We start from the raw sequence: 144,179 nt of genomic DNA on the forward strand, positions 1-144,179 counted from the left end.
ATCTATACCATGACTTTGGATACTTGGTCCCTCAGTCATACCTATGATTTGATGGTTTGTTCTAATAGTGGCGTCTGCCATATCCTGTGTGTTACTTTCAGGTGTGTTACTTTCCTGTGTGCTTTTTCTCCCATGCCTTGATTATTTTTCCTAAACCCTCTTTGCTTTGTCTTTAAGTCTTGATATTGTATAATCTGCTTGACTCATTATACTTGTAAGGCTTTCTTTTGAGTTTTCTAATTTTGCTTTTGGGTTTTTCAATTCCATCTTCATTTCAGCTCAAGTCCTCTTTAACATTTCTATCTCCTGACTGAATTCCATTCTCAAGTCAGGTTGCCTTTATCATTTCCATCAGCCATCTGTTTATGGTTTTGTTTTGTTTTTTTGGATATTGGGTATTTCTTTTCCTTAAGCTATTCCTCCTTAATTTCAGTGAGCTGTTTCTTGGTTTCTTCTTTAAACTCTTTGAGGTCCTTGATAAGGCTCATGGTTGTTCTTCCTCTGTGTCCTGGAATTCATCTAGATAATTTTCATTGTCAAACATTTTTATAGAACTCTTTCATATTGTTGGTATTCTTTGACTTAGATTTAGGCATGTAGATTTCTTTTGTTAATTCTGAGTGTGTTATGCACCCAGCAGCTTGGAAAAATAACAGAAAAAGTATGAGGATGGGATATCTCTGGCAGCATTTAAATGCTGGATATGGTGTGGGAGAGTTGTGTGGGTTGGGGAGTAAGTAAACAGGATCCTGGCCAGCCAAAACTGGAAACTCCCTAGCAATGCAGACAGCGGAGTCCAGTCCAGGCGGGTGCACTGGTTGTGATGCTCAGGCTCAATGTGGTGGGTTTTGAGAAACACATGAATAGGAAAGCCAAAGGTCCTCACTAGACTAGAGACTGAAGCAGGAAGTGGAAAGTTAGAGAAACAAGTGGGCTAGATGAAGCAGTTTACATTAATTTTAGGGATACATTTTTTAATGCTTCATCTAAGTCCCCACAGATTGTAGTGACATTAGACAAGATTCCACATTCCCAGTTCCAGGTTTGTTTGTTTGTTTGTTTTTGAAGTTTATTAAGTGTATTTAAAAAGTCAAAAATCTTTTTTTTCCTACAAGATGTGCATGGGTAAAGATAGAGCAGAATAAGCAGAGATTGAGGGAATGCCCAATCAATACTTGGCCCAACCAAAGACCCACCATATTAGAGAGTACCAACCTCTGACACAATGAATGATACTCTGCTAATCTTCCAGACAGAAACCTGTTAGAGTTGTCCTCTGAGAGACTCTACCCAGCAATGCCTGAAAATAGATGTTGAGACTCACAGCCAAACATTGGGTGATACATATGGAGTCTTGTGGAAAAGTGGGAGGAAAGAGAAAAGGACTTAGAGGTGACAGGAGCTCTACAAGAAGACCAACAGAGCAACTAATCAGGGCCAGAGGGGCTTTTGGAGCCTGAAGCTTCAACCAAGGATCATACCCGAACTGGACATAGACCCCCTACAAAGATGTAGCAGATGTGCAACTTAGGCTTCATGTGGGTCCTCTAGTAAGGGAAGTGGTGACTGCGTAGGGCACAAACTCACCTCTCAGGTTTTGGTTTTTGTTTTGCCTATAGATACAAAGGCTGCTAGAGAGCCGCAAAGCTTATTGGCTGGTGGCAAACTCAGGTTTCACACCCTCTGTTGTACAATGGTGCCAGGTTGGGAAACCATACTTCTTTATGTGGTTGCTTCTTTCTGTAGTAGTTTCCCAAATAAGAAGGCAGGCTCCAAGAACAATCCTTAAACACAGGTGCTTCCTTCAAAATCAAACAGACAGGCACAGGAAGAGAGGGGTGCTTCCATACTGTGCATTGAAAAAAAAAGACAGGGCTGGCTTGGGCCAAGGGCATGTTCCCTTTGGAACGGTGAGGCAGTGACTCCAGGAAACACAGCTAAGATGTGTCTAGGTTGAGGCATGAAAACACAAGGGCAGGGAAGGAGCGATGGCATTCTGCTGAAATCCCCTATGTCGTGTTACAATCAATTAAGTGCTAAGTCAAACCAGAATAACTCTGAGAGGCAGCTTTTTGATCATTTCCCCCTGGGTCTTGCCTTATCAAGCCACAGGAGAAGACAATATGCTTATTCCTGTTCAACTTGATGAGCTGGGATGGTTGGGAAAGGGAGCTCCCCCTTTCTGAGGAGTAGGAGACTGGGAGGATGGGACTGGGAGGGGAGGAAGGATGCCTCTACAACTAGGATGTAAAGTGAATAATTTTTTTTAATTTTTAAAAATGTCTAATTTTTAAATTTCCATTTTTCCATTTGGTCTATCTGAAATTGCATGTTTGTAGGAGAATTAGAGGGAACAGTCTCTACTGTCATTTTCTTCTCTGTAATAATCAACAAAGAAACAGGAGCAAAGCTTTCGAAGCTTCTAAAAGAAATGAATCAGGAAGGGATTCTATTTACCTATCACAGGTAGTATGTTAAAAAAGAAGATCAATATTACAGGCCCAGAGTGACTCCTTCTATCATATATTTTCTAAAGCAGAAATTTTTATTTCCATGAGACTTAAGCCTCCTTTAACAGTTTCCTTAAAATGGGGAGTCTGAATTCTGATCATATTGTATCATTTATTAGTTGTTATCAAAAGCCTGATCAAATTCAAGGGAATTCCTGTGTCTTGCTGAATATTAAAACTCAGACATGATTTGTGTGTGTCCAATTTCTGACATCTAGATACATATCTGAGGTAGGTGGAATTAATGTTATCATTAATATTTACCATGCCTTGGTTCCATAAGGGAATCAACACAAAACCTAAATATTTTCATTTCTCAATTTTTTTTCAGCTGATTCTCCTTGAGTTCTCTATATTTTCTATCAAGTTTGAAGTCATCCCATTTGACACAAAGTATTTTCTTTGGAATCTCAACCTTCTGCTTCTCTTTTCCCAATCCAATTTTTATATTAAGAATTAAACATTCATAGTATTGCTTTTGTCTTCTCTCTGTCAAGAGCACTAGTGTCTTTCAGGTAGTCATGAAATAAATTTCAGAGTCCTTGTCTATCAAAATTGGCATTAGTCGCCAAATTACATTTCCAGTCTTTTTATCTGTTTTGGGTGACTATGTCCCTGCAAATTCTATTTATTTATTTATTCATTCATTCATTTATTCCTTTATTTATTCTTTTATTTATTCATTTATTTATTTATTTAAGTTCTAGCCTCTAGTACCTCAGAAAGTAACCATATCTGTAAAGAAGATCATAGAAATGATTCAGTTAAAATGAGGATGATCAGGGGTCATCAACACAACTGAAGTACTTCATGAGAAGGAAGTGGTGTTGTTGAGCAAATAAACAGACAGTAACACAGCACCTTGATATTTTGCTTTCAGCAGATAGAAATGTGAATTAGTAAGTTTCTGTCATGTAAGTCACTCCATCTATGTTCTCTAGGTATGACATTCCTGTCAAATTTGTACACGACCCAAACTTAATTCCTTGCCAGTTCCTCCATATTCTGAACGTTTCTTCTTGTCTTTGGAATTCCCTCCAGGATGAAAGCTTTCTTACATGAAATATTCATTCTTCTAAACTCATCTTTAAGAGAACATTTCCCCAGCCAGCAATTCTAGTACCTCAAATACTTCTCACTCAAAGCTGCAAATAATCTCATCCGGCTTATAACTATGAATTTCCTTTTTAGGGTAATCAATGGATTTATTTGTTAATAAAATTGTTCTTTGTGGTTGATCTCCTTACTTTCTGACATCTCTTTGTGTATGAAGAATATGAATCATATATCTTAGAAGTTCTCTAAACTTCTACCATGCCCCATGTGTAGCCTGTATAATGAACACTATTAAAATAATAAAAGACCAAATGACACCAATAGTAACTGGTAATTATAGTAATGAATAGTCAACAGCCACTGTATGTAGACAAAGAAGAGTTTAGTTGAATCAACACTGATGCTATTTGGAGTGGGTGTTGTTATTATTCACATCTTAAAAAAATCAGAAAGGTCCTAAAGAGATGGCTCAGAAGTTAAGAGTACTTGCTCCTCTTGGAAAAGGACATAGTTTAATTTCCAGTACACACATAATGTCTCACAACCATCTGTACCTCCTGTTCCACAGGATCTGAAGACCTCTTCTGGCTTCTGTTGGCACCTACACACACAGTGTACTTGCCTACATTTAGGAAAAACACTTATACAAACAAACAAACAAATAAATAAATATGAAATGACAAAAATTTAATTTTAGGTAGTTTCAGTACGTGACTCTAAATATAAACATTAAACATATTCAACCTTTTGTATCTGTGGATTCTGTCTCTGCAGAGTCAACCAACTGTAAGTAAGAATACTTGAAAAAAATGTATTCATCCTGTTCATGTACAATCACTGATTTCTTGCTATTATTTTCTAAACTATTAGATACAACAAATATGAATATATTAATTACATAGTATTAGGTATTACATGTATTCTACAGATGGTTCAAAGCGTTTGGGAGTACTGTCATCTATAACTTATAAGTATGTACTATATATTTCTTATAAGTAACTTGAGTGTCCTCAAGTTTGGGTCTCCCGTGGTAGGGTGAGAAAGCCCTGGAATGATCATCCATGCAAACAAATGCTAACTATTCATTGCTATGATGCATGCATATAGATAGATAGATAGATAGATAGATAGATAGATAGATAGATAGATAGACAGATAGATATACAGATATATATATATATGCATTATGTGTGTGTGTGTGTGTGTTTTACTGCCTTGCTGTAGTAGAGTTTAAAACTCACCCAACAGAAAATCTCAGAATGACAGGGCAACAATAGCAAAAGTCTCCTAAAGAATTGCTTTTAAACCATACATTGCTTTTTCTCTTTAGGAAAGAGATATTATCACTGGTTTCTTGAGATAATACAGCCACCCAAGATGAGAATAGCATTCCCACAGTGCATAACTATTTCTGAATCTGTATGAATGTTCAACATAAAGTCTTTTGTCTCTCCTCGGAAGCTACCATATATCATATATGACTATATCATATAGTCAAATATGACTCTACCATATTTGAAAACTGCGTCATGAAAGCCATCCTTCTGCTACTTAGCTTTACCTAAAATTATTTTTCATTTATTTGCTCAACCATGTTTGTAGCAGCTTTATTTTTAATAGCCAGAAGCTGGAAACAACCCAGATGCCCCTCAACTGAAGAATGGATGCAGAAATTGTGGTACATCTACACAATGGAATATTACTCAGCAATGAAAAATAAGGAAATCATGAAATTTGCAGGTAAATGGTAGGACCTGGAAAGGATCATCCTGAGTGAATTGTCCCAGAAGGAAAAAGACACACACGGTATATACTCACTCATATAGACATACAACATAGGACAAATCCACTAAAATCTGCATCTAAAGAAACTAAGCAAGAGAGAGGACCCTAACTAAAACGCTCAATCCCTATCCTGAAAGGCAAAGAGGATGGACATCAGAAGAAGAAGAAAACAGGAAACAAACTAGGAACCTACCACAGAGGGCCTCTGAAAGCCTCTGCCCTGCAGACTATCAAAGCAGATGCTGAGCCTGATGGGCAACTGTTGGGCAGAGTGAATGGAATTTTAGGTAAGAAGTGGGAAATAGCAAGAGCTGGAGAGGACAGGGTCTCCACAAGGAGAGCAACAAAACAAGAAAATTTGAACACAGGGAACTTCCCAGAGACTCATACTCCAACCAAGGACTATTCATGGAGATAACCTAGAACCCCTGCACAGATGTAGCCCATGGCAGTTCAGTGTCCAAGTGGGTTACATAGTAATGGGAAGAGGGACTGCCTCTGACATAATCTGATTGGCCTGCTCTTTGATCACCTCCCCCTGAGGGGGGAGCAACCTTACCAAGCCACAGTAGAGGACAGTGCAGCCACTTTTGATGAGAACTGATAGACTAAGATCAGAAAGAAGGAGAGGAGAACCTCCCCTATCAGTGGACTTGGGGAGGGGCATGCATGCAGAAAGGGGAGGGAGGGTGGGATCGGGAGGTGAGGAGGGAGGGGCTTATGGGGGGATACAAAATGAATAAAGTGTAAATAATAAAAAATTTAAAAAATTTTGTTTTAATTTATTCGCTTTACATCCCAATTGTAGTCCCCTCACTCATCTCCTCCCAGTCCTGCCCTCCCTCCCTCTTGCCCACTATACTCCTCCCCTATACTCCTCAGAAAGGGGTGCCCTCCTCCCTTACCAACTGACCCCAGATTACCAAGTCTCATCAGAACTACCTGCATCCTGTTTCTCTATGGTATGGCAAGGCCACCATGCCAGGGGGAAGTGATCAAAGAGCAGCCAAGAGGGTCCATGTCAGAGACAGCTCTTGCTCCCCTTACTAGGCAACCTACATGGAGACTGAGGTGCCTATAAGTTACTTCTAGTTCCTCTCCATGTATGGTCCTTGGTTGGTAAATCAGTCTCTGCAGCAACTCCCCCAACTCCCGGGCCCCTATTTTGACTCTGTCTCCTTGAGGAGCTCCTGTCCCCTTAGAGGCTTTCTATCCTCCTGCTCTTCCACAAGAATTTCTGTAAGCTGCCCCAAATTTGGCTGTGCGTCTAGTATCTACTTTGAGTCCACACAGGATCAGATGAATGGGGAGGAGGTCCCCCCTATCAGTGGACTTGGAAAGGGGCACGGTGGAGATGAGGGAGGGAGGGAGGGACTGGAGGGAATGAGGGATCGGGACACGGCTGGGATACAGAGTTAATAAAATGTAACTGATAAAAAAAAATAAATAAAAAATACTGTTAAAAAATATTTTATTATAAAATAATTATGCAAAACAATAAAATACGGGGAATAGATGTTTGAAACACGTTTTCTTGTGGTTATTTTTTTTATTCTATTAGCAAATATTTCCCCTTTTGTCTAATTAACAGATTCCAAGGTTTCATTGTATTTGTTTTCGCCACTGTCAACGACTTTGGAAACAATATGAACAATTTAAAAATTAAAACGAAAGTAGAATCCTCATGTTTGTTTTTACTTTCCCTGAGTTAACACGTCAAAATTTATGTACCAGAAGAAAATAAAATCCATCTTTTTCTCATTAAATTTAGCCTGTGTTAAAATAACAAGACAAATATGTGTTAATCTATACCTGGTCTGGACTCGGGGCATCTCAGACCTGAAAGTCCTTTTGATGGGTGTGGAAGACACTGGCTTTGTGGTCCTGATGTCCCTGTTGAGTCTTCATGCATTAGGAACATCCATATGATTGCTTGCTATATGTTCAGAGATGAAGTGAAGTCACATTGAGTTTATTTCAGTTTGTTTATTTTACATCCCAAGGGTGCCCCTCCTTTCTCTCCTCCCAGTTTCTTGCTTCCCCTGCTTCCTCCTTTCCCTCTCCTTTTCTCCCCAGAAAAGGGGAGGCCCTCTCCCCTGTAACAACACTCCCCAGCACATCAAATCACATGAGGACTGAGCATATCCTCACCCCCTGAGGCCAGGCAAGGTAACCCTGCCAAGGGGCAGTGATCCAAAAGCAGACAATAGAGTCCACATTAGAAACAGCCCCCACACCCCTACTGGCCAGGCGACCCACATAAAGACCAAGCTGCCAATCAGCCACATATGTGCAAGGGACCTACATGCAACAACCCACTGACAAAACCTTTGATCCAAAAACCATGGTGCCAACAAGAAATGCAGAGATAAAGAGGGAACAAAGAATGAGGGAATGTCCAACCAATGGTTGAACCAACCTGAGACCCACCCCGCAGTTGTGACCTAACCCCTGACACTGTTAACAATTATCTGCTATGCTTGCACACAGGAACCTAATTTGACTGTCATCTGGGAGACTCCAGCCAGGAAAGGATCTAGATCCTCAGACTTGCAGTAAGCGTGGAACAGAGCTCCAGCGATCCTGTGGAAGTGTTGGGGGAAATATGGAAGAACCTGGAGGGGACAGAAATCTCACAAGAAGACCAACAGGTACAACTAACCCAGACGCATGCGGTCTTACAGAGACTGAGACATCATCTAAGGAGCATGGATGGTCTGGACCTAGGGCTCCTGCACATATTTTTTAAATGTTCATTTCTTAAAGATCATCTACATAGCTTTTAAATTTTTTAGCCTCTTTTTCCATTTTTTAATTAAAGTTTATTTAGGCTTTGCATCCCAAGGGAAGTTTCCCCTCTCCTCTCCTTCCAGTCTCTCCTTTCTGCCCTTCCCCTCTCCCTTTCTCCCCAGAAAAGGTGTGCTGCCTGTCCCATATCAACCCTCCACAGCATATCAAGTCACATCAGGACTTAGAATATCCTCGTTCACCGAGGACAGGTAAGGCAGCCATGCCAGGGGAAAGTGATCCAGCAGGCAACAAAGACCATGTAAGAAACAGCTCCCCCCTCCACTCACAAGGTGACCCCCATGAAGACCAAGTCCCTCAGCAGCCACCCATGTCCAGGGGACCGAGGTCCAGACCATCCATGCTTCTAAGTTGATGTCTCGGTCTCTGTAGGCCCCCATTGGTCTGGGTTAGTTGTCTCTGTTGGTCTTCTTGTGGAGTTCTTGTGGAACTTACGACAACAGGCATAGTTTCCAGCAAAGATTTAAAAAGAAATCAGAACATGTTCTCAGTGGTCAGAAAGAGAAGTCAAATACATGTTGTGTGCATATTGTTGGTTGTGAAAGAAAATTTTCTCCTGCTAATTTGATAAAATAGTTCCACTATCTATTGCTTCTTTAAATCTTCAAAAGGTAGCTGTGTAAAAAAGAAGATTTAGAGATACTTGCCTATACAATCCACATCTCTGTGATTAGAATAATTTTAAATTCATGATAGGTTTAATCTCCATATTACAACCCTCATGAAAAGCTAAATAAAGGATGAATAGACTTGATTGTGTGCAGTGTTGTTTGCATCTAAGGAAGGTTCAAGATGAAACCAGTATTTAAACAGACATGCAGTAATTACAACCCCATATAAGGATAGAAGTGGAGGGAATGAGCACATTCCTTCCTTTAAAGATGTGTGTTCAAATGAATAGGTCAGATACAATATGCAGCATGGGCTGTCTCAAAGGGCTGAAAACCTAAAAACTCTTGGAGCTTCTCACCTACCTACCTACTGTTTTTGTGAAGATAAATTGGTTTATAACAATTACTTGTGTCAGGGGTGCTAGGAATCAAATCCAGGAAGTTGACATGCTCAGTGAGTTCTATATCCTCAGGCCATCACCAAACAACTTTGAAGAGAGCACTTAATGTGCTAGAAAAGTAGGTGGCAATAAAAAAAAAAAAGAACCTATGTTGAAGAGATATGGAGAGAGTGGGCAGCCTTGTCTTGTCCCTGATTTCAGTGGGATTGCTTTAAGTTTCTCTCCGTTCAGTTTGATGTTGGCTATAAGTTTGCTGTATATTGCCTTTACTATGTTTAGATATGTGCTTGTATCCCTGATCTCTCCAATACTTTAAACATGAATGGATGTTGGATTTTGTCAAATGATTTTTCAGCATCTAGGGAGATTATCATGTGGTTTTTTTTTTCTTTCAGTTTGTTAATATGGTGGATCGCATTGATGGATTTCCGTATGTTGAACCACCCCTGCATACCTGGGATGAAGCCTACTTGGTCATGGTGGATGATATCTTTGATGTGTTCTTGTATTCGGTCTGCAAGTATTTTGTTGAGTATTTTTGCATCAATGTTCATAAGGGAGATTGGACTGAAGTTCTCTTTTTTTGTTGGGTCTTTGTGAGGTTTAGGTATCAAGGTGACTGTGGCTTCATAGAATGAGTTTGGTAATGTTGCTTCTGTTTCGATTTTGTGGAATAGTTTGAAGAGAACTGGAGTTAGCTCTTTTTTGAATGTTTGGTAGAATTCTGCGCTGAAACCATCAGGTCCTGGGCTTTTTTTGGATGGGAGACTTTCGATGACTGCTTCTATTTCCTTGGGGGATATTCTGGAAGTCCTTGCTAGAGCAATAAGACAGTTGAAGGAGATCAAGGGATACAAATTGGAAAGGAAGAAGTCAAATTATCACTATTTGCAGATGATATGATAGTATATGTGAGTGACCCCAAAAACTCTACCAGGGAACTCCTACAGCTGATAAACACCTTCAGCAAAGTGGCCGGATACAAAATTAACTCAAAAAAATCAGTGGCCCTCCTGTATACAAAAGACAAAAGGGCTGAGAAAGAAATTAGGGAAACAACACCCTTCACAATAGCCACAAATGACATAAGGTACCTAGGAGTAACCCTAACCAAGGAAGTCAAAGACTTGTATGAAAAAAATTTCAAGTCTCTGAAGAAAGAATTAGAAGAAGATATGAGAAGATGGAAAGATCTCCCATGTTCATGGCTTGGCAGGATTAACATAGTAAAAATGGCCATTTTACCAAAAGCAATCTACAGATTCAATGCAATGCCCATCAAATTACCAACACAATTCTTTACAGACCTGGAAAGAAAAATTCTCAACTTCATATGGAATAACAAGAAACCCAGAATTCCTAAAACAATCCTCTACAATAAAAGATCTTCTGGAGGTATCTCCATCCCTGATCTTAAGTTGTACTATAGAGCAACAGTTTTAAAAACTGCATGGTACTGGCATAATAACAGAATAGTGGATCAATGGAACCGAACAGAGGACCCAGAAATGAACCCACACACTTATGGACACCTGATCTTTGACAAAGGCGCCAAAACGATACAATGGAAAAAAGATAGCATCTTCAACAAATGGTGCTTGTCCAACTGGATGTCTACATGTAGAAAAATGAAAATAGTTCCATACTTATCACCCTGCACAAAACTGAAATCCAAGTGTATCAAAGACCTCAACATAAAACCTGACACATTAAATCGGCTAGAAAAAAAAGTGGGGAATACCCTAGAACTCATTGGTACAGGAGAAAACTTCCTGAACAGAACACCAACCGCACAGTCTCTAAGAGCAACAATCAATAAATGGGACCTCATGAAACTGAAAAGCTTCTGCAAAGCAAAGGAGACCATCACGAAAACAAAGCGACTGCCTACAGATTGGGAAAGAATCTTCACCAACCCTTTATCTGACAGAGGACTCATATCCAGTATATATAAAGAACTAAAAAAGCTGAAAAGCAGCAAACCAAGTAATCCACTTAAAAAATGGGGAACAGAGCTAAACAGAGAATTCTCTGTAGAGGAATACCGGATGGCAGAGAAGCACTTAAAGAAATGCTCAACCTCACTAGCCATTAGGGAAATGCAAATCAAAACAACACTGAGATTTCACCTTACACCCATGAGAATGGCCAAGATCAAAAACTCAAGTGACAACACATGTTAGAGAGGTTATGGAGAAAGGGGAACCCTTCTCCACTGCTGGTGGGAATGTAACCTTGTACAACCACTCTGGAAATCAATCTGGCGCTTTCTCAGACAACTAGGAATACTGCTTCCCCAAGATCCATCCATACCACTCCTAGGCATATATCCAAAAGAGGCTCAAGCACACAAAAAGGACATTTGCTCAACCATGTTTGTAGCAGCTTTATTTGTAATAGCCAGAAGCTGGAAACAACCCAGATGCCCCTCAACTGAAGAATGGATGCAGAAATTGTGGTACATCTACACAATGGAATATTACTCAGCAATGAAAAATAAGGAAATCATGAAATTTGCAGGTAAATGGTGGGATCTGGAAAGGATCATCCTGAGTGAGTTGTCCCAGAAGCAAAAAGACACACACGGTATATCCTCACTCATATAGACACACAACATAGGACAAACCCACTAAAACCTGTGCATCTAAAGAAACTAAGCAAGAGAGAGGACCCTAACTAAAATGTCCAATCCCCATCCGGAAAGACAAACAGGATGGACATCAGAAGAAGAAGAAAACAGGAAACAACCTAGGAACCTACCACAGAGGGCCTCTGAAACCCTCTACCTTACAGACTATCAAAGCAGATGCTAAGCCTGATGGGCAACTGTTGGGCAGAGTAAATGGAATTTTATGTAATAACTGGGAAATAGTAAGAGCTGGAGAGGACAGGGTCTCCACAAGGAGAGCAACAGAACAAGAAAATTTGAACACAGGGAACTTCCCAGAGCCTCATACTATAACCAAGGACTATTCTTGGAGATAACTCAGAACCCCTGAACAGATGTAGCCCAGGGCAGTTCAGACTCCAGTTGGATTACATAGTAATGTGAAGAGGGACTCCCTCTGACATAATCTGATTGACCTGCTCTTTGATCACCTCCCCCTGTGGGGGAGCAGCCTTACCAGGCCATAGTAGAGGACAATGAAGCCACTTTTGATGTGAACTGATGGACTAAAATCAGAAAGCAGAGGAGAACCTCCCCTATCAGTGGACTTGAGGAGTGGCACTCATGCAGAGGGAGGAGGGAGGGTGGGATTGTGAGGGAAGGAGGGAGGGGCTTATGGGGGGGATGCAGAATGAATAAAGTGTAATTGATGAAAAATTAAAAAAGGGGGGGGGAAATAATTTAAGAACCTTAAATGACTTTCAAAAGTGGAGGAAAACATGGAGTTAGTCAATTTACATGGAGCACGTCTCGCCCCTGGGGGCAATGGTCTCCTTAACCTACTCAGACCTCGGACACCACCACTGCTAGTTCTAGAACTGATGCAGGATGTTCCAACCAGGGGGTTAAGGCTTCTCATAATATTTCCTATAAGCCCACACCTGTTTGTTTATATCCCCCATTTTTTTCATTATTAGCCAGATAGAGCCAAGTAATTATGGTGATGATACTTGCTTTTTTGCCCAATGCTGGAATGCTAGTGAATTTAGGTATGCCCTGGTTACTTGCATGCCTCGCTGGGTGCCTGTGCCCGTTGATGCCTCTCACGCTATGACTCTCTTCAGACAGAAAAAGGATCTTGGAATTTCAGCCGCCATTGATACTGCCATCTCATTGGCAGCTGTTGGAGCTACCACCACGGCATTAGCCATGAGTCATACTGTGCAGACTGCTCAGACCCTGAATAATCTTTTAGCCAATGTAGCTCATGCCTTAGATGTACAAAAAGGAATTAATGCTCAACTAAAAGGAGGCTCGATGGTGTTCAATCAGAGGATTGACCTCGTATAGGAGCAAATTGATATCCTATGGCAAATGGCTCAACCGGGCTGTCAATGAAAGTATGCTGGACTTTGTGTCACTAGCATACAACATGAGAATTTTTCCTGTGCTGCAAATCTGTCTAAACAATTGTCTAGCTATATTTTAGGTAATTGGACTGGAGAATTCAATACTACGATGGAGCAGCTGAGAGTGGCCATTGTCACAGTAAATTCTACCGGAGTGGATGCAGGACTAGCCACAGGATTATCATCATGGATTGCTGCAGACATGAATCATCTGAAGGAATGGGTGGGCATGGGAGCGATAGCAGGCCTTCTGGTGTTGGTCTCCTTGGTTTGCCTGTGGTGTATATGCAAGATTAGAGTCTCACAACAGCGTAATGCAGGCATGATCATTCAGGCCTTTACAGCCATTGAAGCAGGACAGTCTCCCCAAGCATGGTTGGCTACCATAAAAAGCTAAAATGTTATGCTCAGGATGCGAGGCTAAGCACTGCACTCAGGGTCAGCCGCTTTCGACCTAGAGAAGAGCATGTCTGATTGCATGCAGGTTGATGCCCCAGGTCCCGCCTCTGAGAAACAGGTATCGGACAGGTCTGATGCTCTTTGGTTGGATGACACCTAAATGAACATCGGTACAAAGTCCCAATTTATTTCTAATATCAGAGATCAGACCTCTACTCTTGCCTGATGCGTCTAAAACAAAAAGGGGGAACTGTAGAGAGCTGCGTAATGCCGAGCCTTAAAGATGGAGCTGGTTTCCGCCTTCCACCTTCCTGATGGTGAGTGCTCTCTGTCACAAACAACTCCACATTTGGCTAAGGCTGAGGATCTGGCTTGCTTCCATGTATGTGGACCTATCTGCATTGCCCACGTGGCACGCTGGGGTTGGCTACCCAGAGGCTATTTAAGCTGTGGGCTGGCTTTCCCCAGGGTCAGATGATTGTTCAAGGTTCCTGAATAAACTGCATTGAGAAAAAAAAAAACTTTCAAAATTAAAAGTAGAGACTAACAAATATGGTACAGGAGCTCAAATTGGATAATATCTTTCAACCTATAATTTCTCCCTGCCACTTAGAATTCTTTAATGTAGTCTTAAATCAGTCCTAACTTTTGCTATAAGCATCCATTTCACCTTCTTGAATCCTGGGGTGAAGAATGTTGGAACCATCCTTTCCTAGTTTTCAAGATTAAAATACTTACTGAGAAGAAACCTGTGTATGTGAGCTGGGATAAAACTGATAAAGCAAATAGCCAATTCATAAAATCTGTTGATTAAAATAAATCAACCAGTGATAAGTATACTAAGGTTTTCCTTTTGAATCTATTTCTTTTTCTAATAATTTATTTAATTGTTGTTTATGTGCATTGATGTAAGAGTGTCAGATCCCAATCAGTTCATGTCAGAGACAGTCTCTGTTCCTATTACAATGGAACCCACTTGGATACTGAACTGCGGTGGGCTACATCTGTGCAGGGGTCGTAGGTTATCTCCATGCTTAGTCCTTGGTTGGAGAAACAGTCTCAGGAAAGACTCCTGTGCTCAGATTTTTTGGTTCTGTTGCTCTCCTTGTGGAGTTCCTGTCCTCTCCAGATCTTATTGTTTCCCACTTCTTTCATAAGATTCCATGCACTCTCCCCAAAGGTTGCCCATAAGTCTCAGCATATACATTGAGAGTCTGCAGGGCAGAGCCTTTCAGAGGTCCTCTGTGTCAGGCTCCTGAATTGTTCCCTCTTTTTCTCCTTCTTCTGATGTCCATCCTCTTTGCCTTTCTGGATAGGAATTGAGCACTTTAGCAAGAGTCCTCCCTCTTGATTAGTTTCTTTAGGTGTACAGATTTTAGTAGGTTTATCCTGTATTACATGTCTATATGACTGAGTATATACCGTGTGTGTCTTTCTGCTTCTGGGATAGCTCGCTCATGATGATCTTTTCCAGATCCCACCATTTACCTGCAAATTTCATGATTTCCTTTTTTTTAATTGCTGAGTAATATTCCATTGTGTAGATGTCTGCCTATCTTTCTATCCTTCATACCAACGTGCAATATGAATTTAAATATAGATTTGTTTGCAAGAGAACATGATATTTGTTTTTCTGAGCCTGGCTTTCTTTGCTTAATATATTTTTTTCAGTTTCCACTAACATCCTCGCAAATATCATTTTCTCATTTTTCTCTTAAAGCTGAATAAAATTTCATCATGCATATGTGCTAGATTTTATCTAATCATCTGTTGATGGGTATTTAAGTTGGTTACATATCTTGACTGTTATGAATAATGAAGCAATAATAATGACTGTGCTAGTATCTCTGTGATATACTAAATTACAACCCTTCAGGTAAACACACAGTTAGGTCTATCTGGATCATATGGTAATTCTGATTTTAGTATTTTTGAGGGTTCTGTACTGATTTACAGGGGCTGCACCTGTTTATATTCCAGCCAACTGTGTCCAAGTGTGCTTCTGTCTCTATGTTCTCCTGGCATCTCTTGTTTTTTGTCGGCGATGGCCATTCTGAGGGAAGAAACGGCTTATCAAAGCAATGTAAATTTGTGAATCCTTGATGGCTAAAGATGTTATGGGTTAGATGATTCAGTTTTTATTTTGGTGTTTAGTTTTTAGACGTCCTCACAGGTTTTATAAACTAATACCTTGTTGGATGTATCAATAGTGTGTTTTCTTCCTTTTGTAAGCTGTATCTTTACTAACTATCTCCTTTGCTATATAGAAACCTTTTAATTTCATGAAAGCCCATTTGTCAAATGTTTGGAATATTAGAGTCAGTTTTGAAAGGTTAAAAAAAGAGAAAGTGTCAGATCCCTTGGAATTGGAGTTATAGACAGTTGTGAGCTACCATGCAGGTGCTGGGAATTGAACCTGGATCCTTTGAAAAAGCAGACAGTGCTCTTAACCACTGAGCCATCTCTCCTGCCTTTGAATTGATTTCTTGAACAAACACAACTTTTTGCTGTAGCCCTTAGTATTTAATATGAGCAATTAAGTCCCATTTTCTAGCTGGAGTGAATTAAAGAATGAGATATTTCTAATAGTATCCTAAAACTCAAATATAATGCAAAGGAGTTTTGCCAAATATACATCTGATAAGAGGTTAATATATACACCCCAAAAAACCCTAACTATCAAGAAAGTAAACATCCAATCAAAAAATAAATTATGACTATGTTATAGTTAGGGTTATTTTTGCTCTGGTGAGACACTGTGAGCAAAAGCAATTTGAGGAGGAAAGGGTTTCTTTGACTTACATACCTCAAGTTACAGTCCATTCAGGGCAATCAAGGCAGAAACTCAGAGCAGTAGCAACCTGGAGGCAGGATCTGATGAAGAAGCCTTGGATAGGTGCTGTTTACTATCTTCTTCTTCATGGTTTATCTTCTTCTTCATGCTATGCTCAGCCTGCTTTCTTAATGAAACTAGGACGACTGGCCAAGTAGTGTTGACACACACAGTAAGCTGAGCTCTCTGTTATCAACCAGTCATTAAGAAAATGTCTCCACAGGCTTGCTTACAGCTCAGTCCTTCAGAAGTATTTTCTCAATTGGGCTTTATCCTTTCGGATGACTTTAGCTTGCTTCATGTTGAAGTAAAACTCTCCAGCACAGACTCTGAATAGAAAGTCCTTAAATATAAATTAAAAATTACTAATACACATTTTTAAAGTTTTTGGTGTCATTAACCATCAAAGAAATGCAAATTAAAACTACTTGGAGGTTTGTTTTTTTGTTTTTGTTTTTTGTTTCTTTTCTCATCAAAGTCCGAATGGCTCTCAAGAAAACAAGTGACAACATTCACAAGAACAGAAGAAAAACTTACCGAATGTTGGAGGGAGTATGAATGAGTACACCCTCTGTGGAGATCAATGTAGAGGATGCTCCAAAAGCTAAAAATAGAATTATCATGTGACTCAACTATGCCATTCCTGGGCATTCACCCAAAAGACTCTATATCCTCGTATTGGGATACATGGACAACCACATTCATTGCTGCTCTATTTATAATAGCTAGAAAGTGGAATCAACCTAGGTATGAATGGACGAAATTATGACTGGATAATGAAAATACGGAATATATCTACACAATGGAATTCTGTTCAGCACAAAAAACATCAGTAAATTACAAAAGCTGCAGAAATATAGATACAACCAGAAAATCATATGGAAGTAATCCAAGCCAAGAGAAACAAGTACTATACATTCCTTCTCAAATATATACCTTGGGTTTGAACTTTTATAGTTCTGTGTTTGAGTTGAAGTATCTCTAGAAGCCAGAAATCAAGAAAAGAGCCATGGGATGAATGGATGGAGGAAGACAATAAAAACAAGAAATATGAAGTAACAGCTCTGCTCTGCCACAAGCTCCTGTCTTCATGTTCTCCCTCACTACATTCCTAAAAGTTCTGGAGCCATACAGTCATAGACTGGCTCCTGGAAGCCAGTCTAACGAATCTCGTGTGTGTGTATGTGTGTGTGTGTGTGTGTGTGTGTGTGTATGTGTGTGTGTATCTGTGTGTGCACATGTGTGTGTATACCTCTATGTGTGTGCCTGTGTTTGTGGTGGCAGGAGGGTTCTATTGATTCTGTTCCTCTAGAGAATCTTGTCTACTAAAAGCAATCTGATCTGGTTGAAAAAGACTAGACTTAAGAGCATGCATCAGTGTGCCTCAAACTCCATGATCCTCACTTCACAGAGAAAAAAAAATCAGGTCTTTAGTCACTCATTTTCTCCAACATTTCCCCTTTGCTAAGCCACATAAATGAATCAGTCAATGAAAATGGAAACTTGAACCTTCCAGCTTTCTAGCACAATATATGGAATCAGCAAGATCTTTTAGGAAATAGACAGCAGCAAAGATTAAGGCAACAGTGTCAACAGGTTCCAAAAAGGACTGTTATGTTTGTGAGGGAGGCTAAATGTAATTACATACTTTATCTGTGAAACAGAGGTAGAGAATACATTTTAAAATATACATCTAGTGGCATCTCCCAGCTGGCAGGACACAAGACGTGTCACTTAAGTCCTTGTTTTAAACTAATTAAACTCTCGGTGGTCTTCACTTAGTCTACACAGGGCATGAGCTTGTGCTTGTTTCTGGTCAGTTCTTCTTGATAAGAATGTGAAGTCATCTATCTTTCCCAGAATCCTCTCAGCTATATCCAAACTACTTTCCTATAAATGCCTCAGGTTTTTTTATTATTATTATTCAAAACTACATTTAGAAAGATATATATAACAGCCAGTTTGACAGCAATTGGGACACACACCATGACAAACTCTATAAAGTGCTGGGAGTCTTGCCATGAAAAGGGGAAGTGGCATCTAGCTGTTTCTAACCCTCAGAAATTGAGTTTTAACATCATTTGACATTTGAGCACTGAAATTCAACCCAGCCTTGTAAAAGTTGCCCTTACTTAATTCTTGGTGTTGCTTAAGCATAGAAAATGGTTGGAATAAATTCAGTTCATCCCTGGTAAGTCCACAACTTTATCATTACCTTAGTTTCCCACTGGATTGTTAAGGCTTTCCCTAGAAAATAATTTTCATGTATTATTTTCTTTTTCTTTCACTATCCCAAAGAAGAAATGTGTATCTAATATCAAAGGGCCTTGCCCTCTTTTTGAAAATCCCCAGAGTTAGAATTTGGGTCTTGTATGTCTCCCAAAGAAGAACCTTGTACTAAATTCTTACTCCCCAACATGGGTCATGTATGGAAAGTGATAAAACTTGTCAGAGATGAGGCCTACTGTATAAAAGTTAAGTTAACTAGACTCTATCCTTGGGGATTATATTGGGATCTCAGCCCACTTTTTGTCTTCTCTTTCCCATTCAATACCATGAAATGCGATTTTCCCTGAGCCATGATGACAAGCCATGCAAACACGGCCGGCCCATGTAACCATGACTGAAGCTTCTGAAACAAGCAGGCAAAAGTACTCTTTCCCCCTTGTAAGCTATTTACCTTGTGCTTTAGAATCTGGAAAGGTAGACCATTGTTAACAACACCAACTGCTCTTACAGAGGACTTTGAGTTCAGTTTCCAGTACCCATGTTGAGTGCCCCATTGTCAACAGGCTTGCAACTGCCCATAACTCCAGTTCTAAGCTATGTGATACTATCTTGTGGCATCCACTGGTACCTGTATTCACATGCACATACATACAGAGACACACAAAATACCAGCATGGAGGTAGGAATGTGGCCATGAAGAGTAAAGAGTAGCTAAGGTATTATTGCTGTGCACAGAATATATAGGGAAGGGACATACTACAGGGACCAAAAAATAACAAACTATAGGAATATTTCTTAGAGAGGATTTTGCTGGCACCTGCGCTGGGAAGAGACTAAAAACAGTAACAGTTTTTATTAAATGGGTCAAGCATTTAGTATAGAATGTTGGGGAGTTTCAGTCTTTTTCCATTGCTCTTGTATACTGTCTGCACACACACAAATAATCTAAGATGGTATATATACATTTAGATTGCCCCTAGCCTTATAAACCTTTTCCCTCAGCCCATAGAGCATCAGACATAAAACTTGCATTCAAAATAGGTAATAAATTCTTACTAATGAATTCCAAAACACAAACAACCCAAGTGAAAATAGACAAAAATCTTTAATATTTCACAAAATGTGTCTGTACATTTTTATGAGGAAAGAAAAATATTTTAAAAAACCATAGTGATATACTACTCCTTACCCACATGATAACTAAAATAAAGAGGTAAATGTATAAGTATACATAATAGGCAAGGATACCTAGCAACAGAACTGTCAGCTATTACTAGTGACAGCCCTAAATTTGGAGAAATATCTGGCAATAACTAGGATAATAAATGTACACACGTCTTACACGCGTCTTATGATCCAGTACTTCCACTACCTAGCAGAACTTAGCAACAATGTGTAAATATGTTCAACAAAATACATGTTCTACAATGTTCATAGGAACACTGTGCAAAAACAGGGAAAACTAAATGTTCACTAACACAAGTATTGCTAAATAAACTGTAGTATGTGTGCACAGTTAAGAAAAACATAAGCAAACACATCCAAAAATTAAGGACAAGATAACATCTATATGGATACGGACTTGTAACACTAGTGTACACTGGTAGAGATTAGGAAGTCCAGAAAATATTATTCATGGTAAGAGAGAAATGAGTAGTATGTATATAAATTCTAGGTGGATTTGGGAAGGAACCGTGCAAATAGGATATTACTGATACTTTTTATCTAAGGATGAATAGTAATTGCTTAATTTGTGAATTAAGCAACATACATACATATACCATATGAGTTATTATATGTATACTATACTTAAAGTTTGTGTGCTAAAAGGAAAGGTTGTAAGTTTAGGTTCACAAGAAGGTGGAGAGGATCTGGAAGCACTTGGGGGAGGGGAAACTGCATTCAGAATATGTTGTATGAAAAAAATATATTTTCAATAAAAAGAAAAAATAAAATAAAGTATTATAAAATGTTAATCACTGTATAAGTTGTTTAAAATTTTAATTATTTTGTATTTTTATTACATTTTTTGCAATTTATTCAATTGTATCCCAGCTGTGGCCACCTCCCTCATCTCCTCTCAACCCCACCCTCACTCCCACTTCTCCAATTTTGATCCTCCCCTAGTCCACTGATAGGGAAGGTCCTCCTCCCCTTCTATTTGACCTTAACCTATCAGGTTTCATCAGGACTGTCTGCATTGTCTTCCTCTGTGTCCTGTCAAGGCTGCACCCCCCACAGGGGGAGGTGATCAGAGAGCCTGTCACTGATATTATGCCAGAGAAAGCCCCTGCTCCCCTTACTAGGGATCCCACTTGTAAACAGAGTCTATGGGCTACATCTGAGCAGGGGTTTTAGGTCCTCTCCATGCATGGTCCTTGGTTGGGTGTCATTCTTTTCATCGACCCCAGGGCTCAGTTTTTCTGACTCTGTTGGTTTCCTTTTGGAGCTCCTATCCTTTCCAATCTTTCTATCTCTCACTTCTTTCATAAAATTCCATGTCCTCCACCCAAAGTTTGGCTATGATTCCTAGCCTCTGCTTGATACTTCTATCAGTAGAGTCTTTCAGAGGCTTCCAATGTCTATCACATTTATCCTTCTGAATGAAGATTGACCATCTTCCCTAGGGTCTTCCTTGTTGTTTAGCTTCTTTAGGAGTATAGATTTTAGTATGTTTATCTTATATTGTATGCTTAACATCCACTTATAGTGAATACATATTATGTGTGTCTTTCTGCTTCTAGGTTACCTCACTCAAGATGATCTTTTCTAATTCCCACCATGTGCCTGCAGATTTCCTTGTTTTCAATAGCTGAGTAGTATCCCATTGTGTAAATGTACCACAATTTCTGTATCTATTCCTCCTTTGAGGGACATCTAGGTTGTTTCCAGGTTCTGGCAATTACAAACAAAGCTGCTATGAACATGGTTGAGCAAATGTCTTTATTGTGTACTTGAGCATATTTTGGGTATATGCCTAGAAGTGGTATAGCCGGATCTTGAGGAAGTACTATTCCTAATTTTCTGAGAAAGTGCCAGATTGATTTCCAAAGTGGTTGTACAACGTTACATTCCCACCAGCAGTGGAGGAAGGTTCCCCAACACATCCTCTCCAGCATGTGTTGTCACTTGAGCTTTTGATCTCAGCCATTCTGATGGGTGTAAGGTGAAATCTCAGGAGAGTTGCGTCTCCCTGGTGACTAAGGAAGTTGAATATTTCTCTTTTTCTATATTTTTGGGTTAATTAATTTATTTTTATTGATTACAATTTTTTCATCTTGTATCCCAGCTGTTGCCCCCTCCCTCAGCCTTTCCCAATCCCACCCTCCCTCCCTCTTCTCCTCCTTTTTCCCTCTTCCCAGTCCACTGATAGGGGCAGTCTTCTCCCCTTCCATCTGACCCTAGCCTATCAGGTCTCATCAAGACTGGCTGCATTGTCTTCCTCTGGGACCTGGTAAGGCTGTTTCCCCCTCAGGGTGACCAAAGAGCCAGCCACTGAGTTCATGTCAGAAGACAGTCCCTGTTCCCCTTACTAGGAAACCCATTTGGACAGTGAGCTGTCATGGACTACATCTGTGCAGATGTTCTAGGTTATCTCCATGTGTGGTCCTTGGTTTGTTTCTCTGCCATTTGACACTCCTCTATTGAGAATTCTCTGTTTAGCTCTGTACCCCATTTTTTCATTGGATTACTTGGTTTGTTGGTGTTTAACTTCTTCAGTTCTTTAATATAGTGGATATCAGCCCTCTGTCAGATATAGGGTTGGTGAAGATTCTTTCCCAATCTGTAGGTAGTCCTTTTGTTCTGACAACAGTGTTGTTTGCTTTACAGAAGCTTTTCAGTTTCATGAGGTCTCATTGATTGATTGTTGATTTTAGAGCCTGTGCTACTGGTGTTCTGTTCAGGAAGTTCCTCCTGTGCCAATGAGTTCAAAGCTCTTTCCCACTTTTTCTTCTAACCGGTTAGTGTGTCTGGTTTTATGTAGAAATCATTAATCCGCGTGGACTTTAGTTTTATACAGGGTGATAAATATGGACCTATTTGAATTTTTCTACATGTAGACATCCAGTTAGACCAGCACTATTTTTTTTCCATTGTATTATTTTGGCTTCTTTGTAAAAAATCAAGTATCCATAGGTGTATGGGTTTATTTCTGAGTATTCTAGTCAATAAAGCTTTAAATTTTTAACTCATATATTTGATATCTATTTTGTCTTTGTATCCTCCTTTCTGGAAGAAAAATTTCTAATGTTATCTCTTTTAGTTCTTTTTCACTATTTCTACTATTTTTAAAATCATAAGGTAATTAGTTCATTCTTCCTTTCCATTTACTTCATCCAAACCATCCTATAAACCCTTCATTGCTCTCCCAAATGATGGCCCATTTTTCTTCAATCTTTGGTACATGCATCTATGTGCATATGAATTCATGTATACACACACACACACACAAGCCTAATATCCATAAATGTAACCTAAGCCAATTGATGTGCTCTTCCCTGGGGAAAGACTATTTCTCCTTCTCTGATCATGCTTAGTGGCCTGTACTCCTTTGTATAGGGTGGAGACATCATAGGCTTTCCCATTTACATCGGCATGTCTATAGCAGTCATCTTTATTCAGCTCATGTCTAAGCAGCCATGCTGGTGAGACTTCATGACATTACTAGTCAACACAGCAGCTAAGCAAATTCCCTATTGGCTTCTTTTAAAAACTTTTTTCAGCAATTTCTACTGTTTAGAATTCCATGACTCCTAATAATCGGTTATATGCTTTAAAACTACACCTATAGGATCATGTTTTAAGGTTAATATCGCAAGCAGTCACTATTAACCACATCAAGAAGCTGTGGAAAAAAAGAATATGATCACCTTCAGCCAGCACCAATATTTTAAATAATGCATAGCAAAGATGTTACACGAAATCCATTATTCATAGCTTTTCTCCTACATATATTTGAAAACAGGATGGTACTGGCTGCCCTGGGAATTTTTGTCATGGTATATTATGTTGTTCATAACTTTTACTCTGCCATATTTCTTCCCCTGAAAAGAACTCTCTAATTGGATTGTCAGTCATTATTCATTGCCTTCTGCCATGCTGGCAAAGGATATATTCCTTTTTACCATTTTTCTTTCTTGCTCAGGTATTTAACTACCTTTGCTTCTCTTTTGCACATACACATACCTGACTACTTACAGATTGACTGTAAATATGACACCGTATGCTGCCACTCCTGGTTTGTTGTGGTTTTTAGACACATATTCACTCAGCCACATGGGCTACTCAAGTTGTGCACCCACTGTATCTACTAATGGCTGATATTCAGTTACTCATGGACAGAACAGGAACATGTGGTCACAAGTCTTTGTTCATCAGAGTGACTTTCCTGGACCTAGACAACATGCTATTCCAGGAGGTTGTTTCATACATATAGCTGGACCAGGTGCCTGCTGCCTGATTCCTGTGGCGTATCCGTGTGAAAGTCTTGGTTCTGAGACTCATCTCTACTTAGGGTATTTGAGGAAAATTAGCATATGCACACAGATGTGCATCTTGATTGAAAGAGGTTAATTTCCAGCTGAAATTTTCTGAAAAACAATAAACAAACAGGCAAATACATGGTGATCTGGGCCCTCAGAGTATGTGAGCATGCATGAGAAATGCTAAGACACCTGGGTTTGATTACATGTCATGGAAAGTGAAATCCTACTCCCACCGTGATGTCCACAAAAAGTAATGCCCACTGGCTATAAAGCAACAGATCTGTGGGCCATTTCCACTCAAAGGCTGTTTGACTCCTTCTTTTGGACTTCTAAAAGTACAAAGATATTAGAAAAGCTTACACAGGAAAAATTCTCATGTTGTATGCTAGTGACACAAAATCCAGCATACTTTCATTGACAGCCAAGTTGAGCGATTTGCCATAGGGTATCAATTTGCTCCTGCACGAGGTCAATCCTCTGATTGAACACCATCAAGCCTCCTTTTAGTTGAGCATTAATTCAAATCTGTCTAAACAATTGTCTAGCTCTATTTTAGGTAATTGGACTGGAGAATTCGATACTACGATGGAGCAGCTGAGAATGGCCATTGTTACGGAAAATTCTACCAGAGTGGACGCAGAACTAGCCACAGGATTATCATCATGGATTGCTGCAGCCATGAATCACCTGAAGGAATGGGCGGGCATGGGAGCGTTAGCAGGCCTTCTGGTGTTGGTCTCCTTGGTTTGCCTGTGGTGTATATGCGAGATTAGAGTCTCACAACAGCGTAATGCAGCCATGATCATTCAGGCCTTTACAGCCATTGAAGCAGGACAGTCTCCCCAAGCATGGTTGGCTACCATCAAAAGCTAAAATGTTATGCTCAGGATGCGAGGCTAAGCACTGCACTCAGGGTCAGCCGCTTTGGACCCAGAGAAGAGCATGTCTGATTGCATGCGGGTTGATGCCCCAGGTCCCACCTCTGAGAAAAAGGTATCAGATGGGTCTGATGCTCTTTGGTTGGATGACACCTAAATGAACATCGGTACAAAGTCCCAATTTATTTCTAATATCAGAGATCAGACCTCTACTCTTGCCTGATGCGTCTAAAACAAAAAGGGGGAACTGTAGAGAGTTGCGTAATGCCGAGCCTTAAAGATGGAGCTGGTTTCCGCCTTCCACCTTCCTGATAGTGAGTGCTCTCTGTCACAAACAACTCTACATTTGGCTAAGGCTGAGGATCTGGCTTGCTTCCATGTATGTGGACCTATCTGCATTGCCCACGTGGCACGCTGGGGTTGGCTACCCAGAGGCTATTTAAGCTGTGGGCTGGCTTTCCCCAGGGTCAGATGATTGTTCAAGGTTCCTGAATAAACTGCATTGAAAAAAAAAGAAAGAAAAAGAAAAGCTTACACAGTAGCTATAGGTAGATCAGAGGTCAGAATCCTGTTCCACTTGGAATTACTTCTCTAAAACATACTGGTATTTATTTTCCTAAGGTCATTGTGTCAATATAGTGGTTTTCCTTCTGTCATTGTGAAATCTCATAATCTGATCTCAAAAATGCAGGAATGCAGCATGATGACCTCATTAAAGGGTGTGTTCCTGCTGAGCGATGTCATGATGCCACATCTCCAGGACTTCAAGGGAAAGTGCTCTTGCTCCTGATTTATTGTTTTAAAGTGCTGTTACAATTTAACATGTCTGAGGGATCTTTTTGATATTTTGGGCTGGCGATTAATCTTGAGTCCTTGGAGGAAGGAGATAAATGAGAAAGCAATGTCAATGTTTAAGCAAAACCAAGCAGAATTATTCTTCAAAAAAGTAGCATCAGAAATCATTTCCAGGCTCTTGAAACAGGATTATCTTTAATGACCATAAATGTTGCATGGAACCCCAGTCATCAAATGGAAAAAAAAATTGCTCAAATATGTCTCTTTCCCAAATGCAGAAGTCAAAACTCAGTCTTGATAATGACCTTACAGGTATCACTTTGATCACTGGAAATACTGCATTAGTTTTGCCCATTCTCCAAAATACATGTAAGTTTTCAAGACTACCATTTTCATCTTCCCAGTTACATATTAGAGCTCTAGCAGAGGAATTAGTCTTTACTGATGACTAACGATTCTTTATGTGGGAGAGTCTTTGGTTTTGTTTTGGGTATTGTTTTTGTAATTCTGGGGACCGCTGTACAGTAGGTTGAGCCCTTACTTTTTCAAACTCTTCATGTTGATACAGGGAAGATATCACTAATTTTTCCAGATGGGCTTTGAACCCTAGATATAGTCCAGCCAGACCTTGAAATTGTGATCCTCCTGCTTCAGCCTCGTGATTCACTGGGGTTACACCAGTAAGCCCCACTAGGAAGGTTTATCTTTGACCTGGTTCTTGGTTTGGGAAGAAAGATGCTGAAAGGTTTTGATGGGGAGCATCATTCAACAAATGTTGAACATGTTGTACATAACTCCTGAAGACCAGGGAGATGTTCAGTATTTCACAGAAATGGCTTATCGAAAGATTAATAAATCCCAATGAGATACAAAAATTTTATATCTTTGGATAATTCACTCATTACATGAATGCTGATAAAGTTGCAAGGACAGAATAACGTTAGTTTTGTTTTTCATGATATTAATCCATTTTACTTATAAAAATAAGTGCTGAAAAAAATACAAATGTGGCCCTGAAAAAGATTAGAGGAATTGTATCACAGCATAAAAGATTATGGTTTCAAAAATACTACACAAAATAATTATACAAAAAGAGACAAAACCTGAACTTCCTGACCCTTGGCTTCTCGGCTTGTCAACATATTTATCAACTGTACTAAAAGCTGAAGAAGTTCAAAAAATATTTATTTTTATTATATACCACCCGACTTACTCAAAATGATACCATAAAAAACACAGAATTTCAAAGAAACATTTCTTAATAATCAGACATGCAACTGTCAGCCTAACTATGCAACAAAATCTGTTTGTGTACATGTGTGCATGTGCGTGTGTGTGCATACATGTATGTGCATATTCTTGTGTGTCCTTGTATGTATTTGTCTGTACTTTGCTTGCTATTCTGTAAAGCAAAGCTTAGGACCTAGTTTTTAGCACACCTTGAAGTATGACAGATGGAAAACATTTACGATTTTTTTTTCTAAAAACAAATAATTTGAGAAATTGTTAAGTTTACCAGAGTGGACTGTTGATATGCTAAGGAGAAATCATGAATGTATACAAGAGCACCAGTATGAATCAGTTTCTTCAAACAAAATACATTTCTCAACTTCCTACTTTCTCCCCAATGCACCCACACTAAGAAATGACTTTCTGGAGTTACAAGTGTTCATCCAGAAATCCATTCATGTATGACCTGCATATATGAGAAATGATCTCTATCTTCAAAATTTTTATTGAATAATGTATAATGAATGATGTATCTAAAATAGAATAAAAATGTTTCAAATTCTCTCTTCTCTCTCTCTCTCTCTCTTATTCTCTCTCTCTCTCTCCCTGAGTTTTATCATAGGTATAATTCACATACCTTGAAACATCCAAGAGTCAGAATTTTCTTGTTTAACTTTCTGCCCTGACCAGGAATCAATAATCCTGATGAATGCTTTGGACATTGTTTGTGATTTGAGCTATATAATCTGTCAACATAACTCAAATGTTCCTCATTCTTTACTTCCATTTATGTTTTTTTTTTTTTTTCAATGCAGTTTATTCAGGAACATTGAACAATCCTCGGACCCCGGGGAAAGCCAGCCCACAGCTTAAATAGCCTCTGGGTAGCCAACCCAGGCGTGCCACGGGGGCAATGCAGATAGGTCCACATACATGGAAGCAAGCCAGATCCTCGGCCTTAGCCAAATGTGGAGTTGTTCGTGACAGAGAGCACTCACCATCGGGAAGGTGGAAGGCGGAAACCAGCTCCATCTTTAAGGCATAGCATTCCGCAGCTCTCTACAGTTCCCCCTTTATGTTTTATAAACCAAACTTTTCAAAAGGAAATAAGTATAGAGGTTTTGGTGGCTAATTCTTCTGTATTTGCCTCTTACAAATGGCTACTGATTTAAACATTTCTATTTAGAAGCAGAGAAAAAATTTGTATCTGCACAAGTAGATCCTCAGGATTTATTATTAGTGATATTTTTAAATCTCTTTTATTTCTTTTTCAGAAAAAACAGAAATAATTTTTAAAATCAGTTCAACTCAGATTTTATCTTTTACCTGTATCTTTCATCCTGACCAAATTATAACTCATACTAAGGCAGAGATTTGCAGCTAGGCCAAACAAATGCTAGCTGTATGAGAGATAAAAAGAAGAAGGAAGAAGAAGAAGAAGAAGAAGAAGAAGAAGAAGAAGAAGAAGAAGAAGAAGAAGAAGAAGAAGAAGAAGAAGAAGAAGAAGAAGAAGAAGAAGAAGAAGAAGAAGAAGAAGAAGAAGAAGAAGAAGAAGAAGAAGAAGAAGAAGAAGAAGAAGAAGAAGAAGAAGAAGGCGGGGGAGATTTGGCAACTAAAGAGTTAAATATTTGTCATCTGTCTCTTCTAAGATCTCCTTTATAATAAAGATTTAAGGGTTTTCTAAGTTACAGTAATGGTCTGTGATTCATTCTTCATCTCCTTCACTGTTTCCCTTTTGAACCTTTGATGCAAGTAAAATAAAAGGGAATAGCAGGCTTTCATGCTATTGTCTTACAGTTTTCACACACAAGTCCCACATTTCAAACATTTTAAATGGTCTCACGGATTTCAGTCCATGGAATTTCAAAACGAAGGCTCTGCCTTTCAGAAGGGAAGGACGCTCTTTCTTCTTCTCCACCCTACTCCCCCACCGTCATCTCCCCGTGTCATTTTTAACTGTATTACTACCCAGCCAGAAGGATTCTGACAATATCTTTACTCTAGCTCCTTCCAGAGGTAAATGCCAAAACTTCTGCATCCAGAATGGAGCTGGGATTAATTAGAGGCAGCAGAAGCACAATGATGAGTGAAGATTATGCCTGATTCCTCATGGTCCTAGTTTCTAATAAAAGCTCGTGAGCTTCAGTGGAGCCAAAGTCTGAGTTCAAGTTCACTCAGAAATCATACAGGAAGCACTTAGTTCACTTGGGCAAAGCACTTCTCAAGCTGTCGAAGGTAGAATATAACTGAGATATGTGGGCAAAATTCCCCAAACCCTGGCAACACTCCAGAGTGCAATTCCATAAAACATATGATATGCACATTTCCACAAACCGAAGCTTCCTCTGGGCTCTGGAGAAAATAACACTGTTTAATAACGGCAGCAGGTGTTTTTACTAATGATCTTTTAACGACATTTTTGATGGCTTTAATTAAACCCCAAATATTTTTGTTGGAAAAATAAAGGACAAATGGTTTCTAAGGCAAAACAAATAGTGCTTTTAAGGGTGCATTATAAAGAAAAGTGTGCAAAGTACATGTTCTTTTACCAAAGAAAGTAAACAGTGCTTTTGCATAAAGTCCAACTGGAAGAATTGAGAAGAAAAAATATTATAAAAGTTGATAAAAAATGTTTTTAGAAAAAAATTAATTCTATCAAAGAGGACAGATTAAAAGTGTTACAGTGAGGAGGCAAAGGCAAGCAGATCCATGTGAGAGTGCAGCCAACTTTGTCTAAATATGAGCTCCATCACAGCCAGAGGTAAATAGTAAGACCCTATCTTGAAAGAAACATAACAACAAAAAAAGCTTGAATGTTCAAGGCCACCTAGATAAAACAGCAAAACTTTGCCTCAAAACAAACACTTTGATGTGAGCAAAAACAAAAAAAAGGGAAGTAGAAAGATGTGGAGGTAGAAGAAGGTTAAGGGAAAAAAGAAGAGCAGAAAGGACAAAAAGGAAGGAAGGAAGCAAGAAAAGAAGGAAGAAGGAAGGAAGGAAATAGTCTGTCCCTCCAAAAAGGGACACTTAAGTGGTTATGCTTCTCTAGAGGAACAGAGCATGTAGAATTAATATTTATTAAAAGGGATCTATTAGATTGTATTACACAAAATGGTTGATTTTTTTTTATGGGGAGACTGACAACCTAGTAGCTGTTCAGGAAACAATAAGGCTGGATCCCTCAGTACTCATGCTCTGGCACTGAAGTCCTGGCAGATTCCTGGAAATCAACTTCAGTTGAAATCCTGAATAAGTTAGATACTAAAATCAGTGAAAGAATGCAGCAGCAGGTGCAGGAAAATGGTAGGTGAACTAACCTCTGAGACTTGAAAACAAGTAGGTAAAGAGGCAGAAGCCTTTTGCCATTTGGTTTGCCACTGGAAGGAGGCACATATATTAAAGTAATAAATTAAAGGAATAAGGAAAATTTCTCATAAGGAATTTCAGAGATTTCAAGATCTCAGAGGTTGCATTAACCTAGATCATTCCTCACAGGTATGTCCTGGAGACTCATCTCTTAGTTTCAGATCCAGCCAAAGTGAGAACCAAGACCCATCATCCCAACCACGGTGTATAAAATCAGCAAAGTAAGGTAGTTCTAAGCATGTGCAAGTACTTCTGATATCCTGATATGAGCTATTCATTATGAACAGGATCAAAACCTCAGGCAAACCTGTTTGCATCCAAGGCAGATTTGAATGGGCCAGGAGTTTCATCCTGGCATTATTTTCTTGGCATATAAGACTAACTTCTATCTCAAACTGCAGAGTGTCTTAGAATCAGAGGTACAGTAGGAAACTTTCTTTTTTATATTCCATGTCTTGTATTTAAAAATTATACCTCTTTAGGACCATTTGCATTCAGTCAGATATGCCAGATCTTTCTATTTCAATGTTAACAACAGTGGGCATCCTAGGACAAAATAAAAAAGACTCCAGCTTGATGTCTTCAGTCTTCCCCAGAAGTCTGTGTCCTTGGCCCCCTACCATGAGTCGTTTGAGGCTCACTAAAGAAGGCATGGCAGCTGAAGCTATGTCCACACTTTCTTTATGAAAGACAGTCTAGAAAAAAAAAATATGAGCTTGGAAGAGGATATTTTCTTGTGATCATAAGAAGTTGGACAATTCTAACTTGTAGCATCTGCCTTTCTTTATGATGCTTCAAGACCAGCCCTGAGAGAACTGCAGTAGAGGACTCTAAGGGCCACCAAACACAGGCTGTTTCTAAACTGTAATCAAAACTATAAACTAGAACATGTTAGAACACTGAAGTTAGAACTAACTTCCCACCGTGTTGTTTCCACCCCTAAATAATCTGTAGATTCATCTGCCTTTTCCCAAGACAGTCCTCCCACCTTACATCACTATCTGTCCAAGATCCAGCAGCATTCTTCTACTGTTAGTTTCAGGGGACCCCTCCAGAGATGCCTGCTTAGCCACAGTTGATAGCCAGTTGAAAATCTCTATTATAGCGGGCTGAAATTACAACTCAGGTGGTCAGGACCTAAGCGTAGCTCCAGATGTCCAGAGCATGGGGTTTTTGAAGGCAAAGCCACGTCCTGGCACCTTGATCTGCAGCTGTAGGAGGTTTACGCACAAGCAGGTAGTTTAGCAGAAGCTAAGATAAATTAGCCGAGGTGTCTTGGCCTGGGCTTCCTAGAACAGAGCTGGGTACTTTTTTGCATGATTCTCAATCGAGGAGATAAAATTGTAGTTAAACTCGAAATGGTCTCAGCAAGGGTAGAAGGCGGAGAAACCTCTGCACTGTCTTGCCCTGTCACAGCGCGAGTGATCTGCAATGCTCTTTCAGCGTGTTCTGTCTGGCTCCGATTTCTGTTGTTGTTCTTTCCTTCTCTTCTTCTTTTCATTAAAAACACTTTTCTTCTCACATGGTATATCCCGATTTCAGTTTCCCTTCCCACTACTCCTGGCACTTCCTCCTCTCCTCCCCTCCCATCCTTATACATCTCTTTTCTGTCACTTATTAGAAAGCAAACAGACTTGTATGAGATAATAATAAAATAAAGTATTATAAAATAAAACAAAAACTAATGCCTTTGGATTGGAGAAAACAAACAAAAGAGTGAAAAGCGTTCAAGAAAAGGTGTAAGAAACAGGTACAGATGCAGAAATCCACTTGTTCTCACACTCAGGAATTCCGTAAAAACACTGAACTGGAAACCATAATAAATACCAAAAGGGCCTGTAGGGTAAAAAGAGAGAAGAAAAATATATATTAAAAAATAATCAAATAAAAGTAAAAAAAAAATAGTAGGGTGTGGTGGCACACACCTGTAATCCCAGCACTCTGGGAAGCAGAGGCAGGCAGATCTCAATGAGTTCTAGGCCAGTTTGGTCTACAAAGCGAGTTCCAGGCCAGGCAGTCAACGCTACACAGAGAAACTCTATCTCAAAAAAAAAAAAAAATAAGTAAACAACCAACCAACCAAATCAACAAATAAAAGTATGATAAATTTAAACCACACACACACACACACACACACACACACACACACACACACACACAACACACACATGCTTTCTGTGACCATGTACTGGGTCATATTTGAGCCTATAGTGTTTTGTAGTGACATAAACTCATCATCACAGAGTATATAATGATATTTCTTTCTATCTATATTTCTTTGGAATTGTAATAATTTCTCATATTTTATTCCAACAAATATTGAGAGATATTTACCTTTATCAGAAGCCCAAAGTTCTGGAAGAATACTGAGCCACATGACAGTCATTTCCTAACAAGTTGCATAAAATTACTATATGGCTCAGCATATTACATTCTAAGTATATGTCCAAAAATAAAATAAAATTTAGGTGTTCAGACAGAAGTTTACACACACATATTCATGGCAGCATCACGTACAATATTCAAAAGAGAAACAATCCAAACATCCGTCAAAAGTTGAAACATTCCCTCACGAAGGGGGAGGAGGTTTCATTGGTTTCTCATGAAACTCACAAGAAATGGAACATCTCAAGTCACATGAGGCCGTTACTCATCTCTCATGGACTTCTGTCCCCCATGTGTGACAGGGCCATTTTCCCCTTGAACTTTCATCAGCAGTAATTGCCCAAAAGAAACCTATGTAAGACTGGACCCAGTAACTTTCCATTCCTGTGGGAAGGATCTCATGAGATGAGACCGCACCCATCTCCAGTGATTTACAATGAACAGTTTCTGGGAGAGAGAAGTTTTCAGTGGCATAGTGCTCATAAGTTGCCCGCACTCGTGTAAGGTAACCCTGATGAAATGTCCAGCTACTGAATATATGACGCTGCCTTCTCTGATGTGAGCATGCTGCTGTTCAGGACTGTGAGAAAACAGAGTATCACCTCATCATCTTAATTCAAGTGCATGAATATAGCACCTAAATGATGCACAACAGAACAGTCCAATACCCACCCATCCACAGATTTGTGCTCTAATGATCACCTTTGTTGCCATTTCACATTTGCTTTTCCAGTCACCAGATTGCAATGGTTAATGTGGCTGATTGTATCAAGATGAGAGTAAAAAGGCAGTCTTAGAGGGTTGGACTGGCATATTAAGCAAACTGGATTTAAACTTAACCGAAAATGTCATATAATTTTATAACTTAGAGATCCTTAAGGGATCATGTTTAATTTGATATTTTCAGTCATAAATGAAAGCAAGCTACATGCATTTTCATCATTTGTAAGGAAGCATATGGGTTCAGGCATAGACCCATTCTCAGTGTGATTAATAACAGTTTCTCTTAGCGTTCAACCATGCAGGGCAGTGGGACACAAGAGGTATTCCCATACTGCTGTGCGTCATTGCCAAGAAGGGCCCGTCTGCAGGCAAGGCAGGATGCAGCAGCCTGGAGGTCATGCAGGTCCTGCTCCAGGATGTGCTGTCCAACCACACAATCAGCCCTGACTCTGAGCGAAACGAGATATCTGAGATGAAGAATGGCTCAGTTTTCTGAGGGAAGTCTCCTCAAAAGACTTCCATAGTCTGTGCTGCTGCCAAAGACCATGTTGTTGCCCGTGGTTGTTGTTGCCACAGGAAACCGTGCTGCTGTAGAAAACCATGTTGAGGTCCATGATCTGTGCTGCTGCCAGAAACCATGTTACTGCAGGAAACCATGTTGATGTCCATGAACTATGCTGCCGCCAGGAACCATGCCCAGTGGAAATTCGTGGTCCACACTGCCACTGGCTGCTATAGACAGGGATGTTTCTTTAGCAGTGTATCAATGGCTGCAGACTCATAACTGAGAAAAGAGATCTCCGCTTCTGTGCCAATATCTCCCCACACCAAAATAAATGGATAGATAGATAGATAGATAGATAGATAGATAGATAGATAAATGATAGATAGACAGATAGATAGATAAACAATCCATACAGGAGGCTATTGAAGAGAGTCATTTAAAAGTTTAATGATGGTGTTGAAGTACAGCTCTTCACAGTTGATGGCTTCTAGAAGGGGTGGGGAAGACTGTTTTCATTAAGGGCTAAACACTGGGAGTTTGACCATGCTCTAATGGCTATATGGGCAACACAAATTGTACTTGGCAATTTTCTTTTTCTTTCTTTCTGTTTTCTTTGGGGGGGGGATCTATCAAGGGTATGTAGGTGGACCTGGGATGAGTGGAAAATGAGTGTGATTAGGGCACAATGTATGAAATTCCCAAACGGTTAATAAAAATATTATGTTGTAAAAAATAGCTTCTCTCAATTTCAAAGATCTCCAGTTTAAAGGATGAGTTAAACATCGACCCAGCATATCTCTTTGATATGCTATATGACATACCTAGTATCCTAAAGAACACATAGTCATAAAAATCATATAACATCTGAACGTCTACCTGAAACCCTATATTGATAACCTCTGGTATATATTTTAGTCAGTAAAACTTGGAGCTAGAGAAATGGCTCCACAGGTAAGAGCATACGGTGCTCATGAAGAGGACCCAAGTTCAATTCCTAGCACCGTGCTGGTAACTTACCTTCAGGTGAGTATCCAACAGCCCCTTCTGACCTCCACAGGTACCTGCTTTTATGTGACCATATACACTTACACACAGACATATAATGTTTTTTAAGAAGAAAATAAACTTCTTTTGTAAGTATAGAGAATAGAACTACACTGATTGATCCTGTGCCCTGTTCACATAGCTTAGAAAACAATGCTGTCCGTTAGACCTTCACACTCCAGAAAGGCAGATCATTATACCCACAGAACAGGAAACAGGCAAAGAAGTACCTTGTTCATGATCTGGTAGAGTTGGGACATAGACTCCGGTTTTGTAATACACTTATTTACTGCTGATGCAGGATTCCAGAGCCTAACTCTTAGTTTGTGTCCTGAGTGACATACAAGGTCCTCAAATCCCTTTGCCCTATATCACTAGTGTGTATAATAGTAATCTGCCTCGTTCTGATTTAACAGGTGTAGATAAAATAATATGCCAGCAGTGCATTAGAAGACTACTCGATATATATTATTACAAAGTAATACTGTTCTCTATCTTCAGTTATAGATGCATGGATAAGATGATTGCACAATTCAAAACCCAGGAAGTGCAAATTTAACAAAATAGGAAACCTCCTTAACAGTCCCATGTAGCCTCAAAATATTTTAACCTTCAAAATGGTGATATAGTGTCAAATTGATGGCATAGCGGGCAGCATAGCAGCTCTCCAAAAATAGTGATATACATCAGAGGGAGTAAGAAGTAAATCAAAGAATGTAAAATGATTAAATTTCATAGTAGAACTGTAGAGAAACAAAACGTTGCAACACATACACGATTCTCATGATAGCTTTTCTACCAAAAGCATTACTAATTTCATGTACCTGTTTATGTTCATAGTTTGGAATCCCAGTCTCCTTCTCCCTATACTTTCTCTTCATTGTACAGAGTATGTTGTTGTCATGTCCTGCTCTATGCAATGCATTAGCTTTACAGGACAAGCTTGGAGGTAAATGCTGGTAGAAGTTTATTAGTTTATAAGTTTACAATTTAATCATTCTGTGACCAAAGTCTCCATTCTAATGTAGGGCCAGCTTTCTTATCATAACTGGCACTAAGGAAGCATACCAGAAGGGAGAAAAATAGTGTTGTAGTTAAATTATGTTCTCACATATTCATAAAGATTCTGTGTTTTCTTCAAACACCAGGACACGGCTTTGACATTTTATTCTTAGTTGAGAATTTCACTTGCAATAACAGAGGCAAAACTTTAAATTGCCCTGAGCTAAGAGGCATCACTCGTGGACCACAATGGCTTTGAAAAAAACTGGGACATCTCTTTGCATGTGATTTGTGCCTTTGTCATGAGTTTGTTTCAATGGTCTTTGGAAATTTTAATCTTCATACAAGAATAACAATATCTGAAACATCTCCCTAATTTCCATTTCAAATTAAGGAGTCTTTCTTAAAAATAAATTTCTAGCAAATAAACTTTCTATTGATACTTTGGTTCCCACTGTAAACATGCACATGGAGATTAGACAGACACAATTTCAAATCACCAACATGACAGAAAGTTTTGAATTTAGTTTGGGTACAGATTTGCTGAATGTCCGCAAAATCTTCATGCATATAACTAAGAATGAGTTAGGCCCACTGGTCTTTCAAACTTTTCTGCCTGATTAAAAAACATATATACTTCTTTCATTAAACACTATGTTTTATTTATAGGAAAACCATAGTCTTACTCATAAAAAAGTATATATGTGTTTCTAGATAATTGTCTAAAATGAGAAATCCACATGATTAAAGACATAGGAAAGTTTCCATTTCAGTGATCTGTCCAACAGACACATCTTTGTGAAAATGCACTGGAACTCTTCTAGCCTGGTAGGAGAGTCATTGCTGTCTTGAAACTGAAGAACCTGATATGACTTTCACAATATGGTGCCCATTAATGTTCCCTTACAGAAAGGTAGGCTCACAGGATGACTCAGGAAGTTCCTTGTAAGTTGGCACCCAAGGGAACACAGACAGAGACAAGGAGTGCAAGTCCTGAACCCCAGGATACATATGCTGGGAGGGAGTCTATAATCTATTAACAATTGTTGAGAGGGAGATTTATAAGCTCTCAACCATTTCTGGAGGCGGTGCTTTTCTCCAGCATTGTAACTGTCTGGAAGTTGCTTATGCTACCATAAACAGTTGTAGTTATAATCACTTGTTCACCAAGCTAGACTTAGAGAGACTATTTTTTCTTAATTTTTTTTTTTTAGTCTGTCATGGATGTCACATCTGGCATGAATAGACATTGGTCTCCCCAGGAAAAGTCATACAACAAGAAGGTCAAATTTCTGGTGGTAAAAATCTGAAATACAGGTCTTAAGGTAAAAAGCTGTGAGGTCCTTAGAATTTTACAAACTTACTCACTTTCTTTGTTTTTCAAAGTCTGATAGAAATAGCCAGATTGGAAATGAAATTTGAAACTACAGGTGCATCATTGATTATGGTAGTGTTATAAATATAAGGTTTCCATAGTAAACAAATCATTTCATAATACCAATTAAGCTATAAACAGACTTTTGAACAACTCTTTTTTTTTCTTTTTTTTCTTCCTGAAAGGACAGTAGTCTCTCTAATGTTTGACACACTCATTTAAAAGTGTAACTATCAGTTTTCTTAGCTCATGGGCCACAGAAGAGCCTACAGCGGTCTGAATGCACTAAACCTACAGTTAAAACAAGAGCTTCAGTTCCCTCATGGGGAGTCAGCAAAGTAAGATAACTACTCCAACACCTCCTACAAGGAGTTTACTGCAGAACAGAGACAGGAACAAAGTGTCACAGAAAGATGTGAGCCAGTGATCATTTCCGTCTTTGGATGTTGCACTTGTTTATACAGAAAAGGTCACCATGGGCAAGCAAGTAGCTTCAAACAGAAAGTTCCCAGAAAAACAAGACAGCGAGATTCAGTTGTGTAGGACTGAATACCAAGAAGGGCTGACCTGCTTGAGGAATGTCCATCCGTGCAGCAACGGCAGAGTTCATAAGCAGGATACTCACAGCTGATGAGTCTAGAAAGGAAATCTTTCTTCGCTCATCTTTCAGCAGTTGTTTAACAATATGCGTATATTACGTCCCTGACCAGGCACTGGTTCAAATCTTAGTAAAGAAGACGGGGTTCACACTCGGGCTGAAAAGGAAGAAGCACAAATAAATATGCGTTGACCAAAGGTATTGCAAGAGAGGAAATCACCAAACCCCCAGAAGTGCCAGGGAAGAGTCAATAAGCCCTGTCTCAGGTCAGATTACACTTTGCTGTGGACTTCCCAGTAGAATCCAGCTTTCACTAGAACAGTGGAACCAGGGAAGGAATAAAGGAAGAATCCCCTAAATGTCCTCAGATATCGAGATGTTAATAATTCCCGATAGTAGAACAACCCAACACTCTGTTCAAGGTTGCAAAGCAAAATAGGTAAAGGCAACAGAAGTAAAGCCTGATATAAACAAAATTAGAGCAGGAATACATGATAAAATGTATTTAATATAAATATTCATCTCAAAAAATGACAGTAGAAAAGACCAATAGTGTTAAGAATTCCTTTGTAACTTGTGTAGTAGTTCACATCCAGCTGATGTAAGGGACCTTCCTGTGCCATCTGCTGAATTGTCAGGAGCATGTAAAATGCTGTTTCTGTCCCCATGCAATTTACTCACCAGAACATCAATATTGTCCTGGATTATTTCATGACAACTTGACAAAAACTAGTCATAGAAAAGGAGGGAACTTCAATGGAGAAAATACTTCCATAAGATCCAGCTAGAGAACAATTTCTTTCTAATACAATTTTTATTTTTTTATATTAATCACAGGTTATTTACTTTGTATCCCAGTCATAGCCCCCTCCCTCATTTCCTCCCAATCCTACCCTCCCTCCCTCATCTCCTCCCTGACCCTTTCCAAGTCCACTGAGAGGGGTGGTCTTCCTCCCCTTCCATCTCACTCTACCTTATCAGGTATCTTCAGGACTGGCTGCAATGTCCTCCTCTGTGGCCTAGCAAAGCTGCTCCTCCGTCAAGTAGGGAGGAGGTAAAAAAGCCAGCCATTGAGTTCATGTCAGAAACAGTCCTTGTTCCCCTTACTAGGGTACCCACTTGGATGCTGAGCTACCATGGGCTACATCTGAGCAGGGGTTCTAGGTTATAACCGTACATGGTCCTTGGTTGGAGAAACAGTCTCATAGAAGACCCCTGTGCCCTGATATATTTGGTCCTTGTGGATCTCTTGTTCTCTCCAGGTCATACTAACTCTCCCTTCTTTCATATGATTCCCTGCACTCTGCCAAAGGTTTGGTTATGAGTCTCAGCATCTGCTTTGATACACTGCTAGGTAGAGTCTTTCAGATGGCCTCTGCAGTAGGCTCCTGTCCTGTTACTTGTTTTCTCCTACATCCAATGTCCATCCCATTCATCTTTCTAAATGAGGATTGATCATCTTACCCCGGGTCCTTTTTCTTGTTTATCTTCTTTAGGTATGCACATTTTAGTATGTTTATCCTATCTTATAGGTCTAGTACCCACTTATAAGTGAGTATATAGTATGTGTGTCTTTCTGCTCCTGGGATACTTCACTCAGGATGATCTTTTCTAGATCCCACCATTTATTTGCAAATTTCATGATCCTTGTTTTTAATAGCTCAGTAGTATTCCATTGTGTAAATGTACCACAATTTCTGTATCCATTCCTTTGTTGATGGACTTCTGGGCTGTTTCCAGGTTCTGACTATTACGAATAAAGATGCTACAAACATGGTTGAGCAAATGTCCTTGTTATGTACTTGAGCATCTTTTTAGGTATATGCCTAGGAGTGGTATACCTGGAACTTAAGGAAACAGTATTCCTAATTGTCTGAGATTGATTTCCAAAGTGGTTGTACAAGTTTATATTCCCACCAGCAATGGAGGGGGTTCCTGTTTCTTCACATCCTCTCCAGCATGTGTTGTCACTTGAGGACATTGCTAGGCTGATGGTCTTCGAATCAACAAGAAAGCTGGCTGAGTAAGCTATGAGGAGCAAGCCCTAGTAGCACCCCTCCATGGCCTCTACACCAGCTCCTGCCTCCAGATTCCTGTTCTGTTTGAGTTTCTGCCCTACTTCCTTCGATGTTGTACAGTGATTGGAAGCATAAGACAAATAAATTGTTTTCTCCTCAAGTTGCTTTTGGTCATGGTGTTTCATAGCAGAAATAGAAAACCTAACTAGGTCAAACACACATAACAGAGGCTAGAAAATGATCTTTCTATATGAACTGTAGGTAACATTGCTTCTGGTTTTTGTGAAGTCTTTTAGGATGAAACAGGGAATTGATTACCAGTCAAGAAGACTCAAGTTCAAGTAGTAACCCAAGGCTTGATTCATTGTTCCTCAGATAAATAAATAAATAAATAAATAAATAAATAAATAAATAAATGAGTGGGATAAAATAGCATGCCCCACCTCTTTCCTCAATTATGAGAAGGTAGTTAATTTCCATTTGTCTTGACAGGAAACTAATAGGGCTGAAGGAAACAACCTTGAAATGCTTTCAGGTAAAGCTCAAGAAGTTAAGACTCACAGAGGTTATCGATGGCTGTCTATTCCAATTCCATCTCCATGTCTATAAGACACCTGCTATGTTCTATTCAGAACTTTAAGGGTTGCGTACTACCTATACACAGCACTTGTGTTAGGTTTCTGGATTTCATCAAGCAGCTACTAATTTTGAATCCTTGGAACCAAAGGGACCAGCTTAAAAAGATGATACAACACATATTGCTAAATATGACCATAGGGTCAACATTTTTTTGCACATGATCTGAAAATTTTAAAGATTTTAAAAGTACTAGCAAGCCTCCAGCTTCGTCTGAATTGCAGACTGCTCTGTTTTACAATATGAAAATACAATTCACATGAGTTTTTACCTGAAGAGCAGGCTAGTGAGGAGGTTTCTTTGAGAATGTGGTGTGTCCTTAAAATCTGAAATGAAGAAACAAATAATCACTGTGTAGTAAAGGCTGGAGTGTATCCCAGTATATATTTTCCTCTTGCTGTTTTAACCCTGGCATCTAACCCTTTGGAACCCTCTTTCTGTTATCTGCAAGGACTTTTGATATTGATTGACCTGGGAAGATCTTGTCTGCTGGACCTCGGATCCGAAGACCAAAAAGAGCAAGGAGGACTGTAGTCTAATGCTGCCGACAGCCTTACCTCAGTTTCCGTATACTCCTCTGCACTAATGTAATAAAAGAAGCAATGATCTGAGCAAGGTTGTTTGAGTTCAGAAAAACATATAAATAAAATGCCAGCAAGCAATACCAAACATTGATAGAACATCTCTTTCGCAGAACATTTTGCAGGACGGAACAATTTAAACACAATTGCCTAGCATGTACTATAGGTTATATCTGGGAAGGCATGAACGCGAGGCAGAAGGCCGTATTCAGATTCACTGACCAGATTGGGTTCTATAGCTATGCACACACATCCAACAAGGATAAAATGTCTTATAAATTGAATGTTTAATACAAGAGGCAGGAAAACATACCCAAGAATAATCCAGGGAACAAAATGTACTTGAGGTAAAAGGCCCTCTGCCTTTTTTCCCCAGAGCCTCTCTCACGCTTTCCCAAGGCATTGGTCACCATGGGTCATTCTTTTGAATATGTTCCAACAAAAGACCACAGAGCAAATTAGCAACGGTTGTGTCAGGCAAAGTCCTGACTGAAAAGCTCACCCAGAGGGTGTTTAAAATACTTTTAATAATGGCATTCACTTTCTCTAGCAATGACTAATGAAAAGCATCAAGCTAAGAGTTGTTTTATTTTTTAAGTTTCTTATTTTAATAATGCCTACAACCTAGTAAGTTCTTGATAAATGCTTACTACTACTATCACTGGTAGTTTTCATAGGAGAAAATTAAAGGCAGATATTTTACAGCTTCAATAAGATATCCATAAATGTCATTCAAACTTAGACAGAAACACTTCATAATAACAGACTATTATAACAGGATTTCCAACAGGACTCAAAATAAACACTCAGTGTTATAAGTACATGCATTAAATTAAGGGTTGGCAACATTCTGCTGTGAAGGACCAGAAAGTAAACATTTCAGACTGAGGGCCAATGTCTATGCTGATATGATTAACTATTCTTTCTGAAAGGTTAATCATATTTTAATATTTTATATTTTTATTTTATAAATGTTGTATGCATGTCTGTGTACCAGATGCTAGCAATGGGTGTTGAGTCCTCTGGAACTAGAATTGTAGAAAGTAAACCCAGGTTGTCTGCAAGAGCAGCAAATGCTCATAAGCATGGATTCACTTCTCCAGCCCCATATTTTACATTTTAAAAGTATAAACACAAGTCTTAATGTATAGGTGATATAAAAGCAGACAATTGTTGGGCTCATCAGAGGAGAACATTGTTTGACAACCCTTGTGCCAGGCAATCCTTGCTTTGTCTTTATTTTTTAATCTTAGGCAAGACATGCCATTTATATACACTGACAAATGGTTTGTGTTTAAGCCTTGCTTACAAATAATTCTAATTTTCATAAGCAAAACATGACTTATAGATTTGGTTTCATAAACATCTTTAGCACTATTGTATATATGACAGAACTGGAATCTTTTAGAAAATTTATCCTTGCCACAGACAGTTCAAATGAAGTAAAAACATACAATATTTTTCATTTAATCTTTAAATTGTTTCATTTAATCTTTCAATAAGTTTTTTAAAAGCTATATGTGGGGAGGGGCAAGATGGCAGCGCCGGGAGGACTCTCATTCTGAGCAGCAGCAGCAGGATCAGCACAGTGACCAGTAATCAGAACTCGCGGCCATAAAACACAGTCATTGTGTTTCCCAGGTGAGAGGATACCCCACGGTGGGGGATTCAATCAGCTTTTAACTCACCCAGCTAAACCATGGAAGAGATCCCGGTTCCACCAGACACTTGGCTGCCGGCCACCAGCCCCAGCCCCAGCCCAGAGCCACAAGCCAGTGTCTCTGGTCATGGTCCCAGACTAAACCTTGCGTACCACACTATCAGAGACTGGAATTTTCAGTTGAGAGATAACCCCAGGGTACAGGAAACGATTGGGACTGGCCTTAGGTCACCCAAACATCCCCTGGAAAAGACTCTGGGTCCACAGGGACCCCAGGAGCCAGCCCGGAGCCAGAGCCAGGGACCCAGGCTCCGGCACCACAGAGCTCTGCCTGCCTGCGCGCCTGATTCGCCACCTGAGATAGAACTGTGGGCACCAGGGCACCAGCGAATGAGTTTCACTGTCTGGTGCAAACAAAAAGGGAGGGAAACGGCTGGTCTGATCTCAGAGCACTCAGCCGACACTCCCAGCCTGAAAAGGTCCCCGGAAAATTGCCCAGCTTAGGGAGGCACCCAGGCTCCCAAAGGCCGCAAAGGCAGACACAGGCAGTTTCTGAGCACCAGACAGCTGGCAGAGACTGAGCCGCCATCACTCAGTTGTGCTCCAGGCACAGGCAGCTTCTGTGGCCAGCCAGCTGGCAGACACTGAGCAGTGTGCACCAGGGCAAAAAAAGACACTGGGAGTCCATGTCTCCAGAGAATCCACAGGGAAGGAAGGAAACTGTACTGACTTAAATCACCCAATCCTTCCCTAGAAAAAGTCTAGCAGACCAGTAGGGCCGAGGTGCCAGCACTCAGCTGTGCTCCAGACACAGGCACAAACAGTTGCTGCGCGCCTGATGTCCAACTGGGTCACAGCAGCTGATCATTAAATTTAAAACAAGAAACCCAGAAACAGGGCAGCTGCCCTCAGGACTTCCCTGGGTGAGAGGAGAACCCTCTCGACTAACAAAGACCACAGTTACCACTCAGGTCTATATCCCTGAGGTGAGCAACTCCTGAAAAAACACCAGCCATCCAAGGACTATACACAAAAAGCTGAGAAGACATTCTTCAGGAAAAACCAGCTTTCTGCAAAGGGGATTCTCTCCACCACAGGATCCCCAGGAACTACCAGAAAATAACCCCAAACACCTAAGATAGCACAATGGTAGAGGCCAGCGTAAAAGCTCAAGCAACAAAAGACAGAGCAATATGGCATCTCCAGGACCCAGTTACCCAGGGGTAAGTAGCCCTGGACACCCCAGCATAACTGAAATCCAAGATGACCTAACAACTATGCTCATGAAGATGAAAACAGAGGAAACAAATAAGATACGTAAAGACATAGAGGAAGATAAACTCAAACAGAATATTGCCATCCGTAAAGAAATAGAGGAAGCTGCAGCCAAACAGTTTATGGCCTTTAGAAAGGAAATGATTAAAGCACTGAATGAAATAAAAGAAACAGAGTTGAAGGAACTAAAAGAAAAACAGGAAAGTATAATCAGACAGGTGAAGGAAATAAATAAAACAACTCAAGACCTGAAGATAGAATTGGAAAAATTAAAGAAAACACAAATGGAAGAAATAATGGAAAGGAAGAATCTAGGGAAGAAAACAGGAACTACAGAGGTAAGCATAACCAACAGACTACAAGAGATGGAAGAAAGAATAAGATACAATGGAAGAAATTGATGTATCTGTCAAAGAAAATGTTAAATCCGAAAAATTCCTAACACAGACCATCCAAGAAATCTAAGACAATATGAAAAGACAAAACCTAAGAATAATAGGTATAGAGGAAAAAGAAGACTGCCTTCTAGAAGGCCCAGAAAATATTTTCAACAAAATCATTGAAGAAAATTTCCCAAAGCTAAAGGAGAGGCCAATTAGAAGACATGAGGCCTACAGAACACCCAACAAATTTGACCAGAAAAGAAAATCCTCCCGCCACATAATAATCAAAACAGTAAGTATACAGAACAAAGAAAAAATACTAAAAGCTGCAAGGGAAAAAGGCCAAGTAACATATAATGGCAAACCCATTAGAATCACACCTGACTTTTCAACAGAGACTATGAAAGCCAGAAGGGCCTGGACGGATATCATGCAGACCCTAAGAGAACACAGATGTCAGCCCAGGCTACTATACCCAGCAAAACTCTCAGTCCTCATAGATGGAGAAAACAAGATATTCAATGACAAAAACAAATTTCAACAATAACTACAAACAAATCCAGCATTACAGAAGACACTGGAAGGGAAAATACAACCCAGGAAAACTAGCTACATTCAAGAAAACACAGGAAATAAATAACCTCACTTCAATAAAACAAAAAGCAACCAAGCACACAACCTGAAGACCACAGCCAATATCAAAATCAAGGGATCAAACAGCCATTGGTCATTAATTTCTCTCAACATCAATGGACTCAACTCTACAATAAAAAGACACAGATTAACAGAATGGATACGTAAACTAAACCCAGCAATCTGTTGCATACAAGAAACACACCTAAGACACAAAGATAGACATTACCTGAGGGTAAAGGGTTGGAAGACAACTTTCCAAGCAAACGGACCCAAGAAGCAAGCAGGAGTAGCCATTCTAATATCTGATAAAATAGACTTTCAAACAAATTTAATAAAAAGAGATGGGGAAGGACACTTCATAACTCATCAAGGGAAAATTCCACCAGGAAGACATTACAATCCTGAACATCTATGCCCCAAATACAAGGGCACCCACATTTGTGAAAGAAACATTGATAAAATTTAAAGCACATATAGATCCCCACACATTAATAGTGGGAGACTTCAACACCCCACTCTCAACAAAGGACAGGTCAACCAAACAGAAATTAAACAAAGAAACAATGTCTCTGACAGAGATCATGAATCAAATGGACCTAACAGACATCTACAGAACTTTACACCCAAACACAAAAGAATTTACCTTCTTCTCAGAACTTCATGGAACCTTGTCCAAAATAGACCACATAGTTGGACACAAAGCAAGCCTCAACAGATACAAGAAGATTGAAATAATCCCTTGTATCCTGTCTGATCACCATGGAATAAAGCTGGACCTCAGTAACAACAGAAATAGCAAAAAGCCTACACATACATGGAAACTGAACAACTTACTACTAAAAGACAGCTGGGTCAATGAAGAAATAAAGAAAGAAATTAAAGTCTTTCTAGAAATCAATGAAAATGAAGACACAACATACCCAAACTTGTGGGACACAATGAAAGCAGTGCTAAGAGGAAAGTTCATAGCACTAAGTGCCTTCAAGAAGAAATTCGAGACAGCTCATTCAAGCACCCTAATGGCTCACTTAAAAACCCTAGAAAAACAAGAAGCAGACACACCAAGAAGGAGTAGACGGCTGAAAATAATCAAACTCAGGGCTGAAATCAATCATTTGGAAACAAATAAAACAATTCAAAGAATCAATGAAACCAAGAGCTGGTTCTTTGAGAAAATCAACAAGATCAACAAACCCTTAGCCAAGCTAACTAAAAGGCAGAGAGACACCAACCAAATCAACAAAATCAGAAATGAAAAGGGGGATATAACTACAGACACTGAGGAAATTCAAACAATCATTAGGACTTACTTCAAAAGTCTATATGCCACAAAATTTGAAAATCTAAATGAAATGGACAATTTTCTTGATCGATTTGACTTACCAAAGCTGAATCAGGACCAGGTAAATCAACTAAATAGACCTATATCCCCCAAAGAAATAGAAGCAGTCATCAAAAGTCTCCCATCCAAAAAAAGCCCAGGACCAGATGGCTTCAGCGCAGAATTCTACCAGACCTTCAGAGAAGAGCTAACACCAATTCTCTTCAAACTATTCCACAAAATAGAAACAGAAGGAACATTACCAAACTCATTCTATGAAGCCACAGTCACCTTGATACCTAAACATCACAAAGACTCAACAAAAAAAGAGAATTTCCGGCCAATCTCCCTTATGAACATTGATGCAAAAATACTTAATAAAATACTTGCAAACCGAATCCAAGAACACATCAAAGATATTATCCACTATGACCAAGTAGGCTTCATCCCAGGTATGCAGGGGTGGTTCAATATATGGAAATCCATCAATGTGATCCACCATATTAACAAACCGAAAGAAAAGAACCACATCATAATCTCCCTAGATGCTGAAAAAGCATTTGACAAAATCCAACATCCATTCATGTTCAAAGTATTGGAGAGATCAGGGATATAAGGCACATATCTAAACATAGTAAAGGCGATATACAGCAAGCCTATAGCCAACATCAAACTGAACGGAGAGAAACTTAAAGCAATCCCACTAAAATCAGGGACAAGACAAGGCTGCCCACTCTCTCCATATCTCTTCAACATAGTGCCAGAAGTCCTTGCTAGAGCAATAAGACAGTTGAAGGAGATCAAGAGGATACAAATTGGAAAGGAAGAAGTCAAATTATCACTATTTGCAGATGATATGATAGTATACATGAGTAACCCCAAAAACTCTACCAGGGAATTCCTACAGCTGATAAACACCTTCAGCAAAGTGGCCGGATACAAAATTAACTCAAAAAAAAAAATCAGTAGCCCTCCTGTATACAAAAGACAAAAGGGCTGAGAAAGAAATTAGGGAAACAACACCCTTCACAATAGCCACAAATGACATAAGGTACCTCGGAGTAATCCTAACCAAGGAAGTCAAAGACTTGTATGAAAAAAATTTCAAATCTCTGAAGAAAGAATTAGAAGATATGAAAAGATGGAAAGATCTCCCATGCTCATGGCTTGGCAAGATTAACATAGTAAAAATGGCCATCTTACCAAAATTCAATGCAATGCCCATCAAATTACCAACACAATTCTTTACAGACCTGGAAAGAAAAATTCTCAACTTCATATGGAATAACAAGACACCCAGAATTGCTAAAACAATCCTCTACAATAAAAGATCTTCTGGAGGTATCTCCATCCCTGATCTTAAGTTGTACTATAGAGCAACAGTTTTAAAAACTGTATGGTACTGGCATAGAAACAGAATGGTGGACCAATGGAACCGAACAGAGGACCCAGAAATAAACCCACACACGTACAGACACCTAATCTTTTACAAAGACGCCAAAACCATTTAATGGAAAAAGATAGCATCTTCAACAAATGGTGCTGGTCCAACTGGATGTCTACATGTAGGAAAATGAAAATAGATCCATACTTATCACCCTGCTCAAAACTGAAGTCCAAGTGGATCAAAGACCTCAACATAAAACCTGACACATTAAATCGGCTTGAAAAAAAACTGGGAAATACCCTAGAACTCATTGGTACAGGAGAAAACTTCCTGAACAGAACACCAACAGTACAGGCTCTAAGAGCAACAATCAAGAAATGGGACCTCATGAAACTGAAGAGCTTCTGCAAAGCAAAGGACACCATCATCAAAACAAAGCAACCGCCTACAGATTGGGAAAGAATCTTCACCAACCCTTTATCTGATAAAGGACTCATATCCAGTATATATAAAGAACTAAAGAAGCTGAAAAGCAGCAAACCAAGTAATCCACTTAAAAAATGGGGAAAAGAGCTAAACAGAGAATTCTCTGTAGAGGAATACCGAATGGCAGAGAAACACTTAAAGAAATGCTCAACCTCACTAGCCATTAGGGAAATGCAAATTAAAACAACCCTGAGATTTCACCTTACAACCATGAGAATGGCCAAGATCAAAAACTCAAGTGACAACACATGCTAGAGAGGTTGTGGAGAAAGGGGAACCCTTCTCCACTGCTGGTGGGAATGTAAACTTGTACAACCACTCTGGAAATCAATCTGGCGCTTTCTCAGACAACTAGGAATAGCGCTTCCTCAAGATCCAGCCATACCACTCCTTGGGCATATATCCAAAAGAGGCTCAAGTACACAAAAAGGACATTTGCTCAACCATGTTTGTAGCAGCTTTATTTGTAATAGCCAGAAGCTGGAAACAACCCAGATGCCCCTCAACTGAAGAATGGATACAGAAATTGTGGTACATCTACACAATGGAATATTACTCAGCAATGAAAAATAAGGAAATCATGAAATTTGCAGGTAAATGGTGGGATCTGGAAAGGATCATCCTGAGTGAGTTGTCCCAGAAGCAAAAAGACACACATGGTATATCCTCACTCATATAGACATACAACATAGGACAAACCCACTAAAACCTGTACATCTAAAGAAACTAAGCAAGAGAGAGGACCCTAACTAAAATGCCCAATCCCCATCTGAAAACGCAAAGAGGATGGACATCAGAAGAAGAAGAAAACAGGAAACAACCTAGGAACCTACCACAGAGGGCCTCTGAAAGCCTCTGCCCTACAGACTATCAATGCAGATGCTGATCCTGATGGGCAACTGTTGGGCAGAGTGAAGGGAATTTTATGTAAGAACTGGGAAATAGTAAGATCTGGAGAAGACAAGGTCTCCACAAGTAGAGCAACAGAACCAGAAAATTTGAACACAGGGAACTTCCCAGAGACTCATACTCCAACAAAGGACTATTCATAGAGATAACCCAGAACCCCTGCACAGATGTAGCCCATGGCAGTTCTGAGTCCAATTGGTTTACATAGTAATGTGAAGAGGGACTGCCTCTGACATAATCTGATTGGCCTGCTCTTTGATCACCTCCCCCTTTGGGGGGAGCAGCCTTACCAGGCCATAGTAGAGGACAATGCAGCCACTTTTGATATGAACTGATGGACTAAGATCAGAAAGGAGAGGAGAACCTCCCCTATCAGTGGACTTGGGGAGTGGCATGCATGCAGAAGGAGGAGGGAGGGTGGGACTGGGAGGGGAGGAGGGAGGGGCTCATGGGGGGATGCAGAATAAATAAAGTGTAATTGATGAAAAATTAAAAAAATAAAAAATAAATATTAAAAATGAAAAAATATAAAAAAAGCTATATGTGCTTATGTTTTGGTTGTGACCTAGCCCTTAACAAATTCTGCAGTGTGTGAATGTGAGGATTCTACAGATGCAAAACTACAGGATCTCCATGACACAGAGAAACAATAAAATATTCAAGAGGAGTCCCAGTAACTTTCAAGTATTGGCAGTATAACAGAACCCAGAGGCCTCAAATCAGGCAATGACTCATTGCGATGAATATTTGTAAGCGAAGAAATGTGGACAAAATGGTATGTGTGGCACACTGTGACACACCACAGCTTCCAAAATATTTTTTTTTCTTCTTTCTCTTGGGTGGGGAGAGGTTGCAAGGATGGAGGGTGGATTCAAGGCAATTTGGAGATAAGCAGGATTGGGGTGCATTTTGGGAAATTCACAAGGAACCAATAAAAAGTCTTAAAAAAGAAAGCCATATATTGATTATTTGTCTAATACCAAAGAAAAGAAAGATGCTAAGCTAATTATTAAGGAGTTGTCAGTCTCCCTTGTGCTACTCTAAAACTCTGAGGAAGTAATTCACAATGAGAATGAAACCAGGGCTCTGGGTAGAACACAGCTTTGAGAAGTTTATGGACCATATCTGCATGCCTACTTCCCATCCCTACAGAAATCAAGAAGAACTGGTGGGGTGGTTTCCCTTTTCTTAGTCTAGTTAAGTTTATTATTAATGCAAAGACTAATTTAGTTCTTTAATTGGGACCAAACACAGTGCCTGATACTTGAAAAGTGTAAAAAAGGATTTTTTTAATCCTTTCCAGTATGGAAGCTACACTTTAATAATGTAAAGAATGCTGATAAGCAAGTATAATAGGAAAAGTGAGCCCTTTGAATTAAAATTGTGTTCATGTAAAGGAAACAAAGAATATGATTTGGCTGTTACCTTGGAGGGCCGGCTGCTTTGGACAAAGTGGTTGACAAAGGCTTCTTCAGATTGATGGCATTTCACTGGGGCTCTCAGGACTGAGAAGGGTCCAGAGAGGAAAACAATGCAAAGAACTTGTTCTGAAATAATGAATAGCAAAAGAATTTCTATACTTAAATTGTCAGAAGCCTGTGCAAAATGAACAAAAAACGATGTAAGATGAGAGATAGTCTATAAAATGCAGGAAGCCATTCAAACCCAGTCCTGAGGTGTCCAAGTATCATTCTCTCAATGGTGAAAAAAATCGCTGAAGAGACCTGAAGTACAAAGTAGCGAAATACCTTGAACTGACCGAAACAATGAAGAGCTCATTTAAACCCAGCAGTTTGTTCATTTCTCTTTGAACACTAATCTTTCTACTGGCTCTGATGGATAAAACAGTACTTAAAACATCCTTTTTATTGTGGACTGTGTGCATGAAAACCCATGACTGACAATTCTGAAATCCCTGCTCACATGTCTCATGAGGCTATTTCATAATTTTAGTAATCACCATGGTGATTTAGCCATCCCTACTAAAGTGAAAAAGACATTGTCATCCCCTGTGATTTCATATGCTCTCGACTCTGACAGTGTGAGGCAGGGGAAGACAATCCCTCATTTAGAATCATCATGTACATCCCAGTTCCTGAGGGAAGCTGAGGTGTTAGTCATCAGCAGCCTCCAGACGTCAACACTGACTTTTTTGAGCATCCGTTATCACCACAAATTTAATGTCCATAAACTTCTATGATGCAAGATTAATCAGGAAACCAGTTCTTCATTACTAGGCTTTCCACTCAATGTTTCTAATACAAGAAAACACATTTATTCAGCAAACTCTGTTGGAACACTGGACTAGGTACTGAAATTTGAGACAGATCAAGACAAAACCAGCATTCATAATAGTTTGGTCTGGATCGTGTTTATACATAAATAAATCGCATTGCTTTAAATAACCTCCTGCAAGTTTTTCATCAGCTCTATTTTCTCTAAATATAAAATTATTTTCCAAAACAAAGATGTTCTCCTAAAATTATATCTGCCTGTGCCTTCAATCTTCAAATGGAGATTTTCAGTAAAGGAAACCTTTCAGATCAACTTGACTGGATGAAGAGGGGGCCACTCAGCTAGTAAGGCATTACTGCTGAGTGTAGCTAGGAGTGTTTCCTAATGAGAAAAACTTGTGAGACAGTGGACAGATGGGCAATGCTCAGCCTCAGTGTGACTGGTTATAATCCAATTGGCTAAGCCAGCATAAAAGGTGATCTTTCCTCTGCTCTTCTCTCATCTCCTAAAAATAAAATATTTTCACTCCCCACCCCTTGGATAAAAAAATTCCAAGTTCTCTAGCTCTTAAGTTCTGAGATGGTCTCCAGCAGCTCCCTGGGTTCTCAGAACTTAAGCAACCAATTAAGTTGTATCATCAACTTCCTTGGTTCTGAAGTATTCACACCTGAGCTTTCCCTTTACAGATGACCTTTCCCCCCATATTTACGTATCAATTTTTATTTTTATTTTTTTAATATTAGTTACAGTTTATTACTTTTGTATCCCAGCTGTACCTTCTCCCCTTTCATCTGACCCTAGCTTATCAGGTATCTTCAAGCCTGGCTGCAAAGTCCTCCTCTGTGGCCTAACAGGGCTGCTCCTCCCTCGGTTGCGGGGGGAGGAGGTCAAAGAGCCAGCCATTGAGTTCATGTCAGAAATAGTCCTTGTTCCCCTTATTAGGATACCCACTTGGATGCTGGGCTACCATGGGCTACATCCGAGTAGGGGTTCTAGGTTATATACATACATGGTCCTTGGTTGGAGATACAGTCTCACAAAAGACCCCTGTGCCCAGATATATTTGGTCATTGTGGAGCTCCTGTCCTCTCCAGGTCACACCAACTCCCCCTTCTTACATATGATTCCCTGTACTCTGCTAAGGTTTGTTTATGAGTCTTAGTATCTGCTTTGATACACTGTTAGGTAGAGTCTTTCAGAGGCCTCTGTGGTAGGCTAATGTCCTGTTATTTGTTTTCTCCTACATCCAATGTCCATCCCATTTGTCTTTACAGAGGACATTTATGCAGTCCCTTAGCCTACATAATCCTGGAAGCCAATTCCCCTAACAAAACCCCCATCTATCTATCATCTATCCATCTTCTATTTGTATTATATTTATGTGTATATATACTTGCATATATAAAAAGATACATATTCTATTGGCTCCTGCCCTCATAAGAACACCAATAGAGAGAGGGACATGATTTCAAACTGAAGATGATGGATAACAAACATCATCAGGGAAATGAAAATCTAAACAACCCTGAGATTTCACCTTACACCCATCAGAATGGCTAAGATCAAAAACTGAAGTGACAACACATGCTGGAGAGGATGTGGAGAAAGGGGAACCCTCCTCCATTGATGTTCAGAATATAAACTTGTACAACAACTTTGGAAATCAATCTGGTGCTTTCTCAGGCAATTAGGAATAGTGCTTCCTCAAGATCCAGCTATACCACTTCTAGGCATATATCCAAAATACGCTCAAGTACACAACAAGGACATCTGCTCAACCATGTTTGTAGCAGCTTTATTTGTAGTAGTGAGAAGCTGGAAACAACCCAGATGCCCCTCAACTGAAGAATGGATACAGAAATTGTGGTACATCTACACAATGGAATATTACTCAGCAATGAAAAATAAGGAAATCATGAAATTTGCAGGTAAATGGTGGGATCTGGAAAGGATCATCCTGAGTGAGTTGTCCCAGAAGCAAAAAGACACACATGGTATATACTCACTCATATAGACATACAACATAGGACAAACCCACTATAACCTGTGCATCTAAACAAACTAAGCAAGAGAGAGGACCCTAACTAAAATGTCCAATCCCCATCTGGAAAGACAAAGAGGATGGACATCAGAAGAAGAAGAAAACAGGAAACAACCTAGGAACCTACCACAGAGGGCCTCCCAAAAGCATAAAGACACACAGGGTATATACTCACTCATAAGTGGATATCAGACATATAATATAGGATAAATATACTAAAATCTGTACACCTAAAGAAGCTAATCAAGAAGGAGGACTCTGGCTAAGATGCTCAATCCTCATTCAGAAAGGCAAAGAGAATGGACATCAGAAGAAGGAGAAAACAGGGAACAGGACAGAAACCTGCCACAGAGGACCTCTGAAAGGCTCCACCCTGCAGGGTATCAAAGCAAATGCTGAGACTTATAGCCAAACTTTGAGCAGAGTGTAGGGAATCTTATAAAAGAAGTGGAAGATAGTAAGACCTGGAGAGGACAGGAGTTCCACAAGGAGAGCAACAGAACCAAAAAAATCTGAGCACAGGGGTCTTTTCTGAGACTGATTCTCCAGCCAAGGACCATTCATGGAGATGACCTGGAACCCCTGCACATAGGTAGCCCATTCAGTGTCCAAGTGGATTCCATAGTAATGAGAACAGGGACTGCCTCTGACATGAACTGATTGGCCTGTTCTTCGATCACCTCACTCTGAGGGGGGAGCAGCCTTACCAGGCCACAGAGGAAGACAATGCAGCCCCTCCTGATGAGACCTGATAAACTCGGATCAGAGGGAAGGAGAGGAGGACCTTCCTTATCAGTGGACTGGAGGAGGAGCATGGGTGGGGAAAAGGGAGGGAGGGTGGAATTGGGAGGGGAGGAGAGAGAGAGGGAGGTACAGGGGGGATACAAAGAGGATAAACTGTAATTAATAAAAATAAATTAAAACAAAAAAACAAACATGGAAAAGCAATAAAAAGCATTAAGCCAAGGTCAACACAGTTTTTACTAACAGCTAAACTAAGACTCAGAAAAGAAAGATTTGATATGCATACATGGTGTTTCTTGAATTAAGAAGGTCGCCTCTCCAACAGTGTTTTGTTTGTCAATTCTTTTTTTATATTTTTATTATTATAATATTAATATTTTTTAACATCAATGTAATTTTTTATTTTAATTTAATTTTATTTTTAATTACACTTTATTTACTTTGTATCCCTCTAGTTCTCTCCCTCCTCCCTTCTCAATCCCTCCAGTCCTCCCCCTTCTCCATGCATGCCCCTCCCCAAGACCACTGGTAGAGGAGGGTTTCTTTTTCTTCCTTCTGATCCTAGTCTGTTAGGTCTCATCAAGAGTGTCTGCATTGTCTTCCTCTGTGGCCTGGTAAGGCTACTTCCCCCTCAGGGGTAGGTGATCAAAGAGCAGGCCGAAAAAAATTTCAAGTCTCTGAAGAAAGAATGAGAAGAAAATATCAGAAGATGGAAAGATCTCCCATGTTCATGGCTTGGCAGGATTAACATAGTAAAAATGGCCATCTTACCAAAAGCAATCTACAGATTCAATGCAATTCCCATCAAATTACCAACACAATTCTTTACATACCTTGAAAGAAAAATTCTCAATTTCATATGGAACAACAAGAAACTCAGAATTGCTAAAACAATTCTATACAGTAAAAGATCTTCAGGAGGTATCTCCATCCATGGTCTCAAGCTTTACTATAACAGTAATAAAAACTACATGGTATTGGCATAGAAACAGAATGGTGGATCAATGTAAACAAACAGAAGACCCAGAAATAAACCCATACACTTATGGACACCTGATCTTTGACAAAGATGTCAAAACCATACAATGGAAAAAAGATAGCATCTTCAACAAATGGTGCTGGTCTAACTGGATATCTACATGTAGAAAAATGAAAAGAGATCCATACTTATCACCCTGCACAAAACTGAAGTCCGAGTGGATCAAAGACCTCAACATAAAACCAGACACATTAAACAGAAGAAAAAGTAGGGAAGACTCTAGAACTTACTCGTACAGGAGACAACTTCCTTTATGTCAATTCTTAAAGGAAACTCCCAATGCCAAAAGAAAAATAGGAAGCATAGAGAAATATAATGTCTTTCCCCAAACCATAAAGTTTGAGAGAATAAAATTAATGCCCAAATTATCTTATTATTATGCCAATTCTCTTTCCACTAAGTGAAAAATAACTATCACTTAAATAGGCATTAATCAGCAATATGATCCATTCAGCATGACCTTTATTGATTAACATGAAACATATTCCATGGAATTCACTCAATCAGTATGTCCACTTTTCCTGAAATACTGTAATAATGCTTCCAAAAGAATTGCCACAAAGAGTAATGCAAACAGGGAAAATTTTAATTAAGATAAATGAAACATTTAAGGGAAAAGTGTAACAGGATGGCTAACTCTAAGAAATTCATGCCATAAGTTGCTAATATTGTAAATGTACTTTAAATAACAGTAGATATATTTAATGTGTGTTGTGTTCCACCCAAGGATTATAACCCTAGAATAATAGTCAAATAATCATTTCCTATGTGTAAACACAATACCAATACCTGGATATGCACCATTCCATTTCAACTTTGGGTACTACCCCTGACTATTCAAGAGAAAATATTTGAGTTTTCGGGTAGCCATTAAGCTCAGAGCTACATTCAATAGCAGATAGCTAGATATATTCCTAGAGAGATCCTGATGTAAACTGATTTATGTATATGGTCTGTTTTCTTAACACTGATAAGTATAAAGTTTGGCTTCCTTAACAACAGAGTGGCATTTAGAAGGCTGAGTACATGCAAGAGGCAGAAAGCTTGAACAGGAAGCTGAGGCTGTTGCTTCATTTCTTATTTCACGTTGGGCTTGAAACAGTCATGAACCGAAGCTTAGTCTCCAATGTAGGGAAGGTGGTGCAGCTATAAACACCTCTCTCATGTAACATAAACTGTAAACTCGTGAACATTTCATAAAACCTGGCCAGATCACAGAGAACACAATGTGTGAAAGGCATGTACTGTGTACTGAGAAGCTCTGTGAATGTGATATGCTATCCACTATCTAAAATTCCTTTGACATGATACTATTTATTTCCTGGGTAGTCTTAAGAACAGAGAGTTCATGGGCTGAGGAGATGACGCATTTGGTAAAGTACCTGTCGCATGGGTATTGAGGGCCTGAGTTTAACTCCCAAGCACTACATAAAAACTTCACATGATCACAAACGTCTGTAACCCTACAGCTGGCTGTGGGGTGCTGACACAGCAGATTCCCAGAACTCACTGACCAGCTAGCATAGTCAATCTGTGAGAGAGACCTGTCTCAAAAGATGAGAGAGGAAGTGATTATCCATTGACATGGGGTAACAACCAATGTCATTCTCTGTTCTTCATACACACACAAACACACAAGTGGAGGATGGTTCTATTGACCACAAATGAAGGCACTTTTAAACATAATGAATTATATTACTCATAATAATCAATAAGAAAAGCAAAATCAGGTGAGGAATGCATTTTTTCTGCATCAAAAAAAACAATCTGTTACTACTTACCAGACTTAGAGGAAGACAATTGCTTCTTTCCTTCACTTCTCATCTCTATAAAAGGAAATTTTATCTCTTTACCAGGAGGTATTACAAAGGAGAATCTAATTTCTGATGAAAGTGAAGCTTCCTCTTATAATGTAAAGATTAGCAGTTGTCTTAGGGGCAGGGGTGGTACAAGTGTCAAGGCGTGTGTGTGAAAGTCAGAGGGCACTTCCTCCATGTGAGTTCCATGGATCAAACTTAGGTCTCCAGGAATTGGTGACAAGTGCCTTCCCTGCTGAGCCATCATGTGGCAGATTTAAACTATGGATTATTTATTTGGTTACTGGTTCCAAAGAACTTGGCATTGGCCAAGAGAAATGTGTGACCTCTGGGTACAAAGAGAAGCACTCTGACTTTCTTGGCCACTATGAACGCTGGCTCCTGCTCTGGCACTCTCATTGATCTAAGTTATCACCTTCAGAAACACAACTCAGCTGTAACCTTGACAAAATTGCAGAATTCCACAGCCCAGGCCAAATGTATAAACTCGAAAGCTGGTTCTTCACAAGACCTACTGCAATCTAAGTGCTTGGGAAGCACAGATTTGGATTCTGTTTCTAGGAGCATCTAAGTTTCTAGAGACAAAGACTCCAACTTTCATGGCTAGATGACTTTTACAAATCAAAGCAACCATGACTCGAGCTTGGGTTGCTCAGTTTGCAAACATCCATGTTTCTTGTTGCGATAGTTGTCCACTGCTAGTGGTAAATACCTACAACTCTTGACTCTTTGCCCCCAAAAGTGTGAAATGAGAGTGATAACATTTAACTCAAAAGTCATGCTGAATTTCATGAGGTAGAATGGAAAGGACTTATGCTAATACTTATATAATGTATGGTGGCCCATGACAGAGATAATATTAAAGCTGGTAATGACGTGACAGTAATCGTATTAGTAATAATCACAACTACAACCTGCTGAATCTGCTTTTGGTGTTTTAGGATATGTAATTCCAGGGCTGGCTGCTTTGTACTGGACAACAATAGAAACAGACTTAGATTGTATTCATATATTTGTGCATATATGAATATATACATGTAAAAATAAAGAAAAAGATCATCAATTTGAGAGTAGGGGGTAGGAGGGTTTGGCAGGATGGTACCTGGGGGTTGCTCAAAGGCGAATGGGAAGAGGGGAAAGTGACATTATCCTATTTTAATTAAAATGTATTTAAAATAAATATAATGAATGAGTAAATAATTACAGTTAGTAGGAGTGATACTGTAAAAAAAAATCTATTACAGAATTGATTAAAAGCCAAATGAATCTGAAACAAATGCTGAAATGTATCATAAAGAACAAAAGAAATAAAATAGAAATGATAACATGTCTCTAACAGTATCATGTTCCTTAAAGATCCTTCCTACAAAAGTTCCCTTGTCTCTCCATTTGTGTGACTGACAAGGAACAAGATGCTCACAGAGACAGCTATAACAAATTCCAGCTATGACTAGAGACCAGGCAATCTGGACTGCCATTGGGACATACAAAGAATTACTTACTTCAGCATGGTACAGGCAGGAAAAAGGTGTGTCCATGTACAGCATGGTTTCTTAATTCCAATTCTTCTTTACCAGAAGAAAATTCTCAGGGGAAAATAGACTAAACAAATGTGGAATTTTGTTTAAAAGGTTATTGACCAGTGGGAACATTTCCTATGACTTAAAAATCTCAAAAGTCTGCCAAGCAACTTAGTTTGAAACTCTTTCAGGTCAACCCTGAGGGTCTCACATCCCTGATAATCACTGAAATAGGTAATCAGCTGTTCATAACTCAGTTCAGCCTTTTGTAACGTTCTTTCTGCTCCATGTCTGAAAGTGTCACCTTGAATATTCTTATATTCTTTCCTTATGCAATGAACTTAAGTCTCTCATTGATAAACACTATGTAGTTAATAACAGCGATAATTCATAAAGATGAGAGATATGATAGATGTAGATAGACCGATAGATGACAGACAATAGAAGATGAAAAGTAGATAATGATAATAATAGATAATTAACAAATGACAGATGGATAGAGAGACACATACACACATACTCACACACATACACACACACACACACATATATATCATAGATAAATGATAGATTACTGTCTCTTTCCTTCTTTTTACAATTATCCCCTTTAAGAAAAATAAATGTGTGGCAAACCTGAAGTAATGGAGGGCAACATTATATGACAACCATATTGATGACATGTTTTTCTTCATTTCCAGCTACCTGCAACCCTCACAGCTCTTAGGGACAAATGCTAGGACCAATCTGAAAACCTTCTAACATGTGCAGAACAAAAATATCAAGCGAGAACAAATAAGCAATTCTGGTCTGGGAGTGCAGTCTGGGATCTGCCCTTTCAAAGGGCAGCGGTCTAACAGCTTGTTAGTTAGCCTTTTTAAAGGCCAGCAACCAGGAAAAGAGACCACTGGGTGTGGGTCACTCGACAGAAAACAAGCCACGTTCCTGTGACTATTTGCAATGCAATAAGAGCCTCCTGTCCGGGAATAAACCTTGTCACTCTTGGTCAGGGGCACCAGAATAGAATTTCAAAACATTGCTGTAACTCTAGAAATACTTGACCTGGGAGCAATTTTCATAGGATTAAATTAAAAAAAAAAAAAAAAGCCAAGTAACCAAGGGAAAAATGTTTATATACAAAAATGTTCATTTCAAGGTTATTTGAAAATCTTGAAACAAACTAAAATTTCTGACATGACAAAGTGAATATAGCTCTATATTCAACCCAATATAATAATTGCACTATAATAGCTTAGAAAATGTATACTTCTGACTTAAATAGACCATCTTACATATTACTAGAATAAGTTCCTTTTCTCATCCTTATTTTATTCATTAGAAAATTCAAGCTTGAAGAAATTAAAGTGAGTGATCCAAAGCCACACAAGTTGTAAGATGTAGGAAGGTGCACAGAGAAGAGGGTGAATCTCTTTCTTCCTTTGTGTTCCTTCGTCCAATATGAGTTGCATCTTTTCTAGTACAAGCCATGACTACATTCAAGAAAAAAATGTATTTAGGCCCTGGGGACAAGTATTTCATTAACATATTATTTGAGCATTAGCAGTGACCAAAAGCTATATATGCTAATATTACATGTTTATCTTAATTAATCTAAAAATAACTCTCCATGATGTTTAATTTCTAGATCTAATCTTTACATATTGAAATCATCTGTCCTACACAGAATGTGCCTCTAGATTTTTTTTTTTACTTTCCATTTATTTTCTGCTTAGAGGATACATTATCTTTAAATAAAGAGCCAAATATTATTTGAGCAAAGACTGGGGACACATTCTGTGCCCTTAACACAAGTAATTTTTAGTGATTTGACAGATAGAGTGCCATTACATCATTTCAGATACTAATGGGCATAATAATTCATCAACTTCTTCATGAAAGAGAGCCCTAAAATGAGACAACTGAGTGAAAAGAAAATGTCAGGTTATTTATGGCTTCCATCATTGCCTCATGACTCATAGAGGGAAGATGGTCTCTTTGTGGAACCCTGTGTCTGGTTTGACCTTGGCTGCAAGGGAAATGTGTTGCTTTTTTTATTTTGCCAAAAAAAAAGCATCTTTTTCTAGTTTTCCAGAAGCAAACTGGGAGGGGGCATAGGCATGCCTTCATCGTTATATAAGTGGCTTGGGGGACTGGCTCACTCCCAGCCTCAGGAAAAGGCTCACAGCAAAAGCCACCTGAACCAGAGCCTTCTTCTCCACATCGATAATCCAGGGTGGGGCTAAGACACAAGACTCAATGCTAAGATCATTCCCTGAACATTTAGGACCAAGATTAAGGCACTGAGGAAGGTTGGCGTGGCACGGCAGTGATGCTGGCTGCAGAAAGTCTTCTCTGGCTGTGACTCTAATAAAGGAGTCTAATAATTATCATAACAGAAGGAACGAACATCTTACTAGTTCAAAACGCCAAGAGAGTAGCCATGAGAACTAAAATAAAGGTTTTCTTGGAGGGAACTACCTTTTAAAAAAATGTTAGTATCAACTTATTAATAAATTCATGTTGAGCAAAACTAACCCAAATATCTACCAAAATGCACCCAAATTAAAAATGTGTGTGCTGACACAAGGAAAGCAGAAAAAAATCACAACACTAACCCTCACTCCAATCACAAAATTATTCAGAATGCTCTTTAAAATTACCTTTGGTTTTCTATGAAACATAAGAGAATTTTATGTTTATCTCAAGTGTTTGGAGTAAGGGATTCTTAACCAAACTAAGCAGGGCAGGGTTTTGGTATGGTTTTGGGTTTTGTTTGGTTTGGGTAAGGGTTTTGTTTTGATTTTTTTTTCACTGTCTCCTATCCTGTAAAAACTACTAAAGAATTAACAAAGCAAGCACTGAAATCTGTTTGTACCTTTCTCCGTAACATCCCTGGACAGATGACACTTAACACATTCCAAACCACATTTTTCATAGATGTCTAGTGTTTGCAACTGAACTGCAAATAACTCAGTAATATAAAAGTAATTTTTAAAAGATTTTAAAAAGGCTAAACTAAGGAAGTAAATAAACGTTGAAGGTCATTTGGATTGAAGAAAAAAAAATGTAATTTTCATAGCTACTTGCCTTACTGAAAATTTCGACTTTACGTTCTTGAACCAGCATTCTTTACATTGAATTTCAAACTCTTGTTTTGTTTTGTTTTTCTGTTACTGAAAGAATCATTGTTAAAATGCCACCCTCACTGGAAACACAATGCTGTGACCATTTTTTAACTCCCTTGAGACACAGGTTTCTTTTTATTGTTGTTTTTGATTGTTTTTATTTATCACAATTTATTCATTTTATATTCCAGCTGTGGCCTTCTCCCTCCTCCCCTCCCAAGCCTACCCTCCCTCTCTCTTTTCTTCTCATGCCCTTTCCCCAGTCCACTGATAGGGGAGGTCCTCCTCCCCTTCCCTCTGGCTCTAGCCTATCAGGTCTCATCACTGGCTGGATTGCTTTCCTCTGTGGCCAGGTAAAGCTGCCCCACCACCATCACCTCAGGGGGGTGGTGATAAAAGAGCCAGCCACTGAGTTCATATCATAGATAGTCCCTGTTCCCCTTACTCAGATCCACACTGAGAGATTGAGCTGCCATGGGCTACATCTGTGCAGGGTTCTAGGTTATGTCCATGAATGGTCTTTGGTGGGAGTATCAGTCTCAGAAAACACCCCTGGGCCCAGATTTTTTTGGTTCTGTTGCTCTCCTTGTGGAGATCCTGTCTCCTCCAGGTCTTTCTATCTCCCCCTTCTTTCATAAGACTCCCTGCACTCTACCCAAAGTTTGGCTATGAGTCTCAGCATCTGCTTTATACTGACCAGAAGCCTCTGAAGATGGCAAGCTTCCTCCACTTGCAAGGTACACCTCTCCACAGACAACTCTCTGGTTTTGAACCTCAGCCCTTCTCTGTGAATCCTACCCCACATCACTTATTCATCTGTTGTCTTGCTTATGATGTTCCTCAGTAGCAGCTGGGAATTTCTCTCAGAATGGAAAATACTCACTTGACTGAAGGCTGTTCCTTTTCAATTGGTAACGCAAGCTGCACTGTGATGTACAGTAAGCACTATACACGTTGGTATTGGCGGTTACCGGATTAAAGATGGTTAAAGATGTGGCTGCTGCGCCTTAAGCACTATTCTGAGTAATATAAATAAAATTGTATTAATTTTCTTTACTAGTGTGATCATTTTTATAAGCAACATCTGGTTAATAGTCTGCAAAGCTGGTATGAGACAGAGCTAAGATTTTAATCCAAATAATCTGGTCCTGTCAGCCATTGAGTTTGTCCTTATAATGTCTCAATACAGACTTTAACTTCTATTACATTGTGTCTTTGTGTGTGTGTGTGTGTGTGTGTGTGTGCCTGTGTGTGTATTTGTGGGGGGGGTCCATGTGGCACATGCAACGAAACACTTGTCACATTCAGAGGTCACCTATGAGAGTTGGTTCTCTCCTTCCACTAGGTGGACTGGGAACCAAATCAAGTTGAACCAAATCAAGGCCATAAAGCTTAGTGGCAGACCTTTCCCTGCCGAACCTTCTCACTCTCCCAGAATCGATGCGTATTTTTGGAGTTTATCTTACGGGATACAGTTTAAGTTTGTAAAATTTTACATGCATCAACATATAAAAAAATAACCTTTATAAGTCCTCTCAGACATTTTATGTTATTTAGCATGAGCTGAGACCCCTAGTGGTCAATCACTTCTTGTGAATCGCATTAATAATTCATAGCTAATGTGTTACCTTCTCAAAACTTCAGAATTCTTTGTTTGTAATGCCTGTACAACATTATACAAGAAAATGAGGCCACAAATTGCTAGGAAAGGGTTTCAGAAATGTAAGTCTTGAGACCAGTTGTTTGCATTACACAGGTTAGAAAGTTCCCTATTTGTTGGTACTTTCAATCTCACCTTTTCCTTAGAAAAATTTCAAGGCTGAAATGTTACATTTTAAAACGTCAACACAGTATTGAGAGTAAGCTATTTGTGTCTTCTGTATGTCATCCAACAAGCCTTTTCTAGATGCAATTTTCTGATTAAAATGAAACTGACTAAAAATAAATTAAATGTAAGCATGCGTGGATTGTTCCTATTCTAATCTGGATTTAGAAGCAGAAATAGCCATGACCTTTGCTGGTCAACATAATGCAGGCCACACCGGTAAAACTGAGATAGTTTATAGGCAGAAGTCCGAGGCTCCTGGTTCACTGAGTTGCAGATAGAAGGACCACCAGCAGTTATTTGAAGCAGATGGCATTTCTATTACACAGTTGTGACTTTCATATTATACCAAATACTTGATAGCCACCACTCTGCAACATTCCAGGTAGAGGTGTCTTTCAAGAATTTCAAAGAGTGATACAAAATTACTACTCATGTCTGAAATCCAAGCAACGTTTTAAACCTCCTAAATAGTAAACTCTGTGTATATTCTCACTCTTGTATAAATACACAGACACACTCAGCAGGCCCCAAAATGGAAAACGTGTACTCACTTCAATGGATCTGCTTCCTCTAGGTTTCTGACAATCTCACAAAACCCTGAATGCTCAGAACAATAATTTGCAGGTCAGGAGTAGTTTCTCCGTGAGCGAGCGTGGTGTTGGTAACTTACCTCTTGTGAGGCTGTTGTGTTTCTCTACGGCATGGCTGTGTATCAGACACTTGAGAGTGAACTATCACAGTGTGGTGTCAGAAGTGTGTGACTGTGTCACATTGAAGCAAAGCAACTGGAATTTGAATGCCCCTGGCCTTTTCCCCCAGAGGTTGCTTTATTCTCCCTGAGAATTTCCTTCCACTCCTTCACATACATAAATGCAGCACATGATTTCCTTGGTGATTGTTATTGTTTGCTGAGGTTTTATCCCAAGTGATGCATCTTAATGTTGTGATTTTTTTTCAAAACAGTGGGTGCCATTGGCAAGCTACCAGAGATATCTGAAATCATAAGACTTATTGGTAATGAAGTTCAGAAAACCTTTTGCTTCTTATTAGGTTTCACACAGCTCTGTCAAAAAAAAAAAAAAAAAAAACCACTTCAAATAATAGTATGTTTTACAGAGATGAAAGTTCTGTGTCAGCATACAGAGTTTCTCCTCCTCTACTCCTCCTCTACTCTGAGTCTTAGCTAATATTCAGGTTTAAATGATATTCAGCACTAAGAGGCACTAGATAAATGTTCTTTCCCCAGAGCAATTAAGGTGACGAATGACCTACCTCTCCACTGACCACTGACGACATGGTGGCCTCAAGTTGCATTGGTTCCTGTGTCCTAATTACTGCCAAGAAGAGGTCAATATCCGCTCTGCTGAGACTAACATCACAGTTCTTGGCAGGTATTCTTCACAGTCCGAGCAGTCATTCTCAATCACCTCAAACAGCCAGTGACTGGATGCAGTCATAAGAAGGCCTCGCGGTCTGTGGCGCCGCCTAGAGGAACACGAGGGTGTTCACACACTAGTGACACAAAACAGTCACACAGCAGCTGTGCCCACGAATATGCTACCACCTGCTCTCCAAAATGTACTGGGAGATTGGAGCCAAAGAACGCCTTATAGTATTTGCCAGTTTCCATGCTGTAAATACTCCCACCACAACCTGCATTGGGATGCTGACATTATAGCAATGGTTTCACTAAACAATAAGCTATTGGGAGCTGGTGTGAGCTGACCCCAGCATATCACTGAATATCTACTATATAATTCCATAAATTAATAAAAAATGACCACAGTGGTGAGTGTAGAAAGAGTGTGAAGAAATTAATGTAAGCTCAAAGAAATGTATAACAGGCATAGTTTTCATTGACAACAATGTCAGTAGAGGAACAGCAGATGCTAACAGATCACACACACACACACACACACATTATGTCCTATGGACATCCACATGTCATTATATGCTGATAGCATTCTACTATACACACCTGAGACTTCCCATCTGAAGGCTTTCTTTCAGGCCACACATGGGCCCACGAAGATATGGCAGGGAACTAATGCCCCTGAGAGCTGTTCTCAGACAATGACAGATGGGAGCAGGAAGACAAACATTTGTGATTCATCATTCCCAGGTGTGACAAACTGAAATGTGTTCGACATCACCCTCAGAAAACTTCAGTAGGCCTGAACCTCTGGTGCTCACAGAGGGAAGCATCTCATCAATGTTTCGTGTATACCTGCTCCCTTCTTCTACAAGAAACACCTCCAAATTATTGCATATCAATTTTCAAGTTGCTGTGTTAAGGAACAATGAGACAAATGCAGTAATTTTTTGTGATGAAATGGAGATCAATATGAAGAAAGAGGGGTCAGGTAGTAAAATAAAAAGGAAAGCTAGGAGAACAGCCCATTTACACATATACATACCACTATTAAAATATGGCATATTTATTTCTAAAAATAGTAACACTGCATAAATCACAAATAAAAATCATGTGGTTGATAGAGTTAAGGTAAAAATGTTCAAGATATTTTTGAGTGGCATACAAAATCTAGAGGAATCACAGAAAAACAGTCCTTGGTTTGATCTATATTAAATGGTTAAGAGTGCAGAAGTTGGGGTGGGCATAGTGGCCTATAATCCCAGCACTAAAGAGGCAGAGGCAGGCAGATCTCTGTGAGTTTGAAGCCAGCTTAGTCCACAAAGTGAGTATCAAGACAGCCAGAGCTATTCAAAGAAAACTTGTCTCTAAATAAATAAATATGCATTTGTTGCTGAGTTGCTGGCAGAATAAACCATAAGAAAAACTGTTGCTTATACACTGATCTTTCATATGTGTAGTGAGAAACAGCTGCACTTTTTCCAGTGTCAACATTGTAACATGACATTAGTTCAAGTCATCATGTTGCACAATACTCCCCTTAGACTTTTCATTGCTATAGAACAGAAAATTGGTATCCTTGAGCCAACATTTCCCCACTTGGCAGCAGCCTTCAGTAAGTACAATGGATACACATTTCTAAACAACACGTTGTACATCATAGTTAAAATCTGTGTCTGTCAATGCAAATAAATAGAACATATTTTTTAAGGAAAAAGAAAAACTGATTATAGCTTGTGGTTTACTGAGAAAGCAATGGGAGAAAGTCATTAAACTGAGGTATTTTGCAGGTGTAAATCCTGAGCCACATTCCTCTACCTGTGAGATATTTGTCCTTTGAGAGATCCTTTAAGGATAGACACCAATTCAACACAATTAAAATTCCATCCATTAAATACCTACTTCTGTTAACCACCAGTGTCAACTGCAGTAGGGTTGGTACCTTTCGTGGCTTTCTTGTCTGCATCTTAGGCTTCACCCATCAGCCCAAGGCTTTGGAAATTGTAATCATTCTGGAAGTCACACCATTAATCACTATTAGTACCAAAGGGAGCCACTTCCACAGAACTGCACAGTTTCATGGAAGATCCTCCCATCTAATAGTAATTGCACTCTGATGGTGAGGACAATTCCTCCTAGTTTTTTCTTTGTCTTTGCTCTCCAATCCATGTGCATCATAGTCCTTGTGTTTCTTGTACCTCTTCAGATCATGTTCTCCAAAGCATTCCAGCTTGCAGACCTTTCTTTTATCTCTGTGTCATTCTTTCTGATGACCCACAGTGTAATTCCTTTGGCTCAGGAAACAGCGCAGGGTCTCACATTCAAGCTCTCATGTGAAACTTTTCTTTTACATATTGTTTGTGACTTTGAACCAGAACACTGAAAAGTGTTTGGAATGCTAATGTGAGGGGTTTGTGTTTTTCATGTTTGCCTCTTCATTTTGCTTTACAGAAAGAAGTTCACAGACACAAAGCAAATCAAAGCATAAACTCACAAGCTCAGCAGACTTCAGTCTCTGGTAAATGAAGTGCATATGTGTGTAAAGTGTACACATACAGATTTCCCGTGTATTTTGCTCACCTGCAGTGTCCTTGTCAGCTCATGCGCCTCTTAGAAGTCACGTTTCTCACGTTTCTCATGGGGGTAAATACATATGCCAATGTAACGTGTAGGTCAAGCTCACATACTCCTTTAGTAGACCAATAGTGTTGAAACAAACACGTACAGCAGAACAAATGTACTGAGCATGTGAGCATTTTACATAACAAAATGGTAATCAAATTAAAGTACTGGGGCTGAGGCTGGGGCTGTAGAGATGTCTCAGTGCACTTACTGCTCTTACAGAGGATCTGGGTTCAGGCCTCAGCATCCACATTATACCACACAACAATCTGTAACTCCAGCTCCAGAAAATAAGTCATGCTTCTCTGACCTCAGCAGGTACCAGGTGCATTCACATAGATACATGCAAGCAAAACTCACCTAAATGTAAAATAAAATAAATAAACATAAAAAATTTATTTAACTAATTGAAGTACTAATTATGAATCTGGTTCAATATAAGAAAGGAATCAATGTGTCTTCAGGTTTCTCTAAAATATCCCGACCTCTTTTAATATATTTATATTGGGAAAATATTTACTCTAAGTGCACACAGCAAAATGGATATTCCTTATGTCTTCAATACTCTGCAATTACAAAGACAAATTAGAGATGTATACTGGAGGAAATCAGAATATTAATATGCGTGGTAAAGCTGAATGCTGTTCAATTTGTGGTGACATGGAGACAATGTTTGAATAATGTCTTGGGACAAGTTCCCTAAAAGCAGAACATGAGATAGATACTCATGCTCTATTCATGAGAGGATATTCACTACTCATTAATAAACTAGTGATTTATGAAGAGCTGCTCTCAAGGGCAAGGAAAGATGCAGGATGCAGGAGGGAGGGATAAAAGTTAAACAATGTGCTTTCCAGCACAATTTCACTTCAACCTAATCACCCTTTGGGGGTGGGGGAAATTCTAGAAAGCAAGTTGCACTTTGCAGTTTGCCCCACCATGTGGAAAGCTAGCTGGGGGTTTTAAATCTCTGCCTTGGCATCCTATATGGGCAGAGAGAGAACATAATTCCAACACATATCCAGGAAAGAATCTTGAATTAGCTGCTTTTCTGGTGCTGAAATAAAATACCAAGACCAGGGCAACTTGGAGAAGAAAGAGTTTATTTGGCCGAATAATTCTGGATGGGTAGGGGTCTATGAAAGCAGAGCATAGTTATGGTTTCTAGACAGGGAACCTGAGAGCTTACATCTTAAGCCACAAGCAGGAAGTAAAAGATGCAAATTTGAAATGAAACACAACTTTAAGCTCTCAAAGGCCACCTTTAGCAGCACTCCACCTCCCACAAAGCCACACCTGCTAAGTTTCTCAGAACAGCACCACCAACTGGAGGCCAATTTTCAAATGCCAGAGACTATGGAGGACATTTCATTCAATTCATGTGGGTTCTGAATCAAACAGTGACAGACCTCTGAAGAAGCACTGGGGGACAAACCCATAGTGACATCCATAGAAACTTGTACTTAATATTTGTTAATTGGGAGTGTCTGTCCAGACCACCAACTGTGTCACCTAAAAAAGGCAAGCAATGCTTTCTGAGAGCGTCAGAATTCAAGACATTACCACACGCAGATTCCCCCACTTAGCTTTGTAGGAGAGACAATATTACTAACACCATTTATGCACATATCCAAGCAATTCATTCTTGTCACAAATTAGTCAGTGTGAGAGTTCACTGCACAATCCTCTTACCCCGGAGCTTGTTTCCTTTCTCCACAGGAATGTCATGCTACATGTCTATTTTGTTTTCAGTTTTATCTGCCATACTAGTTTGGATTTGTTGATAGTTACCTTTCTGTCCATGAACGCTTACAGAGAAATCTACGCTATAAGTCATGAAACAGATGCAGCCATTCTCTGCTTCTATCCTGACCATGATGAGACAACTGAGGTACTATCAGAAAGTCATACTTCCTCACTCCCACACCCTGCTGAGGGACAATGACCCCTGGGTTCCCGTGATTCTCTCATTTTCTAGGCAATTCACTGAGCACTATTATTCTGAATTGTATTATTATCAGAGACACTTGTATGGCAAATAGCCTGAGGTGATAAGGATAACTTCTATGATGCTACAGGTGGATTTGCTTGTGAGCAGAGTTTGGAAAGGTCTGCGGGCACATCGCAGATCGTGGAGTGAATCTTTCCCCTAAATTCAGCTCCTCAGCTAAGGCACAGACCCTCTGGGGTGCAGCAACTGCCTAAATCCACCCCTACATTGTCCTCTGGCCTTTGAGGACCACAGAAAACTATGTGAACATGAATCTTGGGCTATGAATGCTAAACTCCTTTGTCTCTGGCCCAGGAGTCTCTGTCTTCTTCCAGCATCAATGAAAATAACTCATTGGCTTTTGTAGAGGGTAAGTTCTCAAATCTTTCATCATTTTTGGCATGTCCACATACTGCTCATAGATATCATACTGAAATATAAGTCTGCCAAATGATATGCTCTCCGGATCTAGCTATGTAATTCAGAGAGAAAACGGTGTTCATTTTCCCCAAAGATACTCCAAATCAGGCTGGCAGCAGAGACAAACCTAGGGAAGAACTCAGGCCTTTGACAGTCAGAATCATATTCAGGCGTGCCAACAGCTCACTGGTGTGCTGTGGCCGTTTCCAAATGAAACAATTTGGAACAAAGCTAACAGACAGAGCCGCCCTCTCCAAAAGCTGTGAGGGGCATTTGGCCATTTAGGCTGCTTGCTGGAAGCACCGCAGGTTAGGGTTTGACTTGATTGCCTGGTGCATCTTCTCTGTGTGAGTTCTCTTCATAAAATCTCTGTGCAGTGTGATTTTGAGAATTAGAAAAATATGGACACTAGCGAGTCTGCTACAAATGTCAAGATGAAAATCTTCAGTAGAAACTGCACTTGTCACTAAAGCTAGGGAGTGTTTGTTTGAATAACAATGGACTCATAGACTCATAGATTTGAATGCTTGGTGTCCAGGAAGAGGCACTATTAGGGGGTGTGGCCTTATTGGAGGAACTGTGTCACTCAGGGTAGGCTTTGAGGTGTCAGATGCTCAAGCCAGACCCAGATTCTTTCCCTACCTTTTTGCCTGCAAAGGTAGAACTCTCAGCTACCTCTTCAGCACCATGTCTGCCTGAGTGTCACCATGCTTCCCACCATGACAATAAAGGACTAAACCTCTGAACTGTAAGCCAGCCCCAATTAAATGTTTCCATTTATAGGAGTTGCTGTGATCATAGTGCCTCTTCACAGCAATAGAAGCCTTAATTCAGACACCATACATGGAACATACCATACATTCATTATATTCCAGTCCTGAAAATGTTGCACCATTTGGATTCAGTAAGCAATCCTTATAAATACTTAAAAGTACACAAAAACTTCTGATGCTTAATTAAGGATTTGCTGAAGTTAGACACATGATTATCTATCTTTATTAGTTTTTGTAGCAAGCACCAAATGGAAGGAATATTTACTATAGGAGATAAAGATATAAATATAAATAACAACTACATACAGACCATTCTCAACATGTGAGCACAATGAGCATTTTTTTGTGGTCCTAGTGATCTGTTAAGCCTTTAGCTACATCCACAGCCTAATGAGAGCCACAGGCAAAGAGGACATTATTGTTCCATAGTTTTCAAATAAAGAAATTTTATCAGAGTGATGGCTATTTTGCAATCTGGCTAGGGTTACAGACCTGATAAGAAGGAGTTCAGATTCTACAGCACAGGGTTTCAGAACTCGAGGCTTTTAGCACATCCTCACATGGAAATACATCGGTGACACAAGCTGGCTAAGCTTGGCTGAGAGAATTTGTGAGCTGGATTGTGGTAATGAGCACAGGTATGAACTGTGGGTGAACCCTGTGAAGGATAATCCTGTCATGGATTTTATCATCTGTTAAGCTCAAGCCTGGCTCTAGCCTCTAGCAGCTCTGTGTCTCCTCTGCTCTCCAGGTCCCCTCTATGTTAGGTCTGTGAGTCCTCAGTTTATCAGAGCATCAGTGTTTATCCACTACCCTCCCATACATCAGAACATCAGTGTTTACCCACTACCTTCCCATACATTCCTCAGCAGATTCACCATAAGCAGTCTTAGCCTCCCTGTGGACCGCTGACAGTGGCGTGTCCTTTCCTGTGGGCTGGTCCTGGATCCCATATCATTTCACTACAGGCTGGCCTCGGCTTCCATATCCTTCATCTCTCTAACCCCAAATGATGAAAATAAAATTATTCTTTTAACATGTTTCCAAAGGAGCTTTCTTTTACGATACTTTGGGGGGAAAAAAAGAACATTTTTGAGCTGCTTTGTCAGATGGGATGGAGTATTTCTAAACGGGTGGGACATTGTCTTCAAGGAAAAGGTTGGCTTTGTTTATTTGGGGCCCACTCTGACCCAGACCACAAGGGGTTCCCTACTAAGTACACTATGGATGTTATTTCTAACACATGGAGAGTCAGCATGGTGACCCAGAAACATGAGGGAACCCCAGGGGAGTAGCTGTGAACAACTTTCTCTTTTGTGATTTTAGTTTTTCATTATATTTGACATTTTTTTGAAGCTGAGCTTTTAAAGAAATACCAGTTTTAGAAGAACATACTGGGGATATATTTCAAGGAAATATAGAACAATCACAAAAGAAAACAAGCATGGCAGAAAACGTGCCGGCGTGTGATGAGAAGTGGTACCATACAGGCTTGGGTTTGTTTTTTTTTTTTTTTTCCTCTTTCTATGTTAGCCAAATGAAGTATAAGCATATTGTTCTCAGAACTTTCAGAAACAAACAAATAATCAAATTTTATTTGCCTTTTGTTTGTTTTCAGACATCTGTGATGTCAACTGTCAGTCTAGGGTTTGATGTTTTCAATAGCAAAATACATCTGTGCAGACTAGAGAAATTTCAAAGTATTTCTCATTGTAGGTATAAAATAGAATCTGCTCTAGACAAAACTAAAGCTGAAGTGTATTATTAGTTGGGTAATTTAATTTTTATAGTTTCCATTCCTTCTGGACTTTGTAAAACTTATCATATAGGAATATGGCTATTTAAATTAAAAATATTTTTCTAAAGTTAAAGTTAATGGTACAGGCCTATAAGCTCTGCTATTTTGGTTTAATGAGGCATAGTGGAGCATATATTTAATCTTGTCTACATGGTTTATTTCTGGCTAGCCAGGGCTACCTAGAAAGGTAAATTCAGTACCTGGAAGGCTAAGGCAGGGGTCACTGTTGCTCAAAACCAGCCTGGGAAAATGACCAAGACTTTATTGTCACACACACACACACACACACACACACACACACACAAACACACAAAATTTACACAGTGTTTGGGAGTGCAACTTGGTGGTACACTTTCTGTTATGAATAAAGATCAAGAAATAGAACTCCTAATATTTTAGAATCCATTGCTATCATAACAACTTTCTTATTTGAGGATTTCATTCATAAGTTCACTGAATTTATATAATTTTACTTCCTCCCTTTCAACCCATCCTATGTCTCCCCAACTACCATCTTTCAAATTAATGAATTCTTCTTCATATAATATATCTGAATATATGGGGTCTAATTAATGTTCCCCATATTTGCATGTATGGGTTGACCATTTAGGATTAGAAGAATTTAATAAACGATAAAAGGTAACACTTACTCTGGGCATGGAAAACTTGGAGATGATGCTATTATCAGGCTCCTGTAATTGTGATAAAGCTGGGGAGAATAAGAGAGAGAAGCTCGTCACTGTACTTAAGGCCCCGTTTCCACAACACGGTGCTTACAGATGTGCACAGAACATTAGCCATATTATCAGTTTCACAGGGGTAACCAGAGACTTCCTAGCTGGTCATCTTCCACCATAAGTAGATTTGTGGGGTGTGGGAGTGTGTGTGGGGGGAGGGGTGACCTTATCTGAGAGCTCTGTATTTTCTCTCCTCTAAATAGAAAAGACGTTATACATTGGTCACTTTCCAATATGGCACAACATACATGGCCAAAGTTTTCCCACATCCTCCACCTCTCAACTCTTAGCAGCAATATGGTGCAAAGAGATTTAGTTCAGGGAACCCTCCCCCCAAAATGTGATATGTGGCACAAGGTTTGAGCTGTTGAGATTGAGAGGGATAAAAGGTCATGTACTCAGTCTTCAGCAAGCAAGCCAATGTGTTATATTTCTCCCATGTTCATCCGTTTGAAGGTTGTATGTATTATTTGAATTTTTTTTGCAGGTTGCATAGTAACTTCCAGATGACTTTTAAAAACGGAGTCATGCACCTCAAATGTCTGTCTCATTACCAATTTGAAACAGCTGGATTAAATTTAATTTTTACCCTAAATGCAATTCCATTATTATTGTTTCATTATTATTACTTGTTTCAACATCATTTTTTCTCTTCGAAAGATAAGGAAAAACAGTCCAATTCCTAGAAAATATTGTCAAATGCTATATATTTTTGAAGAATTGTAAAATTATTTCAATGTGTTATCACTTATGTAAACAAAATTTTGCTCATAACACCCACCTCCAAGAGTCAAAACAAAGGAAGTTAAGAGGTTCCTAGAGGAGCAAATGTCTTTTAAAAACATATAAATAGGAATTTCATTTCTGGAAAGATAAAATAAAGATGTATTTTAACTCTTCTATTCCTCCCACAAAGAATAACTGCTTAAGACCAAATACTTGGACTCTACCCCACCCCCCCAAAAAAATCTTAATTTGAAACATTAAAATGCTAATAAGAAGTGGGAATTTGAGAGAGAATTAAAGGTAGATGACATCAGAAGTTGGAGCCTTTATGATGGAATTGATGTCCTAATGACGAGGGACGGTAGAGGACTCCATTCTTTCACCACTGGTAAGGCAATAAGGAGCCCGCCATCTGCAAACAGGAAGCAGACACCTGGTACACAGGTACATTCATGCCAGATAAATCATCTGAAGAGCTGGGTTCTCCTAACAACTACAAGTCTACTGTTTAGAGCAAGCAATCTACATTAGCTTGTTATATCAGTCTGCACTAAAACATTCTGGATAGTATACATAAAACAAAAGAACACTAAAAGGAGACAGGAAGTAGGCAGAATAGTCAAAACCCAGAGGTATTGACGAATAATACTACAATAAGTTTCCTGAACCTAGGGTTGAAATTGAAAAGACTAGAATCAAAAAAATACAAAATTTAAAAAACAAAACAAACAAACAAACAAAAAAACTCACATAGACAAAAAAACAATCCTAAAACGAGGCTGCCCTATCAAATAGTGGCTCAGGAAAGAAACACCTAAGCAAAATAGGAAGTCTTAGACAGTAATCATTCTACTACAGCCAAAAAAGTAAAAAGTGGCTGGCTAAAATTAGAGCAGCCATTCATGGCTGTACAACTCAACTCTTCACCAAAAAGCAGGAAGATACAAAGGTGCTAGTTCAAAAACCTGTGGGAAAGCACTGGAGATGCTAAGTGAACGTGGATCAATAGGACTTGTCCAGTCCATCAAATACTTCCCCACTTTGCAAATGTCCTTCTTTCTCAGTAATTAGTTCATTTGTATGTGTTTGCTAAGTGGTGCCCAAGGAGACTCGTTGTGTTTGTTTGTATTTTTTACTTTTCCATGAAGAATGGGAGGTGAACTACCTCCTTGCAACTTCATATTAAAGATGTTTCCCAGGTTTCCCAGGTTCTTAACAAAAATATTCCTGGGTTATTATAGTGTGTAGGAGCATGTATTTTTAATATATTTGATATTATAATGTATTTTCATCATTTTCTTCCTCCTCTTTCCTTCCTTCATACACTGCCATATACCACCCTCCTCTTTCAAATGTTTGGTCTCTTTTCCTATTAATTGTTGTTACATGTATGTATGTGTGTGTGTGTGTGTATTGCTAAATACATAAATACCATTTTGCTCAACCTGTATAATGTTACTTGTATGTATATGTTTTAAGGCTGACTGTTTGGTATTAGGTAACCAGTAGGTATGCTTTTCCCTGGGGAAGACCATTTCTTCTACCCTCAGCATTTCTTAGAAGATTAAAAAAAAATGTTTGCATCTCATTATTTTTCAAAGTGCTGGGAATACACAGCTGGGAGTGCTCAGCTATAAATGGGACAACTATATTTATCACTACCACCATCACCAGTTAAAAAAAAAATTCCCAGCATGAAGAGAATAAAGACTCTCAAAGCCACACCCTAAAGATCTATTGGTAACTATGGCTTCTCAGGAAGGAAGAGTTTCAGTTTTTCAAGCTTTTTGACCACTGGTAATTTGTTCATGTCCCAACAGACAACCTGTGCCCATGCACATATAGGGAGCAATAATTGAATTTGGTGAGTTAAAATTTGTATAAGCAAACTATATAAAGAGGACATGAAGTTGAGAGGACAATGTGATTTATGGGTTCCTGGGAGAGCTGGAGATGAGGGGTAAGGGGTAAATTTGACCAAGAAACACTGTACAAATGTATGAAGTTTGCAAAGAATAAATATTTTAGATATGCAAATTAAGTCTATAAAAAGCTTTTAAAAACTAAAAACATGATAAAAGATTTGCATCTTGAAGAGGCAAAAAAGAAATGGTGCCACAGGATTTATAAACTAGATGCTCTGAAGGAATAAGAGGTAGAAGCCTAGAAACTGATGTTTGAAGTTTGGTCAAGCAAACAGAAACACTAAGGTTGTTTGGTCACATCACAAGGAACTGTGATCTCTACACATCCCACCTATGCACACAAAGGTTAGTTTGGAAGCCAGAATTCCAACCCAACAAATCCAAATAGATGCCATACACTTTGATACTCCAGGAGATATCAAGACACGGTAATAAGAAACAGGATTGCTTGTTTCCATTAACAAGAACAAGATGCCTTCTCTTCTAACAGGATGGTGTCATACGAGGCTTGGAGGATGGTCAAGAATTTCACAGTCACAGTAATAATGAGATTATCACTATCTAGATGAGAAGGCAACACTAGCAACAACCTGAAAGTGCCATCTTCACCAGTGTGACAGGACCTTCAACTATATCTCAAGTCTCCATGGAGGACAACTACAGAGTCACCATGTCTACCTCCCTGAACTGTGAAAGGTGGTGAAGCCTCAGCTAAAGGGAAAGGTAAAATAAACAAAGCCACACGTATAGTTAAGACTGTAATACCCTCTCTAGAAACTAAATAAAAAAAATAGAGAAGGAAGCAAGACTATAGAACCATAACATTATTACCAATAAGATCTAATCAACATTTATGTAACACTCCAATCCTTTTGAGCAGGCTGCACATTCAACACCCACAGAACATAGAGCAAAACAAACCACATCCCGAACCATAACACAAAACTTAAGAGAGATAAAATGATTGACATCAAGCAAACTTTATTTTCAATATATGGTTAAGGATGACTAGAAATCAATAATAAAGAAGAAGAAAATCTCTCAAAATTTGGCAGCTCCACAACATCTTTTTAATGTCTATGAGACAACGGAAAAGTCTTGATGCAAATCAAAGCATGTGGAAATTAATAAAAAATACAAATATAAAATAACAAAAATATTAAGGCACAGCTAAAATGCTCTTGTGATTTTTAAAATGATAGCATAAAAGCCTTATAAAGAAGAAACACTTTAAATCAAGAATCTATGCTCATGTGTCACGAATCTAGGGGAAAAAAATCTGAAGGCAAAATATACACAAAAGAAAAACAAAGAACCACAAGGTGGTATAAGTATACAAAGGCATTCCTTTAATCTGCAAGTAAAAAATTAAATCATGAAATTTGGAGGAATGTGAATGGAACTGGAAAATGTTGTACTGAGTGAGGTAACCTGGGCCCAAGAAAACAAACACTGTATGTTATCCTAGCTCCAAACTATAGATATAAAACCCAAAGTAACTACAGAAGCCAAGAAAGTAGACTGAGGGAGGAGAGAAGACACTGTAAAGTGGGACAGTAGGGCAAAGGTGCTATGAAAGGTCAAAGAGGCAAAATTGGGGCTGCTCTAATTAAAGCAGGAGGATTGTACAGAGTGAAAGGGGGAAGAGATAAAATAGCACTGAGTACTAATGGCAAGTGTTTAAAACATACAAAGGCTTTTCAAAACACAACAGCCAAAGGGCACTTACTCCAATAAGAAACGGGTAAAATATATAAAGTTTATCATAAAATGATAAACTTATGCTGAAGGTGGTGGTGGCAGTGGTGAGCATAGACATTGGACCAGTGACAAAAGCCACCAGTGAAATACAAACTAAAACAATTACAACCCCACCACACAACTGTCAGAATGGCTGAAGGGAAAAACAGCAATGGCACCAAATAGTAGCCAAAATCTTGCCTGTGCGAATGTAAATGGCACAGTTACTACAGAAAAGAGACTGGCCACATCTGCAGGACAAGCATGTGATCCAGCCTTTGTGGTGTCATTTGCTGATGCCAGAGAAATGCCAGAAGTCCATGTTTACAGACAGAGGTCTGTAGAAGCGTTATTCCTGATAGCTTGAATCTGGGAACAATGCTATCTCCCTCATGGGTGAGTGGTTAAATAAACTACAGCACACCCACAAGTATGGGCAAACAACTAGGCGTCAAAGGGAACAAAGAGCTGAAAGCACCAGCCACCGGGTGAATCTCCAGAGGACTGTGCTGAGAAAAGAAACATCTCCTAAAGACCTATGCTGTGTGATTCCATTTTTACAACACTGTGAAATGTCACAGAAGTGGACAGTTGGTGACCAAGTATGATCAGGGTGGGACAAATGTGTGTTTCTTCATAGAAGGACAACATGACAATGAATTCTTCCCCTTGACTGTGTTGGTATGTAATACACAGTTGAGACACTGCACTATGGAAATTATCTGATCAAAATTTAGACCCAACATCATTTCTCGATAATCCCACAATCCAAAGAGCTCTAAATAGTGAAAATTTAATTATCTGATCAAAATTTAGACCCAACATCATTTCTCGATAATCCCACAATCCAAAGAGCTCTAAATAGTGAAAATGTAATTATCTGATCAAAATTTAGACCCAACATCATTTCTCGATAATCCCACAATCCAAAGAGCTCTAAATAGTGAAAAATTTTCTTACAAAATCTAGAAAAACCTAATTGTCTCCCCCCCAAAAAAAGACCAATATAACCCAACTTACATCTTTATTAGATAACACAGTCTCACTCTTTTTTTTTTCTAAACCATAGAATATGCCTGGTGTGCTTCATGGTAGCTTCTAAATTGGTCAAACCCTATGTTATGAAACTCTAAGAAACAACTGTTCCATTAAAAAAATGTTTGGGGAAAAGATTCTGAGCTTGCATTAAAAAAAAAAAGACAGGAGCTCCACAAGGAGAGCAACAGAACCAAAAAATCTGAGCACAGGGTCTTTCCTGGGACTACTACAACCAAGGACCATGCATGGAGATAACCTAGAACCACTGCACAGAAGTAGCGCCATGGCAGTTCCATGTCTAAGTGGGTTCCATAGTAATGGGAACAGGGACTGTCTCTGACATGAACTGATTGGTCTGCTCTTTGATCACCTCACCCTGAGTGGGAAGCAGCCTTAGCAGGCCACAGAGGAAGATAATGAAGCCACTCCTGATGAGACCTGATAGACTAGGATGAGAAGGAAGGAAAGGAAGACCTCCCCTATCAGTGGATTTTGGGAGGGGCATGTGTGGAGAAGGGGGAGAAAGGGAGGGATTGGGAGTGAAAGAGAGAGGGCAATACAGGGGGGATACAAAGTGAATAAAGTGTAATTAATAAAAAATTAAAAATAAAATAAAAAAAAGATTAAAAAAAGAACTGTTTCACTAGGACCATAGATAGTTTTCTTCAGTCATTCAGGTTCCCGTCCATTCTCTTCAAATGTCAGGTTCCTGTCCATCCACTTGTTTACTCAACAAATATTTGTTTTGCAGTATACATATATAAATTACATATAATATATACATTAAATTACATTTAATAGTACATTACATATAATAGCTATACATTACATATAATATCTATACATTACATATAATATACAATCTACCTGTCATATGTTGTACAAGCTGTGAAAATATACCTATGAATAAAAATTTCCACTTATTCAAATGTTAAAATGAAGAGTGAGAAGAGTTAGAAAGGGCAAACACAAAGGTACAATAAGGTAATATAAAAGATAACACACAATGTGTTCAAGTGTCTTGGTAGCTAGCTCTTTAAGTACTGTTTCTTGGAAAATAAAGACACAAATGAAATATATATATATATGAAATCCATATGCGTGTGTGTGTGTATGTGTGTGTGTGTGTGAAAATAACTTTGGCTAAAACATTGGCAAAGAACTTAGATGAGGCCTGGGCAGAAACTTTCGAAGATGCCAAAGTAAACTGTGGCAACAGAGTACCTGTTCAGCCAGACGTGAGTAAGCTGAGAACTGGAGATTTGATAGAGTCATGGTAGAAGGGGAAAAAGAAATGAGGGCGAGGGTGCAGAGTACAGACAAGAAAGAGTCTACTTTCAGGAAAATTGCCACATAGCGACCTCTGTATTAGAATTTCAAGCTATATTCAAAACACATTGATTCTGACTAGAGAGAGAATAGATCAGTTAGCCACCTTCTTGGGTTGTATAAATTGTAGAAAATTTATTCACCATGTCTTCAGATTCTGGCGGAGAATTTCAGCGATTCTTTTGACCCCAAAACACAAAACAAAAAACAAGTATGGGATACTAATTAAATGGTGGCAGAGTAGCTGCAGTCCCTGTTTGCAGGATCTATGCATCCCACAGTGTCTTTGCCAACCTTCTCACATTCCGTCCAGGAACTGCTGATCTGTTCTGAGTTGTACCTGTGAGTCAGAGTGTAAACTTGTCATAAGGGATCCCAGCATCAGTGTTTGGACTCTGTATGAAAAGTAGACGCTCTGCTTCCTGTAAGGGAAACTCTCTTCCAATGAATTATCCATGGCTATGACAAAGCAGAAGGCTTGTAGCACCGGAGAGAAGGAAACTGCCCAGGAAGCTGAGAACGCATTACGGAGTGGTAGAGGTTGTTCTGAACACCCAAGGCAGTTGTCATAATCCTGATGCGCTGTGCTAAGACATTGTTTTCTGCTACAGTGCGAATTGTCTCTATTTTCTTAGAGCCCTTATGAGAAAAAGCATACATCTAGTGGTTGTAAGTAGATTTTAGCATCGTGTTACGGATAAAGAGGCAGACACGAAGTATTTTATCTGAGTCTATCAGGTTAGCAAGGGATATAAAAGGAATTAGGTAAGCGTTAGCTTCCCTTACTGCCCATACTTATTAAGCTGACTTGCCCCATAGGAGAAGAGCCCACAGCATTTGCTATTTGTGCCACTAACCTTTGTTCTTAAGTCCCACCCACCCAGTCTTGCATTGTTCCAAGGAGACGTCCATTAAAAGCAGATTTCTTGAAAATGATGAAATCTTCAAACCCGTATCAGTCTAGAACTGGAATCTTTGATGCCACAAGTGCCACACATGGTTGGTGCTCTCTGCATCAGATGGATCCTGTTGGGCTCTCTGTGGAAACAATGCACTTAAAGCTTGTTTCCTGACTCTCTAAGCTTTCCTGGCATTCTGTTTTTCACATAGAAACGAGTGCATAAGAGTGTGCATTAATATTTCAAATGCAAGGATGTCCTGCACCCACCTGGGTATGTACTGTGGTCTCAGAACAGAGATGAGAATTTGGTAATCGCTCAACACAGTGTTCTGAGTAAACAAACATTTCTACCCCACCTAAGATTGAGAAAAGAATTTGCTAATGCTCAACTCTCACAGAACACTATGCTCATTGGAATACAGAGACAATTTTCTAAAATCTGATTTAACTTACAAGAAATCAATAGCAACCAGAATTTGAAAAATAATGTTTTTTATTTTGTACTTGCACTGCCATGTATGAAACATTCCTGATTCACTTAAACAAAATATCAGATATCAGATCTTTTTTTTTTTTTTTTACTTAATACACTTTATTCACTTTGCATCCTAGCTGTAGCCTGTTCCCTCTTTCCTGTTCCCTCCGCAACCCACCCTTCTGCAACCCCACCCTTCCTCTTCTCCTCCTATGCCCCTCCCCAAGTCCAAGTCCACTGATAGGACAGGTCCTCCTCCCCTTCCATCTGACCTTAGCCTATCAGGTCTCATCAGGACTGGCTACATTGTCTTTCTCTATAGTCTGGTAAGTCTGCTCCCCTCTCAGGGGGAAGTGATCAAAGAGCCAGCCACTGAGTTCATGTCAGAGACAGTCCCTGTTCCCCTTACTAGGGTTCCCAGTTGGATACTGAACTGTAATATGCTACATCTGTACAGGGGTTCTAGGTTATCTCCATGTGTGGTCCTTGGTTGGAGTATCAGTCTCAGAAAAGACCCCTGTGTCCAGAATTTTTGGTTCTGTTGCTCTCCTTGTGGAGTTCCTGGCACCTCCAGGTCTTTCATCTCCCCCTTCTTTTATAAGATTCCCTGTACTCTGCCCAAAGTTTAGTTATCAGATCTTTATTTTCTCTCTATCCCCAACATAATTCTAATACCAGAGTATAAAATAGGTCATGCACTTATTTATTTTTAGCTAGAACCCTCAGGGAGTCAACATGCTTCAAGTGTGTTTTATCTGATATCAATGATATCCAAAGGCCCTTTCAAACATGACATTCCAAGAGTTTCTATAATCAGCAACATTTTCTCTTGTGAAATGATGAAGTACGGGAATTCTGAGCACACCGACTTGTAAAATCCAGCTCTTACTATTTGAAAATGGGCCAGAGGCAGAGAGTGAGAATAAATAGCTGTTTTCAAAGCACTACAAAAGGCACTTATAAAGCAATGTCTTGTTTGATCACCATAACTATTCTAGGGCCCACATATTTAAGTTATCAGAGACCTTAACACTCTTTGTCTACATGTTCTCCTAAAAATTATTTTCTTTCACACTGTTGCTGAGGTCTTATCTCCAAGCTCCAACTCAGGCAACACCTTAGTATGCTTTCTAATGACCTAATGACTTCTGTTCTTCTGGGTCAAGATTTTACATTCAGCCTCTTTTTTTACACTTATTGTTTTATTCTATTCACTACTGTGATGCAAAAATCACCTAATCATTCTTTTTTTTTCTTTCAGTCACTCATATCTTTGTTTCTATATTCATCAAGAGGTACTATTGTAGTTACTTGGAAATGCAAAACACAAAGATTGCCCTTTTATTTATTGCCATTTTAGAACTTAGGTTTCAATGGATGGGCATATGTTTTAAAAGAGACATATTATTCACAAAACTAAAGGTAAAGTTGGAATTCTACAATATAGAAATTCATATTTAAATAGGAACATGTAAATGGGTGTCTGATGCTTCCATTCCCACTTATGCACTAACTTGTAGCAAAGTTTCTGAGCATTTACCAGAAGCAATCAAGTAGAGCTCTCAAAGCATCAACTAGAAGGTTCAAGTCCCTGCAAAGGAGAAAAACTACAGCAGTCTAAACCAAAATTCCATTATTGTTTTCTCCCTGAGTTTCCACAGATGTATTTAGGTACAGATCAATGGAAACTTAACCAAAATCATATGAGAGAAAATGCTGACCTACAAGCTCCTAACAAAGGAACGACTCATAAGTAGTTTCTACTTCCAATAGAGAGCCTAAATATCCTGCATTCTGAAGCAAGAGTATTGTTAATTAATTAATTAATTAATTAATTAAAAAGTAATTAAAAAAACAGACCTTGTAGAGATAACCTGACCTGAAATAGCTCAAACATCAAAGGGCCTCTTCAACTGCAATAATTCAACAGAAGAAATACTAAGAGCTGAGATGGAAGAAGAAGAAGGAGGAGGAAAGGAGGATGAAGAGGGGAAGAGGAGGAAAAAGTGGCTAACATAGAAACTCACAAGCAACCCAGCTATTAGAGTTTTTTAGAAAAAGAATTAAAATCAACTAATTTGTGTTTTCAAGAAAAGAAAGCAAGACAAATGCTATCACCATAGAGCTCAATTTTATTATAAAGAAAGAAAGAAAAGAAAATCAAAATTCTAGGTAAGGGAAGACAACTATTAAACTTTATAGCTCAAGAAAATGAGTTTAATAGACTAAGCAGAGAGAAAGAGAACATTAGTAAAATGAAAGATAAAGTGGAAAAATATTTTAGCCTGAGTCAAAATGAAAGAAAGAAAAGGGGGTGAAACATACATAAAATAATCGAAAGAAAAATGAAAATGAGTGAGATACATATATATTATATAAACATTGTTTATATTAGCATATACAGACATATTCAAAAAGAAAGGAAAGTGAAAATGTATATAAGCAATTTTAAATAGGTATTAACCCAAAATTTTATAAAAACTAATGGAAATGGCCAAATAGCAAATACCAAGTGCTACAAATATCAAAAAGTGTAAATATGTTGAAAAAAAACATAATTGATATATCTCACTAAAAGTAATAGGTAAAAAATGAAAAAAAATCATTTTTAGACATTCAAATGTTATATTTCATTAAATTTTTTCATAACTGCTATTCAAGTACAACCAAAAACAAATTTCTTTGTGGCTAGTGTACAGCAGTGCTGTATTTTCTCTAGTCAAGGCTCTGAGTTCAACTTGGAAAAAAAAAAGTAAAATTAATTAATTAATTAATCTGTTTCTCCATGGATATACTGGCATTTTTTGAGGTGATAATTGCATTATTTCTACCTTTCCTTTTCTCACTCCAAATCCTCCCCTACACCCCCACTTACTCTTTTTCAAATTCTTGACATTTTTAATTGTTGTTAAGTGTGTGTGCATGTGTGTGTGTGATGTATATTCCTAAATTCAGAAATACACTACATCTGTATAATATTACTGTGTGTATATGTTTTAAGGGCTCATCATTTAGTATTGGATACCCAATTTTTGTGTTCTCTGGGAGAGAATCTTTCTCCTGCTCTCAGCATTCCTTTGTTGCCTGTAGTTCTTTGTGTAAGGTTGAGAGCTCCCATCACCCCTCATCCAGGAGACTTCTCATTGCAACAGACAACCACTACAGAAAAGCACAATCCATCAAAAGGCAGAGTTGTGGACCTCAGTCCCAACAGATGAATCTGCAATGCAATTTCTTCACCTAAGACTCAAGGATAATTGAGAAGAGGGGGCAGCAACGTTTTACAAACCAGAGGAGCAGGGAATTTGCTATGAGATGGCGTCTCCTAGAAATGTCAGAAGCTACATCTCAGCAAACTCACAAAGTCTCATCAACATGACAGCCTAAACAGTACGAGAACAAGGATGACAGCAATAGATACATTAACATGGAGCGGAGAAAGCTGTACTGGTATTTTTGTTAATTGCTGAGATAGAACAGAAACATTTGTAACAGTCAAACTTAGCAATTATCTATCAACAAAAATAACCAAATGACATTATTTTCTCATATTCATCCTATAGCAATTAAAATGAATTGTCTAACACAACAGTATGAGCAAATCTCATAAAACACTGAGACAAAAAGGGAAAGATGAAAATGAGAACATAATAAATATATGCTTGTAAGCAGTTAAGATTAATTTCAGAATTGCAGAAATAATAACAGAAGTTGCATATGAAGAGCAAGGATCATGATTAGGAAGAATGACCAAGGGTATTTGTGACTTCTGGTATACCCTCTTTCTTAATCTGAATGGCATCGATATGTTTTAGGCAGCAAATTTTCACTCTAAACTTGTGTATTTTTACTGCATTTCAACTACTTGAGTCACATAGACAAACAACAGCAGGAATTCTTTTCACAGTGACTTCTTCTATTAACCCAGCTTCTAATATCTTTACTACACAGCTTCATGTACAGTTTGAGCAAAGCAGCATTTAAACTGTCAATGGTACCTTCTCCAGGGAAATTTGCAGAGCCACTAGACTGGTGGGTTTTCTGTTAGCTTGACACAAACCTAGACATATCTGGGAAGAGGGAATCTTAACAGAGAAAATGGCTCCATAAGACTGGCCTGTAGGTAAGTCTGTGGGACATTTTATTGATTAATTATTAATTTGAGAAGGCTCAGGCAATTGATGGTGGTGCCATCCCTTGGCAGGTGGTCATGAGGTATATAACAAAAGAAAAAGAAACAAGTTAGGGGCTAGGAGGAGGTATGAGCCAGCCAATAAGAAACATTCCTTCACTCTGCTGCCTCAGTTCTTGCCTTGGCTTTCCTCAGTGGACTGTGAGCCAGGATATGTTAGCTGAAGAAGCCTTTTCTTCTCTAAGTTGCTTTTGTCATGATATTTTATCACAGCAATAGAAACTTTAACTAAGTTAGCCACCAATGAATTTTACATTCTAATAAAAACTGCAAAAATATCTATAGGAAATTTTAAATGTCTATGGCTAGTAGTGCCAATTTTATACACCCATTCCCTTATTCTTTCATCTATAATTGTCTTAGTTTTCTGACAATTGTGGAATAGAATTGAGAATTATAAATTAAATTCTAAGGTCCTGCAGCAAATATTATTCAAGTTTATCTCTAGAGAAAAATATATCCCTCAAATGCAAAGGCAATGCTTCTCTTTGTTAAGTTACAATGGATTGAATACAAGAGAAATTATGTGATATCTATATTATTTTAGAGCTTATTAAAAAAGATGGAACTTTATTCTGCAGTCAGAAAGTTTATGTTTCAATTAAATGTAAAGTTTCTCGTTTGATACTTTGAGTTTAGCTCTAGGTTAAGAAACATTGGGTGTTTTTTATGTAAATGCAAACTATGTTGCAGTCTAAAATTTGAATAACTACCAAATTGCATTACTCTGGATATATTTAAAATGTAAACATACATGTATAATTTGAGTATAGCAAGTCATGCCTGTTACTGTTAAGTAAAAGTTCCTAGATGACATAATGGCATAATGGGGGCATATCTCACAAACAGAGAGAGAGAAAGAGATGGGAATCATTGGATATTCATAATTGAACCTTTAAGATAGGTATGCTCAAGTTCAAAATATTGTGAAGGTAAAGGACTAGGAATAATAGACTACTCAAAGATAGACAAAATGTTCAAGGCCAGCCTAGCCTATAGGAGATTCTGTCTTTAAAAAACAACAACAAAGATATTACGCAAGGAATCTTATAGGTAAGAAGAGATACAAACAACACATATACAAATCTCAACACAAACACAATAAATGTAAAAAAAAAAAAAAAAAGGCAACATGGGTGCATCTAGAAATGTTCTACTAAACTAAAAAATATCCATAGATATAAGACAAGGACCATGCTGGCAGTTCAGTTTCCATGTGGGTTCCTGAGTAAGGGGAACAGGAGCTGCCTCTATTATGAACTCCTTTTGCCTGTTCTTTGATCACTTGCCTCTGGTGATGCTGTCCTACCAGGCCACAGAGGAAGGGGATCCAGGCAGTCCTGATGAGCCTTGATAAGCTATGGGCAGATGGTAGAGGAGGAGAACTCCTCCTTTCATTGGACTAATGGAAGGGTGTAGGTAGAAGAGGGAGAGAGGGTAAGACTGAGAAGAGTTGAGGGAAGGGTCTCCCATGGGATATATAATGAATGAATTTTGAAAAAAAAACTAAAAATTTTCAAAATATATCCATGGATAGAAACTATTGGTTGAAGATTTCCAAACTTTACCAGCAGAAATATCTCAAATATGATACAAATATTTTAACTCAGCTCAGGAGCTGGAAAGGAAAGTTAGGAACAGAGGGAAAGAGCAAACAAATGGAAACTAAATCAGCAGCATGGATAAAAATATCAGAAATATAGAAGAAAACTTCAGTAGGAAAATTGAAATTTGAAAAAAAAAATCATATTATCAAAAGGCAAATAGTGAACCAGGTACATTGTCTGATGTCTGTAATCTCAGCACTTCAGAGGCTAATTCTAGATTGTGTCCATGTATTTCAGGCCATCCTGGGATCTTAGTGTGTTCAAGAACAGCCTGGACTACGGAGTGGTGAAACCTTGTCTATAAAAAGAAGGAAAGGGGGGGGAGGAGGGAAGGAGGGAGGGAGGGAGGGAAGGAAGGAAGGAAGGAAGGAAGAAAGGAAGGAAGGAAGGAAGGAAGGAAGGAAGGAAGGAAGGAAGGAAGGAAGGAAGGACAAACTAGAAAGGAAAACAAATGAAGAAAGGAAATAAGGGAAGATGAATATTAAAATTTCAGTGAAAACAGTGGAAAACATCACAGACTCAACCAATAAAAAGTAAGAATGCTATAAACATAGTTGAGCAAGTATCCCTTTTGTGTACTTGAGCAAACTTTGGGTATATAGCTAGCAGTGGTATAGCTGGGTCTTGAGGAAGCACTATTCCTAATTGTGTAACTCAAGAAGTTAAAAAGCAACATATCAAGTAATTCAATTAAAAAATGGGATACGAAGCTAAACAGAGAATTCTCTGTAGAGGAATATAGAATGGCAGAGAAACGCTTAAATGCTCAACGTCCTAAATCATCAGGGAGATGTAAATCAAAATGACTCTGAGATTTCACCTTACACCCATCAGAATGGCTAAGATCAAAAACTCAAGTGACAGCACATGCTGGAGAGGTTGTGGAGAAAGGGGAACCCTCATCCATTTTTGGTGGGAATGTAAACATGTACAACTACTTTGGAAATCAATCTGGTGCTTTCTCAGACAATTAGGAATACTGCTTCCTCAAGATCCAGCTATACCATTCCTAAGCATATAGCCAATAGTTGCTCAAGTACACAACAAGGACATTTGCTCAACTATGTTTGTAGCAGCTTTATTTTTTAATAGCCAGAAGCTGGAAACAACCCAGATGTCCCTCAGTTGAGGAATAGATGCAGAAATTGTGGTACATTTACACAATGTAATACTACTTAGCAATTAAAAACAAGGAAATCATGAAATCTGCAGGCAAGGGAAAGGTGGGAACTAGAAAAGATCTTCCTGAGTGAGATATCTCAGAAGCAGAAAGACACACACGGTATATACTCACTTATAAGTGGATACTAGACCTATAGTATAGGATAAACATACTAAAATATATACACCAAAGAAGCTAAGCAAGAAGGAGGTCCCTGGGTAAGATGATCAACCCTCACTCAGAAAGACAAACAGGATGGACATTGGAAGAAGGAAAAAACAGGAAACCAGGACCAGAGCCTACCATAGAGGGCCTCTGAAAGACTCTATCCTGCAGGGTATCAAAGCAGATGCTGAGACTCTTAACTAAACTTTGGGCAGAGTGCAGGGAATCTTATGAAAGAAAGGGGAGAGAGTGGGACCTGGAGAGAATAGGAGCTCCACAAGAAGAGCAATAGAATCTGGGCACAGGGGTCTTTTCTGAGACTCCAACCAAGGACCACACATGGAGATAACCTGAACCCCTGTACAGATGTAGCCCATGGCAGCTCAGTGTCCAAGTGTGTACCCCAGTAAGGGGAACGGGAACTGTCTCTGACATGAACTCAGTGGCTGGCTCTTTGATCACCTCCCCCAGAAGGGGGAGCAGCCTTGCCAGACCACAGAAAAAAAAATGCAGCCAGTCCTGGTGAGACCTGATAGGCTAGTGTCAGATGGAAAGAGAGAAGGACCTCCCCTATCAATGGACTGGAGGGGCGGGGAGAAAGTAGATGGAGGGAGGGAACCAGTGGAAGGGTGGAAGAGGGATTGGGAAGGATAATGAGAGTGGAGATCAGGTTTGCTGAGAGGGTGGGAGAGAACATTAGGAGATAGAATAGAAATTGGGGGGAGGGGTCATCTCTGGGACAGGGGAGCCTCCCAGAAGTCTATGAGGGTAGCCCTAGCTAAGACTTCTAGCAGCAGGGGTGAAAGAGCATGAAGTAGACACCTCCTATAGCCAGGTGGGACTTCCAGTGGAGGGAAAGGTCACTACCCATAAAACCTTAGACCCAAAATTTCTGTACAAGAAGTGTAGGGGTAACAATGGAGCAGAGATTGAGAAAATGGCAAACCAATGACTGGCCCAACTTGAGGCTCACCCCGTGGAAGAGAGCAAACCCCTGTCACTATTAATGATACTCTGCTATGATTGTAGACAGAAACCTAGCATAACTGTCTTCTGAGGGGCTTCATCTATTAGGTAATGGAAACGAATGAAGAGACCCACAACCAAAGGATAGGCTGAGGTCAAGAAGTTCTGTGGAAGAGTGGAAGGAAGGATAGAGGGAACCAGTGGGATCAAGGACACTGCAAGAAGACATACAAAGTCAACTAACCTGAGCCCATGGGGGCTCACAAAGACTGAACCACCAACAAAAAAAGCATGCACAGACTGAACCTAGAAACCCTATACATATGTAGCAGATGCGCAGCATGGTTACATGTGGGTCCCCTAACAAAAGGAGTAAGGGCTGATTGACTATGACTCTGTTGCCTGCCCCTGCCTTATCAGGCCCTTCTGGGAGAGGATGCATTTAATCCTGCTGTGACTTGAGGTGCTTGAGTAGGTTGATACCCTTTGGGGCTTCCCCTTTTCTGAGGAAAAGAAGAGGAAGAATTGGGGGAAGGAGAGTGTGAGGTCAGGACTGGGAGGAGGAAGGGGGCTGGGATCAGGCTGTGAAGAGATGAAATTAATAAATAAATGAAAAAAATACTCAACACCCTACTTTTGAACACAGAAATAAATGATGAAGTTCAGAATGAACATAATCACAATGTACAAATTTGAGATAAAATCAAGAAGTCAAGGCCAAGGCAGCACAGAGTAAAAGAAAGTACTAAGCTATAAACAAAAACATGCAGATTCTATCCAAAGAAAATAATAGCAAAAACCAAATACCCCATATTCAGACCTAAAACTGCACATCCAAAATATGGAGGCACTTAAAATGCCAAATAGACACTTCCAGGGAGGGAAAAACCTTTTATATATTATTTTTGACCCAACATTATTCTGTATTATGTTTGACCCAAGTGTCAAAAATACAAAACAAAAATAAAATTTAAAAAAAAAATACAAAACAAAGAACTATCAAAAGCTCTAAGAACAGAGTAGCTGACCTACAAGCAGGTCTCTGATCAACAACATTAAACTTGGAAAGCATGTGCTAGTGTATTTTAAGCACTGCAATATAAAATTATCAACCAAGATGTCTAGAAAAAAACACTCTTTTAAAATTGATAGAGAGATTTTTAAAAATATTCTAAGATAATCACCAGCTAGATCAGTCCATGGCCACCAAGCCAGGACTGTAGAAGATTCTTTAATGAATACTCTACAAATGTAGAAGAAAGACTCCCAACACTTAATGATGAAATTTCTGAGATGAATGGCTGAACAAAAGGAGATCTAGTAAGGAATTCATTAAGTTCAATACAGTAGACAAGCCAACTCTGCAAACTCCTGAAGCCAATAGAGGAGAAAGTAAGACCCTACAGTTATCCTCCGACCAGAGAAACAACCAACAAAATTACAGGAATCAGTAGACATTATCTCAACAATAATCATTAGCAAAAATCATCTCAACTCATCAATAAAGAGACAGAGAGGCGCTAACTTGATGAAAATATAAGATCCAAAAACCTGTTATTTCCAAGAAACATACCTCACTGGGAAAGACAGTTGTATACTAAGGCGCTCTATCAAGTAAGTAACAGTGAGAGCAAGCTAAGCTAACTAATTCCATAATATAGGTTTCAAGTGAAAATTAATCAGAAGAGATAAAGAAAACCGCTGAACATCAATAAGAGAAACAACACATGACAAAAGTATGAATACACTTGCACCAAATGTGGGACTTCTCTCTTTTATTAAAAAAAAAAAAAAAAAAAAAAAAAACACTAATGGGCATATACATATAGGAAGGTCATGACAACAGTAAGTGACTTTCTCTCCTCACTTTCTTTATGAGACCCCAAAAGTAAAACTCAGTAATGAAACCGAAAACTTAAGCTACGCTAAAACTCAAGTGCATGAAGCAGAAAGCTGCAGGATATTCAGCCCAACAGAAACAGAATATACACATTCTCTTCAACAGTCTGTGGATGGTGTCCTCTCTAAAATAGACTGTGCTAGTTTCAGCAAATACAAATGACCAAAACAGTTTATTATATGTTGTCAGATTTTAGTAGAATAAAACTGGAAGTCATATAGCAAGTGAAACAACAAAAACCACAAAATTATTTAGAGACTGAACAACACATTCTCCAGTGACCAGTAGCTCATAGACGAAATCAAGGAGGAAAGTTTTACAAGCTCTAGAGTCAAATGAAAATGCAAGCACAACTAACTGGAATCTCTGAGGTACGGTGAAAGCAGTTCTAAGAGGAAATTTTATAACTACGAGCATTTCCACCTTAAAACATCAGATGGATCTAAGATAGACAAGTCTCCCTTGAGTGAAAGCACAGGACTGGAGAGATTCGCTGCTGAACTCTACAAAACCCTTAAGGATGAACACAAATATTCCGCTAAATGCTTCACAAACTATAAAGGGAAGATACACTACTGACCTGTTTCTGTGAAGCCAATATTCCCCTTACACCAAAGCCAAAACTAGATAACACAGAGAGAGACAGAGAGAAAGAGAGAGAGAAAAAAGAGCTGGGATGACAGATCAGCAAGAGCTTTTGCTTTGCAAAGATGAGGGCCTGAGTTTGAAACCCTAGCACCCATATTAAAAAGCCAGGCATTGCCATGTGTGCCTATGACCCCAGCACTGAGGGGGCAGGGGCAGGGACAAGGGGGAATCCAGAGAGCTTGCTCACTGGCCAGCCGGTGTAAACAAAACAGCTAGCTCTGCTTCCATGAGAGGCCATGTCTCAGGGCAAAGAGGCCGGAAGGGAAGGAGTAAGAATTCTTCTCAGCCCTGCTCCTGTGCATGATGCAAACCCCACCCCCAACTCACACAGACACGAGTGTGCATGCACACCTGCACACCCATGCACGTGTTCACACACACATGCACACACAGGATACAAATAAAAAAAGAAAAAAACCAAATCATTCTGATTTTCAGGTGATGTAATCCTATATTTTAAAAAGACCTGAAGCAAAGTTCAGCATGCAAAATTAAGTAATCTTTCTGTGCACCAATAATTCCATACACGATGACTTCAAAACAAAATACCAAGGACTAAATTTAATGAGGGAAGTAAATGGCCTCTCCAATGGAAATTTTCAGACTCCGAATGAAAAAAGCAAAGACTATAGGAAAAGAATTCCAGTGTTCATGGATCGGCAGACATAACAAACATGACAGCATTGCTGAAAACTATCTACAGGTTCAATACAAATTTCTTCAAAAATCCAATAACATTTTTCAAAGAACTGGAAAATATCAGTTGTGAAACCCATTTGGAAGCACCAAATATCCTAAAGGGTCAAACAATCCTAAGCAGAAAAGGCAATACTAGAGGTATTACAATAGCTGATTCAAAGTATATTAGAGTCACACTATCAAAAAGCATATGGCTGGTATAAAAACAGATATTTAGAGCAACAGAACAGAATAGAGGACCCAGAAATAAAGCCACACATAAAGGCATGCAACTTCGGCAATATTGTGAACATTCATCAGAAAAAAAGACAGACTCAACAAATAATTTTAAGAAAACTAGATATCCATACATAGAAAAATTTAGCTAGATCCCTCTAGCTCTATTCCCCTTTGATCAATTAAAAACTGATCAAAAGCCTTAGTGTGAACCCTGAAATTTTGAAACTGCCAGAGGGAAACATGGGCAAAATACATCAAGACATAGGCAAGGGTTTTCTGGATAAGATTTTGATAGCATAAGAAACAAAGCCCAAAATTATCAAATGGGATTAAATGAAATTTAGAAGTTTCTCTACAACATAGAAAATCATCAGTAAAATGAAGAGACGGCCTATAGAATGGAAAAAATATCTTCCACCTATACATAAGTCAAGGAATTAATGTCTAGAACATAAAAAACATTAAAAATTAAACACTCCAAAAACAAAAATTAAAATTCTATAAATGGTCTAAAGATCTGAATAGACAGTTCTCAAAAGAAGAAATAAAAAATGGTCAATATTTGAATAAATGTTCAGCATTCTTAACAGCCAGGGAAATGCAATTGAAAACTATTTTGCAAAATCCAAATAATAACAAATACTGTGAGGAAGGGTAGAATAAGGAGCTTTTCCATCCTAATGTGATTGCTCTTGCTGTGATAATACACTGACCATAACCAAACTGAGGACCAAAGGGGTTGTTGTTTGTTTGCTTACTTGTTTTGTTTTTGTTTTTGTTTTTGTTTTTGTTTTTTGGTTGATGTTGCTTTTTTTATTAACATCCCTATCATGTCCCCTTCCTGTCTCTTCTCCTGGTTCTATCCTCCCTTCCTCTTCCCCCTATCCTTCCTCCCCTACTCCTCTGAAAAACAGGGCCCCTCCACCAACCCACCCGAGCACATCAAGTCACCTCAGGACAGAGCATCCTCTTCCCCTGTGGCCTTGCAAGCTAGCCCCACCAGGAGAATGTGATCAAAAAACACGCAATGACATCCATGTCAGAGACAGCTCCCATTCCCCTTACCAGGAAACCCACAAGAAGACCAAGCTTCCCATTAGCTACATCTGTGTAGGGGTCCTAGGTCCAGTCCATGCACGGTCCTTGGTTGGTGCTTCAGTCTCTGTGAGCCCCTCCTGGGCTTAGTGGACTCTTTTGGTCTTCTTGTGGAGTTCCAGGTCCTTCTATACTTCCTGTCCCCTCCAGATCCTTCTATACTTCCACAAGGCTCCCTGTACTTGTCCAGTGTTGGTCTATGGGTCTCAGTATCTGTTTCCATCTGCTGCTGGGTGAAGCCTCTCAAAGAACTGACTGCTAGGCTCCAGTCAGCAAGCATAGCGGAGTACTGTTAATAGTGCCGGGGTTGGCTTTTTGGTTTTTTGTTTCGTTTTGTTTTTAGCTAACAGGTTACAATCCATCATCCCTCAGGTAAACAAAGGCAATAACTCAAGACAGGAGCTTGAAGCAGGAATAATGGGGAACATCCTCTGTGTTATTGATGCATGTTCACAAGCCCACCCTGGTAGCAGCTACACAGAGCTTGGGGTTTCCACAGAGCTTGAGCTTTCCTCAAGCCCAAGCTTTCCTTTTTATTTATTAAAACTTTCCTTTTTATTTATTTATTTTATTAAAAATAAATAAAATGCCCCCAACATGCCAATATAATAGGGGCAATTTCTCAACCTAGGATTCCTCTTCCCAAGTGTCTCAAGTTTGTATCAAGGTGACAAAACGAACAAACACATCTTTTATACTGTTGGTGAGAAAATAAACTGGTATGACCAATGTGGAAGCCAGTGCATAGATTCTAAAAAGCAAACTAAAGTTGGAACTACCATATCACTCAGCTATACCCTTCATAGATATGTGCCAAAAGAACTGTAAGTCAACATTCTGCAGAGATGATTTTACATTCGTGTTTATTATTACACTATACACAAGAGCTAAGAAAACGTCCTTAATATCCATGAGCAGACAATCAGATTAAGAAAATCTGGTACATACCCACAGTGGAAGTTTTTCATCTATAAAGAACAATGAAACTACAGGAAACAGGACAGAAGCCTACCACAGAGGGACTCTACCAAGCAGTGTACCAAAGCAGATGCTGAGACTCTTAACCAAACTTTGGGCAGAGTGCAGGGAATCCTATGAAAGAAGGGGGAGATAGTGGGACCTAGAGAGGACAGGAGCTCCACAAGGAGAGCAACAGAACCAAAATATCTGGGAACAGGGTTTTTTTTTCTGTGACTAATATATACTAATATTCATGGATATAACCTAGAACCCCTGCTCAGATGTAGCCCATGGCAGGTCAGTATCCATGTGGGTTCCCTAGTAAAGGGAACAGGGACTGTCTCTGGCATGAACTCAGTGGCTGTCTCTTTGATCACCTCCCCCTGAGAGGGGAGCAGCATTGCCAGACCACAGAGGACAATGCAACCAGTCCTGATCATACCTGAGATGCTAGAATCAGATGGAAGGGGAAGAGGACCTCCTCCTTGGAGGACTTGGTGGACTTGGAGATGGGCATGGGTAGAGATGAGGGAGGAAGGATGAGGTTTGGAAGAAATGAGAGAGGAGGCTACAGCTGGGATACAAAATGAATAAACTGTAATTAATGTATAAAAATAAAAATTTAATTTAAAAAAGAACAATGAAACTATGGCACTTGGAGAAAAATCAGTGTAAATGAGGATCATTTTATTAAGCAAAAACGCAAGGCACATATCACACATTTGTTCTCAGAGAATCAAGACCTCCTCCCCCCCGTGTGTGTATGTATGTGTATGTGAGAGAAAAAGAGAGAGATGCTTGACACCATGAGAGGAGACTAAGAGAACTTAAGTGTGGAAGAACAATGGAGTTCAAATGAGATAAAAATAGAAAAGAGTAGTATTTGGAGTCAGAAAGGAAATGACAAGGGAAGATGGGGTGGTGCAGAAGAAAGAGGAAAACCATTATGACACACATTTATATATACTCTCATAATTAAATCCATTACTTTGTATATTTATTTAAAATTTTAATTAAAAAATAAAGGTAAGGAAAGATAGCTTGATGGTTAAGAGTACTTGTTCTCTTTCAGAAGGCCAGAGTTTAGAAGCATGTTTTGAAATTCACACCTACCTCCAAGGGATAAAATGTCCTCCTCTGCTCTCCTCAGGAACCCACCTATACACACACATGCAAACACACATACACACACCACACAAAGACACACACACACTCGAAGGCTTGGGCACACACACACTCTGGCACACACAATAAAACTCAACAAATATTTTAAATGGATAAAGTATAAATATAGATATACTTTATAGTATAAGTAATAATGTAGCTAAATATATAGATGTATGTATAATTAATCCATTATACTATTTTGAAAATGAAACGGAAAATAAATGTGGAAAAGCTTCCTTGAATCCCACAATCACTGTGGTACTACAACAGAGACAGGACACAAAGCCCTTGAACCACTAAACTGGAGCCCTGCCTCTCACTCTGAGTATCTATAGCTAGATATAATCACTAGGGACTTACATTGTTTCGCAGTGATCTGTTCCTCGGCTGGGATAGAATTTGGTCTCCCAGATCCTCTTGCTTGTGTTCAAATTCTAGCCAAAAGCTAACATTAGTACTTCTTCCATTTGAGATATTGAAGGAAGAATTATTTGACATGATTTACTCTTGCCAACGGAGAAGTAAGTTGATGATACACAGCAGGATCATCAAAAGAAAAGAAGCAGTCATCCAGGCTATGACAGGGGAGTAGCTACCATCTCATGATTTGGGGGCATGGTTGCAGCAGCCCATCTGTGGATAGTCTCACCCTTGGACTACCAAGCAGCTGAGCAGATAAGGTACGACCTGGGAGGCCAGGACAGCCGGTCTGTCACACCCTGATTACAGTTAACTTACATCGGCTCTATTCCAAGAGTGCCCTTTCAGTTAAATGCAATAAATCTTCTCCTCTTTAAGTGACAGGAAGTCAGAATTGCTACTTTTCCTTTCAGCAATGAAAAACCAGGAAAGAAATCAGCCCACCAACCAGAGGAAAAACAAATGGAAAAATAAATAAATAAATAAAAGAGCAATGGCAAAAAAAAAAAAACAGCAATAACAACAAAAAGTAAATTGTATATGTCTTGCTGAGCTAGGAAGTGAGTTTAGTTATCCACTCATTATCATAACTAACAAATTTCTTATAGAATCCATCTCGCTTCCTATAATGAACTGTTTTATAATCAGAAAGAAAAAGGTAAAACTTTTGGTCACTAGCCCTTAAAACATTTTTGAGTGATTTGTATCCGTGAAACACTGCCTGTGTTCTCTCCTCAGATTTGGGCGGGAGAGAAATTTAATAGAATAATATGTCACATGTGACACCTGTAGATCAAAACTGAGTCTGGTTTCTCTAGATAAAACCTTCACCAACCACAACATTTTTCAGAGAATCTCATGTAAACTGGGAGACTACTTTATGCTTCATTTCCCATCAGCAAATGTATTATTTTCACAATGATAATGGATATCAAGTAGAGATAACTACCATTTTTGGTAGTTCACAATTTTAGTGAAAATGTGTATTTAAAAATAAAAGTCAAAAATAAAGTAAAGAAGGACTGTGTGTGTGTGTGTGTGTGTGTGTGTGTGTGTGTAAAGGGGGGACAGAAAGAGAAAGAACCAGAGAGAGACACACACACATAGAGAGAGAGAACAAGTTGGCTTGAGATGACAATTCTCAGTAACCATCTACCCCTTTGACACAAGGTCTCTCACTCTTGAAATGATGTAATCTTAATATTAAAATGTTATGTTTAACTTATTTTATCTTCATCTAATCTTAAAAGGTTTTTATTATTTTAATATTTTGGTCAGAACAGCAGTGTACATATTACGCTTCTTGTCTATTAGCTCTGTAAAAATAAAGATTATGTCTATTTTATGTAACTCAGTCTTAGAAGATGCCTGGTACACATTAGAAATGTGATGCTTAAGTGAATAAAAACAAGAGACTATTTGGTGATGTAAGAACACCCACTGCTCTGTGGGCAGCTGACCTATAGCATGACTGAGTTCTGCCATTTATCTATCAGAAACCCATGAATGAGTTTCTTTGGGGATATTTATAGTCTTTCTCTGTTTCAGAAAACTGACCTTGGGAATATTTATCTCTTAGGTTTCCATTATTAAATCCCATTTGAGTCAGTATCTCAGGGCATGGTCCATTCACTTACCACAATTCCCTTTAGCATTACGTTGGGAATTGTTTATGTTTGGTTTGGGTTTAGAGAAAAACTTTTAAATGAAATGCTTCATATTAAACATGATCAGAAAATTACTAAAAAGCCTTTATTTTATTACCGCATATTTAAGTTCATAATATTAAATTACAAGTCGATCTATGGAAACAATGGGCTCATTTTGGTGAACAAAATCATTTGAAGTGAGGAAGTAAGCATAAAACTGGTCTTGTGTGAGCCTCAGTTCATTTACTCTCACAATTTATTTTGGCTGCCCAATACCCCGAAGACCTTGAATACATGTATGTAGTTGCAAGGGGTAATATTTATTAAGATGCTCATCTGCCATCCCAGAATTCCTATGAACTACAAAGACACGCAAGGAACACAGCAGAAAATGGGTCTCAATGCTAAAGACTAAGAACCCTTCTACAAGAGACTGCGTCACTGCATTCCTAATGGTGAATACCATAGGAAGTTTGTGTAAACTTGAGAAATAAGAAAGTATTCTGTCTTCTGTGCCAAGGAAAGATCAGTGAAGCAAAAAGCAGTATTTAGCAGGAAAAAAGTTGTCTGGGGTGGAGGCTAGGACAGCTTGAGACAGAGTGTAGTAGAAGGATAAGAGTAGAGACTGGGATGAAAGATCAGCAGCTAAGAGCATTCACCACTTTCCTGAGTTCAGTTCTAGCATCTGTGTTGGGAGGTTCACAACCTCCTCTAACTGTAGCTCCAGGAGGCCCCATTCAATGTCCTCTTCTGGTCAAAAGTGGTGTTTGAACCATCTTCCATTCCTCTACAGATAAATACGCACCCTACGTGTTCTAGTGCAAAGAAGAAATATTTCAATATTTATGCCAGCTGGTACAAGAGTACTCCCTTGATGTTAAATTTTATGCCTTGTTTTCACTTTGCTTAATGTGCATATTGAACATAATCCTGAGCACTGCATTATGCCTAGGACAAGAGTTTGCAGTTACCTATCTGCTTCATGTCTCTTACAGAATGAGTTAGGATTTAGTGTTATAAGTAACTATGAGTTGCACACATTATGCTTATGAAATAATGGAATATATACTTCTGGCATCGTTTTACATAGTGATTCATGAGTGGAGAACATATAACTTTATCAGTTGACTGCAGTAGCTAGTAAGTACATTTCATTTTCCCTCATGCTCTAGGTAATAAAAAATAATGAATACATCACCATGCTTTAGTGTCTTATGTAAATGTTACACGCAGTTAAAGAGTCATAAAGTCAAAATGAAATGTTAATGGCAGAGAAAGAAATGGCATGGTATTAGAAGAAGGGGTTTATTTTCTGGCCCGTTGTGAATAAAAGATAGAATATAGCTCTGTTTTTCTCTAACTATGCTGCTCCATTAATGAGGTTAGAAATTGACCCAAATCTGGCCCATCGCATGTGCTTGTAGGTAAGTTTTATTGACATGTGACCACACTCATGTGACTGATCATTACAACACTAGAGATTGGACCCGGGGTCTTACACAAGCTTGGCAAAGGCTTTACACTGAGCTACACGCCCAGCTCTGCAGCTGACTAAATACTCATAACATAGACCACCAGACCCACTGCATAAAACATTTATTTCTTCTTGTCTTTCACAAAAAAAGTTTCCTAATCCATAAACCAATCTGTCTTGACTCTTAGAAAGGCTGTAAGTTCCCTTAAGTAGCTGAATAGACTTTGAAATGGCGCCAGCACCATCGCTAATGCGGGGCATGTGTGGTAGTTACAGTTAGTGCTCACTCCTATCTAATTTAGCCATTCTTCAAGAACAGAAAGGCACACTTCTGATCCTGAAGCAGGTTGTCCACCTTTAGAACCCTTATGTTCCCTGTGTTCTATTACTTAGCAACCAAGGCCTAAGGTTTGCTGAAGCATATCAACAAAACTTTTTTTTATTATTATTATTTTTTCTATCAGTTACATTTTATTAACTCTGTATCCCAGCCGTGTCCCGATCTCTCATTCCCTCCCAGTCCCTCCCTCCCTCCCTCATCTCCACCGTGCCCCTTTCCAAGTCCACTGATAGGGGGGACCTCTTCCCCATTCATCTGATCCTGTTTTATCAGGTATCTTCAGGTCAACGAAACTTTTAATACTCGTTCTTACAAAAAATGTTGCTTAGCAAAATCTACCAATATATATATCAGATACCTGTTATTTTCTAAGAACTTCACTTGGCAAAACTTTACAGGTTGTCTTTCAGTTCTCATAACAATCCCTGGGCAGAGCTCTTGTCGTAATCCTCTTCTATAGAAAAACCTTGACGTATAGAAGGTTCTAACTGGGGTTAGGTCCTGATTTATATCAAGGATACCTGTCTCTGAGGCCCCCATTTCCTTCACAAAAGTTAGTTAATGCTCTTCTAGTCTGCTCTTTACCTCTCCAGTCTACAGAAAGCTTTACTCACTGATGATGCTACTAAGGGTACAGAGGAGTTGAGCCAAGGCTTCTGGTGCTGGAGGCCAAACATGCTAATTTTGGGGTCAGTAGTGCCAACACTCAATGTTAGGAACATGGAAGATAACTGCACTGATGACGTGTCTGCTAGTGTCACCAGGATGTCACTGTTTATCCCACACTAACCACTATGAGCAGAATACATATGTACCATTTCCCTACCCTTTGCAAGTCAGTATGTTTTGGAAGCACCTGAAAGGAAATCTAGGCAGACAGCTGTTTTAATTTTCATTCATTTTTTTAACACCTACTTATAGAGGATTCATAAAGTCAAGGAGAATGCCATGGTGCAAAACTGAAAAGCCAACCTTTGCCCTGTTAAATTATATTTTCCTGCGGAATCAAATCCCACCTCACTCTTCCTCCTCAATACAAATCCTCATTCACTGAGGACCTACGAGAGTCACACTAATAAATGCCAATAGGTTCCCCAACTTTTGACCCAAGGGTTCTTGAGCTTTACCCAGGTTCAGCTGAATCCTAATACATGGACACAGTAAACTTGGTACCTGGACTTAGATCATGGAATTTAAACACCTTTCGGAGACATTTAGCCATGCTTTTTCTGCTTGATGTTTCTGAGGACCTTCTAGAAATACTGTCTGAAAGTAAGTGCAATCTAATTGGCCAAAGAAAGAAAGTTTTATATTCTTCTTGGGAAAGGCTGGTAAGTACAACATCTCTGCAGCAGGACAATATCTTCAGAAGTTCATTGACCTATAGAATGAGATGCTGTGACTTCTAATACATATGGAGACCCTGGATTCACATGAGAACACAGGAATACACAGATAAACTTGAAGACCTTCTTAAAGTTAATTCTTAGTTAAATAAGAGATTTAAAACACTCAAATAATTTTGGAACATATATATCAACTTACTGAATCAAACTAAGTCAAGGCTTTCAGAGGTAACTGCCAACCTCTGCTCTGAGACATTTCGAAAAGCTATAATTTACTTAGAGGAGAATAAAAGAAATCATTTCCTTCAGGGTGATTCCCCAGACTTTTGAGAACTTCTAATTCTCTTTGACCTACTATCACATTTCCTTTTCCATAAATTACATAACAAAAAGCTTTTGGAATGATAACAATGTCTTGGGTAGACATGATGTGACAGAATTATATCTTAAAATTATTTTTTCTTATTGTTGAGAATTTTCCACATACATATATAATAAAATATGATCAAAGCTTCTCTTCATTTCTCCTCATGAACTCTATAACCCTCTCAGCATGTTCTTTTATCAACCTAATGTGTTTTTTTGTTTTGTTTTGTTTGGTTTGGTTTGGTTTGGTTTGGTTTTTAGAAACAACTATGTCCATTTACTGCTGCACATATGTGAATGCATGTGTGGTCATCCACATGCATGGGAATCCTACCAATGGCCACAATCTCAACAAAAGAGCAATAGCCCCCCCCCTCCGACAACTATGAACTGCCAATAGCACCTCAGTAAGGGACCTGGAGATCATCTACCACATCTGCTCTAGAATGTTGGGCATCCGATCTTCTGTAGGTTTTGTGCAGGTTAGCCCCAACTGTGTGAGTCCATGACTAGGATAATCGCAGAAGATAGCATTTCACAGCACTGCTCTACCTTCTTTTACTCTCCTTCACCAAGATATCCTCTGATCCTTGGGGTCAGGGCCAAGTTTATATAAATGTTCTAATGTTTATTTTGTTTTTGAGATCACAACATAATTACATTTCTTCCTTCCCTTTCCTCTCTCCAAGCCTTCTCATAAGCCCTTCTCCACTCTCCTTCAAATTCATGGCCTCTTTTTTCATTAATTATTATTATTATTATTGTGTGTGTGTGTGTGTGTGTTACTCAGTCTATAAAATGTACCTGTATATATGTTTTTGGGACTGGCCTTTGACACTAGACAACCAATTGGTGCACTCTTTCTTTGGGAATACCAACTCTCCCAACTTTCCTCAGTTCCCTACAGCTCTTTGTACACTATCCATGTCCTTTTGGCAAGTTCATTGGTGTTGTCCTTATTCAGGGCACATTTAGGCAATTGTGTTGATGATAGTTTATGGGTGCACACTCTGACCTTACTAGGAGAGACAATCTCACAACAAACATTCTTATCCTCTGGCTCTTACAGTCTTTCCGCTTCCTCTTTTGAAATGCTCTCTGAGCTTTATGTACAGGATTGTTTTGTAGATATATCCACTGGATGTGGTTTTCTATAGTGATCTTTGTCTCTTGCAAAGAGAAATGCCTGTGGTGGGAGTTAAAGATTACACTTTTCTGTGGGTAAAAGGACAAGTGTTTACAAAAGGTTGTTATGGATTATTTTGGTTAGTAAAATAGAGTCTCCTCCAATAATTGTAAATACACTAGCACTGAGTCGTTACCTAGCATTCCAGTTCCAACTATGGTTTCTCTTTTGTTGAACATATCTTAAGTCAATTAGAAAGTTGTTGGTTATGCCAAAGTATGTGTGCCATGACTTCACCCTTAGGGTTATATTGCAAAGCTAATCATTAATGTGGTACATGGACATTATAGCTGAATAAGAATAGTTCTACTTAAAGCTGAGCACTCAGTCTATTATTTTCCACATTTTGAGCAGGTATGTCTCTTTCTGTTTACTGTATACTAAAAAAGAACCTTCTCTTGCTGAGGTTGAGAGGTTGAGAGACCAAGCAAGGTCTATGGGTATACAACCATAAATAATTAGAAGGCACTTTGATAACCTGACCACTTAACAAATTAACAACAGGTTTGTGCTAACACACATCTCTTTGTGCCCTCTTGCTCATGAGGACTAGGTCAATCAGAGTCCCTGAGTGATTACCTCCAGGCTATGAGCCTATAAACCCCGAGTGGCCAGATTATCCATGGATTACCTCACTTATTCTAACTTGTTATAGTTCTGTTTTCATTGTTATAGGATTAGGCTTTCCTGGGAACTGACCAGAATATTGACTACTGAAGAGCAACAGGAACAGCAGTAAACAATGGGAAATGAGAATATTATTCTTTGTTTCCCTACCAAGACTGAAGATTCAAAATATAGATATGGGGGTGAGGGGCAAGATGGCGGAGCCGGGAGGACTCTCATTCTGAGCAGCAGCACAGCAGGATCAGCACAGTGACCAGCAATCAGAACTCTCGGCCATAAAACACAGTCATTGTGTTTCCCAGGTGAGAGGATACCCCACTGTGGGGGATTCAATCAGCTTTAAACTCACCCGGCTAAACCGCAGAAGAGATCCCGGTTCCGCCAGAAGCTTGGCTGCCGGCCGCCAGCCCCAGCCCCAGCCCCAGCCCCAGCCCAGAGCCACAAGCCAGTGTATCTGGTCAAGGTCCCAGACTGAACCATGGGCACCACACTATCAGAGACTGGAATTTTCAGTCGAGAGATAACCCCAGGGTACAGGAAACGATTGGGACCGGCCTTAGGTCACCCAGACATCCCCTGGAAAAGACTCGGGCAGGTTCCACGGGCACCCCAGGAGCCAGCCCGGAGCCAGAGCCGGGGACCCAGGTTCCTGCACAGAGCCCTGCCTGCCTGCCCGCCTGATTCGCCGCCGGAGATAGAAACGGCGGGTCTGATCTCAGAGCACTCAGCTCACCCCCAACCTGAAAAGGTCCCCGGAAAATTACCCACCTTAGGGAGCCATGCAGGCTCCCAAAAGCCGCAAAGGCAGAAACAGGCAGTTTCTGCGCACCAGACAGCTGGCAGAGACTGAGCCGCCATCACACAGCTGTGGTCCAGGCACAGGCAATTTCTGCGGCCAGCCAGCTGGCAGACACTGAGCAGTGTGCACCAGGGCAAAAAAAGACACTAGGAGTCCGTGTCTCCAGAGAATGCACGGGGAAGGAAGGAAACTGTACTGATCTAAATCACCCAATCCTTCCCTAGAAAAAGTCTAGCAGTCTAGTGGGGCCAAGGCGCCAGCACTCAGCTGTGCTCCAGACACAAGCACAAACAGTTGCTGCGCGCCTGATGTCCAACTGGGTCACAGCAGCTGATCATTAAATTTGCAACAAGAAACCCAGAAACAGGGCAGCTGCCCTCAGGACTTCCCTGGGTGAGAGGAGAACCCTCTCGACTAACAAAGACCACAGTTACCACTCAGGTCTATATCCCTGAGGTGAGCAACTCCTGAAAAAACACCAGCCATCCAGGGACTATACCCAAAAAGCTGAGAAGACATCCTTCAGGAAAAACCAGCTTTCTGCAAAGGGGATTCTCTGCACCACAGGATCCCCAGGAACCACCAGAAAATAACCCCAAACACCTAAGATAACACAATGGGTAGAGGCCAGCGTAAAAGCTCAAGCACAAAAAGACAGAGCAATATGGCATCTCCAGAACCCAGTTACCCAGGGGCAAGTAGCCCTGGACACCCCACCATAACTGAAATCCAAGAAGATGACCTAACAAGTATGCTCATGAAGATGATAACAGAGGAAACAAATAAGATTCGTAAAGACATAGAGGAAGATAAACTCAAACAGAATATTGCCATCCGTAAAGAAATAGAGGAAGCTGCAGCCAAACAGTTTATGGCCTTTAGAAAGGAAATGCTTAAAACACTGAATGAAATGATAGAAACAGAGTTGAAGGAACTAAAAGAAAAACAGGAAAGTACAATCAGACAGGTGAAGGAAGTAAACAAAACAACTCAAGACCTGAAGATAGAATTGGAAAAATTAAAGAAAACACAAATGGAAGAAATAATGGAAAGGAAGAATCTAGGGAAGAACACAGGAACTACAGAGGTAAGCATAACCAACAGACTAAAAGAGATGGAAGAAAGAATCTCAGGTGTAGAAGATACAATGGAAGAAATCGATGTATCTGTAAAAGAAAATGTTAAATCTAAAAAAGTCCTGACACAGACCGTCCAAGAAATGCAAGACAATATGAAAAGACAAAACCTAAGAATAATAGGTATAGAGGAAAAAGAAGACTCCCTTCTCCAAGGCCCAGAAAATATTTTCAACAAAATCATTGAAGAAAATTTCCCCAAGCTAAAGGAGAGGCCAATTAGAATACATGAGGCCTACAGAACACCCAACAAATTTGACCAGAAAAGAAAATCCTCCCGCCACATAATAATCAAAACAGTAAGTATACAGAACAAAGAAAAAATATTAAAAGCTGCAAGGGAAAAAGGCCAAGTAACATATAATGGCAAACCCATTAGAATCACACCCGACTCTTCAACAGAGACTATGAAAGCCAGAAGGGCCTGGACAGATATCATGCAGACCCTAAGAGAACACAGATGTCAGCCCAGGCTACTATACCCAGCAAAACTCTCAGTCCTCATAGATGGAGAAAACAAGATATTCAATGACAAAAACAAATTTCAACAATACCTACAAACAAATCCAGCATTAAAGAAGACACTGGAAGGGAAAATACAACCCAAGAAAGCTAGCTACATTCAAGAAAACACAGGAAATAAATAACCTCACTTCAGTAAAACAAAAAGCAACCAAGCACACAACCTGATGACCACAGCCAACATCAAAATCAAGAGATCTAACAGCCACTGGTCATTAATCTCTCTCAACTTCAATGGACTCTCCAATAAAAAGACACAGATTAACAGAATGGATACGTAAACAAAACCCAGCAATCTGTTGCATACAAGAAACACACCTAAGACACAAAGATAGACATTACCTGAGGGTAAAGGGTTGGAAGACGACTTTCCAAGCAAACGGACCCAAGAAGCAAGCAGGAGTAGCCATTCTAATATCTGATAAAATAGACTTTCAACCAAAATTAATAAAAGGAGATGGGGAAGGACGCTTCATACTCCTTCATACAAGGGAAAATTCCCCCAGGAAGACATCACAATCCTGAACATCTATGCCCCAAATACAAGGGCACCCACATTTGTGAAAGAAACATTGATAAAATTTAAAGCACATATAGATACCCACACATTAATAGTGGGAGACTTCAACACCCCAATCTCAACAAAGAACAGGTCAACAAAACAGAAATTAAACAAAGAAACAATGTCTCTGACAGAGGTCATGAATCAAATGGACCTAACAGACATCTACAGAACTTTACACCCAAACACAAAAGAATTTACCTTCTTCTCAGCACCTCATGGAACCTTCTCCAAAATAGACCACATAGTGGGTCACAAAGCAAGCCTCAACAGATACAAGAAGATTGAAATAATCCCATGTATCTTGTCTGATCACCATGGAATAAAGCTGGACCTCAACAATAACAGAAATAACAAAAAGCCTACACACACATGGAAACTGAACAACTTGTTACTAAATGACAGCTGGGTCAGGGAAGAAATCAAGAAAGAAATTAAAGTCTTTCTAGAAATCAATGAAAATGAAGACACAACATACCCGAACTTGTGGGACACAATGAAAGCAGTGCTAAGAGGAAAGTTCATAGCACTAAGTGCCTTCAAGAAGAAATTCGAGACAGCTCATTCAAGCACCCTAATGGCTCACTTAAAAACCCTAGAAAAAGAAGAAGCAGACACACCAAGAAGGAGTAGACGGCTGGAAATAATCAAACTCAGGGCTGAAATCAATCAATTGGAAATAAATAAAACAATTCAAAGAATCAATGAAACCAAGAGCTGGTTCTTTGAGAAAATCAACAAGATCGACAAACCCTTAGCCAGGCTAACTACAAGGCAGAGAGACACCACCCAAATCAACAAAATCAGAAATGAAAAGGGGGATATAACTACAGACACTGAGGAATTCCAAACAATCATTAGGACTTACTTCAAAAGTCTATATGCCACAAAATTTGAAAATCTAAATGAAATGGACAATTTTCTTAATGGATTTGACTTACCAAAGCTGAATCAGGACCAGGTAAATCAACTAAATAGTCCTGTATCCCCCAAAGAAATAGAAGCGGTCATCAAAAGTCTCCCATTCAAAAAAAGCCCAGGACCAGATGGCTTCAGCGCAGAATTCTACCAGACCTTCAAAGAAGAGCAAACACCAATTCTCTTCAAACTATTCCACAAAATAGAAACAGAAGGAATATTACCAAATTTATTCTATGAAGCCACAGTCACCTTGGTACCTAAACCTCACAAAGACTCAACAAACAAAGAGAATTTCCAGCCAATCTCCCTTATGAACATTGATGCAAAAATACTTAATAAAATACTTGCAAACCGAATCCAAGAACACATCAAAGATATTATCCACTATGACCAAGTAGGCTTCATCCCAGGTATGCAGGGGTGGTTCAATATACGGAAATCCATCAATGTGATCCACCACATTAACAAACTGAAAGAAAAAAACCACATGATAATCTCCCTAGATGCTGAAAAAGCCTTTGACAAAATCCAACATCCATTCATGTTCAAAGTATTGGAGAGATCAGGGATACAAGGCACATATCTAAACATAGTAAAGGCGATATACAGCAAGCCTATAGCCAACATCAAACTGAACGGAGAGAAACTTAAAGCAATCCCACTGAAATCAGGGACAAGACAAGGCTGCCCACTCTCTCCATATCTCTTCAACATAGTGCTGGAAGTCCTTGCTAGAGCAATAAGACAGTTGAAGGAGATCAAGTGGATACAAATTGGAAAGGAAGAAGTCAAATTATCACTATTTGCAGATGATATGATAGTATACGTGAGTGACCCCAAAAACTCTACCAGGGAACTCCTACAGCTGATAAACACCTTCAGCAAAGTGGCAGGATACAAAATTAACTCAAAAAAATCAGTAGCCCTCCTGTATACAAAAGACAAAAGGGCTGAGAAAGAAATTAAGGAAACAACATCCTTCACAATAGCCACAAATGACATAAGGTACCTCGGAGTAACCCTAACCAAGGAAGTCAAAGACTTGTATGAAAAAAATTTCAAATCTCTGAAGAAAGAATTAGAAGAAGATATGAGAAGATGGAAAGATCTCCCATGCTCATGGCTTGGTGGGATTAACATAGTAAAAATGGCCATCTTACCAAAAGCAATCTACAGATTCAATGCAATGCCCATCAAATTACCAATACAATTCTTTACAGTCCTGGAAAGAAAAATTCTCAACTTCATATGGAATAACAAGAAACCCAGAATTGCTAAAAACAATCCTCTACAATGAAAGATCTTCCGGAGGTATCTCCATCCCTGATCTTAAGTTGTACTATAGAGCAACAGTTTTAAAAACTGCATGGTACTGGCATAGAAACAGAATGGTGGATCAATGGAACCGAACAGAGGACCCAGAAATAAACCCACACACTTATGGACACCTGATATTTGACAAAGACGCCAAAACCATACAATGGAAAAAAAGATAGCATCTTCAACAAATGGTGCTGGTCTAACTGGATGTCTACATGTAGAAAAATGAAAATAGATCCATACTTGTCACCCTGCACAAAACTGAAGTCCAAGTGGATCAAAGACCTCAACATAAAACCAGACACATTAAATCGGCTTCAAAAAAAAGTGGGAAATAGCCTAGAACTCATTGGTACAGGGGAAAACTTCCTGAACAGAACACGAACAGCACAGGCTCTAAGAGCAACAACCAATAAATGGGACCTCACGAAACTGAAAAGCTTCTGTAAAGCAAAGGACACCATCATCAAAACAAAGCGACCACCTACAGATTGGGAAAGAATCTTCACCAACCCTTTATCTGACAGAGGACTCATATCCAGTATATATAAAGAACTAAAGAAGCTGAAAAGCAGCAAACCAAGTAATCCACTTAAAAAATGGGGAACAGAGCTAAACAGAGAATTCTCTGTAGAGGAATACCGAATGGCAGAGAAGCACTTAAAGTAATGCTCAACCTCACTAGCCATTAGGGAAATGCAAATCAAAACAACCCTGAGATTTCACCTTACACCCATGAGAATGGCCAAGATCAAAAACTCAAGTGACAACACATGCGGGAGAGGTTGTGGAGAAAGGGGAACCCTTCTCCACTGCTGGTGGGAATGTAAACTTGTACACCCAATCTGGAAATCAATCTGGTGCTTTCTCAGACAACTAGGAATAGTGCTTCCCCAAATCCAGCCATACCACTCCTAGGCATATATCCAAAAGAGGCTCAAGTACACAAAAAGGACATTTGCTCAACCATGTTTGTAGCAGCTTTATTTGTAATAGCCAGAAGCTGGAAACAACCCAGATGCCCCTCAACTGAAGAATGGATGCAGAAATTGTGGTACATCTACACAATGGAATATTACTCAGCAATGAAAAATAAGGAAATCATGAAATTTGCAGGTAAATGGTGGGATCTGGAAAGGATCATCCTGAGTGAGTTGTCCCAGAAGCAAAAAGACACACATGGTATATACTCACTCATATAGACATACAACATAGGACAAACCCACTAAAACCTGTGCATCTAAAGAAACTAAGCAAGAGAAAGGACCCTAACTAAAATGTCCAATCCCCATCCGGAAAGGCAAAGAGGATGGACATCAGAAGAAGAAGAAAACAGGAAACAACCTAGGAACCTACCACAGAGGGCCTCTGAAAGCCTCTGCCCTTCAGACTATCAAAGCAGATGCTGAGCCGGATGGACAACTGTTGGGCAGGTGAACGGAATTTTAGGTAAGAACTGGGAAATAGTAAGAGCTGGAGAGGACAGTGTCTCCACAAGGAGAGCAACAGAACAAGAAAATTTGAACATAGGGAACTTCCCAGAGACTCATACTCCAACCAAGGACTATTCTTGGAGATAACCCAGAACCCCTGCACAGATGTAGCCCAGGGCAGTTCAGAGTCCAATTGGGTTACATAGTAATGTGAAGAGGGACTGCCTCTGACATAATCTGATTGGCCTGCTCTTTGATCACCTCCCTCTGGGGGGGAGCAGCCTTACCAGGCCATAGTAGAGGACAATACAGCCACTTTTGATGTGAACTGACAGACTAAGATCAGAAAGGAGAGGAGAATCTCCCCTATTAGTGGACTTGGGGAGTGGCATGCAAGCAGAGGGAGGAGGGTGGGTGGGATTGGGAGGGGAGGAGGGAGGGGCTTATGGGGGGATGCAGAATGAATAAAGTGTAATTGATGAAAAATTTTAAAAAAAAGGGAAAAAATAATTTAAGAACCTTAAATGACTTTCAAAATTGGAGGAAAACATGGAGTTAGTCAATTGGCATGGAGCACGTCTCGCCCCGGGGGGCAGTCGTCTCCTGAACCTACTCAGACCTCGGACACCACCACTGCTAATTCTAGAACTGATGCAGGATGTTCCAACAAGGGGTTAAGGCTTCTCATAATATTTCCTATAAGCCCACACCTGTTTGTCTATATCCCCCATTTTTATTCATTATTAGCCAGATAGAGCCAAGTAATTGTGGCAATGATACTTGCTTTTTTGCCCAATGCTGGAATGCTAGTAATTTTAGGTATGCCCTGGTTACTCGCATGCCTCACTGGGTGCCTGTGCCCATTGATGCCCCTCATGCTATGACTCTCTTCAGACAGAAAAGGGATCTTGGAACTACAGCCACCATTGTTACTACCATCTCATTGACAGCTGTTGGAGCTACCACCAGGGCATTAGCCATGAGTCATACTGGGCAGACTGCTCAGACCCTGAATAATCTTTTAGCCAATGTAGCTCATGCCTCAGTTGTACATAAAGGAATTAATGCTCAACTAAAAGGAAGCTTGATGGTGTTCAATCAGAGGATTGACCTCTTGCAGGAGCAAATTGATACCCTATGGCAAATCGCTCTACCTGGCTGTCAATGAAAGTATGCTGGACTTTGTGTCACTAGCATACAACATGAGAATTTTTCCTGTGCTGCAAATCTGTCTAAACAATTGTCGAGCTATATTTTAGGTAATTGGACTGGAGAATTCGATACTACGATGGAGCAGTTGAGAGTGGCCATTGTCACAGTAAATTCTACCAGAGTGGACGCAGGACTAGCCACAGGATTATCAACATGGATTGCTGCAGCCATGAATCATCTGAAGGAATGGGCGGGCATGGGAGCGTTAGCAGGCCTTCTGGTGTTGGTCTCCTTGGTTTGCCTGTGGTATATATGCAAGATTAGAGTCTCACAACAGTGTGATGCAGCCATGATCATTCAGGCCTTTACAGCCATTGAAGCAGGACATTCTCCCCAAGTATGGTTGGATACCATAAAAAGCTAAAATGATACGCTCAGGATGCGAGGCTAAGCACTGCACTCAGGGTCAGCCACTTTCGACCTAGAGAAGAGCATTTCTGATTGCATGTGGGTTGATGCCCCAGGTCCCGCCTCTGAGAAAAAGGTATCAGACGGGTCTGATGCTCTTTGAGTGGATGACACCTAAATGAACATCGGTACAAAGTCCCAATTTATTTCTAATATCAGAGATCAGACCTCTACTCTTGCCTGATGCGTCTAAAACAAAAAGGGGGAACTGTAGAGAGCTGCGGAATGCTATGCCTTAAAGATGGAGCTGGTTTCCGCCTTCCACCTTCCCGATGGTGAGTGCTCTCTGTCAGGAACAATTCCACATTTGGCTAAGGCTGAGGATCTGTCTTGCTTCCATGTATGTGGACCTATCTGCATTGCCCCCGTGGCACGCCTGGGTTGACTACCCAGAGGCTATTTAAGCTGTGGGCTGGCTTTCCCCAGGGTCTGAGGATTGTTCTAGGTTCCTGAATAAACTGCATTGAAAAAAAAATATATATATAGATATGTAAGAATAAAAATCAAAGAAAAGTAAGCTATCAATTTGAGAATGGGGGCAGCATGGGGGGGACTGGAAGTAGAGCATGTGGGAGGACCTGGAGAGAGGAAAGGGAAGGGAAAACTGATGCAATTCGATTTTAATTAAATTCTAATTTAATTAAATGTGTTGTTAAAGAAAATTCAAAATAAAAGTCTCCAAACAGATATTAAGAATGAAACTCACAAAACTGAACAGTCACACTGACTTTCATAAAGTTGTGCCCACATATAATGGATCTCTTCTCTCCTTTTTCTCTCTCACTTAATTTTTTGTTTTGCCTCACTTCTGTTTCCAGAAAATTGCTCTCCCCTATAACATATTAGCACACAGCTGTGCCTAAGGCTCTGCTGTCTGTAGAACTGGGTCTAAGACAATTCCCAGCAGAGTTTTATTTAGAGAGAAAAAGCCTGTGCCATCCAGACATGTAACACATGAGTCTTTCAGGTTTCAAATGTGTATAAATCAAAAAAGAAGCACAAAATGACATGGCATGGGGAATAAAAGGTGAGACAAACAGGATTACTCCTGTCCCTTCTCACAGGGCAGCTTGAGGCTAAAATGCTGGGCTTTCCAGAATAGGTTCATTTACCTTAAAAAGGGGGAAGGAAATAGTCTCTTGGTATTAAGAATGAAATGAAATGATGAACAGGAAATCAGCTTCATTATTTTATAGCTAATAGACACACAAAGAGAAAAAGAGATGTTGTTCAAACCCTGACAGAAATCCCAAGATGTCTTTCACAGACTGTGTTAGCTATAGCCTGTCAATATTTAACCTGGGCATGACACGCAGTTCACAGAATTACAAACAAGGAAATTGAAGCACAGACTTAGCGCAATGCCTGGAGCAGGTGCTATTTAATGTTACCTGCTATCCTCCTTCAAACTGTTTGTAATGCTTAAAGTGTTAAACAAACACTAACTAGAACTGGTTCGTTACAATTAGTATTATTTCTCATAACATGTATTTCTATCACTTATCCTAAACAGAAAATATGGCTCCCCAAATGAAATTATTCCTGCCATATACACAAGGGGTCAGATCATAACACAAGATCTTCTACTCAGTTCTTGCACTTTTTTCAAAAAAAAAAAAACCTGTTAACAGTTAAATTTATAGAATTGAAGTAAATACAATATGTTGTTTAAATCAAATGTCCATCAAATTTCCCTATGTGTCAGAGTCTACCAAAGATAAATAAACCATTCCTCAAGGAACTTACAGTTGACATAGAAGACACTGTTGCAGATTAACTTGCCTATGATTAGCTAAGCACAAAATACAATATGACCAGAAAGAGGTTTTAATAGTTATGACCAATGAGAATTCATTCCAAAGGCTTTTATTCAGGGCCTCACTATGTAGCCCAGGAGACCTGAAAATCTCTATGTAGACCAGTCTGGCCTTAATTTAGTAACTAAGACTTCATAGAAACTCACTTGCCTTCATCTCCCAAGTGTTCCATGCAAACGGCTCTTTTATAATAACAGGCAATGAGACATTTTTTATTAATTTAAGCAAAAGTTGTTTTTATTTTTAAAAAGACAGAAACAATTCACTAAATTACATCAAGGTATTGTTTCTTCAACTCCATGAAGGGTCATCAAAATATAAAATTTCATGATCTGCAAGAAAGAAAAAGTTAAATGAATTAAAATTTTGGAGGGGTAATGTGTTAGAAATAGTCATTCCATAATGATGATGTGTCCATTTCAGCTCCATAAATTCTAGAATCTTCTTTAGCAGCAGAACTCATCAGGGCATACATCTCAACTCTCTGTGTCTTGTGCCAAGGATGAAACTTCCATGGTTAGGATGAACTGAGAAGATGAACTTTCGCTTCAGAATACCTACAAGAATTTCTATGGACTGAATGGAAAAACAGAAAGGAATTGACCATTCACATCTCTAAAACTTGTAAGGACAAATTGACTATGTGACAAACAGTAACATTTACCATTGGTAGTGAGGAAACTAGTCTCACACATTTTGTGGAAATAGCAATATAACCTATAAAGATACTTAATTCAACATACCCCCTCTATTTGTGCATCCTTTCCTCCAACTGTTGGATGAACAGAACTGTTCCGAGCCTTGGAACATTTCTATGAGTTAAAGGATATTCTCTGAGGTGAACATATCTATTTTAGCAAAATGGAGACTGCAGAGGGCATGTGAACTGTCCTATATTGATCTATATCTAATCTATATTGATGGCATTTTTTTATTCTAAATTCATTTGAGGAATAAATTAAGAACATCCTTGAAGAACAGACTAAATTAGAGCACAAAAGAAAAGTGTCATTTTTATTCCTATTAGTAGGTGCAGCATCCTTTTATTGAGAGTTGGCTGGTGTGCTTTGTGTGGGTTGGTTTGGTTTTCCTTAGAACAGAACTTGAGTTTAAGGTCTGGGAGGAGTGAGTTGCTTATGAGAAGTGATTCTTAGAAACAATAGTGAGAGGAGGAAAGAAAGTATCTCTTGCCAAGGTCACTGATTTGTGCAACAAGGGCGTGACTACACCAAGATGTCTGGGATGCTTCAATAAGACTTCCAGGGTTGTTCTGAAGAACAGGAGTCTGTGGAATATATGAAGTGGCTCCCAGCCCCACGATATGATGGGTTGCCTCCTCTGTATTCCAGAGACTCTTCTTCACAGAGTTTGAAGAGATGCCAGAAGCATGAAGAAACCTATGGGGCAAAATCCAGGGGCAAAAACAATGTTTGTGTAAAGTGAAATCTCAGGGTCATTTTGATTTGCACTTCCCTAATGGCTAATGATGTTGAGCATTTCTTTAAGTGTTTCTCTGCCATTTGATATTCCTCTACAGAGAATTCTCTGTTTAGCTCTGTTCCCCATTTTTTAATTGCATTACTTGGTTTGCTGCTTTTCAGCCTCTTTAGTTCTTTATATATACTGGATATTAGCCCTCTGTCAGATAAAAGGTTGGTGAAGATACTTTCCCAATATGTAGGCTGTCATTTTGTTTTGATGATGGTGTCCTTTGCTTTACAGAAGCTGTTCAGTTTAATGAGGTCTCATTTATTGATTGTTGCTCTTAGAGCCTATGCTGTTGGTGTTCTGTTCAGGAAGTTGTCTCCTGTGCCAATGAGTTCAAGGGTATTCCTCACTTTTTGAATGGCCAAGATGAAAAACTCAAGTGACAACACATGCTGGAGAGGTTGTGAGAAAAGGGAACCCTCCTCCACTGCTGGTTCGAATGTAAACTTTTACAACCACTCTGGAAATCAATCTGGCGCTTTCTCAAACAACTAGGAATAGTGCTTCCTCAAGATCCAGCCATACCACTCCTAGGCATATATCCAAAAGGGGCTCAAGTACACAATAAGGACATTTGCTGAACCATGTTTGTAGCAGCTTTATTTGTAATAACCAAAAGCTGGAAACAGCCCAGATGCCCCTCAACTGAAGAATGGATGCAGAAATTGTGGTACATCTACACAATGGAGTATTACTCTGCCATGAAAAATAACAAAATCATGAAATTTGCAGGTAAATGGTGGGACCTAGAAAGGATCATCCTGAGTGAGCTGTCCCAGAAGCAGAAAGAAACACACAGTATATACTCACTCATATAGACATATAACATAGGATAAACCTACTAAAATCTGTATATCTAAAGAAACTAATCAAGAGAAAGAACCCTGACTAAAACACTCAATTCCCACCCCAAAAGGCAAAGAGGATGGACACCAGAAGAAGAAAACAGGAAACAACCTAAGAACCTGCCACATAGGGCCTCTGAAAGGCTCTGCCCTGCAGACTATCAAAGCAGATGCTGATACTTATGTCCATCTGCTGGGCAGAGTGCATGGAATCTTATGTAAGAAGTGGGAAATAGTAAGATCTGGAGAGGACAGGAACCCCACAAGGAGAGCAACAGAACCAGAAAATTTCAACACAGGGGTCTTTCCAGAGACTCATACTCCAACCAAGTACCAGGCATGGAGATAACCTAGAACCCCTGCACAGATGTAGTCCATGGCAGTTTAAGTCCAAGTAGGTTACATAGTAATGGGAAGAGGGACTGCCTTTGACATAATCTGATTGGTCTGCTCTTTGATCACCTCCCCCTGAGGGGGGAGCAGCCTTATCAGGCCACAGAAGATGACAATGCAGCCACTCCTGATGTGATCTGCTCTTAGTCTTAAGATCAGAAGGAAGGAGAGGAAGACCTCCCCTATCAGTGGACTTGGGGAGGAGCATGTGTGAAGAAAAGGGAGAGACAGTGGGACTGGGAGGGGAGGAGGGAGGGGCTTATGGGGGGATACAAAGTGAATAAAGTGTAATTAATAAAATAAAATTTAATTTAAAAAAAGAAAAAAAACAATGTTTGTGGTGGAGAATCAGTTTATGAGTCAAAATTGTTGGGTGAGGCTGAGGCTGCAATCAGGTTGCTGAGGAGATGCTATGCCCATAAGGAAGTTGTTGTGTGGGTTATGTCATTTAATCCTTATAACCCTATTTTACCAGTATCTTCACCATTTATTGAAGTGAGTATTGAAGATGAAGACAAGAGAGCTAACGTAATTTCACACTGATAAAAATAGTAGAACAAGACTCTGCATGCAAATAACATATATCCAAAAGTCTTAGTCACTAAATTATATGTCATCACTTTTTATCCAATATATTCACTTTTTTTAAACTAGGCTAAAAATACAAAGAGTTTTCATGCATTACACTCATGACTAAAGAGACTTTAGTAACCTGAGTCTAGGTGGCATGTACCTTCAGAAGTCTAGAGGAAATAGTTTACTTCATTGTTATAGAACTGAGTTGCAGCATTTGCAATGAAGGCCTCTAACTGGAAAAAATGTCATCAGTATTTTTGGGTTGGTCTCTAGGAACTATTTTTTAGAATAAAGATATTCCCTCTCACAGAGGTAAGACTTTTCATAACAATCATGTATCCATTGAAACAGCAGGCTACAATATCACCATTATGGAAACTTAAGTATTTTATGAATTTGGTAGACATGAGCTGAGTTTCCTATCTGATTACAAAGCATAGACTGGAGTCTTCCCCTGGGCTTATAAATTTTGTGATTATGTACAATATTTGAAAGTGAGATTGATGGCTAGTTTCATTACGTGTGTGGAGAGGTCAGGCTGTAAGAACTAAAACACACACACACACACACACAGAGAGAGAGAGAGGATGCAGAAAGCAGAGGAATAGCTAATGAAAATACTGTGTCTGCAGGATGCAATAAGCATTCGTGCATAGGCTTATGGGTGAAGTGACTGTATATCTATCTGTTGCAGAACCCATCAGGGACAGCAAGAACTTAAAGGAGACTTTAACAACAATTTCAATGGATCAACAACTTTGAAACTAGACCACCTTAAGCAAACCATGGCTGTCCTCTAAATATACCATAAAAGAACAGACTTGTGTTTTTCTCAACATTTTCCCATCAGTCAGACGTGAAAAATGTCTTTAATATTTACATAGATTTGGGTCTTCTCCCTGGATTCCTACATAAGAATCTCAGGCACAGAGATTGACATAGTTTATTTTAGTAGTATACCCACTCGCTCAACTATGCTCATAGCAGTTTTATTCATAATAGCCAGAAACTGGAAACAACCTAGATGTCCCTCAACCCAAGAACAGATTTTTTAAATGTGGTACATTTACACGATGTAGTATTAGTCAACTGTTTAAAACAATGGCATCGTAAAATTTGCAGACAAATTGATAGAACTAGAAAAGAAATCATCATGAATGAGGTAATCCAGACCCAGAAAGATAAACATGGTATGTGTTCACTTATAAGTGAATATTCGCTCTAAGGTAAAGGATAACCAGGCTACAATCCAAGAATACAAAGAGACTAGTAACAAGGAGGACTCAAGGCAGGGGGTCATAAATCTCCCTGTGAAGGGGACATACATTAGACATCACAGGTGGACTGTGGTGGGTGTTGGGAGGGAGGACTGGGAAGGTAGGTATAGAAACAGGAGAGTCAGAAAGAAAAGGGTAGAGAGAAAAGGTACTGGGAGAGACAACGGGAAATTTTATATTCAATTAAAAATCTAAAAAAATAATATATCCAGATGATTCTAAGTATACTAAAGTTTATGCACTAGTAATGTTCAGTGTTTCTGTGTGAGAGAGAGAGACACAGACAGACACACAGAGAGAAAGAGAGAGAGAGATTTCCACAAAGAGAAAGAGCTTTATTCATAAATCTGGAGAACCATGCTTAACACCAGAGAGTGCCTACTGCTTTGGAATCCTAGTGAAGACACCAGAACCTGATGGCCAGAGTAAGAAGCATGTCTGAAAGCAAAAAGCCTCATAAGCCAGGAAATATAGAGAAAGGAGACACCATATCTTTTGAGGACACCCAGTCAACAAAAGGATTTGTCACTCAGTTCTTGAAAGAGCCCCCCCGTACACAGTGTCTTCCAGTAGTGCCACCCTGGGAAACAGTCTCTAGCCATCACTCATCTCAGCACAGCATTTAAGAAATAGAGAGTTGGGTGAAGGATATAAGGAGAAATAAAATATTGTGTGCCCTGCTGTCTGTGAATGTACAGTAAGAAGAGCTGTAGAGCAATACAATGAGATAAAAGTAATAGTAATTAATCCATCAACGATAATAGGATTGAAAATTAATGAAAGTGAAAGATGATAAGCTTCCTGACTGCTGGTCACACGTCAGAACAGAATTAGGGTATGGCCAGTGTCAGTAAGAGTTCTCTTGCTAGAGCAAAGCCTGAGATAAAGTATAAAGAAAAAAGGGCTTTTGGGGCCCTGTAGTTTTAGGGATTTTCATCCATGCTTGCTTCCTCCCATTCCAGGGTTTTGTCATAAGGCATCGTACAATGGTGATGTGTTAGAACAGTTAGAAAAAAACTGGACACCTTGTGGTCAGGAAGATAAATAAGAAGAAAGGACCAGGGTCACATACTTGCTTTGCAGACATGACTCGAATGACCTAAAGTCACCACACTAGGAATCTCTAAAATGTTACGTATCTCAGCAGCACTACCCTGGGGCCAAGCTTTGAACAGATGGGCATTTGGCTGGCAGTCAAGATCAAAACCATAGCACCAGTCACCTTGTTTGGCCCAGAACCAAGTGGCTTTTTTAACACCAGTCGTTTGGTGATAAAAGTCGGGAAGTCTCAGGTGAATTCAGACCAGCTAATCAAATTCTAATAAATTATCCTAATAAAATGCATATGCACATAAATGAGGTTAGCAGAGAGTATTCATTTTACTGAGTTCTACCATCTCCCAAGCTCTTTATGATTGTAATATCATCAAGGGTCTAATTCAAGCAGCAAAGGAGAAAACTGAGGCTCAAAAGGTTAATTATACTTGTTCTTTGGCATCCATGAGGGATTGGTCCCCAAATCAAATAATGCTCAAGTCCTTTTCTCAAAAATGGCTCAGTATTTGCATATAACTCATAGATACCGTTTCAAATATTTAAATATCTTCAAGATTACTTTTAAAAACTAATATGGTGTTAATGCTATAAAACAGTGACTCTTTTATATTGAGGGATTCCCCTCCTCCCCGGATATCTTTGCTATACAGTTGAATTCACAAATGGGGAATGCAAGATACAAGAAACTATTCTGCTGTAGTCCCTACCAGTTAGAACTGGCTCAACTGGGCCTTTCAGGCTTCCAGAGCCCCAAAGAAGGAAGAAGTGGATGCTCTAAGTTCCTTGTTCAAAAGGTGCAGAAAAGCGGGGACAGAACTGTATCCTTCATCAGAGGGGAGCCAGCCATGCTTTATTTTGGGAAAGCCATTTTGTTTTATTACAACACACACATGCCCAAGATAATTCACCTGCCTCCCTCCCTTCCGGCAGCTGCCTTGAAGCCAACTGGAGGCTCCAGAGGGAGCCGAGCTGTTTCCAGCAGCTGTTTCTCAAACACCTAACTTCATTTTTCAGATCAGAGCTGGGGTTTGAAGCTCTTAAAACCTGTGCTGCTTCAATCAAACGAAAGCAGAAGCAGCTGAAAACAATCAGCACCTAGCGACAGCCTATTTGAATGCTTCTCGGTAGAGCAGAGCCTCAGGCACAGTGCGGTATGGGTTGTTCGCTAAATCCATCTTCGATTTCTCCCCCCACTTCTCTATGGGGGGGTGTTACTGAGAGCGAAGGGGGAACCTCTTGATTTCCTTTCCTCTCTCCCTTCCCTTGAAAACTATTGAAATTTCAAAGAGAATGGGAGAGGTGATGTTTCCGCCCTATAAATTAAAAATTCGCAGTTTGTCAGATTTGATTAGAACTTCTTCATAAGAAACCAAATGTTACAGACCAGGTGGAAACTCATCATCCCTGCCCACACTCATGTCCAGCCTTTGCTCCCAGAGGCAACACCGTCCGGAAGGGAATATAAGTCCCTTTCATCCAGGATCACACACTTTTATTAATATGTATGCATTCATGGCTGGTGGGAAACAGTGTTCTATGAATTACATTTCTGTTCCCCGTTGATAATTTTATGCTGCATGTCTCCAGGTGAATTAATTTTTCATTGAACATTTGTGTGTGCAGGTGCGTATGTGTGAGGGTGCATGTATGGAGGCCAAAGGTCAACCTTGAGTGTTGTTCCGAGAGGTCATTCACCTGCTTTTTAAAGTAAGGATTTTTCTTTGGCCTGACATCTGCCAATCAAGTTAGACTGAATGCCCCGTGAGAAGCAGATGTCCCCTGTGCCTACCTCCCCGGTGCTGAAACTAGATGTGTGTGCCACCATACTTGGCTTTACAGCATTCTAAGACTCTAACCCAGCACTTCCTCTTTACTCAGCAAGTGCCTCACTGACTAAGCTGTCACCTCAGCCCCATTTTCCAGGTATGTAACATACGGATACAGGACAATTTATCACATTGACTTTAGTTGTTTTATGTTATTCCATCCCATAAATCTATTTGTTCTATAATGTTAAAACATCGTTTTCATACCGTACGTTCATGTACCTCAACAATAAACTTACAGTGTGCACTTCCTCTTAGGATTTGCCCTGCACAGATAAAGAAATCCAGGCTGAAGTACATCAAGCAGCAAGTTAAGTCAATACCATTGACAAGGGAACCACGGGAATCAAGAGGCAGGTCAGAGAAGACCTAAGCCTGCTTTGCATACTCTCAACTCTATGAGAAAGAACAAATTACTTGAACCAGTGATTGTAATACCTTGTCAGTGTGATTTCCATACCACCCTGGAAGACCCGATCTCATCTGATTTTGTTTTAGAAGAGTTTCTTCTTGACAAGAGGCCCTGGCCTTCCTTTTCCTGGATCATCTATTCTGGTAAATGTGTGCTGTGCTTCCTCCACGGGCTGGAAATGTAAATCTTCGACTCTCTTGCTGGTTTCCACTACAGGAAAGTCTTTCTTACAGTTCTGGGAGCTAGGCCTCTAATGAAGACAATGAAGACAGAGTCCCTGCTTCCCAGCTCCCTGGGAATGAGGTACCTGGCTTCAGTAAGCACCGTTAGTAAGAAAAAATGCTAAGGCATGTTGACCACCATCTCCCCACAGCTCTCTCAATACGTCTCCACTAGCTTACCTGACAGATAAAAACGTTGCCTTTGTCTCAGAGAAGTTGATTTCAGTCTCTCCCTACTGCTTCAGTAGTCTTGACTCCTATTACAGTAGTCTTGATTTGTTGTGGTGGTGGTTGTTATTGTTATTTCCCATCACTTTTAATAAATCTCAGGGGCAATTTTTCTTTTAGAGAATCTCCTATGGGCAACATGGTTGTGGGGTCATGCTCTAAGGCCATGAAATGAGGATGAAGGCACTGGAAAACCAAGAGACTGAAGAGATTTGAGGAGTGTGAGCAAATATTGCATACTTTGTTCATTAGCACACAGGCTGCACAGAGGTAGGCACTTAGGCCTATAGATGAGCATAAACATTCAGGCTGGCAAAGGTGAAGGACTCTGACCTTAAGACCATATTTATACCATCCACCCTGTGATGGTATTCAGGAAGAATTAGTTAGATAGAACCACTGTTTACAATGGCCCTAGACATTGTGCTTAGCATTTGTGTTGACTCTATGGCTAGCATTAGTCATGTTTTAATTGACACACACTAGATATTCATCTCACCACCATGTTGTTGTAACTGGCCTTTCAGCCTTCTGTTTCCAGCAGTGCAACCAAAAAAACACTCCCCCAGAGAAGGCTATCAAAATCAAAGTACTCATTCCCTCTTTTTCAGTATTTACTAACAAGCAAAATACAAATTTTCTAAAATTTTTGTGGACATCAATGATAGTCTTCAAAGCCCCCGGATACCAAATTTAAGGACACAAGCATCTTTGTTTTCCATTCTACCAACCTACCATTTTCATTCAAAATGAGGAGTTTCCTCTAGAGTACAGAGCATTATAAGGATACTCCCAACCCACAGCTCAGAAACTACCCTACCACCACTCACAGCACTCATAAGTCTTTCTATGGAAGACAGTCATCTGTAATCCTAGGCCCTGAGTCTGCATGACAATTTCCTCTTTGTCTTATAGAAGGGGGAAAATAAAGACCCTGTGAAAACTGTAGAGTGCTACCAGAATCTCTCTCCGATCCTATTTAAGTGATAAAATAGCAAAAGTGAGTCTTCCTATTGCAGCCTGATGATTTATCTCATATAGCATGCTTACTCTCTTTGTGACAAAGGATAGGCCATTGTCTACAAGGGAAATGAGTGCAGCCAGAAGCAAGCTTTATTTCTAGAGCTTTGAGTTGTGCAATACACAATAGCAAGTGTATTCTTTGGAATGTAAGTGAAAGATTCAAGGGTAGCACAGAGAGGCACCAAGAACTGTGTGGTAGAGAGAACCTAAAGACAGACTGTGTACAGCCCTTTTTCCAAATGACCCTCCCAAAACCTCTGCTTTCCCAGGCCTAAATGAAATACCCTGTTATTCTGACAGTTACAACTAACACACTTTCTTTAATTAGCGTGCAAACTAGAGAGGGACCAGAGCACAGTCTAAACTATACCTGACTCATATGACAGATTTAAGGCTTTCCAACCGAAGCAGAGGAGTAATGTGGAAATAAAACCTTGTCAAAGCTTGACCACCATGTAGACAGAAACACAAGAAAGAAGAAAAGTGAGCTGGTGCTTTTCCACCAGGATGGGCAGCAGGGCTGGACATTTCTAGGCTGTGTAGCACAGAGTGTTGTGGTGTTTTCCAAGGTTACATTCCAGAGTACAAAAGGGATTGGCATACAGTCGGTGTTTTCAAAATATTCCAAAACATTGAGTTGAAAGACTTAGAGGCCAAGACTCCTGAAGGTGCTGACAAAAAACAGCAAAGGCTTTGGCAAATTCAGAACTAAATTCCTTAAGTAGTTATAACTGCTTAAGATACTTTTTCATGAAAAGCGTCCAGAAGCCACAAAAGGAGAGGTGGAAAATGCCCTTTTAAGAATGGGTGCAGTTGGTGTTCTGTTCAGGAAGTTTTCTCCTGTGCCAATGAGTTCTAGGGTATTCCCCCCTTTTTTTTCTAGCCGATTTAATGTGTCTGATTTTATGTTGAGGTCTTTGATTCACTTGGACTTCAGTTTTGTGCAGGATGGCAAGTATGGATCTATTTTCATGTAGACATCCAGTTGGACCAGCACCATTTGTTGAAGATGCTATCTTTTTTTCATTGAATGGTTTTGGCATCTTTGTCAAAGATCAGGTGTCCATAAGTGTGTGGGTTTATTTCTGGGTCCTCTGTTCGGTTCCATTGATCCACCATTCTGTTTCTATGCCAGTACCATGCAGTTTTTAAAACTGTTGCTCTATAGTACAACTTAAGATCAGGGATGGAGATACCTAGAACCCCTGCACAGATGTAGTCCATGGCAGTTCAGTGTCCAAGTGGGTTACATAGTAATGGGAAGAGGGACTGCCTCTGACATAATCTGATTGGCCTGCTCTTTGATCACCTCCCCCTGTGGGGGGAGCAGCCTTACCAGGCCACAGTAGAGGACAGTGCAGCCACTTTTGATGTAAACTGATAGACTAAGATCAGAAAGGAGAGGAGGACCTCCCCTATCAGTGGACTTGGGGAGTGGCATGCATACCGAAAGAGGAGGGAGGGTGGGATCGGGAGGGGAGGTGGGAGGGGCTTATGGGGGGATACAAAATGAATAAAGTGTAATTAATAAAAAATTTTTTAAAAAATTTAAAAAATAAATAAATAAACACACACACAAAAAGAATGGGTGCACACAGAAGCCAGCTCCTCCTGACAGGGACCGTGAAGAACACTGCATCTTCCCCTGAGAAGCAGACTGCGACCTGCATCAAGATGTGATCACCAGTTGTGCCTACACGAAAGAACTCCAAACCTCCACTACATTGCCGTCCTATCAACACATAACTTCTCCATTCAGGCTCGCTATCAGCTTTCCAACTAGCAACTCTCCTGAATGTCACATCTGAGTTTATTGTTCCAGCTCTTGCTAGTTAGGTATCCATTTAACATTTAATAAAGCACTTCATTTCTATAATAACTTTATAACGCATGTTACTGTGTTGATATTGATGCACAATGAACACTGAGCTCAGTGTGACATATTACCATATACAAATATGGAACCAGAGGCTCAGAGATACTGAGAGGAAAAAAAAAAAACAGTTGGATGGGAACTACATGGTGAACTCAATAGCCACAAAGTAAGGCAGTTCCTGCTCCAGGTCCCTACCCTGAGTTCTAGAATATATCTACCACCTTTCATTTGGAGACATTGGCCTTAAATCAGATGAACAGAACCAGGAATTCCCAATTCTAATTGAGCACACTCAAGAGAATATCACCCTTACATGCTTTTCTTCGTAAATATATGCAGGCTTCCTAAAATGATCCCAGGCTTCTTCTGTTCAGAGGAAGTATGCTTGAGAAATGGCTCCCACACTTTCCTAGCCTGCTCCAGATAATACATCTTTCTCCACTCTGCTTTCTTGTGATTTTGTTAAGAACTGAACACACTGCACTTGTTTACAGCTTGAAGCAATCCCAGCCATACAACCCTGATTCTCGTAACTGGGGTCCTACTTGTTGTTTGTAAACACATGAATGTTTGAGTTGCTTACAGTTAATGAAGAAGGGATGAGGCAAGCCTAGAAAATTTTTCTGAGTTACTAAATGGTGTCATGTATTAGAAGCAAGCATTTGTCAGGTTTTCTACTAAGTAAGCTTTGGTATTATCAATCATCATGGATTTTTTTCCCCAGCATTTGACTCAAGTGTTTAAGAGTATGCTTTTGTTTTCTTCTAACTCAGTGCATAATATTTGTCTATAAGTCACGAGCTTAACTTCATGCCATTCACAAACACCTGCTCTGTACACAAACATCCAGATGTATGATTAAATGAGATATAACACATAAAGCGCTGGGCATTATGCCTCACACATAAAAAGCACTGAAGTCAGATTGCCTTTGACAAGACTCTAAATAATAGAGGGCTATAATTTTATGTTTGAAGACTAGAAAAACAATTTATTTTCTTAATAAATATTACCAACAAATGGCAGTAAGTCTTACTCAGACAGGGCCAACAATACTGAGTTGTGACTTCTACTGCTCGTTATTTTTTCTGAATACTTCAGATGCTTATAATGGGATAAACTTGAGCAAACTCTTTCAACCCAAAGCTTTTCTAAGCTTCTTGAGAGGCTTAATAGAGAGTAACAAGGAAATTCTTACTTTTCTGAAATACTGCTCAAGGCAAGCACATTTTACTATTTTTTAAAACTTAATATCTCCACCCAGGGAAAACAAATTGAATTAGTCTATAGCTCATGTGGAGCACTCGGCTCATCCACACATCAGGGATTCTGAGAACACCACACAGTAAACGGCACAGATAGGACCCTGCTGGCCGGCCATAGAAGAACTCGAGAGGAGGTGGGAAGTTCACTGTTATTAGGATTCATAGAAATCCTCTTCCCCTTCAGAGGAAATTGCTCTTGTAGAATATATATATTCCGAAGCATATTTTGGTTTTAATAAAGCATGTATTTAATCCACATTGTTAAAAGCCAGACTATCAATCTTAGGCTCTGTGTCCATGGCCTCAAGTTTATGTGGACTCCAGGAAAACCACTGACATGTCCCAACCACATAAAAGCAAAGTAGAAAGGTTTATCCACAGAGACTTTATAAAGACAAACAACTCATATGCCTCTGATTTGAGTTTATAGTAAGAAAGAACACCCTGATAGTCTTCATTTTATCCTAAATGCAGAAGGAATCATTGCTATAGCTGCAAAAGAAAAATAAGGAACCCAATAACTCCTCCCACCAAAATACAAAATATTCTCCCAAGTGAGTGGAATAAGTTCAGTTATAGTTAGGCTGAACTTTAGTGTATCTGGTGATTTGGAGGTAAGGTCTTGATAAAGCCAGCAAGGTGTAGCAAATTAGAGCAAAGCTCACATCCTGCACCATCATCCAGCTCATAGTTGGTGTGGCTGTAAGGGTGTGTCTAGCTTAGCAATTCTCAAACCTGGCTGCTCACTAGAATCAACCAGAAGATTTTGATGAGCATCCATGATCATAAGCAGGTTGGAACACAATACTTTCCAACCATTGTACCTTGGTTCTGACTGGCTGTTTATTTACGATTAATTTAATCTATACTTATTTAATTCTGTAATTAAATGTATGGCCAATGCCTGAACTTCAAATGAAATGAATGAATGGATGGTCACTAGTGAAGGAACCTGCATACTCTGAGGTGCTTCCCTTTGGACCCTGGATCAGGCACAAACCACATCCAAATACCAATTCCCAAACACAAAAAGACGTTTTATTAAGCAAGGCAACAAGACAAGGTGGTTGAATCTGAATTGGGCAGAAACAGCAGCAAATAGCTTTGCAAGTGTTAGTTTTAAGAGGGAAAGGGGGGAGATCTGTGTTAGGTAGGATGAATTGGTAAGTTCTGATTGGTCATTTTAATTAAGTTAGTCAAAATACTGAGTATTAATAGCTAGTCCTTGATGTTCAGATAGTTGCACTTTGCTGATTAGCCTCAAAAATGAGTCAGGCACAAGAAAGTGGCCAAATAAGGGAAATAGACTTTGGTAGGTAGCTTTAGCAATGTAATCTGATGGTTTTGGAAGAGAGAGTGAATGGGGAAGGGCAAGACCTGCCAGAACTATGTTTGCCCTGCTTGGGTCTTCTAGAATAATCAAAAATAATTCAATAAAACTGTAGGTCTCCTCTTCCCTTGGTGGCTGTTGGCCACCAGCTCACGAGGTCAGGAGGATCAGAGACAGAGCACAGGGCTCAGAGGGCCATGACCATGATTGAATGACATCTGGGACCAGATGTACAGAGGGAAATCAACTTTGTTCCAGGGGTAAGGGGGATATATAGGAAAAGGGAAGCAGCCAGGAAGTATTCTGATAGGTGTTCACAATGTACTTCATTTGCATTAAACAGCACGGTCCTATAAATATCATATGTGCACTGGGATGAGGAGAATTCTGCAGGAGGCTGTCAGAGGCTACTTTTATAAGCCAGGCATCTAGCTCAGGGACATCCTCTAAATAAGGACAGGCAGAGAACAGGAAGCCCCACTGGGGGGAAGGGAGTCCTCTACCTTGTGCCAAGCTCAGAGAGCTGTCCAGTCATGAAGGCTACAACCTTCAACAGCAGGGCCCTCCAACATAAAACAAGCTCTATTTTTTAATTCTGTGAAGCTAACTCTTCAAAACATCTAAGACTTGCATGATTGATGAGCCAGTGAACACTTTTATACGTCATCACACTGTGAAATCACCTACAACCCTCTCATTTCTTCCCTCCCATTACCCAAGACCTCCCCCAGTACATTCCCACTATATCCTATTTTTTTTTTCGTTTATGACATTCACTAAATCTGATTAATGTGCCACATATGTGTGTCGGTGTGGAACCATCCAGTAGACCATGGGAAACCTTCCAACAGCTACATACTCAAACATGAATGATTCTCCTTTCCCTACTAGCTCTCAACTGCTAATAACTCTTTAGCTTAGAGTGGGGCCTTGTGAGCCCCGTTCATGCCAGAATTTTGGCTGGCTTGATTATGAACAGGTCTTATACAGGCCGCCACAGCTGCTGTGAGTTCATGAGTGCTTATATACATTATATGACATATGCAATAGTCATATCATGTCTGGAATATAACGTTTCAAGGTTCCCTTACCCATCTTCCAGCTCTCACATTCCTTCCACTTCCTCTTCCTCAATATCCCCTAAGCATTAGTGGGTGATGATAAGGGTACTCCAGTTAGAACTGAACACTCACAGTCATTTATTCTCAGCACACTGGCCAGTCACTAGTCTCTGCATTGACTGCTGCCAGATGCAAAACATATGTTTCTTTGACCAAAATTAAGAACATCCCAGGTCTCAGTTTCTCCTTAAATATCTACAGATATAGGCACAGTCAATACACCTGTCTTATAGGTGAAATGTGTATTTAAGGTTTTTAAAACTTATCAAAGAGCACATAAGCAATAAGTGAAGCAGCTAAGACCACATCAGAATAATCTAGCTTCAGCTTCCACCCTCTAATCAGTGATACAATGAAGACATTTAGAATGTTCCATTTCCAGAGCTTTTAAACTCAAGGCTCAACTTTATTCAGTCCTTAGATGCCGTGTTAGTTTCCAGGGTCTGGGAACCTCTAGGAACTCAAGCAAAAAGAAGAAGAAGAAGAAGAAGAAGAAGAAGAAGAAGAAGAAGAAGAAGAAGAAGAAGAAGAAGAAGAAGAAGAAGAAGAAGAAGAAGAAGAAAATGAAATTCTCAAGCAGCTTTTAACTTTCCAGTTAGAGGCTATCACTGATAAGACATACAGTGCTCCCATTTATTTCTTTCCTCCAGACCTCCCCCAATACATTCCCATCTTAAATTCATACCCTATATTTTTTCTTTTAAGAAATCCACCAAATCTTACTAATAAATACATGTGTATGGGTGTGGGCTCGTTCACTAGACCAACCTTCCAACACAGCAGCATCCGCAAACAAGAATGTGTCCCTAAACTAACGTTACCTGAGAATAGACATGCATATTCTCAAGTTCCATCGCAGAGCTGCTAGATCAGAATCTATGTGTGTAGAGCCCAGAATCTGCACTCAGTGAGCCTTCCAGTTTAAAATCTCTACACGAGTGTTAGATCTCTGGTCCATGAGTTATCACATGTTATCTTCACAACAGACTGAATGCCAGCTCATAATCCCAGATGAGGAAACTGAGGCATGAGTAGTAAATGACATTCTCTACAAGGTATAGATAATTAATAATGCTGAGGCTGTAGATACAACTCAGATCTGCAGGAGCTTCTGCTGAGACCCTAAGACTGACAACATCTTTTTGTCTACCACTAACTTTAATATGACCTTCTTTGTGCGTGTGGCTGAGCTGTTAACAGCACCCTACAACAGACTGCCAAGATACACAGTTGAATAGAACACTAAGATATTTGGGAATAGTTATCCCATAATAAGATCTACTTATGAAAGGACATGATAGTATAATTAGATTGTAAGGGGCCAGAGAGGAAGGGGGAAAGGGTGTCTTGTTTTAACTGCTTCACAATAACGGAGTGTTGTTGAGTTATTCACACAACAGATGCTGTGAAGAGATGTGCTGAATCTATGAGTTGCTACATCCCCACTGCAACACAGCCTCCAATCCTCAAGCACATAGACATACGTTCTCTCTCAGCAACGGATGAGGCTTGAAATCATGTCATAAATTACAGCTAATGGGAGAAAATGCAACTCCTTCATTCAGACTTTCTGAAAATATTTGCTTGTAATGTTTTTTGCAAACCAGAAAAAAAAAAAAAAAAACGTAGAAGTACAGGGGTTGGAAATTATATTTATTCTGAATCGGCTTCATTTGGAGAGCCAGATTAGAGAAAGTAATCAAATACATTGCACTTTTACCTAGTAAATAAGTTAAATGGTCCCTGGGTTATTCATTAAAACTTTTATGGTATGTTCATCAATTACCAAACAGCTTGAACAAAGCAGAGGTAAATTAACTTTCTGAGATCCACATGGCTTGCCAAAAGGAGTGTACTCACTCAAAGCAATTTCATTGGTTTAAAGTTCATCCAAAACACTATTAGCTTGGAGTCCAATTTTGAACTGTCAAGGGGAATATATACAATGGTAATTTCAGATCATTATCATGGCATTCCCATGCAAATGGCCACAATTTAATTCATTATCACTAACATTACATCTTTATTTTGCTACCAACTGGTGACTGACATTTCCAAGGCTACAAGAAGCAAATGCTAATGAGACCACCGTGTGCTCTTACCCTTTATTCTTTCATTGTATTTTTCTATCTTTAGAGAGGCATGCACGAGTCTACTTCTGACCAGCTGCTGGCCCTTGACATCCTCCTCTCCAGATCATCATCCCATGGGTTTCAGCTCTGTGTGTATTGACTCTGAAATAGAGCCTAGGTAATGAAATGACCTCTTCTTTAAGCCACCCGCCCAACCTAATTTACGAAATCTAAAGCCATCTTCAGGTTGACAGAGCACAGGCATTAACAGGCAAACAAACTGCCATGAAAGTTCAGATTTGCATTTAGACCGGACAAAGGGAGAAGAGATGGCTTTCTATGCTGCTCCTGGCATCTTTGTCACGGTTTCACAAAACCCATGCTAATCTCTGAAATTATGCCAGACAGGAGCTTCCTCGGCTCCTCTCATTCATGCTCAGATGGACTCCTTTTTCAAAACATGCCTTTTCATTCCCAAAGTGACATGAGAAAGGACTGAGAAAGCTCTGGCAGCTCCAGTGAATTTTTTTTTAATGTGTTCAAACAAAACTAATTAGTAATAAGAAACTGAAGTACCATAGATCTTTTGGGGTATAGATTCAGCGGAAAGATACATAATATGAGGGTTTTCTATTTGTTTAACCAGAAGCTCCATGAAAATGGCATTTATTCATCAATTGTGTGGCTGCAACAATTGTAAAACAAAATGGTAGTTTGGGGGATGAAGAGATGATTTAATGAGTAAAAGCATTTGATCTTGCAGAAGATCTGGATTTGGCTTCCAGCCCCTGCATGGCAACTCACAGCCATCTATAACTCCAGTTTTGAATGATCCAATGGCCTCTTCTGATCTCCAGCAGCACCAAGAATGTGCATGGCATGCATACATATATAACAAAAAAAACCCATACATGCACATGAAATAAAACAAATAAAATTTTAACATAATAAATAATGGTAGCCCATATTAATAAATAAGAGTTGGGCATACCTCCATAGTTGGCTCTGTATAGATTAATCATCATCACTCCACAATATGAATCCAATGAACAGAAAAGTAAATGAGCCCTAGAGAGTTAAGTGTCTTATGTGAACACTAAAAGCATCTCTAGTTACCCAGGGTGATGAGAGTAAAAGTACACATTTCATTAACTGCCTTCCCTTCCTACATTATTACCCAACTCCTAGTTCTTTGTTTTATTCAAGCCAGCACCTTTCTACTCAAAACACTGTCTTAAGATCGGTTCTGAGACCCTCAAATGAAACAATAGAAGACAGTATCATGAAGTAATCAAGATTTTACCTGTTTTATGGTTGATACTCTATGATAGATAGTGAATGTAAAATGACTATAGAAAACCAATCCTGTATTAACAGGGAGTAGGCAGGCAAAAGAGTAATAGATGACAAGGTTTTTTTTTTTTTTTAATGGAAGAGTTCAGAGTGTTTCTTTGTGCTAAAATTCTTTATACCAGAAAGCATTTATCCTTTAACATGATTGATACATGTATCGCTTATTGAAATTTAAGGTTTAAATCACAGGTACAATTAGGTAGGTGTGCCTTCCTTGAAAATATGCTTTAGAAAGTTGATGTGTGAAAGCCATTGCTGCAGTTATAATAGCTAACACTCGATGCGGTCCTCATAGCATGAACTTAGACCCCAAAGGAAACATTTCTCAATAACAGCTTTCCAATGCTGGCTTTCCTCATCCATCATCTAATCATTAATAAATTTCACTTTAATAATGCTGTTCATTTCAGACTGAGAGCAAAGGGAAGCCCCATGCGTTACATGTGCTGTTGCCCCGCACTTCTAAAAAATGTGTCCTGCTGAAAAAGCATGTGCCCTGGGGCCTGAGACTAATAGGAATTTCAAGGCCTGCTTTATGTTTGCAACTTAATCTTTCTTTGTCCCCCATCTCAGCCAGCAAATACAATTTCATAATAACACAACTCATCTCTGTGTTTTTGAACTTGGCTTTGGATTGGGGATCATTGTGTCTTTGCCTTCAGATGTCTCACTTTGATGTATTCGATTTCAAAGGGAAAGATAAAACCTAAAGTTCACGCTCACAATGGGACATCCTTTAAAGCCAAAGAGAAATGTTGGTCCTCTTTGTGGCACACAGCATCCCAGATTCACTTTGAGATCTCTCTTGAAAGTCTGTGGGTGAGTGTAAAACAGCGTTTGGTGATTTATTTTGTGCCACTTGTCGGAAAAGAATTGCTGAAGCACATGTGGCAGCCAGGAACCAGGAGAATGAAACAGGCAAGGGCCTCAGAGAAAGAGGTATCCTCATTACCTCTTCCTAATTACTGACTGTGGAGCCAAGCTTGTCCCAATATCACCTTTGCAAGTCTAAACATAGGCAAGAACAGCTAGGGACCTACTCATCCCGCATGTTTTGTGCCTCTTGCCCTCTCCCCATCCATTTTTATTCCCCTTCATGTACAGGACTTTGATAGTTAATTTTCCATAGCTATGACTACAAGGACAAAGAGAATAACTTACGGGAAGAGACCGTTTATTTTGTTTTTTAATTAATTTATTTATTTACTTTACATCCCAACCTCAGTTTCCCCTTCCTCTCTCCTCCCACTTTTTCTCTCCACACCTCCACTGCCATCTACTCCTCTTTCCTTTCTCTTCCAAAAAGGGGAGGCCTCCCATGGATACCAACCAGCCTGGACATATCAAGCTGCAGTAAGACTAGGTGCATCTTCTCCTGTTGAGGCTAAAAGAGGCAGCCCGGTACGAGGAAAGATCCCGAAAGCAGGCAGCGGAGTCAGAGATAGCCCCTGCTCCCACTGTTAGGAGTCCCACATGAAGACCAAGCTACACAACTGTTACATAGTGCAGAGGTCCTAGCTCAGTCCCAAGCATGCTCTCTGATTGGTGGTGCAGTCTCTGTAGGCTTTTAGGCTCAGGCTAGTTGATTCTATGGGTTTTCTTGTGATGTCCTTGACCCCACTGGCTCCTACCATTCTTTCTCCCCTTCTCCGGCAGGATTCTCCAAGCTCCACCTAATGTTTGACTGGGGTTCTCTGCATCTGTTTCCATCAGTTGCTGGGTGAAGCCTCTCAGATGACAGTTATGCTAGGGAGAATGTCATTAATAGTGTCAGGGGAGGGCTCTCTCTCGTGGCCTGGGTCTCAAGCTGGGCCAGTCATTGGTTGGCTCCGCCCACAGTTTCTGCGCCATCTTCACCAGAGCACATCTTGTAGTAAGGACACATTGTAAGTTGAAGGTTTTGTGTCTGGTTGGTGTCCCACTCCCTCTAGTAAAAGTCTTACCTGGTTACAGGAGATGTCCAGGTCTGGCTCCATATCCCCGATTGCTAGGAGTCTAGCTTTGGTCACCTTCATAGAATCCTAGAAGTTTCCTTCCATTTCCCTAGGTTTCTAGCTCATCCCAGAGATGTCCCTCATTCCAGTTGTCTCTCCCAGAACTCTCTTTCCATCCTCCCCACCAACCTCATCCCTCCTGCTCCCATCCCCACCCCAACCTCTATACACCTTGCCACAAGGACACTTGCTCAGCTATGTTCATATCAACTTTATTTATAAAAGCCTGAAACTGAAAACAACCTAGATGCCCTTCAACTAAAGAATGGATAGAGAAATTGTGATACATTTACACAATGGATATTGCTCAGCTATTAAAAGCAATGACGTGAAATTTGCTGGCAAATGGGTAGAACTAGAAAATATCATCTTGAATGAGGTAGCCCAAACCCAGAAAGACAAACATGGTATGTACTCACTTATAAATGGATATTAGCCATAAGGTACAGGATAGCCATGCTACAACCCACAGACCTAAAGAAGCTAAGAAACAAGGAGGGCTCAAGAGGGAACTGTGAATCTCACTCAGAAGGGGAAATAGAATAGGCATCATGGGTGGACTGGGGGGAAGGGACCATTTATTTTTCACTCATGGTTTCAGAGATTTCAATCTACAGTTCTTGGCTTTGTTGACTTTGGAGTTTGATGAGGTAGAACATCATGGTGGTAGGAATATGTGGCAGAAACTATTCCTCTATGGGAGATGAAAGCCTACAGAAGCCAGAGGACCAACACTTCTACTGACCTGGTCCCTCCAACTATGTCCAGCTCCTACAAAACAGCGCCACCAGCTGGTTGCCAACACCTTCAATACATGAACGTGCTAAGACATTTCCCATGCAAACTATAAAAAGCCTTTCTATCTGAAATAACACATTTCACTTTCCAAACTATTTTTTGTTGTCCTTTAATGTGTCATTCTGTTTGGCTCTTAAACTTCCTATAATCTTGATGACATCTCTTGCTAAATATATTTTTCTCATTTTTGACTTATAATAGATGCTGATTTCTTTAGTGGTATATACATGCCTGCTAATCTGTATATCTGTAGTACAAAATATACACGTGCATGTACTTCTATACACATGCATGAATAAATAGAGCGCAAAAAATACATATACGCTTATATATTCTTGGTGGTTTTGTTTGTTTTTTAAATGTTTCTTATTTAAATAGAATTAAATCATTTCTGTTCCTCCCTTTCTTGTCTGCAGGCTCTCCTAATTACTCTCCCTCAAACACCTTCCATGATCTCCCACTCTAAAGTTGGTAGCCACTTTGATTATGTTTCCTACATATGTATGTATGTATGCATATATATATGTACATAAATGTGTCTATATATACATATACATATACAAAACCTACTCAGTCTGCTTTTCTCTTTGTATTTCAGGTTTCAAGCTGACCACTCTGCATTAGACAGCCAATAAGAGCTCATCCCTCAGAGAGGCCAATTCTCCTTCCCGTACCAGTCAGTAATTGCCTATGGTTCTGTTGTTGTTATTGTTTAGGGATAGAGCTCTGTGGAATTTCTCCCGTTTCATGTTAACCTATCCACTGATGTTTATGCAGCAATTTCACAGAGGACTCCCTGCTATTCTGGCTCCTATAATCTTTCTGCCCCCTCTTGGATAATGGTTCACTGAGCCATGGAGGCAGGAAATGTGATGTAAGGTATCCACTGGGGCTGGGTCACCCCTATCCATTGATCTCTGCATTGTGTTCAGTTTTATTTTCTGTGATGGTCTCCACTTACTCTAAGGTGAGGCTTCTTTGAAGAGGTGTGATAGCTAAATTATCGGTGTGTATGAGGATAAGACTGGACTGCAGTAAGGAATTACAGAGAAGTGGCTGTCATAGGTTCTTTTCTAAGGTCTGTAACCTCACCAGCCCTGGGAATCTGGCTAACAGACATGGTTTTTCTCCTCTTGAGTGGGTCTTAAGTCCTCTGAAGCAATTCATGAATTTAAAAACACAAAATGGCATGTCCCTGCCTGTCTTTTCCCTAGTGAGAACAGCTTTATAACCGAAGAGATAAAACATTTGTCTTTTAATAAAAGACACATCTTTTATTAAAAAAAATTTTGTTTTGTTTTTTGTCTTTAATTCATCAGAATTTATTATTATTGTTATTAAATTTTTATATTAATTACAGTTTATTTACTTTGTATCCCAGCTGTAGCCTCCTCCCTCATTCCCTCCCAATCCCACCCACCCTCCCTCATCTCTAAGTCCACTGATAGGGGAGGACCTCCTCCCTTTCCATCTGACCTTAGTTTATCAGGTCTCATCAGGACTGTCTACAATGTCTTCCTCTGTGGCCTAGCAAGGCTGCTTCTCCGGGGGGTGGGGTCAAAGAGCCTGCCATCGAGTTCATGTCAGAAACAGTCCCTGTTCCCCTTATTAGGGTACCCCCTTGGACACTAAGCTACCAAGAGCTACATCTGAGCAGGGGCTCTAAGTTGCATCCATACATGGTCCTTGTTTGGAGAAACAGTCTCATAAGAGAACCCTGTGCCCAGATATATTTGGTCCTTGTGGAACTCCTGTCCACTCCAGGTCATATTAACTGCCCCGCCCCATTTTTAATTCCCTGCATTCTGCCTGAGGTTTGGTTATGAGTCTTGATACACTGCTGGGTAGAGTCTTTCAGAGGCCCTCTGTGGTAGGCTCCTGTCCTGTTACTTGTTTGCTCCTACATCCAATGTCCATCCCATTTGTCTTTCTAAGTAAGGATTGATCATCATACCCTGGGTCCTCTTTCTCATTTATCTTCTTTAGGTGGATAGATTTCAGTATATTTATCCTATCTTATAGGTCTATATAAGTGAGTATATACCATGTGTGTCTTTCTGCTTTTGGGATACCTCACTCAGGATGACCATTTCTAAGTCCCACCATTTGCCTGCAAATTTCATGATTTCCTTGTTTTTAATTGCTGAGTAGTATTCCATTGTGTAAAATTACCACAATTTCTGTATCCATTCCTCAACTGAGGGACATCTGGATTGTTTCCAGGTTCTGGCTATTACGAATAAAGCTGCTACAAACATGGTTGAGCAAATGTCCTTTTTGTGTACTTGAGCCTCTTTTGGATATATGCCTAAGAGTGGTACAGATGGATCTTGAGGAAGCACTATTCCTAATTGTCTGAGAAAGCACCAGATTGATTTCCAGAGTGGTTGTACAAGTTTGCATTCCCACCAGCAATGTAGGAGGGTTCCCCTTTCTCCAAAACCTCTCCAGCATGTGTTATCACTTGATTTTTTCATCTTATACATTCATATGGGTGTAAGGTGAAATCTCAGGGTTGTTTTGATTTGCATTTCCGTGATGAGTAAGAATGTTGAGCATTTCTTTAAGTGTTTCTCTGCCAGTCTGTATTCCTCTACTGAGAATTGTCTGTTTAGCTCTGTACCCCATTTTTTAATTGGATTGCTTGATTTGCTGCTTTTTAACTTCTTTAGTTGTTTATATATTCTGGATATCAGCCTTCTGTCAGATATAGGGTTGGTGAATATCCTTTCCCAGTCTGTAGGCTGTCGTTTTGTTTTGACAACAGTGTCCTTTGCTTTACAGAAGGTTTCAGCTTCATGAGGTTCCATTTATTGATTGTTGCTCTTAGAGCCTGTGCTGTTGGTGTTCTGCTCAGGAAGTTGTCTCCTGTGCCAATGAAGTCCAAAGTTTTCCCCACTTTTTCTTCTAACCGATTTAGTGCATCTAGTTTTATGTTGATATCTTTGATCCACTTGGATCTTAGTTTTGTGCAGGGTGACAAATATGGATCTATTTTCATTTTTCTGCCTGTAAACCTCCAGTTGGAGCAGCACATTTGTTGAAGATGCTGTCTTTTTTCCACTGAATGGTTCTGGCTTCTTTGTCAAAAATCGAATATCCATAGGTATGTGGGTTTAATTTGGGGTCTTCTATTCGGTTCCATTAATCCACTATTCTATTTCTATGCCAATACCATACCGTTTTTATTACTATTGCTCTGTACTACAGCTTGAGATCAGATGATCTGTTGTTGTATAGGATGGTTTTGGAAATTCTGGTTTTTTTTTTTTTTTGTTTCTCCATATGAAGTTGATAATTTTTCTCTCAAGATCTATGAAGAATTGTGTTGGTTTTTTGATGGGAATTGCATTGAATCTGTAGATTGCTTTTGGCAGAATAGCCATTTTCACTATGTTAATCCTACCAATCCATGAGCATGGGAGATCTTTCCATCTTCTGATATATTCTTCAATTTCTTTCTTCAGAGACGAAGTTTTTCTCATACAGGTCTTTCACTTGCTTGGTTAGAGTCACTTCAAGGTACTTTATGCTATTAGTGGCTATTGTGAAGGGTGTTGTTTCCCTAATTTCTTTCTCAGCCCTTTTGTCTTTGGTATAAAGGAGGGCTTCTGATTTTTTTTTTTTTAGTTAATTTTGTATCCAGCCACTTCGCTGAAGGTGTTTATCAGCTGAAGGAATTCTCTGTTTGAATTTTTGGGGTCGCTCATGTATACTATCACATCATCTGTGAGTAGTGAAACTTTGACCTCTTCTGTTCCAATTTGTATCCCCTTTATCTTCTTTAGTTGTCTTATTGCTCTAGCTAGAACTTCAAGTACTATGTTGGAGAGATATGGAGAGAGTGGGAAGCCTTGTCTTGTCCCAGATTTCAGTGTGATTGATTTGAGTTTCTCTCCATTGAGTTTGATGTTGGCCATAAGCTTGCTGTATATTGCCTTTACTATGTTTAGGTACGTTCCCTGAATCCCTGATCTCTCCAAGACTTTAAACATGAATGGGTGTTGGGTTTTGTCAAATGCTTTTTCGGCATTTAAGGAGATGATCATGTGGTTTTTCTCCTTCAGTTTGTTTATATAGTGGATTACATTGATGGATTTCCGTATATTGAACCACCCTTGCATGCCTGGGATGAAGCTTACTTGGTCATGGTGGATGATATCTTTTATGTGTTCTTGGATTCGGTTTGGCAGTATTTTATTGAGTATTTTTGCATCAATGTTCATAAGAGAGATAGGTCTGAAGTTCTCTTTTTTTGTTAGGTCTTTGTGTGGTTTAGGTATCAAGGTAACTGTGGCTTCATAGAATGAGTTTGGTAATGTTCCTTCTGTTTCTATTTTGTGGAATAGTTTGAGGAGTATTGGTGTTATTTTTTGAAGGTCTGGTAAAATACTGCACTGAAACCATCTGGCCCAGGGCTTTTTTTGGAGGGGAGACTGTTAATGACTGCTTCAAATTCCTTGGGGGATATAGGGATATTCAGTCTTTCTACCTGATCTTGACTTAATGTTGGTAGATGGAATGATTCCAGCAGAAGCCAAAGCACAGAGCTGTCACCCGACATTCCCCACCCACACCGACCTGTCTTGGAGGATATCATACAAACCTGCAGGTTTCTACTGTACTGGTTCCCACTGGTAAAATGTCAGCTGAAGCTTTCAATGCAAGATGTCTCTCTTGTGATTTTTTTCATGTTATATATGTTTTGGAAAAGTTGAACTCTCTCCATATTAGGAATATGTTTGTACAATGAAGGAAAAGGAAAAAGGAAAACTCAGTGGGCTTTGAAGTGCTTCAGCCGACCCTAGCTCATAGCCTCACACTGACATCCAGAAAATGGATGTCAACGGTGTTGACTCCAGACAGCTCCAGGCCTTACAAGTGCGAGGAGACTTTGGCATCTTGACTGAATAGGAGTATCTCATTAGAAATCTATTCTATATCCCAGTCTTCCATAATCTCTGAATTCTGAAGTACAATAGGTTTAGGAATACGAGAACGATAAACGCCTTCTATTAAGATGTCTCCAAAGGCAGTCATGAGAGGAAGGATGAAGTTAAAATAGAGGAATCCTGCATGTGTTTTCTGTAAACGCTAAACTGGCTTGGAACCAGAGTTTCTTTGGGTGTGTGCCTGATGATGGGAAAGAATTTGGCAAAGGTAAGCAAGGCTCCTGGATATGCTTGTATTTTTGTTTACTGAGCCCAAGGGTTGATTTCTCAAATGAATTCCCTTTTTTATTGTAATAGTAGTGATCATGAAAAGCCTCCTGGTAATAAGTGCTGTGAAGGTTCCTTGGCCACACAAGCTGTAAATATTGGCCATATGCCCCATTTCAATATTTTGGGCTGAACTGCTATAGCCAAAAAGCTCAGGAAACCTCTCTAGGCAATATGCATTATTCTGACCATCAGGAGAATCCACAATACAGGCTCAATAAGTCACTGTCCGTCATCCAGGGCAATTAAAGGGTATGTTGCTTGATAGTGAGCATAACATGAGCAGAAAGGTGGATAAAAGCAATTCTTTAGTGAGTGGATCATTTGAACAACATTAATACCTAATGCCATTTGGATCTAAGGCAGCCGAATGGCAAACAATGAAAGCATAATGGAATGTCAGGAAGTGTAGAAACATGACTTCTACACAGGAATTGCTCATTGACTGTCTATGTCCTCTTGGCTTAACTCTTGCTGTCAATCTTCCTGTTGACCTAAAATATTAAGGAATTATATTACCTAACTCCTTCACTTTCTGCCAAATCACAGCTCTAGAACTATTACTGCCCGTAGATTTCTAAACTTTTCTTTTGTCATAGAACTCTATGTAAAAGACTGAAACTTGCCATCCGTGTGGTAGCTATTCAAGCTGCCACAGACTGAGAACAAAGGCTTCCCATGACAAGTGCTCAGTTGAATAGGAAAACTGAGGGGGAAAAACTGAAATCCATAGTGAGTACCAAGATGGCCTTCGTTTCTTCTATAGAGCTAACATGCTCCAATGGCTATGGGAACTCTAACAATCAGGACATTTAAAGATAACTAGGGCCAGCCTAGACTCTCATTAAGTTGGACTAGAGGGTGGAGCAAATTTTACTAAATCTTATAGCCTGGGCAAAGCAGGCAACCCCATTTTTGTTGCTTCATCAAGATGTCTTGAATAGTATTCCTACATATTATTTAATTTTCTCATCACTATGACAAAATACTTGAGGGGAAAACTTTAAAGAGGATTTCAGTATATAATCCTTGGTTATGTTGGTTCTGGACTATGGTATGCTAAGACAATATGAAATGTGGAAATGAGTCAAAGGCTATTCAACTCATAGCAGCTGAGAGGGCCAGACACAAGATCCTTCCAATAACCTGCCACCATTCTAGAAAGCTGACCCTTATGTAGAAAATACAGAGATAACCTGAAGGGCTTGAAGCAAAATTTGGAGTACAGATATATGATCAGATTTATATGTCTAAAGTTCATACAATGAGCCACACTAGTGATGCATTATAGACACAGATGACAAATGTGGAAAGCCACAGTGACCCATTACTCTTTTTTTCTAATATTTGCTATGATAAGATACACATAAGGATTGTCATCTTAACTATTTCTAAGTATGCATAAACTGGCATTAAATACATTTCCATTAATTTCCAATCAGCACCATTCATCCGGAAAACTGTTTTCAATTTATGTGTGATAATTATTTATTCATCATCATCTTTCAAGTTTTTGGTCATATCACATTCATGGGACAAATAACCACATATTCTGGTTTAGAGTTGAATGAAAACAACAGAATACACATGAAAATAAAAGAAGTATAATAGATAGAGACAGCAGACTGGCAGGAGAGGAGCAATAGGTTAGAAGAGGGTGGGAAAAGAGAATTAATTAAAACAAAGTTCTATGAAAATCCCATAATGAAATCCATTACTTCATATAACAATCTTAAAAATCTACATTTTTAAAAAGGGACTTTAAGGACTTGATTCATTTCCTGAACCAATATGGCAGCTCACAACTGTCTGAAACTCCAGTATGGGGAATCCTACACCATATACCTACCTCTGTGCATATCAAGCACACGTGTGATACACATACATACGTGCAAAACAAACACTCATACACATAAAAACAATTTAAACTTTTAAATTTACACTTTTAAAATCTAATTTAAAAATTAGAAATAAACAAAGTTGAATGAGGGAAGTAGGTAGGAAAGGATGCAATGCAAAGCTAAGATGTCCTCAGCAGACCTGCCCTGCTGCTTGGCTATTTCCCATCTGAGAGTTAATCGACAACAGTGTTCATCTCCAGTTATCAGAAAGGGAAGGAAACAAACCTAAACACGGGGTTTCATCCCAATCACTAATTCTCTTAACGAGCCATAGGCATCTCACTAACAAACAGGAAAGGAAATATAATGAAGGGATAGGTGAAGACTATTCCTCCAGGAGGTGTTGTGAAAGCACTCTCCATAAATTGAGCACTGGGGAGACTCATGACCTCTCCCCACACACTTCTGCAAGCACTCCAGCAAGACAACCTACTTCCAGCACTAGCAGCCAGTTTCTGAAACTATTACCCAATGTTCAGATTGCAGGCTCCAACAAGGACCCAGACACTGGGAAAGGGTCCTGTGGAAAAGGGAGATATGACTGCTTAATGATAAATTGAGTGATAAAATGAGTACAATATCAGTGGGGTGCAGTCCTGGATTTTCTAATAATCTAAGTAAGTCTAATGATAGTAAGTCACCAAGCACACATCTGCCTGGCCCTAGGATGAATACCTCATCATTTAATCCGTATGTGGAAACACTGATTCCCATGTTAAGTAGAGAACCTATTCAGAATCACTTTTGCTAGCTAGAAAATGATAACATAGGTTTTCATTACTCTAGAAGTCATATCCTTAAGTGTTGCTTAATACCATCAGTTGTGGTTTGAATGAAAAATATCCCGTATAGGCTCAAACTAACACTTGGTCTCCAGCTGGTGGCACCGATTGGGAAGGTTTATGGGTCCTTTAGGAGGTGCAGCTTTCTTAGAGGAAATGATTTACTGAAAGTGGGCCTTGAGGTTTTACTTGATCCCACTTCTTGTTCATTCTGTTTTTCCTGAGAGTGGCCACAATGTGACCGGCCAGCCCACTACTGCTTGCACCATGCCATTACTGCCTGCTGTCATACGTTTTACCTAGTGATGCATGTGTACCCCTCTGTAACTATAAACCAGGCTAATCTCTCTATCCCCTAAGTTGCTCTTGTCGAATATTCCATCACAGCCACAGGAAAGTAACCTGGAAGCCATTCTATTGGAAAGCTCCTTTCCAGTCTGCATCCACTGAGCTTTCTGCCATCTCCTGTACATATATTAACAATATATGTTAATATATTCTTCTTAAATAGAAACAATCACATTTCTGACCTCCTTGCCAAAGCATATTCACCTACCCATCCTCTCCCACTACCGGCACAATGTCTAGATATCGTTTACCTTTGAATCAATAATACTTTACTTAAAATAGCTAAATTTAGTTCAGCTTGAAAAACGGATCCTTTCTTTCCATCTCAACACATGAACTAAATCAAAGCTGACATTTTCCAGTACATCCAAATAAAAAAGTGGCTAACAATTAAAAATTCGTAATTATTATCATCAAAATCACAATAAGCATCACAGAAATACATTAAATTGAAATGTTACGGGACATTTACAACTTTAAAAATCCCAAACAACCCAGGCTGTATCCAAGACTATAGGTTGCTCTCTGTAAACTGACAGCAAGGCCCCGCTGCTGAAGACAACCCCCACGAAACTCATTGAAAATGAAGAGGTCAAGCTGATGACCACATATAAGCTTCTTCACCCATAAGTTCTAGTATCTTTGGTTTGGTAAGACACTCTGCAGGCTATCAAAAGAGAAACATATACATCAATCCAACCACAAAAGCGTTGACATACAATGGTGTCCTGCCTCCAACTTTATGCTAGCACAGGGGTGGAATATTTTTTTTTAGGAATAACCAATCAATACCAAGCAATGTCTGATTTCACATAAGAAAGAACCCAAACCTGACACTGCTTGAGTGACCAAGAACCAGAGACTACATAGTGCAGGGATCTAGGGAAACCTGGATCTACTGATCTTAAAAAAAAAATACTAGTAATCTTTAAAAAAA

The sequence above is a fragment of the Meriones unguiculatus genome, chromosome 10 (genome assembly GCF_030254825.1).
Source record: "Meriones unguiculatus strain TT.TT164.6M chromosome 10, Bangor_MerUng_6.1, whole genome shotgun sequence".
Taxonomy (NCBI): domain Eukaryota; kingdom Metazoa; phylum Chordata; class Mammalia; order Rodentia; family Muridae; genus Meriones; species Meriones unguiculatus.